This window comes from Lissotriton helveticus, chromosome 11 (genome assembly GCF_964261635.1).
Source record: "Lissotriton helveticus chromosome 11, aLisHel1.1, whole genome shotgun sequence".
NCBI classification, from domain to species: domain Eukaryota; kingdom Metazoa; phylum Chordata; class Amphibia; order Caudata; family Salamandridae; genus Lissotriton; species Lissotriton helveticus.
In genome coordinates, this window is record NC_136072.1 from 239,869,211 (window position 1) to 240,013,389 (window position 144,179).

The following is a 144,179-nucleotide window of genomic DNA, read 5'->3' on the forward strand; positions in this document are numbered from 1 at the left end:
AATGTTCATATATTTCTTCAGTAGTAGAGGGTTCTACTTTCTCAATTTGACCAGCACACAAATCGCTATCCTCTTCCTCACTTACTTCCTCTTCTGCAACATATACATTCTTATAGTATTTATTATTTTTTTTCAAATACAATGTTGCCTTTTTAACTTTCCTAACATCTACTAAATCTTGCCATATTTTCTTATTCTTTGTCGGAACCCCATTAACTAAGATAACCAGAGGTTCCTCTTCCACTTTTTCTACTCCAATTGTGTTAATGTTTTTCTTGAAATCTAGAGGCAAATAAACAACTCTTCCCTTTAATCCTCTCTGTAAATCTGATGGAGGCTATTTCCCTGTCTTTGGCTCCATTCTTACAATAGCCTGAAAGGGATGGATACTTTGAATCAAAATAGATTCATAAGTATTTAAGTCCTTCAATTCAGAAGGAATCTCAACCAATTCCAGATTATTATGAACTGCTCTAGCAGGCATCTGGTTTTGTTTTAATTTGTTACAACAATAAGTACACACACGTTGATCCAATCCCAAATCAAAACAATTTTCTACCATCAAGTATGTTGCAAAATCCTTCCATTCACTATTATTTTCCCTTTCACTTTTTGCATATAAATCCACTAACTTAGTCTGATTCTTATAATAAGTGCGTCTACAACACACACAAGTGAAATTAGGCCTCTCACTTGATTTCACGTCAAACGTCGCAATTTCCCTCTGGAAATTATCTGTACTGGAAACCTGTACACTATCTTCCACATGACCCTCTACTTCTTGCTCAATTTCAACATTCTCCTCTTTACTTCCAAAGTAACAAAACTCAATTTCTTCACATATATTCTTCACATCTATTTCAGAACCATGCAAAAGAGCAGCACATAATTGTTTCAGCATAATTGCTGGACTCTTAGCATAATACAACATTCTAACTAATTTCCTCACTTTGTTATGATGCACTGCTAGCATCCTGAAATGATGAAAAACACTCTGGCATACTCTCCTGGAAAGACAAGCCAGTGAATGACCATGCAAACCTGTCACTTCTCTTACTCTGCAAGGATCTAATTCTTGCAACAACATCATTTTCTGCTTCAAACTTTTTTTGTTAAATGACCGTACAAAATCACAAAGCAAATTGATGGAATCCTGTCGCACACTGCAAATACTACTACACTTCCAGGTGTACACAGGACCCTTAGCACGTCTTCCTAAAACCTCATTACCTAACAACTCTTCTGCCTCTGTTGTCACAAGTTTTTCTTTTTCAACTGGACAACCATCTTTCACTTCATAAGCACGACCACTGGTGTCAACTGCATGCACCAAATCATTATCCTGGAAATAACTCTCCTCATTAAAAAATGCCTCACAGCTTGAACTATGCATCCATTCTCCAGAAAAAACTTCACAAAAATTACTACGATTAACTATTCTCTTCCATCTACTATTTCTTTTGAAATCAAAAATTGCCTTGTTTAGCTTCCTAATTCTATTGATTATCAAAATAAATAACTTACGTTTAATTTCAAATGCCTGATCAATAACTTTCTCAACTTTTTTTTTTCTCTTATAAAAAACTAGTTTCTGTTGACCTTTCTTAATATTTTTTAACAAATTGCCAATTATCCTGTTGCGGAACATTCGTTTACGAATCTCCCTAAACTGTTGTTTCCTTCTACTATCATGCACAGATTTATCTCTTGCTCTAGCAGTAACATTTTTCATTGTCCTTTTCTTTCCATTTGATTTCCTTCTCGTTTTATGGACGGAAACATTTTCTGTAGTAATATTTTTTTTATTACAAATATTTCTTATGAAATATTTAGAGCTCTTACCCGGTGCTTTCTTCGTGGCTTGAGAAATCTTTTTGTTAGAGGACTGCTGCGTTTTTTTTTTTACCTGCTGTCTTTGACGTTTTGCAGCCTTTATCTGTCTTTGTATTGTAGGCATGGCGAAATCTTGAAATGATCTGTAGTTGAATCTGTGGAAAAATATAATAAAAAATGTTAATAAACATTATTATCAAACAGTAAATCAGTAACAGTGATCAAAAACATAACACACTACTTGACATTTTAATTTGAAGATTTTTTAGTCATTGGCAATTTTACAATACAGAAATACCAGAAAAGAAATGACATTTATATTTATGTTACCTATGCTATTTTATATGTGAATCTGATCTAATTTTATGAGCATATTTTAATATTTTATTGAAGACACTACACATAACCTGTTTTTGAAGGTGTCTTTATTTTTAAATTAAACGGTTTACCTTTTTACTTTTTATTGATTATAAATTTTAAAAATAAATGTTTATATTTCCAAAGGCTCAAGCAGGTCAGCTTCCCATCCTATATCATATAATTCGGACAAATCTGCATCCTCATCACGCTCTTCTTCATCCTCAGGATTTAAATCATCCAAAGGATCAACATCCACTGATGTTTCAATTACAAGTTCAATGATGAGGTCAAAATCAACTGATTGCAGATTGTCGCTCATGTTGAGGTTGTCTTTATCTTTAAAGAAAGATAACAACAATGAGATGTTGCAGAGTAAGAAACAAATCTCAGAGATTATAACAGTAAAATTGTTTAACAAGATTAACATTTTGCAGCTATTATTTAGCCATGTCCAGCAATGCTGAGCAGGTGAAGCCTATGTCTAAATTTTCACTGAACAGGACTCATCTCTTCTTAACCTTGGATAAGCCTCACCGACTCTGTGTCCCCTGCACATACTTAAATGTTAAAGGGCAGATTTATATTAAATGGCACATCCCCAGGCATGCACCAGTTAATGTGCACCACTGCTTTACCACCCATGGTGTGCCGCATTTACAATCAGATAGGAGAAAGCTGCGTCAAAACCCTGCGCCTGCTTGAAGCTGGCATAGGTCTTGACGCAGCATTGTGGAGATGGGGCACCCCTGAGCCTTGCTGGAGCTGCATCGCACTTGCGATACAACTCCAGCAATGCGCCACCTTTACGGCACAGATGCGTCACGCATCTGTGCCGTTTTTGCCCCATGCTGCGCCGCATTGTAAATGCAGCACAACATGGGTGGCGGAACAGTGGCGCAGGATGACTGTCACATCCCTGGTGATGCGCCAGTCATCATAAATCTATCCCTAAGCTTCTTATCTTGTTACAGATGAACTGCCATATGTATCATCAAAATATTTTACATTTTCTAAATAGCGAATTTTAAGGAATAAATAGCGATTCTTTACCATTCCTAATTTGCGATGAGCAAATTGCTAATTGCAAGTTACCCATTCATTTCCATGGCCTAGGAGGCTCATATGAATGAAGATTTAATTTGCGATTAGCAATTTGCTTATCACAAATTAGGAATTTTTCCAAGGGTGCAGGGGTGTCTCAAGAACACCCTGCTGCACCCCTGAAAAACAAATTTGGGGGCATATGGCACACATACATGCCCTAAGGGCATGTGTTGGCGTCATATGGCACCTTTTGTTTTTTTAAAAAAAAGCTATTTGAAAAGAATTCACAAATTACCACCAATTTACCACAATAGTTTCTAAATCCTTAATGTCATTTTTTACATAGTTTTTGTTTGATACATTGCATTTAAGTAGTCACAAAATTTGCAAATCCTTCAGTGCAATTGCAAAATAAGGAATAGCAAATTTTGCTACTCCTTATTTTGCATCAAACTTGTTTGATACATACCATTTGTCTAATTAACATTCGCAAAGGCCGAAATTCATAGAATTTTGATCTTTGCAAATGCTAATTAGCTTGATACATATGGCCCCAAGTGAGGACTGTCTTGCGACATGGTGCATCTTTTGCATCACTACTGCTTGGGTTTTATGTGGTACGTTTTTTTTACACCATGACATATCTACCTAAATGCATCAATTTGTAATGTTGTCGCCTCATAGCAAATCTTTTGCACCACCGCTGCATCATAAAAGTGACGCACAGTGGCACAAAAAAGGCATACACCTATCATAAATCTGTCCCTAGCATTTTAAATGATTAATCCAGGATGACAATAAAGTGTGTCCTATCCAGAGGTTTGTTTAAGGTGAGGCCTACTCAGGATTGCAGATTAAAGTTACGCTTGATGAAGAATACAGAGGAGATAATACATATAAAGGCCTACCAATGAAGTAAGTAATGTGCACTTTATTGCGCCAGTCATCATAAATGTATCCCTAAGCTTCTTATCTTGTTACAGATGAACCACCATATGTACCATCAAACTATTTTGCATTTCCTAAATAGCAAATTTTAAGGAATAAATAGCAATTCTTTACTATTCCTAATTTGCAATGAGCAAATTGCTAATTGCAAATTACCCATTCATTTCCATGGGCTAGGAGGCTCATAGGAATGAAGGTTGCAATTTGTGATTAGCAATTAGCTCAACACAAAATAGGATTTTTTTCAAGCGTGCAGGGGTATCCCAAGAACACCCTGCTGCACCCCTGAAAAAGAAATTTGGGAGCATATGGCACACCTACATGCCCTAAGGGCATGTATGGGCGTCATATGGGAGCTTTTTTTTTGTTGAAAAAAATGCTTTTTGAAAAGAATTCGCAAATTACCACAAACTAGAAGTTGGTGGTAGTGTCCAAATCCTTAATATCATTTTTTACATATTTTTTTTTTGATACATTGCATTTAAGGAATCGCAAATTTTGAATTATTGACATTTTAAGTCATTTCCACATGTGCAGTGTTTTCAAAATATAATTTGAAAATCGTTTTTGGGGAAAAGTAATGGTTTGCAAATTTATGACAAGGACATAATGGTGTATGCTTCTCTATAAGGCATTTCAGTGTCTCTGATGTCATTTTTCCCATATTACATTATAAGACCTTTCCCCATGAAGCACATTCCTTGTAAATATGCTCCCACCTGTGCATTGCGAATTTAGATTTTGACTGTTTCAGTCACATAGCCATGTTGAAAGTGACCCAAAAAAATTGCAAACGTTTTAAAATAACACATTCATGTGTCTTAAGGACATTTTAAGTCATTTCCCCATGGACAATGTTTTCTAAGTGGCGCAAAAGAGGTATACACCTATCATAAATCTGTCCCTAGCATTTTAAATGATTAATACAGGATAACAATAAGATGTAGCCTATCCAGAGGTTTGTTTAAAGTGAGGCCTACTCAGGATTGCAGATTAAATTTACGCTTGATGAAGAATACAGAGGAGATAATACATGTAAAGCTCTACCAATGAAGTAAGTGATGTCTACTTCATTGCGCCAGTCACCATAAATGAATCCATAAGCTTCTTATCTTGTTAGACATCAACCGCCATATGTATCATATAACTATTTTGCATTTCCAAAAAAGCAAATTTTAAGGAATAATTAGCGATTCTTTACCATTCCTAATTTGCGATGAGAAAATTGCTAATTGCTATTTTACCCATTCATTTCCATGGGCTAGGAGGCTCATATAAATGAAGGTGCAATTTGCGATTAACAATTTGCTCATCACAAATTAGGAATTTATTCCAAAGGTGCAGGGGTGTCTCAAGAACACCCTGCTGCAACCCTAAAAAAGAAATTTGGGGGCATATGGCGCACATAAATTTTAACAACATTCCTTTACCTCAACAACGATTTTCAAATCATAACTTCAAAACACTACACATGGGAAAATTACTTAAATTGTCCTTAAGACACATAAAAGCGTTTTTTGATTGGCTTTCCTGCATGGTAGGGTCACTTTTAACATGGCTATGTAACACAAACATTCAAAATCAAAATTTTCCATGCACATGTGGGAGCATATTTACAAGCAATTTGCGCCACAGAGAAATGTCTTACACTAAAATGAGAAAAATGACATCAGGGACAGTCAATTGCCTTATAAAGAACCATACACCATTATGTCCTTGTCATGAATTTAAAAACAATTCCTTTTCCCCAAAAACGATTTTCAAATCATAATTTCAAAACACTGCACATGAGAAAATGACTTAAAATGTCATTAAAACACATGAAAGCATTTTTTGATTGCCTTTCGAGCATGGTTGGGTCACTTTTAACATGGCTATGTAACACAAACATTCAAAATCTAAATTTTCCATGCACATGTGAGAGCATATTTACAAGCAATTTGCGCCACAGAGAAAGGTCTTACACTAAAATGAGAAAAATAACATCAGGGACAGTCAATTGCCTTATAAAGAAGCATACACCATTATGTCCTTGTCATGAATTTAAAAACAATTCCTTTTCCCCAAAAACGATTTTCAAATCATAATTTCTAAACACTGCACATGGGAAAATGACTTAAAATGTCATTAAAACACATGAAAGCATCTTTTGATTGGCTTTCCAGCATGGTTTGGTCACTTTTAACATGGCTATGTAACACAAACATTCAAAATCAAAATTTTCCATACACATGTGAGAGCATATTTACAAGCAATTTGCGCCACATAAATCATAATTTTCTCCTTAAAGCACACTATTCTCTATCTAAATTAAAGAAATATTTTCTCACCTTAGCAAATACTTTGAGTTTGAAAACAGTCTAAGAAACACACCAATTTGTCTTCAGCAGAGCAAAAGGTATGCACTCCAGAGTCTGCAGCTATCAAAAGCACAGAAATGCTGTAATTCTTCACACATATTTCTCATGTCACCCAATCAAAACTCTTCCCTCACTTTTTTTCAAATGAAAACCCTTCCCCCTCTGCCCTTTCTGCCTATTTTCCATAGCAACCACCTCTTGGAAAAACTCTGGTGTTTGCAAGTTCACACAACAATGTTGCAATTGAACTCTGAACTCTCAGTGCACCTGCATATCCAGTGCATTCTTTCATTTAATGATTTTTTATTGACCACTCAAAATACATCTTTCAAAGAACACATCTGTGCACCCTAACTTTCTGTTTTCATCAATCAAAATCCACCAATCACTGTTACTGCTTCATGAACACAGAAACTCCACAGTTTTTTTTTCATTTTACACTCTCATTTTTTCAACTGCCATTTCATTGCCACACTTCATCTGACTGCAGGAGAACCTTCTCTCACCATGTTTTCTGTCTGGATTGTTGGTCATAGTTATATTCACTGGGCTCAAAGGTACGTTGAAAGCAGGAATTTACCTAACCTCAATTTACAAGATGTGGAAATTAAGTGGTTTGGCCACAGAGGATTAAAATGTCACCAATTGATACCATTGGTGAAAACCTTTATGCATTTGCCAAAACCTGACCTGTTAATTGTGCACTGTGGAGGTAATGACTTGGGCACTTTGACTGGTGTAGGTCTGGAAATGCTTTTAAAGGACACCTTTGAGCAATTAATGGCACTTTTTCCTCAGACTGCCTTGGTATATTCAAATATATGCCAAAGACAGAAATGGAGGTGGTCAAACCAATTTTGTCCACAAATTGAGAAGTCGAGGAAGCATGTAAACAAATCTGTTTCAGCTTACATGAGAGACCATGGAATGGGATCCCTGTACAACAATAACTTGCGTTACTACATGCAAGATATCTACAGAGGAGATGGAGTTCACTTCTCAGATGAGGGCAACAGAGTTTTCACTCTGAATTTAAAAATGTGCATTGGTACCTACTTATAAGTACCTAAATGTACCATAAACCCAAAAGCTCTTCTCAGAGCTACCCTACATCTGATCACTCACAATTATTATTTTACTCTAACTTTTTTCACTAATTTTCAAGAAAGTACGCTCCCTGGGGCGCTACCCGGTACGCGTACCGGGAGCTAACCTCGCGAATTTTTTTTTAAAAAATGGTTTTTTTTCGCACATATAAACCTCCTCAGCCACCCTCAGAAAACCTAGGGGGTCAAGATAACTCTACCGTGCCCCCTTCTACCCATTCCGAACATTATTTGCCCTCCATCTTGTATCTTAATTCGACCAAAACACAAAATGGTGGACTCCCGGAACGCTTAAGGTCCGCGAACCGAGGCGCTCAACGGTTCGCGTACCGGGTCGCTCCCTGGGAAGATAAAGGAAATAAAAAATAATCAAAAAATCCAACAATCAATTAACATACAGCATTTGAAAAGACTATCATTCATTTTTCATTGTAGTACGCTCCCCAGAACGCTTCCCGGTTCGCGGACCGGGCGCTAACCACGAAAAAAAACAAAAATTTTTTTTATTTTTTTTTGCCCCGCGGGGCCCCTTTAAAACCTCCACATTAAACCTAGGGGGTCAGCGAGGATCTACTATGCCCCCTTATAGTTATTTCCCCGTTTGTTTTGGCCTCCTCTTGTCTCTCGATCCTACCGAGAGACAAGATGGCGGCCGCTCCTGACTGTTTAGAATGTTGACAGACACCGGAGAGCCAATCAGCTTCGCTACGCGAAGTTCCGGTACGCTTAAGGTCCGCGAACCGGGGCGCTGCCCGGTCCGCGCTTACAGATATATATCTTTTTTTGAACGTTAATTTCTCAAAATCCACTGCAGCACATATATTGAGACCTACAAAAGGCACATCGGGCTACCAGTCCCTACAATTTAGCCAAGTTTCGTGCAAATCCATTCAGCTGTTCGGGCTAAAAGTGAGGCTAACCGCCCTATGGAAAACTCAATGTTAAAAACACGTTTTGGGACCCCCCTTTTTTCTCGGCCCCCCCTGGACGAACCCCCCCCAAATTTTCAGGGGCTGCTCAGAAACAAAATGTTCCATTTTCCAGAAAATTTCAGCCAATTCCGTCCACAAACGCCAAAGTTATTAGACATAGAATTTTCAAAAATCCCATAGGGAAAAAATCCTAACTATATATACCTACTGGCGACCGCCAGTAGGTAATATATATATATATATATATATATATATATATATATATATATGTATATATCAAAGCAGAAAATCTCCCATGTATCAGGAAATACGCGACGACACACCAAGAGTTGCTGTGCTTCAAAAGTTTTATTCTGGCAGCAAAACAAACTGCCAGTTTGTTTTGCTGCCAGAATAAAACTTGTGAAGCACAGCAACTCTTGGTGTGTCGTCGCGTATTTCCTGATACATGGGAGATTTTCTGCTTTGATATTTGGGCCACCGGAGCCCCAACGACGACCCGCTCGTGAGCAGGTACTGGCCGGACACCGGGAGTGTGAGTTCGTAATATATATATATATATATATATATTACCTACTGGCGGTCGCCAGTAGGTATATATAGTTAGGATTTTTTCTCTATGGGATTTTTGAAAATTCTATGTCTAATAACTTTGGCGTTTGCGGACGGAATTGGCTGAAATTTTCTGGAAAATGGAACATTTTGTTCTTGAGCAGCCCGTGAACATTTGGGGGGGTTTCGTCAAGGGGGGGCCGAGAAAAAAGGGGGGTCCCAAAACGCGTTTTTCCCATGTTAATTTCCATAGGGCGGTTGGCCTCACTTTTAGCCCGAACGGCTGAATGGATTTCCACGAAACTTGGCAAAATTGTAGGGACTGGTAGCCCGATGTGCCTTTGCTAGGTCTCAAGATATGTGCTCCAGTAAATTTTGAGAAATTAACGTTCAAAAAAATATATATATCTGTAAGCACGCTCCGGGCAGCGCCCCGGTTCGCGTACTTGATGCGTAACGGAACTTCGCGAAGCGAAGCTGATTGGCTCTCCGGTGTCTGTCAACATTCTAAACAGTCTGGAGCGGCCGCCATCTTGTCTCTCAGTAGGATCGAGAGACAAGAGGAGGCCAAAACAAAGGGGGAAATGACCATAAGGGGGCATAGTAGATCCTCCCTGACCCCCTAGGTTTGATGTGGAGGCTTTAAAAGGGCCCCGCGGGGCAAAAATTTTGTTTTTGTTTTTTTTGCGTGGGTACCGCCCGGTACGCGCACCGGGAAGCGGTCCGGGGAGCGTACTATAAGGAAAAAAGAATGATAGACTATGATATTTTGAAATATTGTATGTTTATTGATTGTTCTTTTTGTTGTTTTTTTTTTTTTATTTAAGTAGCAGTATTAATGATTATTAAATATAAATGTATTTTTGAAATTGTGCACAGTATACTATAAGTCTGACTTTACTTTATAATCAATTTGGTACTAGTTTATGAATTACATATAAAAATTATTAAAGACTCAAACAATTTTTAAATATTAAATATAATTTTATTTTTCTGATTCTTTTTCAAAATTTAATAGAACGTCTAACATTTGACTGTCCGATATGTCCTCTTGTTGAGTGAACATAACTTCCCACATTTGACCGTCATCATAATGAAGTAAATGATCCACAGATTCTACACATTGTAGAAGTTCATGGTCTCGTGATTCATCCATGAATTCCAAGTCAATGGGTTCAATTATTTCCTCATTATTCATGTCTAGGACAATTTCAAAGGAAACGTTCTGTTCTCCTTGCATTTCTGTGCTGAAATTTGAATAAAAAATAAATATATCAGTAGAGATAGGGCACTGTTGGGTTTAAGTTCAGACAGGTAGTTTTGAGGCATGAAGTAGTACTATTAAAAAGTGCCTGTGAGAAAGCCTATGTAAATTCATAATAATACCACAGAAACCTAAATCAATCCATAATTATAATAAACAAGCCTTTCTCAATGTCTAACTCTTACAGAGGGATAGTATATAACTATCTGAAAATGTTTTCAAATTTATAAAATAATATCTTACCTTTTAAAAACAAGTTTAAGTTGTGAGTGAAAATGATCTTGCAATGTAGTTTAGGAAGTAGTAGTCAAAATGGCTGTGTTTCTCTCTCTTTTTTTATATATATTCAGGTACATAACCAATCAAATGTCAGGTAAAAAAAGTAGAAAATGAAAGTAACATTTTAATTGGTTGTCAATTCCAACACTTCGGATGTGTTTTGTGAAGTAATTTACCTCAGGGTATTTAGAGAGGTCTACAGGCTAAATGGCTAAATGGAATTCCAACCAAATGTTTGAAAATGGTAGGGATTGATATGTAGTATGAGCTAATCTATATTTGGTGAAAGTGTCTCCAGGGTTTCTTCTGTAAATTACTTTCCCACCTTTTTTAATGGAGCGCTTCCCGGTGAGCGCCCCGGTACGCGAACCGGCAGCGTTACGGGAGTCCACCATTTTGTGTTTCGGTCGAATAAAGATACAAGATGGAGGGCAAATAATGTTCAGAATGGGTAGAAGGGGGCACGGTAGACGTATTTTGACCCCCTAGGTTTTCTGAGGGTGGCTGTGGAGGCCCATATGTGTGAAAAAAAATCATTTTTAAAAAAAAATTTGCTCGGTTAGCTTCCGGTTCGCCTACCGGGTAGCGCTCCGGGGAGCGTACTTTGTTGAAAATTAGTGAAAAAAGTTAGAGTAAAATAATAATTGTGAGTGATCAGATGTAGGGTAGCTCTGAGAAGAGCTTTTGGGTTTATGGTACATTTAGGTACTTATAAGTAGGTACCAATGCACATTTTTAAATTCAGAATGAAAACTCTGTTCCCTTCATCTGAGAAGTGAACTCCATCTCCTCTGTAGATATCTTGCATGTAGTAACGTAAGTTATTGTTGTAGATGGAGCCCATTCCATGGTCTCTCATGTAAGCTGAAACAGATTTGTTTACATGCTTCCTCGATTTCTCAATTTGTGGACAAAATTGGTTCGACCACCTCCATTTCTGTCTTTGGCATATATTTGAATATACCAAGGCAGTTTGAGGAAAAAGTGCCATCAATTGCTCAAAGGTGTCCTTTAAAAGCATTTCCAGACCTACCCCAGTCAAAGTGCCCAAGTCATTTCCTCCACAGTGCACAATTAACAGGTCAGGTTTAGGCAAATGCATAAAGGTTTTCACCAATGGTATCAATTGGTGACATTTTAATCCTCTGTGGCCAAACCACTTAATTTCCACATCTTGTAAATTGAGGTTAGGTAAATTTCTGTTATCAGCATACCTCTGAGCCCAGTAGATGTAACTATGTCCAACAATCCAGACAGAAAACATGGTGAGAGGAGGTTCTGCTGCAGTCAGATGAAGTGTGGCAATGAAATGGGAGTTGAAAAAATAAGAGTTTAAAATGAAAAAAACTGTGGAGTTTCTGTGTTAATGAGGCAGTAGCAGTGATTGGTGGATTTTGTTTGCTGAAAACAGAAAGTTAGGGTGCATGGATGATTTCTTTGAAAGATGTAATTTGAATGGTAAAAAAAAAATCATTTTATGAAAGATTGCACTGGATACGCAGGTGTACTGAGAGTTCGGAGTTCAATTGAAACATTGTTGTGTGAACTTGCAAACATGAGAGGTCTTTCAGGAGGTGGTTGCTATGCAAAAAAGGCAGAAAGGGCAGAGGGGGGAAGGGTGTTGGTTTGAAAAAAGTGAGGGAAGAGTTTTGATTGGGTGACATGAGAGATATGTGTGATGAATTACAGGTTTTCTGTGCTTTTTATGGCTGCAGACTCTGGAGTGCATACCTTTTGCTCTGCTAAAGACAATTTGGTGTGTTTCTGAGACTGTTTTGAAACTCATAAAGTATTTGCTAAGGTGAGAAAAGATTCATTTAATTTAGATAGAGAATAGTATGGTTTAGGGAGAACATTATGAAGAAAGTTGTGTATTTAAAATTTTGATTTGTGTCAAGTGTTTTACAAATAGATTTTGTTTCTTTGTGTTACATAGCCATGTTAAAAGTGACGCTAAAATAGTGCAAGGGTCTTACAAAAATGCTTTCATGTGTCTTAGGGTATTTTAACTCACTTCCCCATGAATGTATGAATATAATTGCTTTACAAGTTGTGTTTAAAAACGTTTTTTGAAATCAATTAGGTTTCTTGATATGTACTGCTAGAGCTTCATAGGTTGCTTGGGGCATATTTATAAGGCCTTTGTGTCTCTCTGATGTTATTTTTCCCATTTTAATTTAAGACCTTTCCCTGTGGTGCAAGGTCCTTGTAAATACGCCCCCATCTGTGCTTGGCAAATTTAGATCTTGATTATTTGACTTACATAGCCATGTTAAAAGTGATCTAAAAATGGAGCAAGGGCTTAAAAAAAACGATACCACGTGTCTTAGGGCATTTTAAGTCACTTCCCCTTGAATGTAGGTATATAATTTATTTAGATGATGTGTTTAAAAACGATTTTTGAAATCAATTAGGTTTCTTGATATGTACTGCTAGAGCTTCATAGGTTGCTTGGGGCATATTTATAAGGCCTTTGTGTCTCTCCGATGTTATTTTTCCCATTTTAATTTAAGACCTTTCCCTGTGGTGCAAGGTCCTTGTAAATACGCCCCCATCTGTGCTTGGCAAATTTAGATCTTGATTATTTGACTTACATAGCCATGTTAAAAGTGATCTAAAAATGGAGCAAGGGCTTAAAAAAACCGCTTTCATGTGTCTTAGGGTATTTTAAGTAACTTCCCCATGAATGTATGAATATAATTGCTTTACAGGTTGTGTTTAAAAACGTTTTTTGAAATCAATTAGGTTTCTTGATATGTAATGCTAGAGGTTCATAGGTTGCTTGGGGCATATTTATAAGGCCTTTGAGTCTCTCTGATGTTATTTTTCCCATTTTAATTTAAGACCTTTCCCTGTGGTGCAAGGTCCTTGTAAATACGCCCCCATCTGTGCTTTGCAAATTTAGATCTTGATTATTTGACTTACATAGCCATGTTAAAAGTGATCTAAAAATGAAGCAAGGGCTTAAAAAAAACGCTTTCATGTGTCTTAGGGCATTTTAAGTCACTTCCCGATGAATGTAGGTATATAATTTATCTAGATGATGTGTTTAAAAATGATTTTTGAAATCAATTAGGTTTCTTGATATGTAATGCTAGAGCTTCATAGGTTGCTTGGGGCATATTTATAAGGCCTTTGAGTCTCTCTGATGTTATTTTTCCCATTTTAATTTAAGACCTTTCCCTGTGGTGCAAGGTCCTTGTAAATACGCCCCCATGTGTGCTTGGCAAATTTAGATTTTGATTATTTGACTTACATAGCCATGTTCCATACAGTTCTAACCTTCTGCGTAGTCTTTGATATGCTAGACTCCATCTGCACTATGAGATACCTAAGCAAAGGAAACACAGGTGATGTGATTGTGAAATGAGGAAAAGAAACTACACATTTTTCAATTACATCACATGTGTTTCCTAAGTTTACGAATGACATTGTGCAGATGAGGTTTAGGTCTGTCCACGGACACAGAAAAGGTCTGGCCTTTGTTCAAGAGTGAAGTGGACATGACTTACTTCATTGGTAGGCCTTCACATGTATTATCTCCTCTGTACTCTTCAAAAAGCGTAAATTTCATCTGCAACCCTGAGTAGGCCTCACCTCAAACAAACCTCTGGATAGGCCACACTTTATCGTCATCCTGAATCAATCATTTAAAATGTTAGGGACAGATTTATGATAGGTGTAAGCTTATTTTGCGTCACTGTGCGTGACTTTTGTGACGCAGCGGCAGTGCAAAAGATTTGCTATGTGGCGACATATTTACAACTTGATGCATCTAGGCAGATGTGTCATGCTGTAAAGTCCCGTGCCACATGAAACCGATGCAGCAGTGATGCAAAACATGCACCATGTTGCAAGACAGGCCTCATTTCATCTCCGACAAGATAAGAAGCTGAATCTTCTGTAAATGTGAAAATTGTTGTATACACTGCTCAACTTATGTGTACTCTTTGATATGCTAGAGTCCATCTGCACTATGAGATACCTAAGCAAAGGAAACACAGGTGATGTGATTGTGAAATGAGGAAAAGAAACTCCACATTTTTCAATTACATCACCTGTGTTTCCTAAGTTTACGAATGACATTGTGCAGATGAGGTTTAGGCCTGTCCACGGACACAGAAGAGGTCTGGCCTTTGTTCAAGAGTGAAGTGGACATGACTTACTTCATTGGTAGGCTTTCACATGTATTATCTCCTCTGTACTCTTCAACAAGCGTAAATTTCATCTGCAACCCTGAGTAGGCCTCACCTTAAACAAACCTCTGGATAGGCCACACCTTATCGTCATCCTGAATCAATCATTTAAAATGTTAGGGACAGATTTATGATAGGTGTATGCCTCTTTTGCGTCACTGTGCGTCACTTTTGTGACGCAGCGGCGGTGCAAAAGATTTGCTATGTGGTGACATATTTACAACTTGATGCATCTAGGCAGATGTGTCATGCTGTAAAGTCCCGTGCCACATGAAACCGATGCAGCAGTGATGCAAAAGATGCACCATGTTGCAAGACAGGCCTCATTTCATCTCCAACAAGATAAGAAGCTGAATCTTCTGTAAATGTCAAAATTGTTGTATACACTGCTCAACTTATGTGTACTCTTTGATATGCTAGAGTCCATCTGCACTATGAGATACCTAAGCAAAGGAAACACAGGTGATGTGATTGTGAAATGAGGAAAAGAAACTCCACATTTTTCAATTACATCACCTGTGTTTCGTAAGTTTACGAATGACATTGTGCAGATGAAGTTTAGGTCTGTCCACGGACACAGAAATGTCTGGCCTTTGTTCAAGAGTGAAGTGGACATGACTTACTTCATTGGTAGGCCTTCACATGTATTATCTCCTCTGTACTCTTCAACAAGCGTAAATTTCATCTGCAACCCTGAGTAGGCCTCACCTCAAACAAACCTCTGGATAGGCCACACTTTATCGTCATCCTGAATCAATCATTTAAAATGTTAGGGACAGATTTATGATAGGTGTAAGCTTATTTTGCGTCACTGTGCGTGACTTTTGTGACGCAGCGGCGGTGCAAAAGATTTGCTATGTGGCGACATATTTACAACTTGATGCATCTAGGCAGATGTGTCATGCTGTAAAGTCCTGTGCCACATGAAACCGATGCAGCAGTGATGCAAAACATGCACCATGTTTCAAGACAGGCCTCATTTCATCTCCAAAAAGATAAGAAGCTGAATCTTCTGTAAATGTGAAAATTGTTGTATACACTGCTCAACTTATGTGTACTCTTTGATATGCTAGAGTCCATCTGCACTATGAGATACCTAAGCAAAGGAAACACAGGTGATGTGATTGTGAAATGAGGAAAAGAAACTCCACATTTTTCAATTACATCACCTGTGTTTCCTAAGTTTACGAATGACATTGTGCAGATGAGGTTTAGGCCTGTCCACGGACACAGAAAAGGTCTGGCCTTTGTTCAAGAGTGAAGTGGACATGACTTACTTCATTTGTAGGCTTTCACATGTATTATCTCCTCTGTACTCTTCAACAAGCGTAAATTTCATCTGCAACCCTGAGTAGGCCTCACCTTAAACAAACCTCTGGATAGGCCACACCTTATCGTCATCCTGAATCAATCATTTAAAATGTTAGGGACAGATTTATGATAGGTGTATGCCTCTTTTGCGTCACTGTGCGTCACTTTTGTGACGCAGCGGCGGTGCAAAAGATTTGCTATGTGGTGACATGTTTACAACTTGATGCATCTAGGCAGATGTGTCATGCTGTAAAGTCCCGTGCCACATGAAACCGATGCAGCAGTGATGCAAAAGATGCACCATGTTGCAAGACAGGCCTCATTTCATCTCCAACAAGATAAGAAGCTGAATCTTCTGTAAATGTCAAAATTGTTGTATACACTGCTCAACTTATGTGTACTCTTTGATATGCTAGAGTCCATCTGCACTATGAGATACCTAAGCAAAGGAAACACAGGTGATGTGATTGTGAAATGAGGAAAAGAAACTCCACATTTTTCAATTACATCACCTGTGTTTCCTAAGTTTACGAATGACATTGTGCAGATGAAGTTTAGGTCTGTCCACGGACACCGAAAAGGTCTGGCCTTTGTTCAAGAGTGAAGTGGATATGACTTACTTCATTGGTAGGCCTTCACATGTATTATCTCCTCTGTACTCTTCAACAAGCGTAAATTTCATCTGCAACCCTGAGTAGGCCTCACCTTACACAAACCTCTGGATAGGCCACACCTTATCGTCATCCTGAATCAATCATTTAAAATGTTAGGGACAGATTTATGATAGGTGTATGCCTCTTTTGCGTCACTGTGCGTCACTTTTGTGACGCAGCGGCGGTGCAAAAGATTTGCTATGTGGTGACATATTTACAACTTGATGCATCTAGGCAGATGTGTCATGCTGTAAAGTCCCGTGCCACATGAAACCGATGCAGCAGTGATGCAAAAGATGCACCATGTTGCAAGACAGGCCTCATTTCATCTCCAACAAGATAAGAAGCTGAATCTTCTGTAAATTTCAAAATTGTTGTATACACTGCTCAACTTATGTGTAATCTTTGATATGCTAGAGTCCATCTGCACTATGAGATACCTAAGCAAAGGAAACACAGGTGATGTGATTGTGAAATGAGGAAAAGAAACTCCACATTTTTCAATTACATCACCTGTGTTTCCTAAGTTTACGAATGACATTGTGCAGATGAAGTTTAGGTCTGTCCACGGACACAGAAAAGGTCTGGCCTTTGTTCAAGAGTGAAGTGGATATGACTTACTTCATTGGTAGGCCTTCACATGTATTATCTCCTCTGTACTCTTCAACAAGCGTAAATTTCATCTGCAACCCTGAGTAGGCCTCACCTCAAACAAACCTCTGGATAGGCCACACTTTATCGTAATCTTGAATCAATCATTTAAAATGTTAGGGACAGATTTATGATAGGTGTATGTCTCTTTTGCGTCACTGTGCGTCACTTTTGTGACGCAGCGGCGGTGCAAAAGATTTGCTATGTGGCGACATATTTACAACTTGATGCATCTAGGCAGATGTGTCATGCTGTAAAGTCCTGTGCCACATGAAACCTGCGTCAGTTTTCATATAGGTGTTTTGTTGCAAGGTATGCATTAATTTGCATGTAAGCCCTGTAAAACTAACACAGTGAAATTTAGAAGATTTCACTGAGTCAGCTTTATAGCATTGCTGAATCAAATCCTTACGCCTGTTTGAAACAGGCATAAGAAGTGATGCACCATGCAATGTGAGGCTTCCTCCTGTGCATTGCAGTAGACATGTCGCGCTTATGACGTGATTCCTGCAATGTGCTGCTTTTGCGGCACAGATGCGTGACGCATCTGTGCTGTTTTTGCTCAATGGTGCTCCACATTGTAAATGCGGCACACTATGGGTGGCAGAGCAGCGGTGCACATTAACTGGTGCATCCGTGGGGATGCGCCACTTAGCATAAATCTGCCCCTGTACATTTAAGTATGAGCAGGGGACACAGAGTCGGTGAGGCTTATCCAAGGTTAAGAAGAGATGAGTCCTGTTCACTGAAAACTTGGACATAGGCCTCACCTCCTCAGCATCGCTGGACATGGCTAAATAATAGCTGCAAAATGTTACTCTTGTTAAACAATTTTACTATTATAATCTCTGAGATTTGTCTCTTACTCTGCAACATCTCATTGTTGTTCTCTTTCTTTAAAGATAACGACAACATCAACCATGAGTGACAATCAGCAATCAGTTGATCTCGACCTTATCATTGAACTTGTAATTGAAACGTCAGTGGAAGTAGATCCCTTGGATGATTTAAATCCTGAGGATGATGAAGAACATGATGAGGATGCCGATTTGTCAGAATTGTATGACATAGGGTGGGAAGCTGACCTGCTTGAGCCTATGGAACTATAAACATTTATTTTTAAAATTTACAATAAATGAAAAGTAAAAATGTAAACCGTTTCATTTAAAATTAAACACATCTTCAAAAACAGGTTATGTGTAGTGTCTTCAATAAAATATTAAAATATGCTCATAAAATTAGATCAGATTCACATATAAAACAGGACAGGTAAAATGAAGAAGAATTCCATTTCTTTTCTGCTATTTGTGTATTCTAAATTTGCCAAAGCACTAAAAAATATTCTATGTAAAAATGTCAAGTAGTGTGTTAAGTTTTTGATGACTGTTATTGATTTACTGTTTGGTAATAGTGGTTAATAACATTTTTTATTATATTTTACCACAGATTCAACTGCAGATCATTTCAAATTTTGAGAATGCCGTCTAAGGATAGAATCAGAAAGGCTACAAAACGTCAAAGACAGCAGGTTTATCAATTAATGCAGCAGTCCTCTACAATAAAAAATCGTCAAGTCACCAAGAAAGCACCGGGTAAGACCACGAAATCATTCATAAGAAACATTTGTAAAAAAAAAGTAGTACTACAGAAAATGTTTTAGTCCAGAAAAAGAGAAGCAATTTAAACGGAAAGGAAAGGCCAATCCAAAATGTTACTGCTAGAGCAAGAGATAACTCTGTGCATGATAGTAGAAGGAAACAACAGTTTAGGGACATTCGTAAACGAATGTTCCGCAACAGGATAATTGGCAATTTGTTAAAAAATATTAAGAAAGGTCAACAGAAAGTGGTTTTTTATAAGAGAAAAAAAAAAGTTGAGAAAGTTATTGATCAGGCATTTGAAATTAAACAAAAGTTATTTATTTTGATAATCAATAGAATTAGTAAGCTAAACAAGGCAATTTATGATTTCAAAAGAAATAGTAGATGGAAGAGAATAGTTAATCGTAGTAATTTTTGTGAAGTTTTTTCCGGAGAATGGATGCATAGTTCAAGTTGTGAGGCATTTTTTAATGAGGAGAGTTATTTCCAGGATAATGATTTGGTGCATGCAGTTGACACCAATGGTCGAGCTTATGAGGTGAAAGATGGTTGTCCAGTTGAAAAAGAAAAACTTGTGACAACAGAGACAGAAGAGGTGTTAGGTAATGAGGTTTTAGGAAGACGTCCTAAGGGTCCTGTGTACACCTGGAAGTGTAGTAGTATTTGCAGTGTGCGACAGGATTCCATCAATTTGCTTTGTGATTTTGTACGGACATTTAATAAGAAAAGTTTGAAGCAGAAAATGAAGTTGTTGCAAGAATTAGATCCTTGCAGAGTGGGAGAAGTGACAGGTTTGCATGGTCATTCACTGGCTTGTCTTTCCAGGAGAGTATGCCAGAGTTTTTTTCATCATTTCAGGATGCTAGCAGTGCATCATAATAAAGTGAGGAAATTAGTTAGAATGTTGTATTATGCTAAGAGTCCAGCAGTTATGCTTAAACAATTATGCGCTGCTCTTTTGCATGGTTCTGAAATAGATGTGAAGAATATGTGTGAAGAAATTGAGTTTTGTTACTTTGGAAGTAAAGAGGAGAATGTTGAAATTGACCCACAAGAAGAGGGTAATGTGGAAGATAGTGTACAGGTTTCCAGTACAGATAATTTTCAGAAGGAAATTGCCACGTTTCAGGTGAAATCAAGTGAGAGGCCTAATTTCACTAGTGTGTGTTGTCGATGCACTTATTATAAGAATCAGACTAAGTTAGTGGATTTATATGCAAAAAGTGAAAGGGAAAATAATAGTGAATGGAAGGATTTTGCAACATACTTGATGGTAGAAAATTGTTTTGATTTGGGATTGGATCAACGTGTGTGTACTTATTGTTGTAATAAATTAAATCAAAACCAGATGCCTGCTAGAGCGGTTCATAATAATCTGGAATTGGTTGAGATTCCTTCTGAATTGAAGGATTTAAATACTTATGAATCTATTTTGATTCAAAGTATCCATCCCTTTCAGGCTATTGTAAGAATGGAGCCAAAGACAGGGAAATTGCCTCCATCAGATTTACAGAGAGGATTAAAGGGAAGAGTTGTTTATTTGCCTCTAGATTTGAAGAAAAACATTAACACAATTGGAGTAGAAAAAGTGGAAGAGGAACCTCTGGTTATCTTAGTTAATGGGGTTCCGACAAAGAATAAGAAAATATGGCAAGATTTAGTGGATGTTAGGAAAGTCAAAAAGGCAACATTGTATTTGAAAAAAAATAATAAGTACTATAAGAATGTATATGTTGCAGAAGAGGAAGTAAGTGAGGAAGAGGATAGCGATTTGTGTGCTGGTCAAATTGAGAAAGTAGAACCCTCTAAAAGTGAAGAAATATATGAACATTATAGTGTTCATCCTTTGCATTCCAAGGAAGTCATGGGGAATGCTATTGAGTTGTTTCAAATGAAACAAGCCAAAGGAAGTCCCATTAGTGTTTGTGAGGAAAGTTTGGAAGCTCGGTGTTTCCCACAGCTATTTCCAACAGGTCAAGGAGGAAGATATGATGAGCGACCTCATCAAATTCCTGCTTCTGAATACCGGACTTTACGATTGTATGCAGAAGATGCTAGGTTTCGACAATGCATTCCCTATTTGTTTCATCTCCTGTTTGAAAGCGATCTGTCTGGATTGTCATATGCAGTGAACCACATCTTGAAAAGTGGTATACAGATGCAAAACATCTCTGCAAGTGACTTTATGGATAAAGTCAATGTGCAAGACAGTATTTTGGATTGTCACCTGATTAATCTCATGGCGTGTCAGCGTGGTACTAATGAGTACTGGTACCGTCGTCATGGTGATTTAAAATGTATGCTGAGGAACTTAGGAACTCCCACATGGTTCCTCACTCTGAGCTGTGCCGAGTATGGCTGGAAACATTGAAAATATCGAATTCAAGACACCCGGAGAACTGTGCTCTTTGGATCCAGTGAATGTATGCAGGTACTTCAATCATAGATTTGAAGCTATGATGCCTTTCATCATGAACAAGAGAAATCCACCTCTTGGAGAGGTGTTGGATTTCTTCTGGAGAAAGGAGTACCAAGCAAGAGGTGCTCCTCATATACATATGCTGCTGTGGATCAAGGATGCACCTAAATTTGGAACGGATCCAGAAGACTTAGTGATGAGTTTCATAGAACAGTATTCTACATGTGCTGTTCCAAATGCAAAGGAGGACAAAAGCCTAAGAGAACAAGTTCTACGCTTCCAAAGCCATCGTTGCGGAAAGTACTGTCATCGTAAATTCAGAAACAAGGACAAGTTCTACACCAAATGTCGTTTCGCCTTTCCACGACCGGTGATTTCTAAAGGAAGAGTAAACACTTTGATGTCTTCGCTGCGACATAATGTGATGAAGAAATCACCTAAAAACACATACAATTTGAAAAGAGACGAAGACTCCAAGTACATCAACGACTACAACCCAGTGATTTTATCCATGTGGAATGCTAACATGGATATACAGTTTGTGGCTGATAACTGTATGGCTGTGGCTCGGTATGTGACATCTTACATCACCAAAAAAGAAAAGACAGAATTGAAGGATATGTGGGAGGACATTTCCCATGAAAAGAGCCTCAGTAAGAAGTTGTACAGTTTCAGTCTGAAGATGTTGTCGCATCGAAAAATCGGAGCTTACGAATGTTCTGACCGGTTGTCTTCAGCAAGTCTCTATGCCAAATCTAGGAGTATTGTTTGGGCGAGTCTTGGTCTTGCTGCAACGCGTAATCGAGTTCTGAAACCTGTGCGGGAAATTGAGTATTTGGCGGAAAAGGAGCCAAACAGTACCGATATTTTGAAGACCAACATGTTGGATACATATTATCCAAATCGAAGCAGTCACCTCGAGAATGTTTGTCTGTATGAGGTTCTACAAAATTACATATTCAAGAGGAACATCAACGAAGATATTGATAAAGGAGTGTATGCTGTAATTGGAAGTGAGGGATGTCTGGTCAAGCAAAGAAAATGCCATCGAAAATTGAGTGGCGAATCTCCTGAAAAAAAGGAGTTTTTCTATTTAGCACTTTTGCAACTTTTTAAGCCTTGGCGTGCAGAAGAGGAACTGCTTGGAGATTTCCTCTGTTACGAAGACTCTTTCACTGCCGCCAAGGAGACCATAGAATGTCCTGCTTTTCCCAAATATCTTGAAATGTTGAATGCGGAAATCGAGCAGGAAGCAACGATTGCAGCCGAGATTGCCAGAGACAGTTCTCAGAACAGTCAGAGTTCTGTTTCATTGAGTCAGGATCCACTAGGAGGACCTGTTATCGAAAATGAAGCTGCCACTGCCATGAATGAAGTGGAAAGAGCCATGGCACATGCTCAGGAGGATGTGGTTAACTTAGAAGACTTGGAAAGACAACTCAACGTTGAGCAGAGGAAAATATATGACGAAGTTACCAAGCAAATTGATCATGGATTAAGTCATGAGAAGAAAGAGTGCTCATGTACGTCGTTGAAGCCTGTCCGACTGTACGTGAGTGGAGAAGCGGGAACTGGAAAAAGTTTCCTCATTAAAGCAATTTCATGTTATTTGCAGGAAAGGACTGAGTCATCGCTGTCTTGTTTTGTCACCGCTCCAACTGGACTGGCAGCACATAACATTAAAGGTATTACTTTGCATCGTCTATTGATGCTGCCAGTGGAGCATGATAACAAATTACAATACCACAAGTTATCTGGAGATGCTTGTTGTGAAGTTTCAAGAGTCTTGAGGAAAATGAAACTTCTTATCATTGACGAAGTAAGCATGGTTTCTAATGTCATGCTTGCCTTTGTGCATTTGAGAATGCAAGAAGTTCTTAAAACAGAGTATGATGTGTTATTTGGTGGCAAACACATCATTGTTTTCGGAGATCTTCTGCAGCTGACACCAGTGAAAGGACAACCGTGTTCAAAATGCTCACGCATGAAGATACCAGGAAGTGCCTAGGGAGCATTGGCAACGTCAATATATGGTTAAACTTCAATTATGCTGAACTGCATGAAAATATGCGTCAGGCGAAGGATGAAGTTTACAAGAATATTCTACAAGATGTTAGAATTGGAAAAGTGACCGAGCACGGGAAAGAAGCTTTACATGCACGATTACTGTCAAATTTATATCCAGAACAAGACGTTGTGCCTGAGAATATTTTTCTGAAAATGACTGAGAAGAAATCTGGAATATGTTTGATGCCAACTCTTGCAGAATGTGCCATCTTCAACAACAAAATGTTGCATTTAGAAAACCAAGAGATTGTGAAAATGGAAGCTATTGACAGAGTAGAGCATATGGGATCAACAATTATTTTGTCTGAGAATTTGAAAACAAAATTGGATTCATTAGAGAAGACTATATCTGAAATAGCGGGTTTTGAAAAGACTCTGAATGTGTGCTTAAATTGCCGTATAATTTTAAGAAGGAATTTACATGTTGAAAGAGGTCTGGTAAATGGATCAATGGGTAATGTTGTTGATTTTGTGAAATACAGAAATAGAGATGGAATTGAATTTTTAAAAATTAAATTTGATGGCATTGAGGAAGTACAGCTAATTGGTCGTTGTTCTGCTAGATTTTTGCTTGTAAAAGACTTATATGTTCGCCGTAAGCAGTTTCCTGTTTGCTTGGCATATGCGGTGACAATCCATAAATCGCAAGGTTTAAGTGTAGACAGTGCATTGGTGAATATTGGCAGTTCTGTGTTCAAGGAGGGTATGGCATATGTGGCATTGTCACGAGTTAGAACTTTATCGGGATTGTACTTGATTGAGTGTGATGTCACAAACATTTGTGCGGATCTAGATTGTGTTAAGGAATACAATAGGTTAAGAAGAGAGTATGCGCCACATTTGCCTCAATATCCTTTGTTTGAGAAACGTGTGGTAGGCCGGAAACGAAGAAATGTGACCAATAGTAGGGAGGTTGTAGCAAAAAGACGAAAAGTCGATGAACCTGAAATTATAAGCAGAAAGAAAAAGGATTCTGTTGAAGATGTTGTTGGTTTTCAATTTGAAAACAGTTCTGGTGTCAACTGCTATGCTAATGTAGTGGTTAATGTTTTGTTTTCTCTAGAAAATGTAAAAGAAGAGATTGTGGTCAATTCTGATCAAAGATTTTGCAGTTTGTTAAATTCTGTGTTAGAGAAATGTAGCACTGATAGAACAAAAATAGAAAGTGTGTCTGAAATTCGAAATCTGTTAGACAGATGTTAAGGTCAAACACAATTCTCTCAAAATATTCAGCAAGATTGTCAGGAGTTTTTAATGTATATGCTTGATGTATTGCATGCTGAAGGTGTAGATGTAGATCACCTGTTTGGGCTTTCTTATCAATGGCAGCATGACTGCGAGAACTGTAGGGTATCAAGTACTACTAGTGTAGACTCAGAAAGATTTATATATTTAACTTTTCCAGAGAGTAAATCAGTGTCCTTTAATAAGTTAGTAAAAGCAGCTGATCACAACATGGAGTGTAGCCAATGTAAGTCTGTAATGTTGTCAACATTATTTATACGAACATATGGCCAGTATGTCATTTTAATGTTCCAACGATGTAGGCCTGATGGAACAAAATTGACAACTTTAATTAAAAATTTTGTGGCTTCACAGTTGTCAATATCAGGAAGGACTTTTGTAACATGCAGCAATTATATATCATGACGGTCCTTCAATAACATCAGGACATTACACAGCTTATTTAAAGTCTAGAAATGGCTGGTCATTCTGCAATGATTCTGTTTTAACTTAAAAAAAAAATTTGCCTTTTGACCTTAAAAATTCTTACCTGGTGTTTTTAAAACCAAAATTTTAGGGAAGGAATCTCAGGATTTGCTCTGAGGAATTTCAGGAGGTTCTAATGGCTCCTACACGATTTGGCCTTGAGGATAAGTGTAGTACAGAGTCAAAAGTTATTTTTGAGTTTTAAATAGTTCCTGGAAAAAAAGAAGATTTTCTTACAGAAAGTGGTGGGCAGAGATTAGTTGAAGGACAACAGAGTATTTCCCAAAGCAAACAGTGTTCTTACCATAACACTTGACGTCATGGAAAAATAACTGCACTTTGTATGAGTTCAGAAAAACTGTTTCTTTTTATAAGCTAATTCAAGCAGCCAATCAAAACATGGAGTAGAGAGAATGTAAGTCTGCAATGCTGTCTAGATTATTGGTCCAAACTTTTGATTATAATGTCATTTTGAAAATCCAACTATATAAACCTGATGAAAGTAAGTCTTCAACTTTAATTACAAATGTTGTGGCTACACAGTCGTTGATTTTAGGATGAACATTTGTAACTGCAGCTATTATATGGCATGATGGTCATTTGACAGATCCGCTTATTACACAGCTTAAAATGTAAAAATATTTGCTGTTTCGGAAATTATTCCCATTTGACTACGATACAATGTTGCCTTTTTATTTAAAAATATTCTTACTTTCTGTTTTCAGAAAAGAGAATTTAGGGTAGGTAACTGGTGTATAATGATTCTAGGGGTTGATATAATTTTATCTACTGTTTTATATTGCTTTGTGATTAAAAGTGATGTAGACAATTAAATAATTGTAGTAGTCATAGAGGTAGTGTAAGTCTGCTTCATAGTAAGCAGTATCAGTGGCATAGGAAATGTAGAACATGAGTGAGCAAGAAGGGTAAGATATTACTAGTCCAGGATTGTGAAAGTGATCTTGAACGTTTTGTTTCTGAAAGTTGCGGAAATACAAAATGACGGGATTTGCTTACAAGAATTCCAAGAGTTATAAATGGCTCTTACATGATTTGGCCTTGTGGAAACATGTGGTAGAGAGCGAGAAGTCATTTATTGTATGTAACATATTTTTCAAAACGATGGAGGTTTTCTTTCAGAAAGTGGCGGGCTGAAAATAAAAACAGCACAACCGAGTGTAAGCTGTTCATACAACATCCTTCGACGTCATGGAAAGTAAGTTACTTTTGAGGAGTTCTGATTTCTGATTGGTTATGTTATATGGGTTTTTTAAACACAATCATTTTGATTGTGGGTTTTTTTCCCCGCTGTTATATGATGAATACCTTCAAGTCACTGTTTTTAGTGAAATTTGATAAATTCTGAGAACAGCAAAAATAAACCATTTAACATGTATAATTAATTCTGTACTTTTTGTACTTATGATCTACATTTAGAAATGTGTAGTAGACATGGATAAGCTGAGGCTTCTGTAAGTGTCAAAGTTGTTGCATACAGTGCTCACATTCTACATAGTCTTTCATATGAATGACTACATTTCCACAATGAGATACCTAAGCTAAGGAAACACAGGTGATGTGATTGTGGAATGAGCAAAACAAATTGCACGTTTTTCAGTTATATTACCTGTGTTTCCTAACATTACACATCACATTGTGTAGATGAGGTTTAGGCCTGTTCCAGGAGACAGAGGAGGTCTGACATTTGTTCAAGAGTGCAGTGGGCATGACTCACTTCGTTAGTAGGCCTGCACATGTATTATCTCCTCTATACTCTTCAACAAGCCTAAATTTCATCTGCAACCCTGAGTAGGACTTACCTGAAACAAATCTGTGGATAGGTTACACCTTATTAGCATCTAGAAACAATCATTTAAAATGTTAAGGCAGTTTTATGAAGGCTGTGTGCCTCTTTTACGCCGCTGTTCCGTCACTTTTGTGTAAAAGATGCACCATGTTGCAAGATAGGCCTCAGTTCTTTTCCAGCAAGATACCGTCAGTTTAAAATGTATATAATTAGGACTGTGTAGGGGGTATGGAGAAGCTGAGGCTTCAGTAAGTGTCAAAGTTGTTGCATGCAGTGCGTACTCTTTCATATGCTGGACTACATCTGCACAATGAGATACCTAACCAAAGGAAACACAAGTGATGTGATTGTGAAATGAGCAAAAGAAATTGCACATTTTTCAAATACATTACCTGTGTTTCGTAACATTACGAATCAAATTGTGCAGATGAAGTTTAGGCCTGTCCAGGGAAACAGAGGAAGTCTGAACTTTATTGGTTGGCCTGCACATGTATTATCTCCTCTGTACTCTTCAACAAGGCTAAATTTGATCTGCAATCCTGAGTAGGCCTCACCTGAAACAAACGTCTGGATAGGACACACCTTATTGCCATCCTGAAACAATCATTTAAAATGTTAGGAACAGTTTTATGATGATTGTGCACCTCTTTTGCGCTGCCATTGCGTCACTTTTGTGAGACAACAGCAGTGCAAAAGATGCACCATGTTCCAAGATAGGCCTCACTTCATCTGCATCAAGATACTGTTAGTTTAAAATGTATATCTTTAGGACTGTGTAGGGGGCCTGGAGAAGCAGAAGCTTCTGTAAGTGTCAAAGTTGTTGAAAAACTGTTTGTCCTTCAATCTTTTCCCTTGTCTTTTCTAATTTTTAAATACATGTTTTAATATTTTTCAAATGTTTGTTCTCTCTTTCACAGATTGAAAGTATAAAAATAACAAGTGACTAAGTTAACGACAATTATAAGGTAAATGTTTTGTACTCTTTTCATTACATTTCTATCACATTTAACTACTATTAGTTCCACTGCTTCATTTCTTTAACCTTCACTTTCCTGCCTTTGCTACTTCCCTCATTCCTTTCTCTATTACTTACTTACTCTACTCCTTCCACTCCTTTTCTCAGTCCCTCTCTTCTCATAGTTCCTCACTCTTGTTCACTCACTCCGTCTCTATTACTCTTAGTGTCTTTGACTGATCACTCTTTCACTACTTGTTCATTATGCTTTCTCTGTGTAGTTGAAGCACACTAAGGGGCATATTATGAACAGAGCCAATAAAATTATTGCTGTTTTTATCGGCAGAAAACTGCTGCAAAAGCGGTTTTAGCGGCAGTTTTCTGCCGCAAAAGCGGCTTTAGCGACACATTTCTGCCGATAAAAGCTGCAAGACATTTATTGCCTATGTTGATAATATGGGCCTATGTTATTTACATTTCTTTGCTGTTTCAATTATTCTTTTTCTGTTACTTCTTCTTTTCTGCTTTCTGTTTTTTCTCTCTGTTATTCCACATGTTTTAATCTTATTTTGAACATTCACTCACATTCTCTAAGAATCTCTTCTGTGTTATTCTTCTACTCTCCTTTTTTTCTTTCATTTCCTTATCTATTTTGTTTTTCACAATTATATCCTCTTCCATCTTTTCTTCGGTAAATAAATCTATTAAACAGTATCTCTGGTTTAGTCCCTATAGCTGGCTTTCTTTTAACATTACTCTCTGTTTACTTCCCTTATACTTACTCTTCTTTTTTTTTTGAATTTTTTTTTGGGTTCGCTCCCGGTTCGCGTACCGGTTCGCGAACCGGGAAGCGAACCAAAAGAAATAGAGCTTGCCAGAATGCTAAACATTCTAGCAATTTTTTTATAAAGGGGAGGTAGTTCTGAAAAGAACTTTTTTTTAATGTTTTTGTTGTTTTATATATTTATTTATTTTTCTGAACATTTTTTGTTTTTTTTGTATTTTTTGAACAATTTTATGTTTTTTTTGGTTTTTTGGGGGGGGGGAAACAACAAAAAACAGGCATTGGAAAGGGCTCAACAGGAGCAAAAAAATGTTTTATTTTTTGGGGCGTTTAGAGCACTTGTGGTTTTCAAATGCTCTGTTTATTAAGTTAATGCTCATATTGGCACATGAGAGTAAGGTACCGCAATATGAACAGACAATCTTCATGTGGACAAAGTTATCCTGAATGTTTGGCACTGTTTCCCGTGCCTCTGGCCCCGATAGAGATACCTGTGCCGATGTCCTGGCCACAGGAGTTGGTGGGTTGTCCTGGAGGTCACGCATCTCTGCCCGGCTGTAATTTAGTGGATGCCACCTCAGCATGTGACGGTGCATAGTATAGTTGCCGAAAATATACTTCTTATCTGTGCCTCTAGATAAGTCCTCTTTGCATATGAGGCACGTCACATACCGAGCATTAACTTTTTTCTGTCCTTCAGGAAAAGAAAAAAACTGCCAAATGAAACTATTTTTATGATGAGATACCCGGGGCTCCTCTTGTAAAAACTGTGTTGCCTGTATTTCCTCTTCCTCTTCTTGATCCTCTTCCTCCTCTGTGTTGGGAAGGAACTGTGGAGGTGGTCCTCTCTTCCTATGAGGAGGTGGTGGTGGTGGTGGGGGTGCACCAGCTGCAGCTACTAGTGAAGCCATTTTCCACTGAGCAAAATAGGTCTTCCTTTCACAAAGTTGAAAGTCAGAGTGAGAAAAAAGGTGGGGGATTTCATCATTTGGGAAAAAAATAGTTCTAAACCAATGAAAAGTGTTATTTGTAGGTCACCTGACCTAGCCTTACATCATTAGGAAACCAAAAGTGAAATGAACCAGTGAAAAGTTGTATTAACAAGTCACATGACCTGTTACGCTTATGTTACGCGCTGCGGAAAGCGCCCCGGATCGCTTCCGGGGAGCTGCGCTTCGCGCCTCAGTTCGCGCTCCGGAGCACTTCCGGGTACGCTAACGCGGCGCGCCATAAGACGCATTACGCGGCAATGCGATACGTCGCGCTTTCGCGACGCGCCCCGGATCGCTTCCGGGGAGCTGCGCTTCGCGTCTCAGTTCGCGTACCGGAGCACTTCCGGGTGCGCTAACGCGGCGCGTCATAAGACGCATTACGCGACAATGTGATACGTCGCGCTTCCGCGACGCGTCACGATGTTGATTTCTAACGCGGCAGTTGCGCAAACGGAACGTTTACCGGTTCGCGGACCGGGTCGCGGCACCAAATTGAGCTAACGGGAAGCTTCCCGGTTCGCGAACCGGGAGCGAACAAAAAAAAATAATAATAAAACAAATTATTAATAAACATATAAAATATATTTTTTGATTTAAAGAAGAATACATTTTACAGCTATAGATATTAGCTTTTAAAAAACCAATGAAATTCACTGAAAAAACCATAGGTTATAGACCATATATAGTTAGGAATTAGCATTTACAAAACCTTGAAAATTCACTGAAAAAACCATAGGTTATAGACCATATATAGTTAGGAATTAGCATTTAAAAAACCTTTTTTTACTCACACAAAACCATTGAAATTCCATATATAGTTAGTTGCACTAACTATATATCGCGCACCCGCAATCCACTGCTGATCATGTCACATATTACATCATTCATGACATGGTCAGTGACATCACTGATGACATCACTGATGACATCTCAAATGACATCACTGATGACATCACTGATGACATCTCAAATGACATCACTGATGACATCTCAAATGACATCACTGATGACATCACTGATGACATCTCAAATGACATCACTGATGACATCACTGATGACTACATCCAGTGACTGTATGTTTCTGTAAAGTTAAAATATGTCTTACATATTGAAGAATGAGTGGAGGTATAAGTGTCTGGATGAAGGATTTATTAGGTGCATGATTGACTGTATGAGTGAGTGAATAAATGTGTGTCACTGAGTGCATGAGTTAGTGACTAAACTGTCTTAATTTGTGCATCATTATGTCTGTTGTTCTGTAAACTGCTGCATGTGTTGATCAGTAGCTATATGAGTAAGTATATGGGTTATTAATTGGTTGCCCAAGTATTTGTATGGGAGACTGAGTGTGTGTGTGTGGGTGGCTGGGATGTGTATGACTCTGTGCATAGATGTGTGAGCAGTTGATTCACTAGATGTATGGGTTCAAAAGTGCATGTGGAAACACCTGTATGGGCGGTTGACTGAGTGCATTGGTGAGTGAATGGATATCTCAGTGCTACATGTCAAAGTAAGTACATATGTAAAACACAGTACATGTGACATTTGACATATATAAATAACTGTGCATAAGAGCCAGTGAATGTGTGAGTGGCTGTATGGATCATTGTGTACTTGTATCAGGCATTGTAAAAGAGAGTAAATATGTGTTAGTATATGTTTGAATAAGTAAGGTGTGTATAACTGTATAGTTGAGGAAATGGAGGTGTGATTGATTCTTTGCATGACTGACTAAGTGTGTGAATAACTCCATGGATGAGTGACAGTCTGTGAGTGTCTGTTTACACTGAGTGTATCTAAGGTTATATTAGAGTCTGAAGAGGTTCATCGTATTATCACATGAATGATGTAATCAGTGATGTGATCAGTAATGTCAAATGAGATGTCATCAGTGATGTCATCAGTGATGTCATTTGAGATGTCATCAGTGATGTCATCAGTGATGTCATTTGAGATGTCATCAGTGATGTCATTTGAGATGTCATCAGTGATGTCATCAGTGATGTCATTTGAGATGTCATCAGTGATGTCATCAGTGATGTCACTGACCATGTCATGAATGATGTAATATGTGACATGATCAGCAGTGGATTGCGGGTGCGCGATATATAGTTAGTACAACTAACTATATATGGAATTTCAATGGTTTTGTGTGAGTAAAAAAAGGTTTTTTAAATGCTAATTCCTAACTATATATGGTCTATAACCTATGGTTTTTTCGGTGAATTTTCAAGGTTTTGTAAATGCTATTTCCTAACTATATATGGTCTATAACCTATGGTTTTTTCAGTGAATATATATATATATATATAATTGCAGGCATAGAGTGCCAAAGTAGCTCCTGTATAGAGCACCCTGCAACACCAGCGATATTCTAAATTTGCTCACCTCAAATTGTCTGCTTTTCTATCAAAGTTTTTTTTTGTCAAAGGTGTTTTTATTACTATTTTGTAGAACAGAAAGGGAAAAAAAATGCGACAATCCCGCACAACTTCCCACGCAGGGGGCATATGTAAAGTCAGGCGGCAGAGATGGCAGGGATCAAGGACACGCACGTGTATCTAGGCCCGAGTAGGCCACGAAGCAAAAGAAAGCACATGAAGCATGGCCCAGGTCTTGGATATAGAGTCCACACAGAGTCAAGGCTACTAGCTGGAGTGGGTGCCACTGGAGTATAAAAAAATAACGGATCAGGCCTGCACCCTACTTCGCGTTGTCCATGTCTCCGCCTCAGCTATGTTTCGGGGTGTCACCAGAACATGAACTAAGAACACCCACACCCACCCACTCCCTCCCCCCTCCCCAGTGGTGGTAGGAATATCTGTACACACACAATCATCTGGATGGACAACACTCATACTTGAAACAAATGGAGAGCTCTCACCGTAGGTGGGAAAACCGCGGATGGCAATCCGTTGGAAAGAAAGCGGACCAGGGGGCCCCAGCGGAACGTGAAGTTTTTGAAATCGCCTAGGAAGATATCAGCCATGCGTTCCATGCTCAACAGCTTCCACAATCTCGCATGCCACAGGGAAATCGCTGGGGCTTCCTTTTTCTTCCAGGCCGCTGCTAAGGTTAGCTTGGCCGCTCCTACACATAGCCAAAGTATCTTTTTGTCCGCCCTGGTTTGATGTTCAAGATCCGGATTCCGAAGGCCCAGCAGAATATGGGCCATCGATTCCGTGATCGGGTAGCCCAGTATCTCCTTGATATGGGACAGGATCTCCTCCCAATAAGGAAGGATGACAGGGCAGTCCCACCATATGTGGCGGAAGTCTCCCAGCAGGCCACAGCCCCTCCAACATCTATCCGAAGAGCTTGGAAATATCCGTCTTAACTTAGCCGGATATAAGTACCAGTCCATCAGCGTTTTAAGATGGGCCTCATGAAGCTCCACCGAATGGTTGTGTTTAGCTATGTCGTGCCACAGGTGGGACCACTCTCCATCCGAGATATTGCAGACGAGGAGCTCCTCCCAAAGGCCCATGTAACGCGGTCTAGGGGAATAGCCGTAGAAAGAAGGAGGCTATAGATGGAAGAAATGACACCCCGCATGGTGGAGGTCCTAGAGAGGTAGGCCTCGAATGGGGTAAGCGGTCTGGTGGCCGCATCTCCGACCGAAGGGAACAGCGCCCAATGGAGTAATTGGGCATGGTGGAACTGCTCCGACCGTTGGACCTCATAATCCCGCATACAGTTGTCAAAAGTGAGCGGGGCAGAGCCATGGAACAAGTGCGTGAGAGCTAGGCAGCCTCCCTCCAGGCATCAAAGGGACCTTCCTGTGCAGCAGGTGGAAAGGCAGGGTTAAAGTGTATAGGCATAAAGGGGGACGGGAATGACGTCCACCGCTCATCACCAGAGACCGAGTCCCAGACTTTCAAGGTAGTGCTGGTGGGGGTACTAATGTATGCGTTTTTGGGTCTATCACCTTTGGGCTTCCACACTAAGTCCCAGATCGTCCTTCCTGCTACACTCCTGTCTATATGCAACCAGTGTTTCTCCGACGTAGGCTGGGTCCACTCCACCAATACCCGTAGTTGCGCCGCCTTGTAATATAAGTGCATGTCGGGAAGGCCCACCCCTCCCTCCTTCCTCGGACGCCGGAGTGTGGCAAATGAAAACCGAGCACGGCACCCCTGCCAGATGAAGCGGAGCATCAGTGTTTTAATGCGCCGGAAGAAGTCTGCCTCAAGAACAATAGGGAGTGCTTGGAAGAGGTATAAGAGCTTAGGAAGAAGGGACATTTTGAGCGCATGGATCCTCCCCAGCCAAGATATGTATAGCGGCTTCCAACGGGCCAGGTCGCCCTGGACACTTGCCAATAGGGGGGGGGAAGTTGGCAGAGTACAGCTTCCCAATCATGGGAGTCAAATGGACCCCCAGATACAGTATGGAGGAGAGGGTCCACGGCAGAGGCGTGAGTGGCCGGAGGCGGTCCACCTCCGCCGACGAGAGCGTGAGGTTGAGAATGTAGGACTTATCGTAGTTGATCTTAAAACCTGCCACCTCCTCAAAGCGCGACAGGGCTTCCTGGATGTGGGGGAGAGAGTGGGCGGGGTCCGAAAGGGAAAGTAGGACGTCATCAGCGAACAGGGTGATCTTGTGCTGCTCCCCAGTGAAGGGCAGTCCCCGATTATCCGGGTTCTCCCTCACAGCTAGCGCCAGAGGTTCGATGCTCAAGGCAGAGGCGTGAGTGGCCGGAGGCGGTCCACCTCCGCCGACGAGAGCGTGAGGTTGAGAATGTAGGACTTATCGTAGTTGATCTTAAAACCTGCCACCTCCTCAAAGCGCGACAGGGCTTCCTGGATGTGGGGGAGAGAGTGGGCGGGGTCCGAAAGGGAAAGTAGGACGTCATCAGCGAACAGGGTGATCTTGTGCTGCTCCCTAGTGAAGGGCAGTCCCCGATTATCCGGGTTCTCCCTCACAGCTAGCGCCAGAGGTTCGATGCTCAAGGCGAAAAGCAGGGGGGAAAGAGGGCAGCCCTGCCTAGTGCCTCGCAAATGTGGAAAGAACGCCGACAGATGTCCGTTAACCGTCACCCTAGACCGGGGGCTGCTGTAGTTTGCTTTAAGCATCGATAAGAATTTAGCCGAGAAGCCAAACGCCGTCAAAGTTTGGAACAAGAAGCTCCAATCCACCCGGTCAAAGGCCTTCTCTGCAACAAGGCCCACTAGGACCGCTGGAATCTTGAACCTGTTGGCCTTCTCAATCAGATGGACTACTCTCCTGGTGTAGTCGTGAGTCTGGCGCCCTTTAATGAACCCAGACTGGTCCAGGTGAATGAGTGCCGGCATCAAGTCCTGGAGCCTGTTCGCGATGATGGAAGAATACAATTTGGCGTCTATATTAAGTAGGGCTATTGGTCTATACGATGAGCACTTAGACGGGTCCTTCCCAGGCTTAGGGATGACCGATATGACAGCCTCCGCCATGGAGCCCGAAGTCGTGCCCGTCTCTGCCATGCTATTAAAAAGTTGTACCAAAAAGTCACCTACTTCAGTGGCGAAGGTTTGATAAAAGAGAGCTGTAAATCCATTCGCTCCAGGTGCCTTATGGGGCTTCAAAGCTTTAATGGCAATCAACACCTCGTCCCTGGTGAAGGGGGCAGTGAGCAGTTCGTTCCAATCCATGGAAACTTGGGGAAGCGGGAGCGCGTTTAGGTAATCTCTTTGCTCCCCGGGGTCAAGGGTATCCCCCGAGTACAGTGCTGCGTAGAAATCACCGAAGAGGCCAGCTTTGGCCTCATTGCGGTGCGTCAAGGTCCCTGCTGTGTCCTGGATGACCCCTATATATTCCTTCTCTCTCTTGTCTCGGAGTTGTCGGGCCAAGTGTTTCCCTACCTTGTTCCCTTGTGAAAATGAGATGCCCCGCAATTTCAGCAAGATAAATTCCGCTCTGGTATTATAATGAGCCCTGAGTTTGCCCCTTACAGAAGTCAATGGTCTTAGCACCTGCCTGGAGGGGTTCTGTTTATGCGCCAGCTCAAGAGCGGGGAGCTCCCTCTCCAACTCCTCTCGTTCCGTCCATCTCAGCCTGTTAAGGGCAGCATTAAGAGTCAAACAACTGCCCCGTATCGATGCCTTAAAGGCGTTCCACCTATTAAAAACTGACGTGTCGTTCTCGTGGTTGAGTTAAAAAAAAATCGCGAATAGCCTTCCGTAATTCCTTACAGGATGGTTCATCCCGGACCAGGGAGGCCGGAAAGTACCACCTGCATTGGGCGTTTCCCCCCTTTGCCCAATGCAAGCAGATCGTGAGCAAACTGTGATCAGAGACAGATAGAGGGAATATTTTGGCCTCGCGCAGGTTCCCCTGAAGGGATTGACTTAAAAAAACATGGTCTAAGCGAGAGTAAGAGTGATGAACATGGGAGAAGAAGGTAAAGTCCCTAGACTGGGGGTGGAGAAAGCGCCAACCGTCTATAAGTCCCATGCCCTCCATCATCTGCTGTGTCTCAACGGAGAAGAGACCGGCGTCGGATCTCTGGTGATGAGAGCTGTCTAGGTCCTTATACCATACCAAATTAAAATCCCCCATCACAATCAAGGCCCCCTCAACGAAGTCGTCAACAATCCGCAGCAGGCCCTAAACAAACCCATTTTGACCCACATTGGGAGCATATAGGACCAAAAACGCGCACATCTTGTCAAGGAGCATACCCTTGACCATGAGCCAGCGGCCCTCCTTGTCGCTACGCACTCCCAGGGGTTGGAAGTGTAGGACTGAGCGGAACATAAGGGCCCCTACCCTATGTTTCGTGGGAGCTGAGGACCAATAAATAAGGGGAAACTGCTTATGCTTGAAGCGGGTTTTGTCTTTCCGAGCCAGGTGGGTTTCTTGAAGGCCCACCACGTCTAATTGATGATCAAGGATATACTTCCAAACCTTCTGGGGTTTCTGGGGGGAGTTCAAACCCTTCACATTCCACGTTCCCAAGATGAGAGGCATCACGGATGTGGTACCCCCCAAGCTCAACAGCCGGTATCGCATTGGCAGGCCCGCCCCTCCCCAGCCAGGACCGACACATCACGCCCCTCTCTCCTCCATAAGTGTAAGCATCGCATGATAAGACAGTCCTCAGGTTACACCACATCTTGCATTGATCAACCACCACCCCCTTCCCTCCCCTCAGGTCCCTCAGCTCAGCACACCTGACGCATTCCATCCAGAACGGGTCTCTCATACATGTCCCTCTGCTACCACCACTGCCCTCCCACCACCTCCCCCCCACATCCCCGTCCCCCCCCAAACCCCTAGAAAACTCAGACCTGAAGAGGCAATGCAAAATAAAACAATGAAAGAGCCCGCAAAAGCGGCTTTTGACAATGACCGTAAGGGTCGGGAGTTGTGAAACCAGGCAGTGTCCACCCAGAACTCAGGGCTGGGGTGTCTCACCAGAGAGTACATAGGTCACTCGAGGTACCTGAAATAGATGTGTCCCTCCGGCAACCACGAAGCTCCATCTCGGGGTCTCATGCCGCTGATGAGCTGCCTGTCTGTGCCGCCTCTGTCACCAGCGCAACCGAGGCAACCGCCGCTCTTCTCTCGTGCAGGCGAGCCGATGGGTCCGGCCCCTCCACCGCCGCAGATCATACCACTCTCTGCCAGGCCGGGGAGCTTGATCGACGTCTTGATGGGGAACCCCCTTCCCTGGGGGTCGTGGTAGTGTCATCTAGGCCTAGGAGCTCCCTGGCCGCCGATAAAGATCTGACCTGGACTAGTCTGTTCTGCCAACGAAAGATGAGGCGAAAAGGGTGGCCCCATGAGTAGGCCACGCTCCGGTCTCGTAGGAATGTGGTCACCGGCCGGAAGTCTCATCGCTTCTGCAGTGTTGAAGCCGCCAGGTCCTGAAATAACTGAGGACGGTGGTCTCGAAATTGCAGGGGATTAATTCCTCTCGCCTTCCTGAGTATACGCTCCTTCAGCTGGAAGTCGTGGACACAAACCAAGATATCCGGGGGCGGAGCCCTCGAGCCCCGCGGCAGACCAACCCGGTGGACCCTGTCCATGCGAATCTCCTTGAGATCTTCCTACGCCAAAATCTGTAGGAAGAGGGCTTCCACATAGCCTCGTAAGTCCCCCCCTTCTCCTTCCCAGGGCACCGCCCGGATCCTGATGTTGTTGCGGCGCGATCTGTTTTCCAAGTGCTCGGCATGGGTCTGGAGGTCCAGATTCTGTTCCGTTAGCCTAAGCACATCTTGCTGGAGCTGGTGTACATCTCCTGCCAGCCCAGGTCATGCTCCTCCAAGGTCGCCACCCGCTCTCCGATACCATCCACATCTCTCCTCACCTCACGCAAGTCCGATGCTAGCTGAGAGCGGAGCTCCGGGATGTCCTCCTTGATGGCCGAAAAGAGTTCGATCATGAAGGCCTTGGTGGCGGCGCATCAATTTTCTCCTCGTGGGGGCGATTTGCTGATACCCGGGGACAACGCAGGTGGTTGTCCCTTCGATGCTCCATCCTTGCCCGGTTTGTCCTTACGGGGTCTGGTCACCATGTTGCTGGTCCAGAAGCCCACTAGTGCACCGGAAGAGCAGGTCAGACACCCCCTACGACGTTGCACGCCCGGGCTGTAGTGCCGGCCTTGGCGGACACTTCACCTTGGCTCCTTCCTCTCCTCTTTGTCCCCGTATCAGGATCTCTTGGTGGGTCCCACTCAGGTGTAACTGATTCTGAACCCAGGAACCCAGGTCCTCGTCTTCCGACGCTTCACCAAGGGCACCGGGGAATAGGTCCGCTCGGTCTCAGATCTCGGCCATCGCTGTCTACCACGCTAGCCCAAAAGTTCAGACAAGGGCGGAGACCTCGGGCAGGGTGCCAACAGCGAATCCGCAGGTCGAAGCCGCCGGTCGCAGCCCCAGCCCCTCCTTATGAATAATCCAGTTGGTAGGCCCAGGTCCTCCTCGAAGCAGCCCAGCCGCACGGGCCTAGTTCTGCTGCTACCAGCGCCGGGCCCAGAAATGTGAGGAGACCGCAATCCGCGGCAGATCTCCCGCCCCAGCTCTCACTATCACTCCCAGCCGGTCCGGCAGCTTATGGGGGGGTGGGTAGACACGGACCGGGTTGCTCGCCGCGCACCACGTCCCCTACTCCGCTAGGCTCTGCGGCCTGTTCTCGAGAGGCCCCGCTCCAGGCTGGATGTGCAGCAGAGGGCGACCGCCACGACAGGCAGTAGGCAGAGCACCGGCCAATCTCCAACCACCGACCACAAGACCCTCTTGCAGTTGATGGGGACCCCCTCCGCACGCAGATCCCGCAGGCAGGACTGAGCTTCCTTTGGATCTAACAATCCCTTTAGGGCCGCACTAGGCCACAGACCACTCCACGTGGGCCTCTACACTTGGGGGACTTCAGAGCGCTATTTCGGTATGTCCAGTGGGCTCCAGGGCATCACTCTGGGCTCCCTCCTCCACCACATGGGCTCCCTCACTCAGCCGATACTCAAATTGGGGGCGTGAGGGAGGCCCAAGCTCCCTAGCCAGCTGTCAGGCCTTCCAGACCCAGGATCCCCGCGCCAGAGTGCTCCTGCCGCCGTCCCTCCGCTCCACAGCCCCGGCACCGGACGTCAGCACTCACGGGCTGTAGCTCGCCGACACAGCAGTGCCCTGGGACGGATCCGAAGGCGGCGAGAGGTCGCGAGGCAGGGTCTCAGTTCGTCCGGCCGCAGGCGGCCGCTCTCTCGTCCGCAGTTCACTCTCTGGTGCAGCTCACTGCAGATCGGGGCCTACCCGGGCCCAGGAGCCCCCACTCTCTCCCGCGCACCTGGCCGGGCTGACACAACCAGGTCCGGGTGCCCGCTCTCCGCTCTCGCTTCTCTCTGGCGGCCAGGACACCGCTGCTGTAACTCCCGGCTATGAAGCTGTCAGCGTACGGGCACAAGGCGATCTGCCTCCGATGGTAGGCTCCCAGGGGCTTCAGCCACCCCAACTCGGTCAGACTCTTCTCCGGGAGTCACACCGCTCACCAGCCCCGCTGTAGCTTAGGCGGTGCGCGCACTTTCCCTCAGTCCGGCCGCCTCAGCAATCTCTGCTTCTGATCACCCCCACAGGCAGGACGAGAGCCCCGGGCCCTCCAGGCAGACCCCGGTGCCTAGGCAGCACGGATGATGAGGAGCAGAAGCACCCCGGGGAAGCTATACAAGGCTAAGAAAGGCTCGCGGCGCCGGAGGGACTCACAAACACGTCCCACTCCGTCGCCATCTTGGCCACGCCCCCCTCTATCAAAGTTTTTAATCATAGGATTAGCACAGTGCCATCCATGCTGAGATAGAAAGGGTAAAGTATTCTGACATTTCTACAGCAAAGTCTTTAAGCATAGAATTAGCACAGTGCCTAACCATGCCGAGCTTTAAAATGACAAAAGCCATTTAACACTCTAGCACAGTATTACAGCTTTGGATTGATAAAATACCATCCAAGCCAATCTGAAATGAGTAAAAGCAACTCCTGACACGTGTTTCACTATAATTATAGCCCTTCAGTGAGATTTAGCTTTGTCCAGACACAAGGAAACATCCAGTATAAGTCAAAACAATACCCCTGCAGGCATAGAGTGCTGCATAAATTGTGTAGAAAAGAGACAGAGTACTCTGGGTAGTTCCCATGTTTAGGTGGAGAGCAACTCCTGTAAAGAGCACCCTACCACACCAGCTACACCCTGGATTTGCTCACCTCAAATTTCTGCTTTTCTATCAAAGTTTTTAAGCATGGAATTCTTCTCATTTAATCTAGGCTCCACGTCAATTGACTATGTTTGGGAGGCTTATAAATCTAGTTTGAGGGGTATGTTACATGGCCTAATAAGCTCCAAGAATCGTGTGAAAACTTTGGAATTACAGGCCATCTAGAGTAAGATAGTAAGAAAGGGGCAACACTAATCAGGAGAATGTAGGGAAATTGAAGCATGTAGGAAGAAATCTGGAGGAGGCTAGGCAGGACCTTAGGCGCTTGCTGGATCAGAAATGTAAGACGCAATGGCAAGTGAGGAATATGGAAAACTTCGAATATGGGGAAAAGCGGGAGCCATTCTAACCTGGAAGTTTAGTTGGAAAGCATCTCCTGTATAGAGCACCCTACAACACCAGCGACACTCTGAGTTTTGACTGGTTAGACCCTCGCCATACCAGCTCTTGGTCTACTGGCAAGAATTACGGCATTGAATCATTCACAGGCAGCAGAGATGGCCAAGATTGTCCCATGTGAATAATCTTGAAAGGCTCAGAACCATTACCCACCATGCGAGACTGATTTACCATTCAGTCGTATTTTATATCCCTCAGAAGCATCCATAGGAGATGTACCAGACAGGGTATCTGTATATTTGAACATTCTAAATAGATATTGGTCTGGGACAGATTCATAGATATGTAACAGGATTTGTTTTTCAAATGCATGGTTTCCTGATGAAGGCTTTTAACCGAAATGTGCGTAGGAGATTGGATTATAGAGCCATGCTAGATAAAAACAAATGAATTATACATCCCTCAAAGTTTCAGTATTGTTCACAGAAGACAGACGAATACAATGTATAGTGACTGTTATTTCACAACATTAAATAGTAAGGATTTTGGACTTTATGTTAAAATTAAATATAAGAAAAAAAATTTGTATTGAATACCAACCATTTAAGCCTTTATTATTTAAAAAAAAAAGAAAGGCATGGTGTATCTATGTATGGATATCGAAATATCACACAGTGGTGATACATTGTTGAATATGGAAGAATGAATGGAGATATATGATAGTATGTCTGAGGTATGTATGATAAACAGCATGGATGGTACGTTTTAGAAGAAGTATATAGTATATTTTGTATCTAGATCGATATAAACATATTTATTAATTGTTTTGATACAATAAATGTACTGTTTTTGAACATACCCTGGGTTTTCTCGTCATTGGTCTGGATGCCCCAAGAATAATAGAGTATTATGCAACCGTTATTGAAATACATAGTTGTCTAAGAATTTCTTTGTACAATAGAGCACCCTACAACACCAGTGACACTCTGAATTTGATCATATGGCCAGTCTACTAGATATAGTGAGAAGTTGCTTCATGGAATTCCTGAATGTGTCCCAAATAGATCTCCAAAGCTCACAGGATATGCATTAGATTACAACTATTATCTGGTGTCTCTAGCATGTGCAGCCTCTCATTAGACCATCTTCCTATAATCTAAGAGGTGTCAAGTACCAATTTTGGAGTATCTTGAAATTAACCAATGTTAGCCAGACGTCTTTGATATCCTTTCATGGTACTTTAGGACTTGAGATCAGTCAACCTCAGTGTGTTTGCAATCAAGGCAAGTTTGCCATTTTATTTTCCAATATTCTTCTAATAGGTTGGAGCACAAATGATCTATGAGAAGATTAAAAAGTTCCCCTAAAGATCCCCCATATTCTGAGGTATGTCACCACTGGAGTGTCTTGTAAACCCCCTAGATAAAGGCCTCGCCTACACCTAAGACATTGACATAATTGAGTATATTCCCATCTCAAGTTTTAGAGAATGCCTCCTTAAGAATTTCCCTGCAGAGACTGCCCACAATATAGAGCAAAACACGGGCAGAGGTCTGCACAAATCACCAACTGGAGAAGCATGAGCTATATACATTTTCAGTAATTTAATATAACATTAGGATTCTCTATATTCCCTAAAATGAATTCCTGTGACTATATCCTTTTTCTCTTTCCAATAATCTAAGATTGTTCCCTCTAGCCAGATTTTCAAATATTCTCTCTTCCTTTTAAATTTTTCATATTCTTGTGCTGTCTGATGCCTAATCCTAACTTTCTGGCACACTGCCTTTCGGCCATTGTGACAGTTTTTCTATTTCCCCATACAGTTGGTTGTGTGATCAGTTCAAGCTTTAACTTAACACCAACATCCAGGTCAGCATAATTGAAAATAAGTTTTGCTGTATCAATGTTAAATTGATTGTTAGACTATGGTTACATTACTTGGTCTGCACTGTTTCTTGGCACATCCTTATCCATGGAAGGAAACATCTGGTTTACTCCTGGAGATAACATAGATGGTTACTCGTAGCTGTATTGTAGCTGTAAATCTCCTTTGCATCTGAAGTAACATTAGATTTGCCCATGTCACTGTTTGGCATCATTTAGTCTCATATATCTTGCTACGGTTGCTAGAAACCTCCATGCCACCAAGAAAGGAGTGCTCCAGTCCTGGGTTTCCTGGTAATTGTATTCCTGCTCACTTCAGTTAATACAATTGAATTAACATACCTGAAAACAAATATTTTAGATATAAACCCAGGAATCGAGCATTGTGTCCATGATAACATCGAGTCATTTGTAAACTCAACACTTCCTATCATTATTAGTTTTGCATTGCAGTGGTTCCTCCGTGGCAGATTCTAACAAAGTTTTTGCTGTTTTTATTGTATAAATCTTTGTTGCATGGGCACCTGGGCTTTAGGGTTTTCTACAGAAGTAGTAAAATATCTCCACATTGTATACAGGGGAGCTATGCCTTCAGATATTTGTGAGTTACAGCTGCCACAGAGGGAAGATGTGAGTGTCCAACTTGCCGTGCCTAGTGGTCAAAGCAGCACACCAATGATAAGGTATTCCTAGTGGATATATAATTGGAAATGTGATTTCTAGCTTTCAAGTCTACCATTGAGTTGTCGTTTAAGTGAGTTAGTGTAGGTGGAGACTAATGCCTCATGCGTTATTTTTATTTACCTGAAAAATGACAGGTGGATTGAGTCTGCTGAAGAGTAAAATGTGACTACAAGTTGCTCTGTGTTGGGATGCAAGTATCTCACATGGTGATGAATGTGCACCCTTGCCCCGTGTGCCCCAAATGCAATGATGCCTGTATCTAGAATGCTGATTTTTGTTCTCATTGGTGAACATGAATCATGGCTGTGCGTCATAGCATAGGCCTGTCTCACGAATTGCGGTCTTGTTAGACTGAGAGGGGCACCCAAAGTGCTACCCTCAAAGTGATGAAAGGCCACTGCCTTTACTTGGATTTAAGCGACATGAGTACGGTGGTAGCAGCATACAGTGTAGTGATCTGTGTAAGTAAACAGCTCCTTTTTACCTGTGTCACTGGAGTGAGGCCTACAGGCTCACTCATTTAAAGTGCTGCTGCTATTTGCTTACTCACCCTTGGCCTATATTGATTTGGTGAGTAGTGCTGCACAGTGAGTGTATGGAATGCATGTGCTGGGTGTATGTGTGGCTGTGAGTGGTACAGTACAGGGACAATGCAGTGCTGTGTGATGCATGTATATTATATGCATGTTATGAGTGTATGTGTGCCCGTGAATGGTACAACACTTAAAGGATGCAATGATGTGTAGTGTGTGCACGCTATATGCATGTGCTTGGTGTATGTGTGCCTGTGAATGGTTCAATACATAGAAACTCTGCGTTCCATTTTAGGAGACCCAGGGTTGAATGCAGGAACATGAGCAGGCGAGGTACAGGAATCCCCCGCAGACAGATTTGTGTATTGCTGCATTCCTGTAAGCTGGGTAGGACACACTGGAGGAAGGGATAGCCAGAGTCTTCAGTACACTTCACAAGATGCTCTTCGATTCAGAGAGAGGTCATTGCGAAGGAACCTGGGCACACCAAAGGAAAAACATAGGGCTGATAAGAGAATCATAAAGAGTAGGGCTGGGGCCGTCGGATAAACATTTGATACACATATCACTGTGGCTTACATTCAGGGCTTTAGTCACTCCTGTGGCCTGTGTTTTGGGGCTATCAGATTTGGAGTCACACCGGCTGTGACAGACTGCTTTCAAGAGGAAGAAGAGAGCACAGAAGTGGGCACTTCAAAAGAAAGCAGACCCCCAACATAAACTTCAAAGGCTCAGATTCTAAATTACATTTGGTATTTGGAAATGGACTATAAATCGTCATCTGCCAAGCAGCCAGATTCGGTGTCTGAGGAAGAGAAGCTCTGCAGACTTCTGCCTGTGACCAGGACAGTGGGCCTAGGGTTGCTAGCCTCCCTGCTGGGTGAAGGGACATCACCCAGGGAATCCAAGACCACCTGCTCTAGAGCCTGGAGCACAGCATCTCCCTGTTTGCCAAGACTAGTGTGCCCTGTAAGGGAGAAGAGAGTGTTGGAGGAAGAAGGTCTAGTGGGAGAGCACTGTCAAGTGGACTTTCTCTGCGAGGTGAGAGGAGTCAGCTGCTGCACTAATCTGGTTGGTGCCCATGTGCAGAACAAAGCTGATGACACTCTTGTGCTAGAGAGGGCCACAGTGAATTGAGCCATGTGCATCGCAGCACCGATTGGGCTGGTGCCTGGCCATAGTGGGAAGAGGCAACCCCGTGTGCCAGGAGGGCTGCTGTGAGAAGACTGGCATGTAGTAAGGGCAGTAGCCCTTGCACCGTAGTGGGCAGTGACCCTGTGTACCAGGATGTGCCATGGCTGAGGACTTCAATGTGTTGATTGGGATGGTGCCCTTGTACTATGAGGATACGGTGACCCCATATGCGAGAGAGGGTCACCGGGACCAGCCTGACGGGTCATCTGTTCAGCGTCATCGCTGAGAGCAGTGAGGCCACTGTAGGCAACTGTTCACCTGCCCAAGCTGAAACATTTGCATGAGGAGATTCGCACCACTACCGGATCACTATTGCAGAAGGAATCAGAGAGGCTTACCCTGTAGAGAGGACTGGTCAAGAGCATCTGATCACCGTGGAGGCATGACCACGTGTGAGGGTTTTTGACCCCTGAGTGCGAGTGACCCTCTCGGGCTGCATACAGCAAACTCACCTGAGTCTGCTTCTGCCACTCAGCAGCTCTGGTCACTCTGATCCTGTGAGGTGCGGGTAAAACTGATTTTGGGCCATTAGGGACAGTGGACCTAGCTGCTACTTAGCACTGCGGCCTGGAACATTATTGATTTTAAAAACAGAGTCATACTTGACTCTTGAGACTCGGACTACCGGTGAGGCCTAACTTGGATATGGTCCATAGGGAATGGAAAATGACCAATACCACTTGAAGAGAGGAGGGAGTGTGACCCGGCGGGTTGTCTAATGAATCACTGGAGCCCTAATCTCAGGAGGGCTGTTAAGTTGTTTGTAAAATGCCATATATTTCCTTTGACTGGTTAGCTGTAGAAAAAAAATACTTCCCTTTTTTCGTAAGAGTAAGCATTTGGTTGGACAATGATTAATGGCTGCTGCTGTGTTTATTTTGAGTTGTGAACCTGGGTTCACTGGCCTGTAGCCACACCTCCCCCCTCTAGGAGCCTTGGACTGCTTGGCCCATGCTATTCCTGAGAGTCAAGTGCTGGCGGGGTACTTGGCCCAGTTATTCAGAAACCATTGTAGGCCTATCCCTAGGACATCAAAATCAAAATGACCCCAGAGTACTTTTTAAGGTGGTTAAAGAACTCTCTGGAGCTGCTTGTCAGCCTAAGCCTCCCCATCTTGATAATAAACAATGTGAAGAGCTGGCGGCGTTCTTTACTACTAAAATTGATAATATTTATGATGAGTTTGAGAAACAGAGTGATACATCTACTACCAACTCTTGTATCAACGCCTCGTGTAAGGACCTTTCCTCGCAGGTTCCTATACTAACTACTTATACCATGGTTTTAGATAGATGGGCTCCACTTGACGCTCCCACCTTTCGTGACATCCTAAGGGGCATTAAATCTGGATCTCCGAAGGATCCATTGCCTCCGTCGATCCTTCAAGCTCTGAATCCGCCCTCATCTAATCTCATTAGAGAGCTATTGAATATTTCTTTAGCTGAAGCCTTGGTCCCGGGAACATGGAAACATGCCATGATTGTGCCTTTGCTAAAGAAAGCTAACCTAAATCCTGAGGAGCCATCTAATTTCCGCCCAATTTCTCTCCTCACTTTATTTTCAAAAATCTTGGAGAAGCATATAAACACCCAGCTGACTAGTTTCGTGGAGTCTCATGATGTCCTTCACCCCTCACAATCGGGTTTTAGGGCTGGGTTCTCCACGGAATCCACTCTGCTGGGTGTTACGGAAAATATTCGCTTATTGGTAGATAGAGGTGAAACTGTGGCACTTATTCTCCTTGATTTAAGTGCCGCTTTTGACACTGTTTCTCACCCCATTCTTCTTAACACCCTCCAATCTTATGGCATAACTGGATTAGCACTTGAGTGGCTAGCTAGCTTTTTACGGCAAAGAACCTTTCAGGTTTTCTCGGCTACTTCCAGCTCCAAAATCCATGTTTCTCGGTACGGAGTCCCTCAGGGCTCCATACTCAGCCCTGTTCTTTTTAACCACTTGGCTGCTAAGGCACCTGAGGCACTTCCATTGACTTTCCATTGAAATCAATGGAAACTCCATGACGAGTTACCCTTGTCATTAGCACTGAAGGGGTTAATATTTATGTGAGTCCATTGGCTAGAATAGCGGAACAAGCTGGGCTCACGGTGTATTCCTACGCCGATGATACCCAGATTGTTTTTTCTCTCTCGCCGAAAACCAAACATGATATTTCAGGACTCTGTGCTGGACTGACGAGCATTGCCGATTGGATGTATGCTAATAAGCTTAAGCTTAATGGGGGTAAAACTGAACTACTTCTTTTTGGCAATGACAAATCCCTCTGGGGCCCTCAACACTGGCCCTCTAAAATGGGACTACCTCCTATTCCCGTGCATTCGGCCCGCAATCTGGGCGTCATTGTTGATGACCAGCTGAATATGAAGCAACAAGCTGTTAAAGTAGCTTCCACTTGTTTCGTGATTCTTAAGTGGCTACGAAAAATCCTAAGGATGCTTCCTCTGCCCACCCAGAAAACTGTAGTTCATGCCCTTATATCATCCAGGCTGGACTACGGCAATATATTACTTCTGGGGGCAAGTAAGGAAGTAGTTCATAGGTTACAGGTTGTACAAAATTCTGCTGCCCGTCTACTCTATAAACTTCCATACAGAACTCCGATCTCGGCCTCGCTACGTGATCTTCACTGGCTTCGGATTGAAAACCGTGCGAAGTTTAAAGCTTTGTGCTATATGCACAAGATTAAGTCAGACAATGCACCTCAGTACTTAAAGGCTTTGGTCCATCAATATTGTCCATCTCGCATGCTCCGGTCATCGAATCAGCATCTTTTTGAAGTTCCCAGGGTTAGACGCGTAAGAATAGGCGGACATTCTTTTTCCTGTCTGGCTCCTCTGATCTGGAACTCGCTTCCATTTCATTTGCGCACTGAGCAATCCTTCCTCAAATTCCGGAAGGAAGTTAAAACATGGTTGTTTAATCAATAATTCTGTTAATTCATATTTGTTTTCTGTCCCCCAATATTTTTTATCGGTCCCTAGCGCCGGGAAACCTACGGGTAGCTGTTGCGCTGTATAAATTCAATAAATAAATAAATAATAAATAAATCAGGAGTAAAAGGCCTCAACACCCTCAGTTTGGACCAGCAACCCCTGCTGGCATCTGGCCTTCTGAACACATGCATTCAAAAATGTCTTAGATATGGTTTCAACTAGTTATGCTCATGCTTGACCTTTGGATACTAACATTGACCCTATATTTCTTATTTGGTGGCTCCTCTTCTCAACACTAATATAACATGTAAAAAAGAATGTATTTAGGTTTGACCACTTTGGACTTACTCTATGTTTTTGTATTCATAATTGTAACTTACATGTTCTTCAATATTAGTTTAGAATTCTCTCCACATGAAAAGGCATGTCACTTATCTTGACTTGTCAAGTGATCCTAACTTATTTCAGTAAAGTGTTGAGGATTAATTGTTGCTCGACCACGAGCTTATAGAGGCATGCTTCCTCCTTGTACGCTGCCCGCACCCGTGGGTAAAACAGATATGCTTGAGTTGGAGCGCAATTTAGCACGCCACATTTCTCACTCTACACTTAGCATAGCTAAGATTGTGACATCTTCAGTGCGATTTCCCACGTCCATTTTTGTAATGTTTTTTCATCTTTTGCACTAAGTGTTTATTGTTTGGTTTAAAGGGAGCATTTTGACAGATACTTGTTTGCTTGCCCCCTTTTCCACTAGAGCGGTGCTTCACTCATTTCCTGAGCCGCAGCCAGGTGGGGGTGAGGTCTCTATTTCTTACGACACTGGTAAGATGTAGTTCTTTCTTTTTTGGAATGTAAACTTATATCCAAAATGATTATAAAAACACACTCTATTAGTGAGTTTGGTAGTATACCTTTTTAGATATAGAGTGTACATGTATATTTTCTCTGACACTCATTATTGCCTATGTGTTGTGATGTTTCACCTGCACTTTCATTTGATATCTTCTCTCTTGTTTTCAGTGACATGCACAGTCCACGAGATAGGACAAGGAGAGGACACCTAGGGAACCAGGTGATCTCGTAGCTTGTCTCATTATGATTTCTTAGTAATTATGAAATCACATGTTATTTTCTTTTCTTTTCCCACATTTGCAGTAGCATTAGTCATATAGGTCCTGACGAAAGCAAGGACTCAGTTGTCCACGAGATTTGCTGAAACATGTTGACCTCGCATCACACTTAGGCAGCTATCCTCATAAACTGCCGTTGACTTTTTAATATTGGAGTAGTGAGTAGCACAAGAATACACTTTTACAGTACTCCCTCACCCAATTTTAATACACATTTTTTTCACACTTTTATTGTTTTGCACTGCAACATCAGTCACTCTGTTTCATCCTTGAACTCTGATACAGAGTAGTAAGACCATACAGACACCTGGCTGAGTAGATGAAGGTTGTTCCATCTTGTCCTCATCCATCAAAGGCAGGTTTTCCACTCTTTGTTCAATAAGGAATCCCAAATGATGAAGGGTGGTTCCGTGTGGTGACTGATGGGTATCCTTTACTGACCTTCTTTGAGGTCTGGAAACTTACCTTGAGGTTCAGGATAAACATAGTGTACGTGTTTGGTGTTTCTATCACTTTAGGCATCTTGTCTAGACCCTTGACACTTTTGTGGATTAATTGTTGTCTAATATCTTTCACCAATATACCTTCTGATCTTCTGCCCTTTTACGGACCAGCCCTCCCTATTTTTTTATTTACAATGTCAATGATCCTTTATGTGCTTGAACATGTTCCAGCTTTTCTTTACAATGTTATATGTACACAAGCCTGTCTCTAAAGATGTGTTTACACTGCATCAACTTCCAATTTACTGTAAATGCTTTTTCTGAAGATTGTTCCCACACCCTTCAAGCCAGGTGCTACTATGGAAAATCCAAAAATAAGCATAAAGCTATGCAGAATTGACTGTAGAGCTGTGTGTGTGTGTGTGTGTGTGTGTGTGTGTGTGTGCAGGAAGAGGGGGTGGGAAGAGGCCTTTCCTTGATAGGGGACAAGAGCAGTGAGATATCTGAGATGTCACTAGGAAAGCATCTTGCTCGAAGTGAGCTGATTAGTTTGCATAGTTACAGCATTCAGGCTCAGCAAACATTGAGATTGAGAAAGTGCAGTTAAAGTAATGGAACCACATTTCTAACCAATCTGGGACACCCCCCAGTCTCTGTGTCACTGAGCCAGCAAATGCAAAATAATATACCCCCCCTTTGAATGATTATTTGGGTTTCACAGTCTAAAAACAAGGACAAGTGGTTCATTTAAAAGAACATTTGTCAACTATATTGGTAACTATAGTAGTATGTTTTATATATGGTTAAAGTATCCCCTGCCGTACATTATAAGGATATTGCAAATCACCGAGGAGTTCTTTAAAGAACAGGACCTCTGGTGTGCGTCGACATGTTTCGGAGTCAAGCTCCTTCTTCAGGACGGGGGCACAGCTTCCCCACCTTACTCACGTATTCTTAATAAAAATAATTGTGTATTTACCAAAAAGTGAAGTATTCAGGCTTAGTGTGCCTACAGCGGTCTGCTACAAGTACAATGACTTAAGAAGCTTGCTTGTTGGCTTCATGAGCATAATGGAACGTCAGGGGTGTTGCTTGATTTGCAATATAAACAGGACGCTATGATCACCGTCTTACCCCTCACGCTGCTCCGCTTCACTTTTTTGTAAATACACAATTATTTTTATTAAGAATACGTGAGTAAGGTGGGGAAGTTGTGCCCCCGTCCTGAAGAAGGAGCTTGACTCCGAAACATGTCGACGCACACCAGAGGTCCTGTTCTTTAATTAACAGAATTGACCTCACACTGCACTTCTTTTAACAGTACCAGCCAGAGTTCAGAATAAAAGTTTTTTCTATAGACTCATGTGCCAGGTACTTTTTAATCTTTCACCACATCCCACCACTCACTTATAAATACACCCCACATACTCCACACCACACATAGTCATTACTATAAGTGCTCCCGCGTAGTCGTAGGTCGTAGCACGCCGGATCCCGCTAGAGGGGTGCGAAGACCCCGATGATGAAGCATGACACCAAGGGGCCTTTTGGTGTGTGAGGGGTATTTTACAAAACACTGAGTGCTTCAACCTGTGTCGATCACTCTCTCCCTCCTTTGAGTTGGATTCTCTTTGTTTATTTAAGTACCTTGTGGAGCAGGAATCCAACCCTTTGCTCTACCTCCCTCCAGTGTTTTCTATATATCATTCCTCTATATGGTCATGGAACTCCTTGGAGACTTGCAATATCCTTATAATGTATGTCAGAGGGCACTTTATCCCATATATAATAGGCAACTGAGTGTGTCACAAGTTGCCTATTATAACAAAATGTGGGACAGGTTTTTATACATGGATTACAGAATCCCCCGTATTATAGAGTTCCAATGGTGGAACACCAAACTTCCTTAACTATTTTAAACAACACTCCCAAATCAGTTCTTTCAGACATTCCATAAATGTCATTTATATGATTAAGGGGGGTGTTTCTGTTATCATATAAGCCATATTAATTTACCAAAAATAGAGTGAATATATTTTATAAAATCCTTTGAGTACACAAAATGTTGTAGAAGAGGTTATGCCCATCAAAATACTGTGCTTGGAAAAATAAAAATCCATAGCTAGCTATTTAAACTCGACTATTCACACACTCTACGATTTGCTCGCTCATCTTTAGGGGCTAAGTTGCAGACTCAACATCAGAAAGACACCCCAGATTGTTGTGATTTTGCAAATGGCAAAATATCCATTAAATTAACTCAAGTGCATTGTAGCCATGATTTATATCCCATAAGCCACAAATACATACAGTCTTGCTTGTTTTACTTTTGTTTTCCTAGCATGTGTCTCGGAGCTGTTGGCTCATCTTCCAGCACATCCGTATTCAGAATGCTAGTAGGTTGACGCCCAGCACATCATTACGTGCCTAGGTCTGGCACCATTAGCCATGTTCAAGTCCACTTTCTGAGAACACACAGCAAAACCCCAGCATGTGTGATCAGGGGTCTGACTTACCATTGGAGTCAAAGGGCACACACTACCTGCCCTTGAAGATATTCAGATGCAGGAGTGGAGGGCATCTGGGGGAGCCACATAACATGCCTCTACTGTGAGCCCTCCTTTGCCCATGTTTCTGCAAGCTGTCTCCAACGAGGGACAGAAGAGAGGTGCAAAGTTGATTTCAGAGCAACGCTGGGTCTGCCCTGGCTGAGCTCTCCTGATAATGAACTTGATGAGCTACTGCACACCGAGGTCCTTCCTTCTTCACAGCTTCTGGCATCCATTCAGCACCAGCTCCTTTCAAGATGCTGCTCGAAGCCGATGCAGGCCTTGCTCGGTCTATCCTTGGTCTCAGCGCAGCTCTTCACCTGAGGTTGACATTGAGCGAGTGAGTGGAAGTAAGAAGAGGCCAAGGAAGTAATCAGCTAGGACCATGACTAGCCAAAGATTTTCCTGGCAGACTACTTCACTCAGACAGTAAGCTAGGGTCGCAGACATACACTACTTTGAGTCAGAAGCTTATTTTGGCTCACTTATTGTTGATTACTTAGGCCCTCATTACGAGTTAAGGGATACATGTCAATCTCTGTGGAAAGACATGTTTGGCCAGGGATCAAAATTATGAGTTGTGTGATAATTATCACACCCTTTCAGTTTTCATGTGAGAAATTCCAACAGGTCAAAGCGGACAACATTATCTGGGGAAAGGCCCTGGAAAAAATACAAAACATACAGAACTGGGTGTCTTAAAAAACAATCCCGCGTGTTGAGCCTCGTTTTAATGTGGAAAATCAGATAAGTACCTCAACCTGGGTAACAATATTTACTACACACATGTGGTAAATACCACACCCTAATCAGACAAACTTGTAATGAGGGCTTTAGTGTTCTGAGTCGCAGAATAGCACAAAAGGTAAATTCATAAACACCTTTTTGCATTCCTGCCTGGTGCGCTCACAGAGGAGGGCTCTTTCGTCGGTGACTTCAGTGACAGCTGGCCCCTACGAGGAGGGAGACAGTGCTCACGTGTAAAATAATATTTAAAAAAATATAAAACCGGCCGAACTCGGCGACATCCTCGCTCCGGACCTTTGTTTTTGCTGACACCGGAACCAGCTGCTCCTGATGGCCAGTCCTGACGCTGCTCTCACCAGCATGAAAGCAGTGCAAGGATTGATGGTATAGTCCTCAATCGGCACAGCATAACGCTCTGTAGGCTTTGGCTTGTTCTAACCAATCTGTCCTAGGAAGGCTGGATTACTGATGTTTTAAAGTGCGCATGTGTGGCTGGCTGTTGCAAGATGGCTGGCCCAAAAGACATGCACACATAAAACAGTGCAATACCAGCACACCTTCCTCTCTGCTGCTGTCACTTAGCAGCGGCCCTGTTTAACCGCCAAGAGGACGCTGTCAGCTTTCTTCTGTCCAGGCTCGCTGAGGGTTTTATCTCGACTCGTCTCCCCCGAACCTGCGCAACTGTAATCATCCAACAGAGGAAGTCCCGTTTTAATATATATCGGTGCCGGATTTATATGAAGGAATTGGAGCTTACTATATCTACCCTGAGAACTATCGTTCACGGTATTTGAAAATAAAGTGTATCATTTGACTCCACCGAACCGAGCGTTACCGGCCACCTTTTTGAATACATGAGGATTCTTACTATATCATTATGAGGATAACTGAAAAAGATACAATATTAGCAGGATACGAAACAAACACAGCATCGTGATGAAAATATATTCATAATCGCGACTGCCTTGTTCCCGTTGAATACGTTTATGGAAACAATGACTGATAAGTCTTAATTTGGTGCAGATTGGAGTATCTATAATAAGGCTGCCCAGTTCTATCTCCCGAAATCAAACCATCACTATATAAAAACTGATTGTTGGCAATTGAGGGCAACATCTGCCATTTAAAAAAAATATTTGTGACTCCTGAAGAAGGCGTTTTTTTTAACGCCGAAACGCGTGTAGACACCTATAAATGCCACCAGTTGATTTTAAATTGATTGTTTTATTTAAGCTGTATATGATTTTATGTAATTAATTGTGTATTATTGATTCGTGTTGAATTTGTATGTAACACATCTTTTTTTTATATATATGTTTAAATTAAAGATAATATAACTTTTTAACGTTTTTTTGCCTCTGTTGTTCTCTCCTATTACAATCCTGATTCCCTTTATGTTGTTATAGAATGCCTAGGTTTGATATACACATTGTGACTTAGCAGCGGCCCCCCATCCTGATGCTCTGCTCGGGGTGGTGGATGAAAAATCAAACAGCAATTTATTACCATTTTATTTTTCATGTCTGGGGCTTTGTTTTTTTTTAAGTAGGGCGATGCTTCTCCACTCAAATGGAGCCGCCCCTGGGTGAATTCCTCTTAATCCCTGAGGCGATGCCCGTTTGCTCACAATTTATAGCTTGGTTGTAGCCACCATGCTTTAGTAAATCTGTTTGAAACAGTTCGCAGGATTTTTTGCCTGAGGACATCTACCTCAATACTCTGTCTGATCTTTCATCACAAGACCTATGGTATCAATAGCTGAAATCGGGGAGTAACAGTACCGTACTATTGTTTTTTCTTCACACATTGCTAATGAGATAGCTTTATTAATTTGTCTGTTTTGATCTCAATAAACAGATGATATGCCTGTTATTTTACCAACCAACATACTCTGCAATAAAAAAATACAGCTACAGAATATGCCTGCCCTTCAACGATTTGGATTGACAGGTTTTAAGTATGTCTCTATAACCTCAATCTGAGAATAATAGAACCCCTAAGTTAGACACTTCACATGCTAGGCATATCTTTTTCAGGTCTGTTACATTTTTAACACAAGATATCACCAATAAGGCCAATCATTCCTGGTTATTTGCCTTGGGATCCATACTGATCTTTCACAAGTCTAAATTTTGATGAGGCTGCTTGTAAATACAAACTACTTTTCATGAAAATATTGGAGTCTTATGCTATGTATTTTCTGTATTCAAGTCTCATATAGATATATGTAGTTTCTTCAACAAGTCTTTGAGACTGTCCCGATAAGGCCTTGGAAATCTTCATGGGCTGAAACGCATTAACATCACTAGGAAACTGCCATACAACATGGTTAAAAACATTGGCTCATTTCACGGTAGTATTGACTTTGAGAAAAATGACCACTTCTGATGAAATAATTTGGTTTCTCCATTTTGTCCTAATAAAGGCCTTGGAAATTTTCATGGGCTAAAACAAATTGACATCACTAAGAAACTGCCATACAGCATGATTAAAACATTGGCCTCATTTCGCGGTAGTATGGACTTTGAGAAAAATGACCACTTCTGATCAAATAATTTGGCTTCTTCATTGTGTAATCACTGCAGTTATGAGCATGGACTTTTTCATAAAGCATGAAGTCAGGGACAAGAAGTCAATGCTGACAATTCAGCCATTTTAAGGTTTAAAATGTGAAAACCACTTATGAAATAATTAATTGTGTCTTTGTAACAAATATTTTTGTACTTAATAGATAGGAATTGTTTTTCGGAATAGGTTTGACTGCACTATGTGGTGGTATAAATAAACTTTGGATGAATTTTACCAATGTGATTAAACGCTTGGTGCATTGTTAATAAGAGTTCAATTTGCATGAAGTATTTTTCAGTGTTGATGGTGCTGCTTGTAAATACAAACTACTTTTGATGTAGATATTGGAGTGTTATGCTATGTCTTTTCGGTATTCAAGCCACATATAAATAGATATATGTTGTTTCTTCCACAAGTCTTTGAGACTGTCCTGCTGATGCCTTGGAAATCTTCATGGGCTAAAATGCGTTGACAACACTAGGAAACTGCCATACAGAATGATTAAAAAAGTTGGACTCATTTCGCAGTAGTATGGACTTCGAGAAAAATGACCAATTTTCATGAAATAATTTGGCTTCTCCATTTTCTAATCAGCTGCAGTAATGAGCATGAACTTTTTTCATAAAACAGGAAGTCAGGGACAAGAAGTCAATGTTGACAATTCAGTCATTTTAAGGTTTAAAATGTGAAAACCACTTATGAAATAATGAATTGTGTCTTTGTAACAAATATTTGTGTACTTAATAGATAGGAATTGTTTTTGGGAATAGATTTGACTGCACTATGTGATGTATCTAAACTTTGAATTAATTTCAACAATGTGATTAAACTCTTAGTGCAATGTTAATAATAGTTCAATTCACATGAAGTATTTTTCAGTATTGATAGTGCTTCTTGTAAATACAAACTACTTTTGATGTAGATATTGGAGTGTTACGCTATGTCTTTTTGGCATACAAGCTACAAATAGATATAGTATATATAGTTTATATAGTTTCTTTCACAAGTGTTTGAGACTGTCCTGATAAGCCCTTGGAAATGTTCATCGGCCAAAAAGCATGGACAACACTAGGAAACTGCCATATAGCATGATTAAAAAACATTGGCATCATTCCGCAGTAGTATGGACTTTGAGATTAATTACCACTTCTCGAAAAAATAATCTGGCTTCTCCATTTTGTAATCAGCTACATTTATGAGCATGGTCTTTAAATAAGGCTTTTTCTTAAAACATGAAGTCAGTGACAAGAAGTCAAGGTTGACAACTGAGTCCTTTTATGATTTTAAATCTGAAAAACAATTATGAAATAATTGACTGTGCCTTTGTAACAAATATTATGGAACTTAATAGATAGGAACTGTTTTTCAGAATGGGGTTGACTGCACTGTGTTATATATATAAACTTTGAATTAATTTCACCAATGCGATTAAACTCTTGGTGCACTGTTAATAAAATTTCAATTCACCTGAAGTATTATTTCCCTGGCGAGTATTTTTTATTTAAGTCCAGGCTACTAAACAGTGCCTATGCTGTCTGTTGCGAGGCGTAATGTGGTTCACCAAGTACATATAGGGCCTTTCAGCCCACCCATGGATTACTACTGTTTGCCTTTCCTGTCACTTTAATTTGTCTTCTTATTTCTGTCTCAGCTTGCCAATCTTGTGGTTGTCCCTCCCATAGAGATTTGCCTCTTTACAATTTGATTTGGCATCTCCTCTTCCTTCACTGCTTGCTTTTCAAGCACTATTTTTTCTTTCCCGTTAAGCACTCCATGAGACTGTATGTGTTTCTGAGCTGTCTCTCCAGTGTACATCCTTATCCCTGCACTCCATGGTTTTCTATATCATCTGAGTGCTTCTCCCCTTGCCCATCCCTGTTGTGCTCATCTTTGTGGGCTTTAGCTCGCCTGTTGCTTTTGATTTGTTTCTTCGCATGTCCTTCCCAAAAGCTTACCTGTATGTGGGTAATCTACGTTTTGTGTCCCTTCTTCTTGTGTCTTGTTACCTCCCATGGAGCAGTGGCCTATTACTTGTATGCTTTGATTTTTGTCTATTTCAGTTTGAGTATGTGTACTATTCTTTTAGTTTCTTTCACCCTGTGTTTTGGGAATGTTCCCTTTTGTTTCTTAGTAGTGTTGATGCTCCTAGCTCTTTCCTCATCGCTGCTTGCCCCCTGCGTCATCGGGCGCTCTTTTCGTCTCCTCCCCTATGAGTCCCGGTTTAGCTTCCCGGCCCCTCGATACAACTGCTTCTAATGGAGAGCTACACACAAACGTGGAACCACAAATCATCACACAGAGGCACAATGTATTAACAAAAATGAGCACAACCATTGGTACACTCAAGAACTCAGAACAGCGAAACGAGACAGCAAACAGTTGGAGAGAAGATGGAGCACCAGCAAGGACACCTCCGACATGGCAGTCTTCAAGATCTCCCTCAACCTCTACCACCACCTGCTATGGGCAACAAAGAAAACGGCCCTTGTTGCATGCATCGAAAACAGTGTTAACAACACCAAAGAACATTTCAACATTGTTAAGGAATTCTCCAACCCGGCTGCCAGCGAAAATAACATCAAACCCTCACAGGAGCTATGCGACAACCTCAGCCACTTCTTCCACGACAAGATCACAACTATATACAGACACTTCAAACCTCAACACACACCTACGAACTTCCTCAATAGATTTGCCACCACAGTAACCAACACGAACCACACACTGACCACCTGGACATCCTCTCCACCCAGGTCACCATTTCCACCATGAAATCCATCCACTCACGAGGTCCCACTGACCAATGCCCACACCATATCTACAACCTCAGAAACCAAGGGTACAGGTAGAAACTCACCACCCTACTCAATACCTTTATAACCACTGCAACATTTCCAGATGCTTAGAAAAACACAGAAGTCAGACCACTACTCAAAAAACCCTAAAGCAACCCCAGCGAACTCAGAAACTACCGACCAAACTCCCTGCTCCCATTCCCAGTGAAGGTACTGGACATGGTCATCAATAACATCACTCATGACACACCTGGACTAGAACCAGCTATGCAACACCTTCCAATCCGGCTTTCGCAGCAATCACAGCACTAAAAACCCCCTAATTGCAGCCACTGTCGACATCTGAACCCTCCTCGACCGAGGAGAAGCAGCAGCTTTGATCCTCCTCGACCTCTCGGAAGCCTTTGACATCCTATGCCACCACAAACTGATCGAAAGACTCCACCACATTAGCATCGAAGGGAACGCGCTCAGATGAATCATCTCCTTCCTCAACAGAAGAACCCAGAGGATCCTCCTCCCACCTTGTACCTCTGAACCCAAAGAGATCACCTGCGGTGTCCCACAGGGCTCATCCCTCAGTCCCATGCTCTTCAACTCATATATGACCCCTCTGGCAAACATTGTCAGATCCCACGGTCCCACCATAATTTCCTACGCAGACAATTCCCAACTCATCCTGTCACTCACCGACAACCTCCCCCCCAGAACTAACTTTCACAGATGCATGGCAAACGTCACTGACCGGATGAAGAACAACTGCCTGCAGCTGAATACGAACAAGGCAGAAGTACTGATCTTTTACAACAGGCAGCAACAAATAGAATGACTCCTGGTGGCCATCAGACCTAGTACCCGCACCCTCTCCCTTCAACCATGCCAGAAACCTCAGAATCTTCATTAACAACAATTTCACCATGAAATCAAAGATCAACGCCATCTCCTTTGCCTGCTTCCTCACTCTACGCATGCTATGCAAGATCTTCAAGTGGCTACCCCTACATGAGACGCCCCGTTTTACAAGCCCTCATCAATAGCCAACTGGACTATGGCAATGCCCTCTATGTAGGAATCACTGCACACCTTCTACAGAGACTTCAGACCATACAGAATGCCGCGTCCAGAATCATCCTCGGCCTTCCCCACCAAACCCACATCACACCCCACCTCAGGAAACTCCACTGGCTCCTCATAGAGAAGAGATGCCACTTTAAGCTGCTGACCTATGCACACAAGGCACTAAACGGCCGCGGATCTGCCATTTTAATCAAAGCCTGAACTTCCACCAACCATCAAGAAGACTACGCTCTGCCTCCCTTTCACTTGCCCATACTCCCCATATCTACCGAAGCAGAAGTGGAGGACGCCCCTTCTCCCACATTGCAGCAAAGTCCTGGAACAGCCTCCCCAAGTATCTCCAGACCATCAGCTCACGTCTGGAATTCCGAATGGCCCTCAAGACCTGGCTGTTCGAATAAGCCTCTGGGGCCTGCATGCTCCTGGGTACCCCATCAGGTGATTAGCTGTGCTTTTTAATTCCTGATTGATTGATATATGCAAACCAAACACTTTACAGCTATGTGTTTTATAAAAGGAACCATTAGTGAGTCGTATAGCTACTCTTTGTATTCCAAATGTTAACGTTCAGGAACAAGGACAGCAGTTGTGCGAGAAGTCTACTTTATCTTCTTCGCGCTGTGTCATGTAACCCAACATCTCCTGCGGGTTGCGCAGAACCTCTTGCAAAGGCGAGACCTATTGGCTTTGCCAACACTTGTTCTCCATTGCCTCCCCTCACCGTATGTTTTGCTTCTTCTCATCTCATACATGCCCAACGTGTTGCTTTCCCATTCCTACCGCCCTCCCCCTGTTGCTTTGGCTCCCCCCGCCTTCCTTGTTTCTTTGGTTACCCCATACTCCCTGTATTGACTTGGTTCCCCGGCCCTCCCCGTGTCGCTGGCTTCTCCCCCACCCTCCGTCTTGTTGCTTTCGTTCCCCCCACCCCGATTGCTTCCTTTCCTACCCCCACTTTAAATATGAAAAAGCTTTGCTCGCGTTTTGTTACTGATCCACTTTGGATTGGTAGCCCCAAAAAAGTGCCCATGTCATTTTGTGCACCTACAAAATAAAGCAGCTAAATGCTTTTTATTATTTTTAGACTTTAGTCCCACAGCTTGGAGGGTGCTGTGCAGCTTGGCTAAAAATCATTGCCAAAACATCATTAAAGCGAGAACTGTTGGCTTTGCCAATGCCTGTTTCCTTTGCTGTATCTTCCCAAACTGGTGTGGCAAGGGACAGCAAATTCTTTTTTGCAATAAATGAAAAAAACATAAGCGTCTAATGCTTTAATTTCTGTACCAGTATCCTAAAGGTGCTCATTTTATTAATACGTTTTTTATTTAATTTTGAATTTATTCATTGTATTAATAAATGGTAGTTTCTGCCTTCCATCGTCCATGCACATTTGACTGGCCTGTCAGTGACTTCATGCCGCTGGAATTTCTTTTTTCAGTCAGACACCCTGGGAGGTTCATCTTGCAACGGAGGGGGCAGCACAACTTCATAAACGTCTGCCGAGGAAGGCATATGGCTCCTCTTGAGAGGCCCTCGTTTTACTGAACCCTTGTTTTCCCGTTATTAAACTGCTGCTAAACTCGCCATAAAGGATACTTATAAATCGGACGGCGATTAAGACTAACTCTTCGAAGTCCGTTTCTAAAAAGACGTTATGACGTCTGAAATCTGACAGGCGCCAAGCACGGGCAATCCAGCAAAAAAGCGCGCGCTTTAATTTGCAGCAGCATCACCCGTGACGTCACGACAGCAGCAATCAGCACGGCTGTCAGTGCATTGTTACTGTTTCACTTTGACTGGACGAACTGCCAGACCCAGGTGCCGAGAGAGGGCGTGCATTTCGATGACGACAACAGGAGCGTCGTCAATCCCCCGCTTTAGCAGCTAAAGTCGGGGTTGTAACTCGGTCCCATGGCCTGGGTAGAACGTCCCTCCAAAAAGATAATTTTGATTCGGATGGCGAAAGCTCCTAATAACATTAATACCAGGTCAAGACCGAGAGGAGAGGCTCAAGGGCTGACGTGAGCCAAGTTCATTTAAAGGAGACCGATAATGAAATGATGGCAAATGGAAACTGCAGCAAATAGAGGGAGAGAGGACAGAAAGGTAAAAGAGAAAAATAAGATTATTTAAGAAAGGTAAGACTGGAAGTCGAAAACCTTAAAGTATGCAGGGGAAAAGGAAGAGAAAAACGGTGTAAATAAGAAAATGCAAAAGGGAGGAATGAGAGATGGAAAGAAGGAATGGTGAAAGGATATTTACAAAGTAGGCAGGAAAGGTAAAAAGAACAACGGCAGGAAGGAGATAAGGAGGGATAAATGCATGTATGGAAGAATGACCGGAAGAAAAAAAACGATATATGAAACAATGACTTGACTGATAGATGAAGGGTGCAGTGATTTATGGATGAAAACAATGACCATTGGTTGGATTGAATGGGGAAATTAGGGTAAATGGTTATGGTGGATGGAATGGTCACTGAATGGATGGAATGCTGAAAGGATGTATGAAAGAGTGAACAGATCGAAAGGAGGAAGGACATGCAAGAATAGAGTGTGGATAATAGGATGGAAGGATGAATGAACAGGTAGGTGGCTGTAAGGTGGAATGATCTGACTTTCTTGCTTCGCTCTGTGTTGTCAGCGGTCTAGTTCTAAGGCAGGGGGTTTAATTTTCTGGCTACTCCCTTGTGCGGCGACAAAGTAATTACCCTGCTGATATGTTTTCAGTAAAGATGACTGCGTGTTGTGCCCTGTGGTGGGGACAGAATCTGTGACGCAGGCCTGCTGTGATGTGTAGGCTGCCAATGTACAGGATTATACAAAGAATTACATTTCCAATGCATAACATGATAACTGAGCGTGGATATATCATCGCCATCATCAAAGGAAGGATATTTGTGCAACATAGCGGAGAGCTATTCCAAGAAGGAACATGCCCTCCTTGCATATGAAATGGAAAGCTGTCATCTGCTCGTAAATTTCTAATCTGCTGCCATAATTTCACTTGAGTGCCTGCCATTAACTCAGTGTCCGTTATTATGTGACGTGAATAGTTCTAGTTAGCTTTTAAATGGAGCACATCATAAAAGGAGTTATGTGTTCTGCTTCAATAAGCGTTATTGTCTGTCATGCTCGGGCAATAGCAGCTGTTGATTACCTGCCCTGAAATTATTATAGGCAAAGTAATGATTGTGATGTGGGTAGCTACGTTCCGTCATTCTCCTGCAGGTAAGGGAGGTAGGACTTTTAGACCCTACTCCCCCACACAAACCTAAATAGGAAACACAGCTTACGAAAGACAGTTGCTCGGCTCAGTGGTGCTCCTCTACTCCTCTTTAAAACTGTAGCTCACCGCTGCCTCTCTCTCTGACCACTAAAGTGCTTGACACAGCATCCTGCCCGTCCCTTTGTCTTGCTGCTATGCTTATTGGTCTTAGATTGTGTGAAGTTCTCTTCCGCTGTTGAGTGCAGAGCAGAGGCATGACAAAAAATGATGGCCCCTGCAAAACGTGATGATGGTGGCAGTTCTTGGGATTAGCTGGTGACCTCACTAAAGCAAACTCTTTAATATCAACCTTGGGATAACAGCAACTTTGTTACAAGTGGGCCAAGTTGGGCAGTGGGGAGATTTCATTGAGTTGGGGGAAACTGTGAATGGCGGGAAAGAGGGAACCAAACAACCTATCATAAATGACTCAGTTGGAAAGTGTAGAGAGCTCTAGTGGAATGACACCCTACAAGACCGAGGGTCATATGTATCAAAAAAGAGTTTTGCGATTCTTGAATTGCGATTTTTAGAGAATCGCAAATAGAGAATCGCAAAATGCAATGTATGTAGGATTTTCCCAAAATATTGCGAATCCTACATATTCCTTATTTGCGAATCGCAAATTGAGATTCACAAATAAGGAATGCCTACCCATTCCTTCCTATGGGCTAGGAGACTCATAGGAATGAATGGGAAGATATTCTCAATTTGCGATTACCAAATAGAGAATCGCAAATTGAGAAGGCAATTTCTAGTTTGCAAGGGTGCCAAAAGGACACCCCGTAGCACCCCTGAAATATGTATGTGTGCACATGTGGCGCACATACATGCCCTAAGGGTATGTATGTGCAATACATGGCACTTTGAAAAATGCACAAAAGTGCATTTTTCAAAGAAATCGCAAATTACCACCAACTTGAAGTTGGTGGTAATTTGCAATTCCTAAAGGCCAAATCACAATTTTTCAGTGCTTCGTACATTGCATTTAAGGAATCGCAATTTGCGATTCCTTAAATACATTAGCAAAAAAGGGAATCACAAATTTTGCGATTCCCTTATTTTGCAAGTGTTTTTTTTCCCATACATTGCACACAGGTAAGATGAGATCGCAAACGCTGAAATTCTGCAAATTTCAGCGTTTGTGATCACAATTTAGCTTGATACATATGCCCCTAAGTACTCAAGGGTTAGCAGATAGAAAGTATCCTTGACCCATGACATCACATATTGACAAATGTACACTGCATCTGCTGAGCTGGAGTGTTTGCCGCCTTAACCCCTTCGACGCTCATGACGAGCTGGGCTCGTCATGAGGTAGCCTCCTCGCACGCTCATGACGAGCCCAGCTCGTCATGTAAAGTGCGTTTCCGCAAAATCCAGCGTACGGGGGGAAATCATGCCGCACGCATGCGGTTAATAACCATAGGAAGGTGAGCAAGGTGTCGATATTGCTGCAAAGACACCAAATTGATGCAGTTTCATTTCAAGAAACACACCTTACCCCACAAAATGCAATATTCTAGTCAACTAAACTAGGAGGTCAATGTGTATATGCACCTTGCGGCAGGTGTTCTAAATTGGATCAAACGAAGTTTACCCACAAGACTTCGCAATACAATACAAGATTTGAAGGGTAGATATGTAATTGTATTGTGTGTACTTGAAGGACTACCCCTCACGTTAGTGAATACGTAAAGAACTAGACAGCACTCAAGGTGCTCCTAGATCACTTCTGGCTACGACAAAAGAGATACATTGCATCATGCTCAGGAACAGTTGGCGTATATGTACTACTGATTTAGGTATTCTACTACCTCAGAGTTCATGAACCCTGCCCAGAGCACAAGATCCACTCCAGAAGAGACAGCTTTTTCCTTGCTAGGGATGCCATCACCTGGAATAAGGAATACAAGCAGCTAGCACGCACATATTCTGACCATGTGGTAGTTCTTTTTAACCGCTTCAGTGCGGCGCGAATTTTCGCGCTGTGCTGAACGTTCCATTGGGCTTATGGAACCATGACGGAACGGTTCCGTCATGAGCACAGCTCAACCGACGCTCATGACGGAACCGTTCCGTCATGAGCATGGAAGGGGTTAAAATAGAATCACCCGAAAAAAAACTGCAAAAACATATAATTCAAGACTCTCACACATTGAGCTTCTAGAGGAAGCCTTCAAATAGGAGATCGTAGAAGTTATTGAAGAGTTTTTTTGCATTAATACAGGCTCAGTATAATCTCAAATCACATTGAGCGAGGGATTTAAAGCAAGTATTTGTGAAATTTGAATTGCCAAACAATCTAATAGGTTAAAATACATTTGGTTAAGCTTAGAAAGACCAGAAACTGAAATCAAAATCCTAGAAATAGAGCAACATCTGGGGACAATATTACACTTATTGAGATATACCAGATTAAAAGAATTCCATGAAATGTCAGATAGAGAACTTGAGTACAAAGCATATTTGTGTTGCAAATGCTTCAATTTGGAGTTTGCAATGGCAAAAATGCTTTATTGCAATTCACTAAAACCACTTTAGGAGTCAGTAATTTATTTCTGACTCTTAAAATGGGTTTAGAAATGGATAAAGCAGTGCTATTTGGAAGGGAAATATTATAGACCTACATTTGAAACTGAGATTTTTAGTCATATGTATCAATGGTTTAGGACCAAAATAGTAGTCAAAAACCATTGAAAAGTTACAGTCCCCAAGTTGGGATTATAACCAGTTTTTTGGTTCCTAGCCCTTTCTGAATGTTAAAAAAAGTTTGTTGGGGAGTTGAAAGTGGCCCACAGGACTGCTACCAATTCTCAAATAAACCTTTTAAAAAGTAAACTTTTTAAATTCAGTCCCATTTCCTTTTAAGAAAACCAGGCTGCATTCCCCAAAAATGTATACTTTATTGAAGGGAAATCACAGACAGGGCTGTCTGGTGGTCCCAGCAGGTCCTCTGATCAGAGAGGGTTGAAATTTGTGGCCTATCTCATAAATATAAACATGGTAGCTCTGATTGCGAGCCACTTCGAATCGCATTTTACTCAATCAACCTTATGTACAAGTTCAAGTTAAATTTTATTCTAGTGTTTAGTCTTTTTAAAACCATTACACTAAAATCATTTATAAAAACCTTTTGTGCACCTATTTTACAAAGTTTTAAAAAGAAGTATAAATATAGGATAAAATTCATAATGTCATTTCATTAAAATACATAATATACTTCACACATTTCGATCCAACAGAACATTGGCAAAATATATTTCTTTACTGTCAGAGCAAGATGTAAAACAACTTCTGTTTTCTTTCAACATTTGCATGTCAATTGAGATGAATTTGTTCCATCAAGATCATTGTTCGTGACTAATTTTAGTATTGTCCTTTAGCAAATAGTTTCTTCTTAATGGGGTATTGTCATCAATCATTTAGTTTGAGATTACTAAATTTATGGTCGGTTTATAATCCAACTGATTTTACATATGTGCTTTTTGTGTTGTTGGTCCTTTATTTGATATATTTCTTTTAAATTAAGGTTTAAAAATGTTACCCCTCTGCAGACAAGTGAGAGTGAGATTCCTCCCAACCAAGTTGTCACCGCTTACCTGCAGGTGCGGATTTCTGATGTTGTAAAATTTGTGCACATACATACAGAGACTATGCATTAACCCCTTAGGTGCTCACGTGTGCTCATGACGGCGTGGACTCGTCATGCAGCTGCCGCTTCACCCACGCAGCACTAATTCCCCGCCTGTACGAGCGAATTAATGAGTGGGCGGGGTCATGACGGCACCATTCTGTCATGAGCACACGCCGCCTGTGACTCATGACGGCGTGGAGCTGTCATGAACACCGAAGCTCCACGCCCACCCCTTAGCCCCCCCGTTCCGTGGTGGAATTTGCGGCGCAGGGAAGAGGTTAAAGACTCTTTCTTATATTTACACAGCCTACATTCTTGATTTGGAAACTGATATTTCCAATTGGGAGCGAGAACTTTGATTTCCCACATGCCAAAGACGAAATTGCATGAACTGTTGTTTTATTTTCAGTGAAAAATGAGCTGAGAGCTATTCCTGAGGCTGCCACTTTTTACATTGTACATAGGTCGGGAAATTATTTACTTGTGCACAAAAATACTGGTCACAAATTCTGACCAGTATTTTCAGTAAGTAAATAGTGCATCTAGACCTTAAATTTTTTGCGATATATGCAGTAGCTATAGCAGATGTCAGGGCCCAGCAGAACACCTGTGAAAATAGTGAAGAAAGCTGGGCACTGGCCTTGTAATGTAATGTAAAGGACATTTTAAAGGCTCTTTGTTATTCCAAGGAATGTCCTGGTGCTCTGCACCTCCAGTGAAATGTAGCTTAAAGATCAATCAATCAATCAATCATAGACATTTATAGAGCGCTCTACTTACCCGGAGGGTCTCAAGGTGCTAGGGGGGGGGTGCTGCTACTGCCCGAACAGCCAGGTCTTGAGCTTCTTCCTGAAGGCGAGGTGGTCTTGGGTCAGGCGCAGGTCGGTCGGGAGGGAGTTCCAGGTCTTGGCAGCCAGGTAGGAGAAGGACCTTCCTCCTGTTGTCGTTCTTCGGATGCGGGGGACGGCGGCGAGGGCGTGACTGGCTGATCGGAGGTGTCGTTTGGGAGCGTAGAAGTTGATGCGGTTGTTGAGGTAGCTCGGGCCTTGATCGTGTAGGGCTTTGTGTGCGTGGGTGAGGAGACGGAAGGTGATTCTCTTGTTGACCGGGAGCCAGTGCAGGTCTCTTAGGTGTCCGGAGATGTGGCTGTGTCGTGGGATGTCGAGGATGAGTCTGGCCGAGGCGTTCTGGATCCGTTGGAGTCTCTTCTGGAGCTTGGCGGTGGTTCCGGCGTAGAGGGCGTTGCCGTAGTCCAGTCGGCTGGTGACGAGGGCCTGGGTGACAGTCTTCCTGGTCTCGGTGGGGATCCACCGGAAGATTTTCCGTAGCATGCGCAGGATGTTGAAGCACGACGAGGAGACTGCGTTGACTTGCTTGGTCATGGAGAGGGAGGAGTCCAGGATGAAGCCCAGGTTGCGTGCGTGGTCTGTCGGTTTGGGTGCAGTTCCCAGGGCGGGGGGCCACCAGGAGTCGTCCCAGGCGGAGGGCGAGGATCCCAGGATGAGGACTTCCGTCTTGTCCGAGTTCAGCTTCAGGCGGCTGGTCGACATCCACTCGGCTACTTCTTTCATTCCTTCGTGAAGGTTGGCTCTGGTGGCGGCGGGGTCGTTGGTAAGGGAGAGGATCAGCTGGGTATCGTCGGCGCAGAAGATCTGCTTAGAATCAAATTATGTCTACAAAGTATATGACTCCATAGGCATACAAGTCAAGTCAAGTCAAGTCAATTTTATTGTATAAAATTATTTAAAATTATTTAAAATTATTACAAAATAAATTTTGTAAAAAGTTAAAAACACATGTGTAGCTATTACTTATATTAGAGTCTGTTGGCCATATGAAGAATAAAATGACATATATTTCAGTTTGTTGCTATAATTCCCTGTTCGGCTTGCTGTAGGAGGGATTGAGCTTTCATCATATATTTAACCCCCCTGCAAGCCAACATAGGAGATGATCCATCTAGCCATCGAATTACTGCTTGCCTACATGTCCGAATGTTCAGTTTGTTAAAAATGTCCTTTGAAAGCCGTCTCCTCAAATCCTTAAGCGCCAGGCAAGCACATAATAAGTGAGTTAATGGTTCATTTTGATATCCACAAAGACGACAATGAGAGTCAACATAACAATTTTGCCAGGATGGTAACAAGTCCTTTGAAAACTGTAGGCCTAATCGATGTTTTATATATCTTTGTTTTAGGAACCTATTGAAATGACTTTCCAGATACGTCTGTGGCTTTATCCCGGAATATGAATTTATCACGGTCCACCCGTGTCGTCGTTTTGCGGTACTTGTTTTATCTTCCAGATAGGATTCCCATTTTACCGCGTTGTTTGCGATTTTGTCAAAGGTATTTCTATCTGCCATTGAATCCCAAGTTTCTTCAATTCCTAAACAGATCAAGGATTGGGACAAAAAGTCTCCCCAACTGTTTGGCTCGTGTTGTTTCTGCTGGGTAGCGATTTCTTCCCAACACAGGTTGTCCAGTGAGCCTTTTTCTGACGTTCGTATTTTATGGCAGAGTTTCACAAAAGTTCCCATGCTGCGAAACTTCTGGTTCAGCAGGCCAAATTCTAGACGAACCTGCGCCGGTGCTGCCGATTTTGGGAGGTTTAGGGCTGCTTTATATATCTTTGTTTGTAAGCTGTTTAACAGCCCCGCTTTTTTGCCACACCAGGTGACCAATGCATATGACAAGGTGGGTAGGGATTGTGCTTTCATCACTTCAAGCAGATGTCTGTAATTTGGGCAGCTTAGTTTTTTTTGCAATTGTCGGTATGCGTAGATCAAAGACTGTGTTTTTGCTTTTAGATCTGTTTTGTGTTCTTTGTTCGTTTGGCCTCGCCCCAGTTTCACTCCTAGGTACTAATATGATGTTTCCTTCTTTATTGGGGTACTATTTGCGTACCATTTGAATGTTGGCTGTTTTGAATCCACTATGCGGACCACTTTGGTTTTTATCTTTATTTAGTTCCAAGCATTCGTGTTCCAAATAAGTTACCAAGTTGTTAATCATCCTTTGCAGGCCTATCGGCGTTTGACTCAGAACGACAATGTCATCCGCATACTGCAGGAAGGGGATTGGGATTTTTGACAGGTAGGGTGGATGACCTTCCCCGACCTTCATGTGACTGACGATGTCTGCCATATATAGGTTGAATAAACTTGGTGCCAGGACACAGCCTTATTTCAGGCCCTGTTGTGTTGTAATTTCGGCCGTGACGCTGCAACCGTCTCCCAATTTAACTCGACACCAGGTGTTACTATACAAGCTTATAATTGCCTCCAGTAATTTCTTCGGGAGGCCCCATGATCTTAATTTTCCCCATAGTCGGGTTCTGTTCACCCTGTCGAAGGCTGCTCGCAGGTCTATAAAACAAGCGTATAGTCTTGTCTTCCTTTTTTCTGCTTTTTCTTTCAACAGAGACACGGTTATCAGGTTTGTTAGTGTACCGGTTCTTAGTCGGAAAACCATTTGGAACATTGGTATTATATTCGTGTATTCCATCCAGTCTTGATGGTGTGATAATAAGCATGACCCATATAGTTTTGCCTCCACATCCGTCAGTGAAATCAGCCTGTAGTTCCCAGGCTCATTGTGATCACCTTGTTTGAAAACGGGGTGAATTATGCTTCCGTTCCAGGATCTGGGCAGTTTTTTCTGGTTGTAAATTGCGTTAAAAAGTGATGTTAAATATTCTGCCCAGAATTCAGGCGAATGTTTGAAGATGGAGTTTGGAAGCCTGTTGGGACCCGCTGCCCCCTCTTTTTTCAGGCGATTTATTATTGTTTTTAGCTGGTCTGTTGTTACCAGGGTGTTGTGCACTGTATCTACAAATTTTTCTGATTTACTAGTGAGAGTGTTTTCAGATTTCCAATTTTCACAACCCGCAGTTATCTTCGGAGTTTCTTCTGGTGGTCTGTTTCCTGTTCTTAAGATAGTACCCGCATGTTCGGAGTTTCTAGTGCAAGTTTTACAATCTGATATACATTGCCGTTTTTGACCATCTGCCCTATCAATAAACATGTTTTTAACATGTTTGATCCACTGGCATTCTCCAATGCCTGCCTCCTGTCTTAGGGTGTATCCCTTTGTCAATTTGTTGATGATACCCCAAAATGTTCGGGCGTTTTTGTGTTTCCCGGCAATTAGTAATTTAGTCCAAATTTCATTTTGTTGTGATGTTTTTGCGATACTCAGCATGGTCTTGTATCTTTTCCGCATGGCTTTCAATTTCAACTTGTCTGGTTTTATTCCACTTTTTATCATTAATACCTGCTTCCGGACTTCTCAAGCGATTTTCCTTTTTTCCTCTCTCAAGGTAAAATTATACCAAGGCTTTTTCCCATTACTGATTCTTCTCGCATTATGGTTTTTGTTTGGGGGGCATCTTGTTACGACTTCACATAGGTATTCCCATGTTTTTATTGGGTTTTCTTTTTCTTCTGGTGTTAGTCTGAGCAGTTCGTTTTTGATTTTATCCATTGTTGGTTTTATGTCCTTTCCTCCCCATTTCAGTTTACGCAGATTGAATTTTTCAGTATACTGACCGCTGGTGTTTTGTTTTTCCGTCTTACTAACCAGAATTTTTATTTTGGTAATTAGTGGAAGGTGATCACTTTCCACACGTTGCCCCACCGAAAATGAACTCACCTTCGTTATCAAATTTTTGCTCATTATTGTGGTCTATTGTTGACTTCCGGTTGCCGCTTACAAAGGTTACAGGTGTGCCATTGTCCCCATTGTCATTCTTGTTCAGGCATACTTGCCACAGTCAATGAATGCTATTAAAAACTTTGTAAAACGCAGGGAAACAATTTGATGGGAGGGACTGAGAATTACCTAAACAGACTCATTAAGGAACGGCTGCAAAATGAGGATACAGAGTTGCTGTTGGCACTCATCACAATTGAAGAGATAAAAAGGAATTGATTATATACAGAAAGACAGAACCCATGGTTCATATGGCCTAACAGTTAGTTTTTAGAAGGAGTACAAAGAAATACAAATATCTTGTAGCACGCATATGCTAGAAATGCTCATTCAGTCATGTGAAAAGGGCAATTCCTACCCATCCTGAGAAAGGTAATTGTAGTAATGATACTGAGAGAGCGCAAATTAAGAAAAACTGTAGAAGCGCACCATATTTACAAGCACGTTGTATTAGTTTAGTGAACAGTATATAAGAGTGTCGAAATTATAGAGTGAAGGTACATAATAGTGTTTAATTAGAATAGAATACTTATATAGAGTGTGAAAAGCTAAAAGTAGATGTGTTCAGAGATGTTAGAATGATGTTGAAATCTCATGTTATGTGGCTGTTGTCAGGGAAATGTAATTTTGCTAGACGTGGAAATGTGTAGGCCACATGGCAGTTCATAAAGAATGCAAGAAACTGATGTATTTCCACATGATCTGGATTTTAATGTTATTATGATTTAAGTATTTCTGAACCTAGGACTGATATGTATGTGTTTAATAGACGTTTATATAATCAGTGTGTAAAAAGTTAGAATATCGTTTAAACTAAAGAAATTAAATGTTTGTAGAAGTGCATAGGCCCGTTTCATGGAATCCTAACAGGCCTGAATAGATAAAGCCATTTCGTTTGATCTGCATGTGCTCGTTAGAGAAAGGTCGTGTTAGGCACAGGACGCAGAGCCTGTTATATGGTTTACGACTTAAAGATATGGTGGAGGCCGGAATTTGGGGCCCACAGAGAAAGTGTCTTTTGCAGGTGCGAGGGGGTTTAATCAGGAAAGTGATGAATAGACTTTTGTTCAAGAGAGCCTGGTACAGGCCTGGAGGAGTCTTCAGGAATTTCCTGGGGGTACCGTCTTGCCGGAGAGGAGCCTGGGAAGCAAGGTCAACGCTAACGATGGGCCTAGAAGGAGTACCAGCATGGAAGTTGACGCCAGAACCAACACCACGTGAGAGGCGTCTTTGGGGGCGTTTCTAATGTAAATGTGATTTTGTATTAGGGACAGCACCCCTGGGTGGAGACAAGGCAGATGATCTGAGGCACCTAAGAGAGCGGATGGGTAGGCAGATAGGGAACTGCAAGACATCGATTTTGGAACAAAGACTAAGGGAAGTGTGTTCTTCTTTGGAAGTCACCACTGTTGACACCTTTTTAGGTTAAGATCTTGCTAAGTAGGGATGTCACTTAGTCTAGTGTAGGGATAGTCTAATCTGATTTTTCCTTTCTGTAAATGACTTACAAGCTACAGCTTGTGTTTATCCTCGTGACTTTGATAATTCTAGAATTTGTTTTGGTGGTATTCTTCTGCCGACTAAGAGCATTTAGAAAATTCATGTTTGTATTGATACCCGTATATCTTTTGAATCTTATTTTGAGATGTTTGTATCTCCAGTTAAGTTTGGCTTTGTAATAAACTTTAACATTTTTAAGCTTGAGTGGTTCTTTAGAGTGGAGTAAGTCTTTAACTGATTAACTTAGTAGTGGATTGCCTTTTACTCAATGACAGGTACCAACGGTTCAGTCGACCTGAGTTGGGATCTAGATCTATAACTATAGACCAACAATCCCGCGTTAACAGTTGGTAGCAAAGTGAGGATGGTTACCTTCTTGAGGAAGGTGATCTAGACTAGGTTAAGTTTACCCCAAGGTCCCTAGAGATCGAGAGGTGGCCCGCCGAAGAAGGTGCTGGCGGCGCGAGAGAAAAGCAGCAGAATTGGACGAGAGTGAGTATAACAAGGGTCATGCGTGGACAGATTGCGGTGTTTTGTGTTGTATTTGTATCGTAATGTCATGCGGAGTTGAATGCCTGTAGTGGGATTGTGAGAAGGTTGTGAGCGCGTGCAACCTGGTAAAATCTTAAGTTCGGGGTAGAGCTTAAGTGGTTCGGGTGTATCGAACATCCAGAGTAGTTGTCGACCAGAGTAAGGAGGTCATGAGGTACCATTGACCGCCGCAGGACCGAGATAGGGGGAATGCAAGAGTGAGTGGGTGGGTAACGGACGCAGGTCGAAAGTTACCGTGTGCAAGTAACCTATCAGAGAAGGCAATTGTCTGGACGTACACGGAAAGACATTTCGTCGGTTGAGGTGACAATTACAGTTAGACTGTGGACGTACATTCAAGGAAAGTGATCGCTTGGTCGGAAGTAATCATTTTTCAGAGTATGAATGGGACGCATGCATGACCGGGAGACGAGCGGAGAAAGGAGGGGAACTGCTGCGAACGGGGGATGAGTGACGTCGGCGAGAGCCGCGCTGTGATAGGGCGGTTGGTGTGACGTCGGCGAGAAGCTGTGCTGTGATAGGCCAGTTAGCGAAAACCGCGCTGAGATTGGTGGATTGTCATCAGGAAGTAAACGAACGCGGAGAAAATAGAAATTCGTAGATTTTGAACATGAAGTGTTTTAAATGCTTGAGAGGGATTTTTAAGAGAGAAAGAAGAGAATCTTATTACGGGGAAGAGGCACCGCCAGAGGGTACACCGGCTCACTATATGGCAACGAATGTTGGGTTGCATACTATACTGTGGCTTGGGACTTGGAGTAAGATTACAGAAGGGAATGAGGAATTGACCTTTCCGAAATACGGAACGTTTAGATTAGAGGTGTTGCATCAGTTGAAAGCAGTCATGTCCTCACTGAGACCTTTGCCTAGACCAACACAGTTTGAGGCCCTTAATGCGTGGATTAGGGCGGCGCACGACAGGAGTCAGAACAGACGCCAAGAAAGGGTAAGGCGATCAGTAAGGGCAGTGCAAGATGCTAAATGGGATGAAGAAGCCAAGAAATGGAGGGTACAGGTGATTGAGGTAGAGAAGCTGTACCCCATGAGAGAGGTTACAGGCGGAAAGAAACCCTTGGAAGAGGATGATGTAAATGTACAGGAATTTATATAGCGCAAATCACCAAGCGGTTTCTAAGCGCTTGCTTAGGGAACCCGTCCTGGTATTCCCCTGTGAGATAACCCCGGCAGGGTATCCGCAAGGTGAAAGCCAGGCATCCCGCCGCGAGGGGCCGTTGTGGAGATTAAGCAAGCTATTGCCCAGAGTCGCAGAGTGTGAACCCGTGAATCGAGTAGGCACCGGAGCGAGAATTGTCGGGTCCATGGACATTTTAGGACTCAAGACCCCGCCGAGCTGGGAATTGAACCCTGATCCCGGGCTGACCTCTGCTTCCAGGTCTGCCTCCTCTAACTAGTGAGCCACACTTCTCCACACATGATGAGAGCGAGTCGGAGGATGGCCTCATAAATAGGTTGTTGATAGATAGACCACCTCCGGACAATAGGGAGACAGAAGGTACGGGGCTCTCAAAAGAAGACAGGGTTGGCATAGAAGGGTATAGGCCACTCCCTTTAGCGGATTGGGTACCTACCAAAGATCAAGGGACACTTCAACATAGTCCTGTACAGAGAGTAGTCGGAAGGTTTGTGGTGCAGAAGACGCCAGCAACAGAGAGGGCTGAGTCTCATGGATTGCCAGAGGCTCTTCAAGTACCTGTTACCATAGGTCCTATACGGTCAATTTATAGCCCAGAGAAAGCGAGGGAGGAAAACCAGGTACAGCTGGATAGGGAAAGAGTTGAGATGGAAAGGAGGAATAACACGACAAATGCCTGGAGGCAATTGCCAGGACCGATAACGTGGAGCACCCCATTAGATTCAGCAGTGTGTCCCGAAACAGAGCAGGGGGGTCAGAGAGGACCGATGGACCTGAGGGGACCACGGCCGAAATCCTATAAAGAGCTGAGGGCTGATTTGAGAGAATGGGATGCGTCGTCGGAAGCACAGAGCAACAGGTCAAGAGCAGAAGCAGAATGGGGAAGTCGAGGCAATGGAATTATCTCACTGTGGGACTAGCGAAAGCAGTGGGATGGTAAAAGTCAGGAGAATAGAGGAGTTATACGTCATATTGACGGTGGGGATGGACAGGAGCGAGAAGGTAGGAGTGTGGGGTGTGGAGCGACGTCTCGCCTCATGCAAGGTGAGGGAGACCAAAGGACCCAAGAATACAGAGATAGGTTTAGGTGCACTCACCACGCACCTAATGATAATGTACGGCACTGGAGTCGTGGGAAAAGTGAGGGATCTTGCCAGGTGTCGAGTGATCAGAGACCACCGGCAAATGGCGAGGAAGTGGGGAATAACGGAATGTCTTACCATGCACCTAGAGAAACCCGGCAGGATGGGAAACGTGGGTCTATGGGAAATAGAGGAGTGTTTCACTATGCACCCAGAGAGGATGGAACAGCATGGGACTTAGAGAGATGGGAACATGGGAGGACTCCCCATAACTCACCTGAGCCTAGGCGCAGGACTCAGAGCTGTGATGGGAGAGATGTAAATGGACTCTCTAGAGATGGCATGTTGACGGCTGTGATCAAAGCCAAAAGACTCGATGTGACCAGCTTAAAATCTGACTTGGATGAGATAATAGATGGTACGTTGGCTTTAGAAAGGATTGACTTATATGAACAGGATGAGCTGCTGTTTATAGCAAAGGATATTACTCGAAAGGCAAGAGCAACTCATGAGAAACTGTCTGAACTGGCCGACAAGTATATGGTAGATTTGTCCAGAACAAAGACACTACAGAGTAACCATAGGTTACAATATTCAGATCAGGATTTAGACGAGAAAAGGACAACTGGATTGAGAACACACATAAGGGAACTGATCACGGGAATAAGAGCATGGAGAGATCTGGATAAATGGGAAGAGAGGTGGTCCAAAAAGGGAACTGTTAGGCGAAGCTCGAATGTGATGTCTCCAGGGGGAAGGCTAATGCAGATGGAGGCATTCCCTTTGCGAGAAATATCAAATGGAACTGGAAATTATGTACATGTGCCCTGGAGTAGGGGAGATTTGGCTGCCTTTACAAACTCATTCCCAAAGTTAAGGGATAATCCTGTGGAGTGGTACAAGCAGGTAGAAAGGTTTGTCAAGATCTCAAAGGTATTGTGGATTGATTTGAACACCTTATTCGATATTGTGGTCCCAGGAGATTTGTGGACAGCATGCAAGTCTAGTGTCGAGTGGCCAACTTCAGAACCAGAAAGGGATGCTCGTACTAATGGACCGTCAGAAAGTGTAATGTTAAAATATGAAAGGGTGATTACATGGTTGAAGGATAAGGTGCCACCACAAGACATAGATTGGGTAAAGATAGACAGAACAAGACAAGAACCCAAGGAGACAGTTCATGAGTATTATGAACGATTGCTGAAAACGTTCAAACAATATAGTGGACTAGATGTAATGGATCCCAAAGATATAGGACAGTTTGTATCAAAGTTCGTTTTGGGGTTGAGACCTGATATTTGTCTGATGATTCAGCAACATTTAATTTTGAGGTATGCAAGGTATTGTAGTGATGAGATAGATTCTAAGGCAAAGAAACTAAAGGAGAAGCTGATGGTGGTGCAAATGCAGTCAGCTGGAAAGGGAGGACAGCAGCAACAGGGAACAGGGACAATGGGACGGAAATCTAATAATCAGAATAAGGACAGCGAGGAAAACTCGAGACCTAGAATAGACTTTGCTACATTGAAGAAAACGACAAAGTGCCACCAGTGTCACCAGGTGGGACATTGGAGACGCGAGTGTCCATATAACCCTGAAAATGGAGAACTAGAAGTTCTAGAAGAGGAAGTTCAGGAAGTCCCAGTCCAAAGGGGGACAGTGACAAAGAGTAAGGTGGCCCAAGGGGGGACTTCGGCTCCACGAGCTCAGTTCCCGCAGCCACCAAAAATTTCGACAGGGGGAAAGATCCATAGACAAATGCCCCTCTTTGTAGACGGGGAAGAGAGTTACTACGTTGATCCATTGACGGGACAACGTGTAAGCAGGCAGGAGGACTGTACCCTCGGGGCAGTTCTAGAGGTGGATCAAAGAGGACCGTTTGTTGAGGCTGAAGTGGCAGGGTGTCCTACAACATTCCTGGTGGATACCGGAGCTACTCGATCAACTTTGAGATCGGCAGTGGTTCCGGATCTACCAATGTCGGGGGAGACAATTCAGGTGGTAGGAGTCGCAAATAGGAGAATGACTAGCCCTTTGACGGAACCAGTGTCAGTGAAAATAGGAAACTACACCAATGAACATCAGTTTGTGGTATGTGATTCTAGTCCTGTGTGTTTGTTAGGGAGGGACTTATTGTGCAAACTGAACTGCACAATATACTGCACACCTCAGGGTGTGGAGGTACAGACTACAGACGATGATGCTACTTTTAAGGTTGCTAATTCGAGAACATGCGTAGAATTGTATCCTACCCTGACTGTGGAGGACCTTCCTTGGGACTTACGAGATACAGTGTCATCAGAAGTGTGGGATTTTACTGGAGAAGAGATAGGATTGATCAAAGGTGTAGAACCAGTGAAGATCATGGTGAAATCAAATGTTGATTATCCAAGAACGCCTCAATACAAATTGTCCCAGGAGATGATTGCAGGAATAAAACCTGTAATTGACTCTATGATTCAACAGGGAATACTGAAGGAAATCGTGGGTAGTCCATGCAACTCCCCGATTATGGGTTTGCAGAAACCTAGTGGGAAATTTAGAATAGTACAAGATCTTCGAAAGATTAATAACATAGTTGTTTCATGTTGTCCAGTGGTACCGAATCCATCAGTGATATTGTTTCAGATACCATTTCAAGCTGAGTGGTTCACAGTGATAGATCTTTGCCAGGCTTTCTTTTCAATTCCATTAGATGAAGAGAGCCAGTATCTCTTCGCTTTTAAGCTGGAAAATCGCGTTCTAACATGGTGTCGTATCCCACAAGGGTTTACAGATAGCCCATCAATTTTCAACCAGCTGTTGAAGAAGAATCTTGAAAGTCTGGTGCTGCCCCAGAGCTCGGTTCTGGTCCAGTACATAGACGACCTACTTGTTGCGTCAGACACAGAAGAGGCTTGTAAGACAGATACCATTGCCTTGCTGAACCATTTAGCTGAAAATGGACACAAGGTATCTCCGGGCAAACTACAGTACTGTCTGACAGAAGTACAGTACTTGGGACACCGGATAGAAAAAGGGAAGCGCAAGGTGTTACCAGATAGGATAGAGGCGATAATGAAAATGAATGCGCCTACGACACAGAGAGAAGTCAGGATGTTCCTGGGAATGGTTGGTTATTGCCGACAGTGGATAGCTAACTTTTCACTGAAAGCAAAACCCTTACAGAAACTGACGCACAAGGAGGTGAGTGATCCGGTACCATGGGACAATGATTGTTTGATGGCGTTCCTGCAGCTGAGAGAGGATTTGTGCCGTGCCCCGGCTTTGGGAATGCCAGATTATGAGAAACCATTTGCACTTTTCTGCTGTGACAGAGAAGGCTGTGCTTTGTCAGTTTTAGTGCAAATTCATGGAAATGCCCGTAGACCAGTTGCATACTTTTCGGCTACCTTAGATCCAGTAGCCGCAGCGTTGCCCGGATGTCTCAAATCCGTTGCTGCAACAGGTGTCAGCATTGAACAGTGTGAAAATATTGTAATGGGACACCAGTTAGTGGTGTATGTACCGCATTCTGTAGAATTGTTGATGACCAGGACCAAGACACAGCACATGACCAACAGTAGGCTCACGCGCTACGAGCAAATTATACTTGCTGCGGAGAACGTGACCCTTAAGAGGTGCTCTGTTTTGAATCCTGCTACTCTAATGCCACTTCCTAATGATATAGAAGGCGAGGAATGTGAAGATCACGATTGCCTTGATGTGACTGAACTATGCACGAAGCCAAGACCAGATATCGTGGATGAGCCGTTGATCGACCCTGATGAAATTTTCTTTGTTGATGGCTCATGTTTAAGAGACGATACTGGTCGGTTGAGAGCAGCTTATGCTGTTTGCACCATTACTGGAGTTGTGGAGGCCGCTTGCCTGGAAGGAGTACACTCCGCACAGGTGGCAGAAATTATTGCATTGACACGTGCCTGTATAGCAGGAAACAAAATTAGAGTCACCATCTATACGGATAGCCAATATGGTTTCGGTGTAGTTCATGATTTTGGGCAGTTGTGGTCTCAGAGAGGTTACATGACCTCCTCTGGTTCGCCTATTCAAAATGGAGAATTTGTGCAATTACTGTTAGAAGCATTACAAGGTCCAGCTGAAAATGCAATCGTCAAATGTGTAGCCCACACCAAAAATACCGATTTTGTGTCACAAGGTAATAGATATGCAGATGAAGTTGCCCGCTATTGTGCGGAGCAAGGGTATTCTTTCACGGAGGTGGAAGTAGGTGGGGTTCAGGAAAAGACCGAATTAAACATGATGCTAGAAACAGTAGATACTTGGGAGGATTTGAAAAACATGCAAGAAAATGCACCTGATTCTGAGAAAAAGGCATGGGAAACAGCAGGTTGTGTGAGAAGTGAAATGGATTTTTGGGTTTCAGCAGATGGAAGAGCAGTGTTACCTGAGGAATTAGTAAGTCCAATGGCACGACAGATACATGGTCCAGTACACCTAGGAAGAGATGCCATGCTGAGGGTATTCAGGCAGACTTGGTATTGCCCTAAGTTTAGGATTGCAGCAGAAGCAGTGTGTAGGAGATGTGTCACATGTCAGCAACTGAACGTAGGGAAAAAAACACCGGTTACAATGAGTCACATTGGGAGGTCTGGGGGGCCTTTCAATAGAATGCAATTAGATTTTATTGAAATGCCAAAAAGCAACCGCCTCAGGTATGTCCTGGTGGTTGTATGCATATTTTCCAGATGTGTCGAAGCATACCCTACACGCAGGTGCGACACGCTCACAGTAGCAAAGTTGTTGCTTAGAGAGTTGATCCCGCGCTACGGGGTGCCACACTCCCTGGAATCAGATCGAGGAACTCATTTTAACAGTGAAGTTGTGAAGATGCTTTGCTCTGCATTGAACATTGATCAGAAGTTGCACTGTAGCTATCGACCAGAGGCTTCAGGTATCGTGGAGCAGATTAACAGCACGCTGAAGTTCCGAATAGCCAAAGTATGTTCATCGACTTCCTTAAGTTGGCCTGATGCTCTGCCTTTGGTGCTCATGAGTATGCGTAGCACACCAGACAGGAGGACAGGTCTCTCTCCGCATGAGATCCTGATGGGGAGGGCAATGAGACTTCCAACTGTCCCAACCACTGCTTTGTTGAACATTACAGATGACCTAATCCTGGATTACTGCAAGGGACTGTCTGACGCCATTCATTCTGTGTCCTTCCAGGTGCAGGCTGCTGAGGTCCCATCTTCCAGAGACTTGTGTCATGATCTGTGCCCAGGGGATTGGGTATTACTGAAAAAAACATGTCCGGAAGAACTGCCTAGACGTGCGCTGGAAGGGGCCCTACCAGGTCATTCTTACCACGAATACCGCTGTGAAGTGCGGAGGGTTGCCGAACTGGATCCATGCTTCCCATACTCGAAGAGTTCCAGCACCCCTAGAAGAAACAGCTCCTCTCGCAGATGAAGATTCAGTTGTGGACGGTGAGCCACTAGAGGGGATTAGAAAAGCTGTGGGGGTGTCTGAAGAAGTTGGGAGCGCTACAGAACCAGAAGAAGGACAGAACGGCAGTGAAACTGAAGTTGCCACAGAAGGAGAAAGCTGCGGTGCAAACAACTCAGACACAGAACAAGTCCAGAGTGATCAAGAACAGAGTGAGAGGACAAGAAATAGGAGAACAAGGCGTTGAGCAGCTACTTGGCCTGAAAGAAAAAAGAGGCCAAGCTTGAAGCCAGCTCGAGAGGAAACTCTTGCTCCTATATCCGAAGACTCGGATCTGGACGAAGGTGTGCAAGAGCAGGAACAGGAAGGTCCAAGGAGATCAAGGAGGGTGCGAGTGCCTTGCAGAAGATACTCTACTCCTGAGTGGACCTACCTCGCTGCAGATGTCAGAAACACGCAGAACTGGGAGGGTGAGGCAAGTGACCCTGACCAGAATTGATCCCATCATAACAGTGGAAATAGAGTTGCTGATACCAGGATTGGAGGTCGAAGGATTGCTGACTCTCAATATTGTCTATCCTCCTCTCCTGAGTGGAATAAGAGAATTGGTCTTAAACACAGTAGAATTTCCGGTTTGTTGTTCAAGGAGTCCAATACTCGAGGAGCTCCTTCTTCGTTTAGAAATATTGGAAAGTGTGATGAGAGTCGTTGGAACACGTATAATTCCAGATTGCTAAAGACTTTGTAAATAAATTAATGGAGAGATAACCTAGCGCTGAGTGGAAGAAGAAACTAGGGACTTCCATTTAGTGGACGGAGAAGGGCTAGGATTGTCTGTTGCTATAGAACACAAAGACTGATCTTGCGAAGAAGATTATCAGCTTCCAGGTATGATTCGGCTAGAGACATTGTGCTGAGAAAGAAAACTGGAACTACACTGTTTGAGGTCATGGAGGCTGGCAACCCGAACCGCAGGGCCAAATGTATAATAGGCACACTTTTAGTGGTAGTAATTTTTCTTATAGCTTTAGTAGTTACAATTTCATATGTAGTGGGACATGAAAGTGAAGTAAAGGCAACAAGGGAAACGACGATTGCATCAGTACAGAAACTCACTACTGCTGGTCAAAATGAAAACAATGTAGAGAGAGACAAAGCTTTACTAGCAGCTGAGACTCGTAGGTTACATGTAGATGAATCACAGGGGAACTTTAAATCGAATGCATATTCTAAATTGCTATATGAATATGTTGATGCTATGGAGGCTAAAAATTGTTATATCTGTATGAGACTGCCAGCCTCTGTAGACGAAGGTATCAGATACCATCACCTTCCATTGACTTATGGAATCACATGTAGTTTGTTGCTTAGTATATTTTATGAGCGTGATAGTTTTGAGTACTATTTCTCAAACTTTGATGCAGTGTTACCAGAAGTGCCAAACTACAAACATTTAAATAAGTGGGATTATTATAAAAGTGAAGACAGATTAAAGAAATGTTTCATTCCTTGGAAACCGTTGGATACCTCACATGCCCGAAGAAATAATTTGACTTGTAAAGTGTCAGAAATTGAGAAAAAGTTTATAGGGCAGGTGGATGATCGATACAGGAGACAAAAGATTTTAAAATCTTCAGGTCAATGGAAAACAGATTGGACCGAGGAAGAAAGGGCACACCAAAGAAAGGGTAGCAATGGTCCAATAGCTCTAGACAGAGAGAAAAGGGGGAAACTGTGTATACATAGGGATAAGACCTATTACGAGAATGTGTTTGTGGGAGAAGTAAGTTGTGAACATGCTTTCCAACTAGAATACTACTCCAAGGATTTCTTGAAGGAAATGCAGGTGATCCCAAATGTATATTTTGTCTGTGGGAAAAACGCATACGTGAAACTACCAGATAATTGGTATGGATCATGTTATTTGGCAATTGTCTTCCCCAAAATATACCATGCTAAGGATTTAGAAATCATGGAGGGGAAAACACAAGCTAGAGGAAGAAGGGATGTAAGCGCTGAGGAGGTAGTAGGAGACGTATTTGGTGTAATGTTTCCTATTTTAGGGATAGCACTAAATGACGTTAAGATAAGACTATTAGCAACAGTTGTAGATAGGCTGTCCGCCAGTACTGCTAGATCACTAATGCTGGTGGAAGGAGAGATGCAATCGATAAGGGCAATGGTTCTTCAGAACCGACTTGCTCTAGATGTTCTGTTAGCCAAAGAGGGAGGAGTCTGTAAGGCTTTGATGGTCCAGGAATGTTGCACTTACATTCCAGACAATTCAAAACCGTTAGAGAAGTACATTCGAAACATTACTAAAATACATCATGAGATAGAGGATTTGACAAAGGTAACAGTGTGGGAAAAAGTAGGTCAAGGAATGGGTAAAGTTGGAGGTTGGTTTGCCAACCTAGGAAAGAATATCATTTGGTACATACTGAAACCTATTATCATAATAGTGATTTGTATAATCACTTTGTGGGGATTGGTGCGGCTGTATCAATGGTATAGATCAAACAAGTTGCAAAGAAACATGAGAAGGCAAGAGAGGAGATTGACTGCGATGCAGGATGATCAGTACCGGAGTCTAAAGGCTTTAGAGACGATGAAACGAGGGGGTACTGAAACGACTTCAGTTTGATTCAGTCCATACCTCAGGGATGGTGTTTTGAGGGAGATGACTACTGAAAGTCATCAAAGGGGGGATTGAGAGAGCGCAAATTAAGAAAAACTGTAGAAGCGCACCATATTTACAAGCACGTTGTATTAGTTTAGTGAACAGTATATAAGAGTGTCGAAATTATAGAGTGAAGGTACATAATAGTGTTTAATTAGAATAGAATACTTATATAGAGTGTGAAAAGCTAAAAGTAGATGTGTTCAGAGATGTTAGAATGATGTTGAAATCTCATGTTATGTGGCTGTTGTCAGGGAAATGTAATTTTGCTAGACGTGGAAATGTGTAGGCCACATGGCAGTTCATAAAGAATGCAAGAAACTGATGTATTTCCACATGATCTGGATTTTAATGTTATTATGATTTAAGTATTTCTGAACCTAGGACTGATATGTATGTGTTTAATAGACGTTTATATAATCAGTGTGTAAAAAGTTAGAATATCGTTTAAACTAAAGAAATTAAATGTTTGTAGAAGTGCATAGGCCCGTTTCATGGAATCCTAACAGGCCTGAATAGATAAAGTCATTTCGTTTGATCTGCATGTGCTCGTTAGAGAAAGGTCGTGTTAGGCACAGGACGCAGAGCCTGTTATATGGTTTACGACTTAAAGATATGGTGGAGGCCGGAATTTGGGGCCCACAGAGAAAGTGTCTTTTGCAGGTGCGAGGGGGTTTAATCAGGAAAGTGATGAATAGACTTTTGTTCAAGAGAGCCTGGTACAGGCCTGGAGGAGTCTTCAGGAATTTCCTGGGGGTACCGTCTTGCCGGAGAGGAGCCTGGGAAGCAAGGTCAACGCTAACGATGGGCCTAGAAGGAGTACCAGCATGGAAGTTGCCGCCAGAACCAACACCACGTGAGAGGCGTCTTTGGGGGCGTTTCTAATGTAAATGTGATTTTGTATTAGGGACAGCACCCCTGGGTGGAGACAAGGCAGATGATCTGAGGAACCTAAGAGAGCGGATGGGTAGGCAGATAGGGAACTGCAAGACATCGATTTTGGAACAAAGACTAAGGGAAGTGTGTTATTCTTTGGAAGTCACCACTGTTGACACCTTTTTAGGTTAAGATCTTGTTAAGTAGAGATGTCACTTAGTCTAGTGTAGGGATAGTCTAATCTGATTTTTCCTTTCTGTAAATGAATTACAAGCTACAGCTTGTGTTTATCCTCGTGACTTTGATAATTCTAGAATTTGTTTTGGTGATATTCTTCTGCCGACTAAGAGCATTTAGAAAATTCATGTTTGTATTGATACCCGTATATCTTTTGAATATTATTTTGAGATGTTTGTATCTCCAGTTAAGTTTGGCTTTGTAATAAACTTTAAAATTTTTAAGCTTGAGTGGTTCTTTAGAGTGGAGTAAGTCTTTAACTGATTAACTTAGTAGTGGATTGCCTTTTACTCAATGACAGGTACCAACGGTTCAGTCGACCTGAGTTGGGATCTAGATCTATAACTATAGACCAACAATCCCGCGTTAACAATACTGAAACTCAACAAGCCACCTACCTCATGGGCCTTTTATAGACCTCTGCCCTTACTAACCACGGGTAGAAAAAACATAACTAAACTTATAGAAATAAGTCTTCTCCCCTATAAGACGGGAATGAAATTGACTTGACTTAAAACTCCAGATTTTTCCCTGGTTGAGCCACTGCATAATGTATCTACCTTCTTTGCAATTGCTGTATTGCTCAATCCAGGCATCAAAGCTACAACAGTCTTCTTGGATGCCGAAAAAGCTTTTGACTCAGTTGTTTGGACATATTTGTGGTCTGCTCTGAGGAAACTGGGCATACATGATACCAATAACATTACTTTAAAATGCTCCAGGTACCAGGATCAAGGTAAATGGTCGTGTTTCTGGCTCAGTCAGTATAGAAAGAGAGTCTAGGCAGGGAGGATTACTGTTATGACTTCTGTATGCACTGATATCAGAATTATTAGCAAGTGCCCTTTGTGAACATCGGTCAAATTGCAGGCTCAGATTCTCAGGCAAATAATTAATCTTATCATTGCATGCGGATAACATGTTATTGAACATACGGGATCCTGAAAATAACCTTGCCCCGAATGTACAAGAATTATGGAATCTCAGGACTAAAGACTGATCAACGCAAATCCCTGTGTTCTCACTGATGGGGAGTACAACTTGCCGCTCTCTTATATACTCCTTACAACAGATCGAAGAGTCAGTAAGCTATCTCGGAAGCATAGTACATTGTAAAAATGTGAGAAATATATGAGATAATTGAGGTATACTAATATCAAAGCTTGAAAGTAAATAGATAATAAAATACATTTCCTACCCAAATTGCTATTTCTGTTTCTTAACATCCCAATAGCTGACGGGAATATTCTTTCATGTGATAAGAAGTGTGATGATTAGACTTGCTTGGGCTGAAAATCATAGCTGAGATGGAATACCCCTATTCTTTCTTATGACCAGTATGCCCAGTCTGCATACAGACTTTGAGCTCTATTTAAAGTAGTTAAATACAGAATTTCAAAAAGGGTCTATGCAAAATATTCAGGCTTTCGCACCAACTTTCATCGCTAACCTGGTCCGCAGATACACACCCACAAGTAGGCTGCCTTCTGCACCAGCACATATTCTTGTTGTTCTATGGTTTGTGAAAATCGCAATTTTCCATCCAGCTCTATTTAAATGTAGTTAAATACAGAATATCATTTAAGGGTCTATGCAAAATATTCATGCTTCGCACCAACTTTCATCGCTAACCTGGTCCGCAGATAAACACCCACAAGTAGGCTGCCTTCTGCACCAGCACATATTCTTGTTGTTCTATGGTTTGTGAAAATCACAATTTTTCATCCTGCGCACCTGTATTGTGGAATAATTCTCTTCCATTCATGCTGAGATTGGACTCAGAACTCCTGCCTTTAAGAAATTCCTTAAAAACCTGTTGTTCCAGCAAGAATTTTCATTTAAAATTTTCACAGCAATGTCAAGCAGCACCAATAAATCAGTGGTGTACTGTTATATGAAGTAGCTGCGGCTGGGGATTAAAGCTGACAGATGGCTGAATAGGTATTATTTATTTAATTATACCTATTCCTTCGTCTGTTGACTTTTTCCCACCCGACCCTGCCTCACTGCAATTACCTGTGCCGGCCACCACTGCATATAGCAGATTTCCACATGTCACAAGCACAGTTTGCCTATTACTGGATACATGGCCCTGGTCACCTACCCCACCTGGCTGTGTAGGTGGTTGCAAAAATGTTGTCTTTGCTGAAGGAGGCAGTAATGCTCTGGGCTGGTAGACTAGGTGCTCACTTGAGCCCAGCTAACTGCACACAAATTGCCTTACAATGGATGATTGTTAGACCTGGTATCATTGGCGTGAGTCTTCCTTCCAGTTTTTACTGATTGCCTCTTGTTTTTGATCTGTTTTGCTGGTTAGATGCTTTGGGCACTGTGCCACTGCTATTCAGTGCCACAGAGCAAGTGCTCCCTATGTTAAATTGATGTATTGATTGGTGACTCCATGATTGGGTTATTTGATTTACTTGTCAGACCCTAGTACAGTGCACCATGTGTGCCCAGGGCATGTAAATCAAAGGCTGCTGGTGGGCTTGCAGCACTGGCTGTGCCACCCACAGAAGCAGCTTGTAAAGTATGTCTCAGGCCTGCCATTGCAGAGCCTGTGTGCAGTCTAGTACTGTCATGTTGACTTGGCAAGTGCACCCACTTGCCAGTCCCTAAACCTTCCCTTTTCTTCATATCAGACAACCCTAAGGTAGGCCCAAGGGCAGGGTGCAAGGTGTTTGGCATGTCCTAATAGTGAATTACAGCTGTTTTCGTTTTTCACTATTGCAAGGCTACCTGTTATCCATAGGCCAGAATGGGCAGTTTGATTATAACATTTTATAATCCTAACTGACTCAGGAAACATGGTAGAAATTCGAATTTAGTATGCCTGAACTCAGGATGATAAAATACATCTTTTAGTAAAGTTGTTTTTAACATTCTGGGTTTGAAAATACCACTTTTAGAAAGTAGGTATTTTCTTGCCTAACTATCCAAGCCTGCCTCTGCTAGGTTGTGTATTCCTTGTCTGGAGTTTGAGTGACAGGGGCTGGAGGATTCCAGGAGACAAGGTGAGTCAGCAGAGGGCTGAATAGAGAGATCTGCATGTAGATGGTTGAGAGGAGTTGCACATGGGACCTGAATAGGGCTGTGTCTCACACCCACAATGTTGGCTTCACCTCCTGTGGTGTGTCTGATGTCCCTGGCCTACACCGTGAAAGGAAAGAAGGAGTCTTGTCAACAAAGTGCTCCAGGACTGACCAGAACTGGTTTGGACTAGGCAAAGGCCTCTCTACCTTCAGAGAACAAAGGATTTTGCAATATAAATATGGGGACCCAGACCCCAAGACTTTAGATCACTCTGGAACAACAAGACAAACCTTTGTTGCTGGGTTGGCCTGCAGTGGTTTCTTTATTGCCAAGGAAAGGAGAAGGAACTTTCAAAGAACTTTCATCATCTTGCAGAATATTACTCCAAGGGCTTGAACTTGTGCTTGCCTCCTGCTGAAGTCTCAGGGACAAAAGACTTCACCACCAGCTCCCCTCTGAATTTCCTTGCTAGGAATTCTGTCTGCAGAAGCGCGACGCATCGAGAAGAAGCGTGTCGCAGTCGCAGCTGTTAACGTCGCATCGCCGGAGAAGCGTGTCGCTGCCGCAGAGGTTGCCACTGCATCACCAGAGAAGCGTGCCTTCGTCAAAGCTGTTACCCGAAGCATCACCGGAGAAGAGTGTCACCACTGCAAGGTCGCCGTCGCATCACCGGAGAAGCGTATCACAGGGCCTTTTGCGGCTCCAAAGCTACAGAGTTCGCCGCACGGCCGCCGGGCGTGCATGCATCATCTTCATGTCATCGCATCAAGGGCGCCATCTTATCGCAACGCACCGGATCATCGCATCTAGGCACTATCTTGTCGCATCGCAACCGGAATGCATCACGAGACTCTACGCATCACCTCCTCTCCGGTAAGGACTGAGACGCATCCCCTACTCTACGCAAGCATTGAGGCGCAACGCATCATCTTCCTCGAAGCAAGGAACCGACACATCTCCCTTCCTGCAAACCTTTTGTTTGTTTTGCGTTACGCATCCAGGTACTTTTGTGAGAACTTTGTCGCCTTCATCATCAACTTGAATTAAGTAACTTCTACCATCTTTAAGTCTATTTTAACTACAGTATTATGGATTTTTGTCGTCTGTGGTCTTGTGCTAAGTCTATATAAAGAATACTTATTTTGATAAAACCTGTGTGGTGTCCATCTGTAGTGTTTTTACTGTATTACTGTGTGTGTTCACAAATGCTTAACACACTGCCTCTGAGATAAGCCTGTCTGCTCGTGCCAAGCTACCAAGGGGGTGAGCAGGGGTTATCCAGTAGTGCATTCCCCTTTCCCTGATTTAGAAGCAAGGGTCCCTATTTGGTCAACGGTGTATACCATTCCCAACTAGAGACCCCCAGTTCTAACAATGATGAAATGCCAGGCCGTAAGCCTACAGTACTCTCTGGCTTTCCCTGTGCAGGTTTGGGCAACATTACCAGTTCTATTGGTCTCGGGGATAAGCAAACATCTATCTAATCTGAACAGCAACACAATGCAGGATTTACTCACTGAAGGAACATTTAGAGCATTAGATAACATTAGAGAGAACAGGACAACACTAACGCCTACGGACATATTTTTATATTATAGACTTTGTAGGGCACTTAAGGCAACACTACCAGACTTACCCTAAGAACCTGCCACATTTAAAGCGCCCGCCCTGTTCTAATCTATTTCTAGCCCACACCACATTACTTGGTATCTAATAAAGAAATTGCTTCGCTTCTGGATGATGGAATCTCTAACCTAAGAATGAAATGGACCACAGATATAGGTCATGCGATAACAAGTGAGCAGTGGAAATTTTGCGGTATGCAAATTAAAGATAGCTCGCTGATCAGTTAGCACAGGCTCATAAAATGAAAGGTTGCAAAAAGGTTCTATTATACCCCAACTTGATCATACCTTTATGGTCTGTTTATTAATGTCTGGAATAATCAAGCTATCCCCATTATAGTGCTCCTAGTATACACAAATAGGGTTCCTGTATCAGCAAGAATAGATACTGCAATGTCCCCTTTACGGGTGAAAAGCAGATTCACAACAAAACTGTGAAATGGCCGCCTTTTTTCCACATACAAGACTAGATTTTTAATTTAATATAGTGTTAAGATTCTTCTGATATACATGCTGCTACAAAACTGTCTATTAGTAAATATACAGAACGACTACTCTGAATAGATATTGCAAGTTTCATAGATGTTTTCAAAGAACTATTAGTTATAGATATGTCAACCACTAATTAAGGATGAAATATTTTAGGCCATAGCACTCCAAATACTTCTAATTAACATGGCAAGTGCCACTGGGTATTCATGATGCTATGCCTTAATTGTTTTGCTATTAGTGCCATGAATAATGCATTATCTATGGCATTAATACTTGTGGGATAAAGATGTAAATCATTAAATAAAAGATTTAAAACGTATATGTTGAGTTGGAAAAGTTCTTTAACATGTAGTGATCGGTAGGAGTGAACAGATCCTTTTTATCCTGTGTCACTGAAGCGAGGCCTCCAGGTGCACTCACCTTTTTAAAAGTTCTGCTACTGTGTGCTTAACTCACTGTTGTCCTACATCGGGTAGCTCCAGAGTGCTGTGCAGGGCAGGAGTAGTGACTCGGCAGTAGATGTATGTGTGCCTGGTAAGGATATAGTACAAGGATAAACCACTGCTCTGTAATATATGTATGGTTAGTGCAAGTACCGATTGTATGTATGCCTGCAAGGAATACATTACATGAGAGATGTAGTGCTTTGCAGTGTGAGCACAATGAAAAGTGTGCGCTGGTTGTATGTGTGCTTGCAAGAATTAGAATACATGAAGGGTGAAGTGTTGTGCAGTGCACACACAGGAAGTGTGTGTGCTGGCAGTGTGTGTGTTTTCATACAGCACCCACTGGTATAATGCAAACAGGCTACAGTACTGAACAGTCTATGCAAATTGAATGTGCGTGCTAAATGTATGTATGTCTGTGGTGGCACCATAAATGGTGGTGATGGTGCTGGACAGAATGTACACTGTGTATGTGCACTGAGTGCATGCCTGCCTGCAATGGTACAGTCCATGGTGGGCCCTTAATTTCATTTTTGGTGAAGACATGAGGAGTACAGGAATCCCCCAAGATAGATTTGTGGATTGCTCCATTCCTGTGAGCTTGGTGGTACACACTGGAGGATGGCAGAAAGAGACTTCCCCTTTACACTTCAAAATGGTGCTCTTTGATTCAGCGCTAGATCACCAGGAAGGGACCTGGACACATTTCAGGAATTGAGATGGGTCTGATAAAGGAATCATAAAGAGTAGGGATGGAAGCCCAGAATTTACCTTTTGATGCACATATCAGTATGGATGTCATCCAGGCAGGGCCAAACTGGCTACCGGCGTTTTGGAATGCTGCTGAGCTGGGGGCTGATTTCGTTGATGGGGACCTGCGTGTACTGAATGAAATTCGTTTAGCTTTAATTATTTCGAAGCACACGCAGGTCTCTATCAACGAAATCAGCCCCCACCGGAGTGAAATCAGTCCCCAGCTCGACAGCATTGCAAAACGCCCAGTGGTCAGTCCGGACCTGCATCCAGGTGTGAAATCTAGTCACTCTCATGACCTTTGTTGTGCGACTATCAGTCTCAGAGTCTCTCCAGTTGTAACAGACAGTCTTTTCAAGAGGAAGGAAGAGAAAAAAGTGTTCACTTCAATTGAAGCAGAACCCCCAAAATAAAATGTCAAAGTCTCTGAACCTAAATCAAATTTGGTGTCTGGAAATGGACTATAAGAAGGGGAGGTTGAGACCCCAAGATTTGTCATGTGCCAAGTAGCCAGATGGGCTGTGTGAGAAGGGGAAGATGTGCAAGACTTCAGCCTGTAGCCAGGAGTGGGGGCCAAGGCTTGCTAGTCTCCAAGCTGGGTGAGGTTACATCACCCAGAGAAATCAAAACCACCTGCCCTTGAGCACTAGCTCCTGTGTGCTTGCCAAAACCAGTGTGCCCTTTGAGGAAGAGGAGAGTGTTGGAGGGAGCAGGGTCCGGTGAGTAGCCCTACTGAGAGGACTCCCTGTGTGAGGTGTGAGGCTACAGCTGTGCACCAATTGAGTCATTGCCCATGTGATGGATAGTTTGGCCAACCCCCATATGCCAGCATAGGTCCACAGTGGACTAAGCTGTGCATTGAGTGCGGTGCGTGGAGCACCAAGCCCGTAGCGCCTCATTGCAGGCAGTGACTCTGTTTGCCAGAGAGGGTGACCAGTGGAGTGATTGTGCAACAAGCATGACAAAGACATGTGACCACCATTGCATCAGAGGAGTCTGCACTTCTCCCTTTAGTGCAGCAGCAACCCCATATGTCAGGAGGGTCTGCCGGTACTAACTCTGCCAAAGTTCAGGCCATTGCCAGGGAAAAGATAGAGGCTGTGACCAGTAGGGCAAGTCTGCGCAGCGAGACCTGTCCCTGTCTGACACCTGAGAACTATGGAGTACACCAAGGAAGATGTTGCACCATCGCTGGGCTTTGGTCAGGAGTTGGAAAATCAAATGTCCACCTTTGCATGTGGGGAAGACTGACTTGCATCTTCACAGGATGGAAGCATCTTTGATCACTGGGATAAGCCAGCAGCGTTGCTTGAAAGAGAGCCTGTGCCTGCTAGGCACTGCTGCATGTACTGTAAGCAGCCCAATTTCGCTGAACAGGACTAGAACTTGCAAGTCCCTGCGGCCAGGACACCTGGTGAAACGATGAAGGCTTTTGTGCAGCAAGAGCAGGCAAGACTTGAATCAGGCCTGTTGTACCCTGGAGGATTCGCTGCTGGAGGTGCAGCGGCATTATAGACACTTTTGACTAATTCCTAAAGGATGAAAGGGAAACTCTTGAACACGGCCTACTAGTAAGTATTCCCTGGATGTGGCCACCAGTGAATGGGGAATAACCCTGACCACATTGCAAGGAAGAGGGTGAGACAGGGGGTTGCCAGATAAACTCTAGAGCCCAACTTTAAAGGCATTGTGTTGTTGCTTAGGAATGTCTTTATTTCTTTGAACGTGTAGATTTAAATATAAAATACTTATTTTTCATACAAAATCAAGTATTTGACTGGACATTGATATATTTACATTGCTGAGTACATCTTGAGTTATGAGTCGTGATCACTAACCTGTATCTACACTTCTCCTCCTGAGGGGGCCTTTGACTGCTCGTCCAAAGCTACTACTGAGAGTCAAGTGCAGAAGGGATACTTGGCCCAGCTACTCTAGATTCATAGTAGGGCAGGCCTCAGAACATCATGTGTAAATGCCTCAACCACCACGGTTGGGCCCAGTAGGCCCTGTTCAAGTTCAAGTTCGAGAATTTGTATAGCGCACTACTCACCCAGAGGGTCTCAAGGCGCTTGGAGGGGGGGTGGGTGCATTACTTATCGAATAGCCAGGTTTTTAGCTGCTTTCTGAAGGAGAGGTGGTTCTGTGTGAGGCGGAGGTGAGTGGGGAGAGAATTCCAGGTCCTGGCTGCTAAGTAGGAGAAGGATCTTCCTCCCATGATGGATCTATGGATGCGCGGAACTGCGGCGAGGGCTTGATTGGATGATCGTAGTTGGCGGGTGGGTGTGTAGAAGGACAGCCGCGTGTTCAGGCATTCGGGTCCTAGGTCGTAGAGGGCCTTGTGGGCGTGGGTAAGGAGACGGAACGTTATTCTTTTGTTGACGGGGAGCCAGTGGAGGTCTTTCAGGTGACCGGAAATGCGAGTTTGACGGGGGATGTCCAGTATGAGTCTGGCGGAGGCGTTTTGGATGCGTTGTAGTTTTTTCTGAAGTTTGGCTGTGGTTCCGGCGTAGAGGGTATTTCCATAGTCCAGTCGGCTGGTGACCAGTGCGTGGGTGACTGTCTTTCTTGTTTCGGTGGGGATCCAACGGAAGATTTTTTTGAGCATGCGTAGGATGTTGAAGCATGAAGATGAGACGGCGTTGACTTGTCTGGTCATCGAGAGGGAGGAGTCTAGGATGAAGCCCAGGTTACGTGCGTGATCTGTAGGTATGGGTGCTGTACCCAGGGCCGGTGGCCACCATGAGTCGTCCCAGGCAGAGGGGGATGGTGCTAAGATGAGGACTTCCGTTTTGTCCGAGTTAAGTTTTAGACGGCTGTTTTTCATCCACTCGGCTACTTCTTTCATTCCTTAGTGTAGATTGGTTTTGGCGGTGCTTGGGTCTTTGGTGAGGGAGAGGATCAGCTGGGTGTCGTCTGCGTAGGAGATGATGTTGAGGTTGTGTTGTCGCGCGATGGATGCGAGGGGACTCATGTAAACGTTGAAGAGGGTTGGACTGGGAGATGATCCTTGTGGTACGCCGCAAATGACTTCGGTGGCCTCTGATTTGAATGGGGGGAGGCGGACTCTCTGGGTTCTTCCGGCGAGGAACGAGATGATCCAGTCCAGGGCTTTTCCTTGTATTCCGACGTTGCTGAGGCGTTGAATGAGGGTGCTATGACAGACTGTGTCGAAGGCGGCGGAGAGGTCAAGTAGGATGAGGGCAGCTGTTTCTCCGTTGTCCAGTAGCGTTCAGATGTCGTCTGTGGTGGCGATGAGGGCGGTTTCGGTGCTGTGTTTGGCTCGGAAGCCAGATTGTGAGGGGTCGAGGCAATTGTTGGATTCAAGGAAGGCGGCGAGCTGACTGTTGACGGCTTTCTCAATGACTTTGGCAGGGAATGGGAGGAGTGAGATGGGGCGGTAGTTCTTAAGTTCAGAGGGGTCTGCTGTGGGTTTCTTCAAGAGGGCGCTGAGTTCGGCATGTTTCCAGCTTTCCGGGAAGGTAGCGGAGTTGAAGGAACAGTTGATGACATCGCGGAGATGGGGTGCGATGATGGAGTCTGCTTTGTTGAAGATTTGGTGGGGACATGGGTCGGTTGGTGAACCTGAGTGGATGGAGTTCATCAGGCGGATGGTGTCTTCAGTAGTGATTGGGATCCATGCGCAAAGGTTGTGAAAATGCTGTTTTGGTTCGGGGGTGGGTGGGGTGGACTGTTCTTCGGACTGGTTTTCAAAGCTGTTATGTATGTCTGCGATTTTGTTGTGGAAGAAAGACGATAAAGAGTCGCAGAGGTCTTGGGAGGGAGTGATGTCGTTGGTGCCGGCGGTGGGGTTGGTAAATTCTTTGACGATGTTGAATAGTTCCTTGCTGTTTTGGGCGTTGTTGTCGAGTCGATCCTTGAATGCTGATTTCTTGGTTGATCGGATCAGTTGGTGGTGTTTGCGGGTGGCGACTTTGAAGGTGGTTAGGTTGTCAGTGGTTGGGTTTTTTCTCCAGGTTTTCTCGAGGGTACGACATAACTTCTTGGATTTCTTAAGGTCATCGTTGAACCAGGGGGCCTTTTTGCTACCTTGTTTGATCTGGTGGTTTTTCAAGGGTGCTAAATCGTCAGCGCTGTGGGTGATCCATTGTGTGAGTTTGGTGGCAGCTTGGTTTGGGTCCGATGATATGGCAGGAGGGTTTTGGTTAAGCGACTTGTGGAGTTGGTCGGTGGTGATTTTGTTCCAGTTTCTTTCAGGAATAGGATGTGGGGGGTTGTGGGTCGTGGTCTTTTTGTAGCTGAAGTGAATGCAGCTGTGGTCTGTCCAATGGAGAGTTGTGGTGTGATCGAAGGAGATGTGTTTGCTGGAGGTGAAGATAGGGTCGAGCGTGTGTCCGGCTAAGTGGGTGGGGGTGTCAACAAGTTGTTTGAGTCCGAGATTGGCCATATTGTCCAGAAGGGTGATGGTGTTGCTGTTGTTGTTCTTTTCCAGGTGGAAGTTGAGGTCTCCCAGTAGAATGTAGTTCTCGGAGGTGAGGGCCTGTGGGCTGATGAAGTCAGTGATGTCTTCGTTGAATTGTATGCGGGTTCCTGGTGGTCTGTAGATGAGGGTGCCTCTAAGTGTAGTCCTGGGGTCGGTGTGGATCTGGAAGTGAAGGTGTTCGGCGGTCGCGAGGTTATCGTCGGAGCTGGTCGAGATTTGGATGTTGTTCTTATGGACGATGGCGATGCCTCCTCCTGTTTGGTTGGTGCGGTCCTTTCGGATGATCTTGTAAGCATCCGGGATGGCTATGGCGATGTCGGGCGCTGAGGAGGCGTTCATCCAGGTTTCTGTAAGGAAGGCGACGTCAGGTGAATTAGTGTCGAGTAGGTCCCAGAGTTCAGTGGCGTGTCTGTGGACCGAGCAGGTGTTCAGCAGGATGCACTTCAGGTGGTTAGAGTCGGAGCTGTGTTTGGAGGAAGTGGATTTGGTGTGGGTCCTGATGCAGACGAACTTGCAGGAGTGGCAGGCGAATGGTCCATGGGTGTGTCCTGGGGCAGCTTCGCAGCATAGTGGTGTGCGGCCGGGGTTAAGGGCAAAGAGGGTAGCGGCGTCATACGTTATGCGGGTGGAGTGGGGTTTGCGAGGACCAGGGGGTTTGGCACTGGGCGCGGTCCAGGCGCGGACGGGCGTAGACGGGCATACCTTTGGCGCACCTTCGGCGCGCATGGGGCGCGACCGCTGCGCGTGAACGCTGCGCGCAAAAGCATCTGTCATATGTGGTTTGTGGAAGGGGAGGGGCGAGGGAGGATCAGCTGGGAGGCGGGAGCGGGGCGGGGATCCGGGCAAGGGAGGCACCACAACAACAACAAAATGGCCGCAAGCCGAAAACGAAACCGGAATGGGGCACAGACAACGCGATGCCAATGGCAGTGGCACCGGTACAATCAAGCACAAGTTGTTTCTACAGGCAGCACATCAAAGTTTAAAAGAATAATACAAGCGCTCTATGGTAATCTAGCGCTGCGTTCTAATTATGCTTTGCAGTTTATTGTAAATAAATTCACGAACCAAAAAGCAATGTGCAACACAGATCATGAACAGACAGACAGTCAGGCAATCTAGCGCAGCGATATTCGCAAAGGCGAGGTGGTAGACAGCACTCTAGCGGTGAAGCGCTACGATACCAGGTTTCTTGTAGGGCAGAGAGCTGCGTGAGGAGCGGCCGCTGCTGATGGAGTCAGGGCGGTCACAGCGTGACCAGCGGGAGAGCGGCCTAACAGTATTAGTGGGAGGGAGGATCAGCTGGGAGGCGGGAGTGGGGCGGGGATCCGGGCAAGGGAGGCACCACAACAACAACAAAATGTCCACAAGCCGAAAACGAAACCGGAATGGGGCACAGACAACGCGATGCCAATGGCAGTGGCACCGGTACAATTAAGCACAAGTTGTTTCTACAGGCAGCACATCAAAGTTTAAAAGATAATACAAGCGCTCTATGGTAATCTAGCGCTGCGTTCTAATTATGCTTTGCAGTTTATTGTAAATAAATTCACGAACCAAAAAGCAATGTGCAACACAGATCATGAACAGACAGACAGTCAGGCAATCTAGCGCAGCGATATTCGCAAAGGCGAGGTGGCAGACAGCACTTTAGCGGTGAAGCGCTACGATACCAGGCTTCTTGTAGGGCAGGGAGCTGCGTGAGGAGCGGCCGCTGCTGATGGAGTCAGGGCGGTCACCTGTGTGTCCCTTGGCCCTCTGAAAGTGGTTCTGAGAGTGCATTTATTAACAAATGGGATCAGCAAAGCCTGCCTGTCTCCGCAGTACCGGACCCCACCTTTCCAGCCTCCTGGGGAAACGCCCAATGCCATCTACGACCAGTCCGGACCTGACTAGAAGATACGGGCATGGAGAGAACGGAGACAGTGGGACTCTAACAAATGAGCAACATTGGACTAGAAAACATTATCCACTGCTACACTCAGAGATTGCACCTAAGAATAACAGAATTGGTGCAGGTAAGGACAAGCATGTTCTAACTAAATGATGACAGGAGAACAAGATACCAGGGTAGCATGCTTCTCCAAGACAATGCAAGTTTTCATTACGTGAGCGTAGACTCATGATGTCACAATTAATGGTCTACACATAGCTGGCAGATTTTTGTGCTTTTCCGTGCACTTGCACAGTTTACTCTCTCAATTGTTATCTAGTTATTGTTAATTCGTGAGTGATGTGTATGCCAGTGCTTTCCTCACTTTTCTTTTCTAGCGAATCCTGTGAGACCGTGTTCTTTTGATAACTTGAGAGTATTTCCTATACAAGTTCATACCTTGCTTAGCTTTTTGCCACAAGTACACTCAGACCATGTCATTCTGGCACCTGCAGTCATTTCTTATGTGAATATATACCTTTTTTAACCTTTCCTTCCATCACAGTGTCTCAACACTAATAACATTTGTATATGAAATGCTTTACTGTCCCGATTTTCTAATGACAGCACCTGTCAAATGAATTGCTGGTAATTCACAATTTTCTATGTTTTTTAAAAATGATTTGTACTTTTTAAAGAAAAACCTCTCCTACTTAGAACTCCCCTAGTTTTCAATAGATCCTAGATGTGGAACAATACACCCCGGATGAGAAACAAGAAGATACACGAACATTGCACTAGACAAATATGGACACTGGAAGTGGTCCATTTTAGAGCACTTCTCTTTGTAAGAGCGCAAGCTTCTGGCATTAGGGAGAGCAGACAGTGGTGTGGTGGGCCGCTGTAAGCTTGGACTTGATGAAGTTCCTTTCAAAATGTAAAGCTTGTGGCACTGAGAACCCTGTGCCTTTGAGCAATGCAGGCAAAATGCAAATGCGAGTTTGTCATGGCCTGCTGTTAAATGCCCTTGTAACTGCATTCACCACTGAGCACAGTAAAGGACACAGATAATTAATGCCCTATTAATAATAATGAAGCAGGCAGAGTACATTTCAATGAGTACAGCCTTTTCAGCACAAGGAAAGACAAATGCAACCTTTGCTGTACTCACAAAGAGTATTGCATTGTGTGCAGCATTTTAGGGGAATCAGGCCAAGCACCAGGATGTGCGATTGACATTCTACCACTATTATGGCCTGAAGCTCTGTTAGTTCACTTGCAGAAACATGGAGGTACATGAATGTATGGATGCGAAGAATGTTGGATGGTGTGCTTTATGTGTAAGGTGAAGAGAGTGTGTAGGACAGCGGCGGCCAGCATTGCTTCTGGTGGGTGGGCGTGCACGAGGGTGGCCACAGTTGGGGGTGTTGCGCGGGATGGGAAATAAAAAAAAAACCATAAACTTACCATTAGGCCGGGCCCCGCATCTTGCTTCTGCTCTCCTGTCTCCAACTCCAGGAACAGGAAGCAGGCAGCCAGGCTCCCTCCCCTAAGCCAATCACAACGCAATTCAGCGTTGTGATTGGTCTGAGCGCTGTGATACGGCGCTCAGCCAGGGGCTGGAGGTGTGGGCATTTTTCTCCATGCAGGCTGTAATGCAGCAGTCATGGAGGACGGGGAAAGTGTGCATGACTGGTTTTGGCAGCCTGAGTAGGCTGACCAAACAGTCGTTGGGCACTTAAGAGTGGGCAAACCACTCCCCCATGCTCCAAAAGCAGAGCAGCCATGCCCACCCACAAAGCAGCAGGACACAACGCATAAAATGATAATAACTTTTAGTTATTATCATTTTATGTTTCTTCTTCACACTGCTGAAAAGCAGTGGGGCATTGTACTGCACCTTTGCAGAGGAGCCGCTACTGATGTAGGAGGAGACATTGTGCTTTCATTGTACTTGCAATGAGAGTGTAGAAGAATACTTTCTGACAATCTAAGGGGCTAGGTGGACAAACACTTACCAAGGGGACCTCCTGGATGCAAACTGAAGCCTCCCTCACTGTATTCTTCTCTCACTCTGAAGTTGGGCTTGAGACTGTCTCAGAGGAGGGTGACTGAGGTGCAAGGATCAACAATTTAAGAAATATTATGGATACATTATTTTGATTTGAATTTTTATTTTAAGCACATATTCTAAGGAGATTAACAATTATAGTTAAAGAATAAAGTATAGAAGTTCCAAACAAAATTTCTGTCTTTGCAAAATGTGGTAGCTAACAAAACCAAAAAATAGAAGAAAAACAATAGAGTAAAGTGGTTCAACGTAAGTCAATAGAAATAATCCTCAATGTGGACTCCAATGAAAGCCCTGTCATTCAATGGGAAAAGGTTTAAAAATATGAGTGAGTGGCACTATCTGATACCTCTGTAGTACCTGGATGAAAATCAGGCCAACGTGTAAGTAAATGTGATTGACTGGGTTTGGAGGTATAGGTCAATTACAAAAGTTACTTCCAGGGTAAAAAAATTCCTGTGGAGCCAGTTCTAAAGAAGTTTTCACTAACATGACTCCTTGAGACCTGGCTATGCCCTTCAGGACATTGCAGTGGATAAGAAGAATGAAATGTAATTCTTAACACAAAGTAGCTGAAGCTTTTGTGGGCTTATGTCAAGTGGTTCTTCATCAAAAGGACTTACAGAGCAATTCTCTCTGCAGTTAGCAGAACCAACAAGTTGATTCTGAGTATGGCTCCACAGCTTCAGATAAGGCTTATGGGAGCTTGCAGTTGAGGTGCTTACAGAAATTCAAAAGTCTTAATCTAGGCATTGTGCTGACAAAGGCTACGAAATCTGTGTATTCTCTGTACCTGAGCATGCAATTCAGCACCTAGGGGCTGATTGTGATGGCTGAGAGATCGCCTCCGACAGGCTGTCAGTGGCAGTCCCTCGGCCATCGTAGCAGGGATCTCTGTCCGCCATATTACAATGGCTTCTAGACAGGTTGTGGTCGGAAACACTGACCGCCACGATCCCGACAGGCATGCTTTTCTGACTGCCTGTCGGACCTCCTTGTAGTCCCAGAATGACGGCCGTGCCTCTCAGAAACCGCGGTAGAGATTACAATACCCCTTTCTACCGGTTGTTCTGCAGCGGTCAAACCCCAGCAAAACGGCAGGCAGAAACAAATTTGGGGGGGGGGGGCCCCTAACCACCCCTGGGCCAGGGACATGGGCCTGGGGGGGGCACGTATGGTGCACCCCTATATATCCCTATATCATGTGGTAGGTACCGCATGGTGCCTGCTGCTTAGTGCAGGGATATGTGTGGGGTGACTGTTTTGTCTTGAGGCGGGTGCTGCCGAGCGCAGCACCCACCACAACACAAAACATGGGCAATGTGACTGCCACGGTGGCAATCTCATCCTATTTTGCTCTGTGAGACCGCCGCCTTGTAGGCGGGCGGTCCCAAATACGAGTGGATGTCGGACGTTCGAAAGTCTCTGCGCCATCCTAATGACCCCCTTAAGTCTGATGGTTCTCAGATATGTTCTAATTTTCCACCAGTAATTAACTGTTCTGATGTGCAGTGGATTCCACACTTCATGCCTGTGCTCCACACTACTTCCTCAGTCTGAGTGACATGGCATTTGTCCTGAATTACTTGAAGGCACCGCCATCTTGGATCTATGTTTCAATCCTTCTCTGTCAGTTTTCTATATCTGCGTGCATTCGACGTCATGGGGAGCCCACCATTCTAGCTGTGATGGTATGACACCTTTGTTTTCAAAATACTAGTTGCTGTTATGACATCCCTTCGAACAAACAGCACCTTCACATGGGTTTGCAGCAGTACTTTGCAGGATATCATTCTCCTTGGTCATTCGGCATTTTAATGTGAATCTCTTCTTTTTTACGGTTATTCGCATTCCTCTTTACTGCAAGTGATTTCCAGGTACTTTTTTTAAACTGCATTGCTGGTCAACTTGCAGAGCATTAGAATGATCCACACACCTGTCTGTATATTTAACAAGTAATGTTATAGGGCTTATACTTGCAGAATTCTAGAGAGATCTGCACACTTCTGTTCTTTACTTTTGCCTGCATGTTACTGGTTCTTATAGTTTCTTCCTCAACCAGTAACCTATATATTGTATTTTCTCAGTCTCTCATGATGCAGGAAGGCGTGAAAATACCTCTAGCATTTTTATAGACAACTGGGCGTCCTCAAATGGAGTGGGGACAGCGGTAGGAGTTGTTTGAAGCTTATCTAGGAGCTATCGAAAGTGAGGTATTAACTATTTTACGTCATTCCTTGGCGCTAGAAGTGAGGAAAACTTTGAAATACATACTTGAGTCACCTGTTTTAGGTGAAGGGAATGTAGTGAATACATATGCCTCTGATATCAAGGCTTTAGATGCACAATTTAAGAAAAAGAAAATTGTCATGGAGAGGCATTCATTTTACATGAGGTACCTGCTGCCAGATTAAACCATTGAATGTTATGTTGGTGCTTTAAGAATTTTAGTTGCCTCTTTCAGGTACCAATAGTTTGAGGAAGAGATAAAACGAGATCAGATGGTAAAAAATATCAATAGAAAAAAGGCTCAAGAAAATGGATTAACTACAAAGAATTTAACTTTGGATAAAGCTATAGTAATAGCTTTCATGGAGGACACACATGATGATAATTTTAGATCGCGAGTGGAAATCTGCTTTGTTGAGTGAATGAGTGTTACAAGAATTAATGGCTTTCACTATCAAAGGGTGACTTGAGCATAGTACGAGTGGGTCGCTAAATTCATTCAAGCATATATGTTTTATCAGCTGAGTGTTTCTGATTAAATACTTATGAGGGTATATTTGTTAGTAGTTACTTGCAGGAAACATCTGGAACTTCGCGACCAGAGCCACGAGTTCCGAAAGCCCTCATGCGTAACTACGCTTGCCCGAACAATTAATTTGCTTTAACCATGCATATGCGTGGTTAAGGCAAATGTGCACTAGTGTTTGGAATAGGCAAGGACTGGAAAGAGGAGCATCGGGACGGCGAAGGACAGGGACAGGTATGTGGGGCTGGGGCTGGGTCTGGGGTAGTGGGATTTGTGGAAGTTTTTAAGGGTGGAGGTTTGGGTAGTTTTCAGGGGTGGAGGTTCGGGGTAGTTTTCAGGGGTGGTGGGGGTTCGGAGTAGTTTTCATGGGTGGGGGGTTCAGAGTAGTTTTCATGGTGTGGTGGGGGTTTGTGGTAGTTTTCAGGGGGTTCGAGTTAGTTTATATGAGTAGGTGGGTTTGGGCGGTTTTCAGGAGTGGGAGGTTCATGGTAGTTTTCAGGGGTGGGGGTTTGGGGTAGTTTAAAGGGATGGGGGTTTCAAGTACTTTTCAAGGGTGAGGGAGTTTGTGGTAGTTTTCAGGGGGGATTTGGGATAGTTTTCAGGTGTAGTTTTGGGGCTCGGGCCGGAGTAGTTTTTAGGGATTAGGGGATGGCGGGTTGTTTTTAGGGCTCAGGGGTAGATCGGGGTATTTTTTAGGGCTTAGGGGAGGGCGAGGTAATATTTAGGACTTGAGGCAGGGAAGTTTTTGGTGATCGGGGAGGGGGTTGGTTGTCAGGAGGAAGGGAGGTAGTTTTAGCACTCAGGGTGGGTGCAGAGGTCTGGGAGTCAACTCTTATCCATGGAAATGTATTTACCATACATGCTTTGACATTGCATACATCATTGTAAAGGCATGCGTGGTAGAGACATATTCGTGGTTAAGACTTTCATTGTACAGACTGCGTGGAACCAACTTGTGTGGTAAACGCATGCGTGGTTCCATCACTCAACCTTTGCTTGCGCCACACTTGCCAAAATTTGGATATTGGTCCATGAGTGTCATGTGGGCATAAGATTTATGGAATGGAGAAAAAGGGACATTCTGGTGCAGCCGTGGGCCATAAAGGTAAGAGCGGTGGAGAGGTGGGGTCAGGTTAGCGGGGATTCGACAGACAATCTTGAGTGAAAATGAATTATCTATTTAATTTCCCCTTGTGTTTGTCTGTCGAATCCCCCCCAACCCAGCCCCACCACTCTTACCTGCACGGGCTGGGGCTGTTCTGGTGGCCTGGTATAGGAGGGAGGTTGAACATTTTGTGCGTGAGTGCATAGCTTCTGTCATTATTGACAAGATCCGGTCGCGGTTCCCAGTCCGGTTGAGGCTGTTCCTGACAAACCTTGGATTAAACTTGTTATGGATGTCATTGGTCCCATGAATGCACTTAAGGAGAGTTGTAAATAGGGTGTCATGGTGGTGAAGTTTGTAAGACTCGCCAACACAGGTGAGATGAATAACAGTTTGAGGGAGGAAGCTCACAGTGAGTTGTTACTGGATAATGGGATAACATTTACCTCCAATTTGTTTGACAGATGTTTGGTGCATTGGGTCAAATTTGCAGTTCGTGTTTTAAGCATCTTGAGCCTGGCCTGTCAGGATGTAAACTTCAGGCAAGGTCTTGCACTCCTCATGTCTACTGCCAGGCATGGTGCTGAAGTGAAAGAGTCTCTGGGGATTCCTGGATTGTCCGCTCCAGAGCCTAGCTTCTGTGTTCTTTTTGAACTAGACAGATATCCAACCATATAGAGGTTTTTTTTCACTTTTACTTCAAAAGCAGGCAGCATGCTTTGGATGGTCTGTGGGAAAGTTGACTTCTCCAAATCTGGTATGCAGCATTAGTCCAACAGTGACAGTGGTGTAAATGCAATGCCTCTTTTCTTCTAAGATGGCACCAATCCATATTAAAACCTTTGAATAGCATATCAGGTGTTCCATTCAAAACAACTCGGTATAAACCTTTTGTTCCAAAATTCCAATGCTTTTTTTGTTTCCTGTCATTGAGTTAATCAGTGGGTGGAATTTTCTACGACCTTTATAACCCTTCTGCTTCCTACTATACAGGTCACTAAAGGTCTTATAATTAATTATAGGCCTAAAGGTAGGGCCTATAACTGGGGTAGGAGTCCCTGAATGACCATCAAAGCCTTGGTAGTTGGTTCTTTATGTGTATTTTCTAATCATTATCTTAGCACTAAGACACAGCAAATATCTATGCTTGTATATTTTTGTAGTCATTATGAAAATTAGAAAACTAGATGCCCCCTGCCCTTATTTGCACTCTGATTTCAGGTCAGTTTTCCATATTATAATTGTAGCTATCATGCATTCAGATTGCCAGTTTCTCATTTTGATTACAGTTATCTTGCACTTTGATTGTGGCTTTATAAAGTATTTTCTGATTATAGGTTCCAGCTACAGTCAGTCACTAATCACAGTCAGCCCTGTCAGGATAACAAGGACCTATGGGGCACTTGTACAAACCTGGGGTTAAATTATAACACTAGTTAAGAGGAGTTTTACTTACTGGGCTGTCACCTAAACACTATTTTTGATGTATGTTGGAATAACAACCCCCAAAATATTTCAGTACAAAAATATCCTAGAAGAAATATCATAGGCCAAAATATCAAATTGTCTATATTTCTAATGTAAAGTACAAAAATATGGACAGTGAAAATATCAAGAATAAAACTAACTATTACAAACATATACTATCTTACAAAAATAAGAATATATTTTAACAAAATATCTATTAAAAAATATAGAGTACAAAAATATCAGGAAAATAATACAGGTCAAGCTATTAACCCCTTCCACTACCTGCCCAGGGCTGCCGTCGGCCAATGGCCGACGCTGCCCCGCCCGTTTTGCGGTAGTGCCACACTTCTGCAAAATCGCAGGCGCATGAAACGGGTTAAACAGCATCTAAACTTAAAATGACAGTGGAAATATTATGAAATGTCCATAAAATTTTTAAGACTTGAATAACAAGATCCAATATAAAATGTTGTTTGAAATTTAAAACACATAAAAAACATCACTTTTTAAAAGAATAAATGCAAAAGTATACCAGTTTTTAATACACTATATTTTACTTTACAAAGTTGCATGAAGTAACGTTTAATAAATATACATAATAACAAAAATCTACTAAAACCTTCACTCAACTGTGTGAATCTATTTAAAATAGAATCCCCAACAACATAGACATATGCAATTGCTAATAGCTATAACAATTTAAAATAAATATCTATATTTGTTCAAACAAAAATCCACTTTTAATTCAACCATTGCAAGTAATTTAAATTATACACTATTATATAGAAAACATTTCCAAATGATATCATAAATACCAAAGGTATTTTGCAAAATATTTATACAATTAAAACTCCTGTAGAAAAATCAACAAAACAAAGTTAAATGAAATTCAAGAAAATTATTCATTAAAATGCTACAAACATTTATTAAATATATACGTGGATGGAGGTGGGAGGGCTCAGATTTACTATTCTAACTCAAGGCCAATAAACACTTGGGACAATCAATTAATATTATTAATATATGATTTACTATTCCAACTCTAGTCTCACAAACATTGTAGAAAATGTTTGAACCTGCAAAGTGAGAATGTAATACTGTTAACTCCAATCCAACTAAAATTTGGAAAGTGCATATAGCTGTTTAGTGAAATGTATGATTCTGATTCCAGTTCTATTGAAACTGGAGAAAATGCATTAATATGAATGATGGTAGCAGGGGATCATATTTACTTTTTTAACTCCTATACAACTAAAATTGGCGAAGGCACATACATTGAAGGGATTGAATGAGATTTTCTATTCTAAATCTAATTTCACAATTTGAGGAGGAGGGATTTACTATTTTAACTCAAATCCAAACTAAAAATGGGCTATTCATACATAAAGAAGGTGGGATTTACTATACAAACTCCAGTCAAACAATACATTGGAAACATGTTTAAATTAAATGGTGTGAGGTGTAACGTTCTAATGTCAGCCTCACAAACACTGGAGAAAGTGCATTGATCAGAAGCGTGAGATTTACTTTTTTAACCCCAATATCACAAACTTTAGTGAAAGTGCATAAGTGGGGAGAGGAGGTATGCTATTTACTATTCTAACTTCAGTCCAAACAAAATTGGCACTAGTGTACAAATGTGTGGGTGGGATGAAATACATTATTCTCAATCTAGTTTATCAATCATTATGTATATGTTAGACTAAAAGGAGAAGTGTTGTTGGAATAAAATGTATAAAATAAAAACTTTGTTTTATATTTATGGGTTATATATGCCATGTCATGTATCATATATGATATTGTTTTATTTAAAAACACTTTAAATATAATACGTACCAAATTAGATGAACCACAAAACAAACTACAAATAGTGTAAATGGTTTAACATATAAAGTAATGTAAAATGTGTAATATTTCAAATTCATTATTTATAACACAAACACCGCAAATAAATGTAGCCCATTTTATACCTGTATTTTAATACAAAATATAAACACAATAATTAAAAATAAATACCTAAAATTATTAAAATAACATTAAAAACACTACCCACCAAAGAACACACCAAATAACTTAACAGTAATTTAAAAAAAAATGAATTGGCCATCCCAAAAAAAGACGCTCAAACAGAAAAATGTAAAAAATATTTTACTAGTATATTTCTTTAAAAAATAATATGTTAATAAAAACACTACTCATAAAAAATGAATCCGTCAAAAATGTAGCCCATTTTTATTAATAATTAAAAAAACAATAAAAGGTTTAATTAAATTTCAACCTCCTAAAAACACTACTCACCCTTTCCCCCAATATCGGCACAACCTGCAATATAAAAATATCTTGTTAAAACCGTCCAAAATAAATGAACCCATTTTAAACACATAAACACATATTTAGAATTTAATAAAACAATTAAATTACTGTAGATAATATAAAGTATTACATTTAAAAAGTAAACTCAAGAACCATCACAATAACTAAACAAACAAATAATATATCAAACAATTATTTAATTAAAACATGTCTAATCATTAATTACAACATTACATATAAATGCAATAAATACCATAATATTTCTAATAAACAATAATTTGTACATTCAAATTAATGTTAAAAATAAAAAATACGAGACACGTATCACGGTCCTCAGGATTTTTGCGTTCATGATATTGTGACCACAACATTATGATTTGCTATCATGTACATTTTGTATTGGATCTTGCTATCAAATATATTTTTTATTTTGGAGAAGTACATTCATTAAATTCCATGGTGGCCATAGCAAAATATATATATTTTTTAAGTAAAACACTGTTTTGGTTCTGATGTAGCAACTTCTTATGTCTACTAAATATATGTTTGGCCCCCAATTATCAGAATGACATTCACAACAAGTATTCCTATATATTAATGTCAAACATGGACAGATTGTGTCTCACAAGTCATGTATCACCAATGCATGTCCCTCATGCCCACAAATATGCAAATAATCCCACCATTATTCTAGGGACAGTTACAATTATGTCAAGCATGCTCACAATAGCTCAAAATATGGCATCATTATGCCTTGGCTAGTATTAATGCAAAAATAACTTGTTTCTGGTCCAGGGGGGACCTGGCTTGGCAGTTCGGTCTGGACTGTTCCCACAAGGAACAGGGTCAAGACTGATTTGCATATGGCTGGGTCCAAACTGGGGTGGAGAGCAAAAGAATGATGTATTAAACCCAGATCCTTGTGACTGGGGTGCATGTTTGCATTGCCCAGCATTCCGTCCATCAATTGTTTCTTTTGCATATGTCGCCCTAAGTGGGAAGGGTAAGCCCAGACGTGGGTCCGGCGCTCACTACACCACTGGATTCAAGCTAGCCTGGCTGATGAAGGGTGATGCCCTGAAACCGGTCGCAGGATGCTAGTTTTCGGTCAAGGGAGAACCTGGCTTGGCAGTTCAGGCTGGACTGTTCCCACAAGGAACAGGGTCAAGACTAATTTGCATATGGCTCGGTCCAAACTGGGGTGTTGTGGTGAGCAAAAGAATGATGGATTAAACCCAGATCCTTGTGATTGGGGGGTGAATGTTTGCATTGTCCAGCATTCCTTCCATCAATTGTTTCTTTTGCATTGGCTAGTATTAAGGCTGGGGAAAGCTCCATCTTGTGAAGCATGCCCACAATATACCAGTGAGGTAAGGGCATTGTTAAGGGCCTTATACGAGTTTGTCGGTCCCTTGGACCGCCGTATCGGCGGTGGTGGTCAGAGCGTGGTGAACTCTGCTGTCCCACTGCTGTATTACGAGTTGAGCAGATCTGTTTTGCGAAGACCACTGCTGGACCGCCATGACCGCCAGCAGTATGCAACTGCCGACCGCCGGGTTCACAGTTGGGGAAAAGTAGTCGCCAAAGTGCGGTACACGGGAGTTGCAACTCCATGCGTATTACAAGTTGCCTCTACCATGAGCAGACCGTGGTGGTCCGACCGCCTACTTTAAGGTGGTGGTGACGAAGGATTCGGGGTGCTTACTCACCCCTTTCTTCTTCTTCGAGGAAGATTCTGATGTGGATTCTCCAGGTCCCCCTACACAGCATGATCTTCATCCCAAGGATTACGACCCTGTTTGCGGCAATCTTCAGGTGAGTCGTTTTCTTACAGTATACATTGCCCGGACCGCCCACATATGGGCTGAACCCCAGTAATGGGTATATATTGTATTTTCCCACATATTTCATGCATATGCAGTCGAAATGCACACACAGGCATCCTTATATTTGTCGTCACCACTTCAAGATCCCTGCCTCCACACCGCCGCGCCTGTGGTCAACTCATAATACAGTAGTCGTTTGTCTGCCAGCTTCGTGGGCTGCTGGCAGGGGTGGACGCTGTCTGACGGAGGTCAGACCGCCAAACTCGTAATAAGGCCCTAAGCCAGCCGTGGGCATTATGCTGGATTAGATTCCCACAATATGTTTACAGTTACCACCATTTTGGCAGCATTATTGTCAGCAGCGTGCACCATTAAGACAAGGACGGCCACAATATGCAATGGATGGTGATGCTCATGCGAGAGAATGGCCCCATCATATAAAAGATTGCCCCTTTGTGCAACACGCGTCAGGTACCTGCTGGCCAGGAACACTGTAAAGCTGAGGGACTAAGTATACCACAGTCTCTCAATCAGCAGTCACATTCAGTCATTCACACACACTCAATGTCTCTCCGCTAGGTGTTAGCCCATGCTCAGTCCTTGCCAGATTTGCAAGGAGGCAGTAGGGCGAGAGTGTAGAAGAGAAATAGACATTTTTCCTACTGTTTTCATGAAGGTGTCCCTGAACTACAATTAGAAGAGCAAAGAAAGGTGAGGAGGGAAAGGGAACATAAAGTGAGCACGCTTGTTAATAAAGAATACGAGTCACGGAATGTGCTGCTTCTCCCCTGTGCACTCGATGTGCTAGAAAGTGGGTTGGTAGAAGGGAATGGTTCCCGATAATCTTGGGAATATGAGTCTTCCTTGACATCAGCACCGCGCCACACACAGCACAGGGGGGAAAATCTCACAATAAGTGCCAATATGATGGACACAGCAAATTAGTGCATTCCTTAGCTATGAGAGATTCTGCTGCTCACTTTTCTCTATTGGCCTTCACCTCTCTTCTATCAGGCCTAAAAACAGAAGTTTGGACCTGATGAGGCATGCTTCACCTCTGCTGACCACTGTCTGCTACTTTGGGCTGCTCTATCGTCCATCTCCCCCTTTCCAGTTCGATCTTCAGTCCAGTGCTGGATTCGTGGTGTATGCATTGTTCTGTAGAGCCAAGAAGACGTAAGTGTCAGCTCAAGCCACCATAAAGCACATGGTCATATTATATTGTCTGAACGTGCTATCTTCTTGCGGAGTGTTGCCTGGAGGCAAATGGAGTCACAGATTTCTGTTCCATGAAGTTAGCAGTTTTTTTTATATAACCAGTATAAAAAATAATGTTTTACACAATTGCACAGTGTGATTAAAGCGTGCAGTAAATATTTTACTTGTGAATTAGCGTGCGGGTTTTTTAGTTCTCGACATGTCTGAATTAAGACCCATGAAACCGAGACAGTTTCTTAAACGTCTTGTCCTTATCGTATTTATCTGAAAGTATATATAATGTTAGTTTGAAAGCAAAAACGGACTTTGTAATTTAAAAAAATGTAAGTGCCATTTTTGCGAATTTACTCAAAATATGCCATTAATGCACTGGTGTTTTGTAATTTCTGTTCGTTTACTTTGTAAGTTGTACTGTATATCTATCTTTACTGTCACTATTACAATCTTTTTTTTATTACACAGCCCTTCACACTTCCCAAAATATTGGGGCCAATTTAGAAATTGCTGTTTGACTGAACCAAAAATAACACAGAGGGAAGCAAAATGGCATAACTGCTTAATGTCACTATGCCTGGTCAACAAAATTGCTGTGGTCTTCAGTTTGAGGCACTGCGGTTTGCAGGAGTGCTGACAGTATTCCAACGTTTATAGTGCAGCTCTATTTTTAATTATTATTTTTATTGTAATTATAGCGGTGCATACTTGTGCACCTTTCGAATTTAATCAAACTAGATAATCTATTTGTTTCTAGGATATCTAGACAAGGAGCTTAAAAAACATCTTAGGCCTTGTATAAGTATGGTCTTCATTCAGTTCACGATTTAGAATTTGGTTGAAGGACATTGCGCCCCAGATTGTGGCACATTTTCTGCTTCTGTCAAGGCGAAAGAAAAAATCCACCAAATTTGGAGAGCTCTGCCTGTAGGATGCACTTTTCTCCACCAAATTTGGTAACTCTTTTATGCGAGAAACCAATTTGAAAGAGGGTTGGTAGAAGGGAATGGTTCCTGATAATCTTGGGAGTATGAGTCTTCCTTGACATCAGCACCGCCCTACAGGCAGCACAGGGGGAAATATCTCACAGTATGTGCCAATATGATGGACACAGCAATTTAGTGCATTCCTTAGCTATGAGGGATTCTGCTGCTCACTGTTCTCTATTAGCCTCCACCCTTCAAAGCTGTGCTGTCTCCTATCAGGCCTAAAAACAGAAGTTTGGATCTGATGCGGCATGCTTCACCTCTGTTGAGATGGGACCACTTTCTGCTACTTTGTTCTCCTCTATTGTCCATCTCCACATTTCCAGTTCGATCTTCAGTCCAGTTCTGGATTCGTGGTGTATGCATTGTTCTGTAGAGTCAAGAAGATGTAAGTGTCAGTTCAAGAGACCATAAAGCACATGGTCATGATCTATTGTCTGAACGTGTTATCTTCTCGCCGACTGTTGCGTAGGGGCAAGTGGAGCCTCAGATTTCTGTTCCATGAAGTTACCTGTTTTATTATATAATGCGTATAACCAATAATGTTTTGCACAGTTGCGCAGTGTGATTAAAGCGCACAGTAAATATTGTACTTGTGCTTGGGTTATTTCGTTCTGGACATGTCTGAATTAAGACCCATGAAACCGAGACAGTTTCTTAAAAGTCTAGTCCAAATCGTATTTATCTGAAAGTCTATCTAATCTTACTTTGAAAGCAAAAATTGACTTTGTACTTTAAAAAAAATGTAAGTGCCATTTTTGTGAATTTACATAAAATATGCCATTAAAGCACTGGTGTTCTGTAATTTCGTTTAAGTTATACGTTTTTATGTATGTCTATCTTTACTGTCACTATTAAAATATTTTTTTTATCACACAGACCTTTAGACTTCCTCAAATATTCGGTCCAATTTTGGAATTGCTGTTTGACTGAGCCAAAAATAATACAGAGAGAAGCCACATGGCATAATTGCTTAGAGGTCACAATGCGTGGTAAGAATAATTGCTGTGGTCTTCAGTTCGAGGCACTGCGGTTTGCAAGAGTGCTGACAGTAATCCAACCTTTATAGTGCAGCTCTTTTTTAAATTATTATTTTTATTGTAAATATAGTGGTGCATACTTGTGCACCTTTTGATTTTAATCAATCTTGATCTGTGGTCTACAACCTTTTCTGTACTGAGAGCTACTTATGTTCTATGAAATGCATTGAAAGCTAATATGATTAGTGTTGTAAAATTTCATTTTTTTTTTAAATATGTGTAATGATTCAACATAGAAAAAGCTCTCTAACTTAATAAGCTGGGAGGCACACAATGAGCTACTTAGCTCATTAAAGAGCCACGGTAGCTCATAAGCTACTGGTTGGAGACCCCTGATCTAGATAATCTATTTTTTTTTAGGATATCTAGGCAAGGAGCTTAAAACCATTTTAGGCCTTGTAATATGGTCTTCATTTAGTTCACGATTTAGAATGTGGTTGTGGGAAATTCCGCAACAGATTGTGGCACATTTTCTGCTTCTACCAAGGTGACAGAGAAAATTCACCACATTTGGAGAGCTCTGCTGGCAGGGTCTACTTTTTTCCACCAAATTTGGTAACTCCCTTATGCAAGAAACCCATTTGGAGGGAGGGTGGAAAATCGAACAATGCCATATTGAATTCTGCTTTAATATGGCCATTTGTGGGCGCTGGAAATGTACCCTCAAAGTTAGGTTGTTTTTTCAGTAAACACATATCTGATCTCTGGTGCCAGCAGTAGTATTTGTCAGCATTATAATGACACAGATATTCAAGTGAAGCCCATAAGGCAAACAGACAGTTTTTGGGACCATGCAAAAGAGAATAACTCTGACAATGTCAAAACAATTACATGAGGTGCGGAAATAGATATGAGGCAGGAGAATCCCTAGGTATAGAGCAAAGAGAGAGACAATTATCAGATGTCAATGGTCCAGTTTGTCGTGCATAGGGGATTAATTCCCTTATATGCATCAAGATTTGAGGGTGGGGATGTCTGCTTGATGTCTTAGCCTGGCTCAATGGCTTCTCTTGGACCTGTATATCTGGGAGTGTATGGCATGCACAGCATGTCCAGCACTTTAGCCTCATCAAATAACCCTGCATCCCATGGATCTTTGTTGGCGAAGAAATTACACATTCAGAATCCACATGCAACAGGATATATTACCAGAATATTGTGGATGAATTATTGTTCTGAAATAGTATTGGGGCCAAAATTCAAGATATCAACTATCAAAATACTATTACCGTAACTGTACATAGGTAAGTATATGTTTAAACCTCTCTCTCTCTCTATGTGTATATATACAGCAAGTTTACATCTGGACTGATTTCGATTCCACCCCCACACATTATCAGTGACAGCAAGGTGATTTCTGGGAGTTGTAGTTTCTACACTACTCCCGTGGCTATTTTGGTCATGTGATGGGGAGGTGCCATAGCTCCCGCCCTTGGGAGTGTGCAGGACTATTAAGGACTCAGGTGGGGCAGCACCTTGATTTTACAGCGGCATCCGACGAAGGCTCATGGGAGCCGAAATGCATCATGCCACATGCTGTTCCAATAAAGCGGCTCCAAAGTATTTCCCCTGTGTGGCCTCTACCTTCCGTGATTGGAGGGGTTCTGGGCATATTTTCACGTCGGCCAGAGGCGTGTTTAGAGGCCCCATCCTGCAAGCTGGCTGAGGTACAACTGGTTTCTGCTCCTGCAGTGTTTCGTACTCCAAGGTATTGGAATTACCTCAGCCCACCTCTACGAGTGAGCAATGCAAGGGCTGCTGCATTCACAGTTCGTGACTTCACAATGAACAGGACGCATTTCTCCTGTTCACGGCCCGGCGGACACTTATTTCACTGAGGTTGGGATGTTAAGGGGACTCAGGGAAGCGGCATCTATGGATGTCAAGGCTATTTTAAAACCGGACACTCTGCGTCCAGCCCTGCGCAGCAAGTTTACATCTGGACTGATTTCGATTCCACCCCCACACATTATCAGTGACAGCAAGGTGATTTCTGGGAGTTGTGGTTTCTACACTACTCCCGCGGCTATTTTGGTCATGTGATGGGGAGGTGCCATAGCTCCCGCCCATGGGAGTGTGCAGGACTATTAAGGACTCAGGTGGGGCAGCACCTTGATTTTACAGCGGCATCCGACGAAGGCTCATGGGAGCCGAAATGCATCATGCCACATGCTGTTCCAATAAAGCGGCTCCAAAGTATTTCCCCTGTGTGGCCTCTACCTTTCGTGATTGGAGGGGTTCTGGGCAGATATATATATATATATGGCGGCTGAATGAAGGTTTCAGGATTTCCTCAAATCTCCACGATGACATCCAGGCAGGTGAGGTGACGCTGCAGGCACCGCCCACTGGGGAGAGTACTTACGATCGTGTACCTGCAGCGCGAGAGCTCGGAGTACCGAGTTCGGGAGCACCGAACTCGGGAGACTTTTCCTGCCTGCTAGAGTGTCTGCACCAATTGAAGTGGGGCACTTTACATTTTTAAGTGGACAGCATTAGCTAAAACTGAGATGGAGGCATTTGTTGAAGGCAATGGAGCCGAAACCGGTCATGCCGCACTTGTGATGCTGAATAAAAAGAGGAAAACCCCTGCGAACATGTGTGGGCTTGTTACTTTCAAGACGTGAAGGTTTCTGGTGATATGTATGGGTGTGTGGCCACGCGTACCTCAGGGTCCCCTTTCTAAAGTAGTTCGGCGGCAGCAGTGGCAACACTTTGGTCAGTCTCAACGCCTCTCGGGAATGCCGAACCGCCCCCAAAACATCAAAGGATTATGCCGACTTTAATTTATTTGTGACTGCACGAAGCACGCATACACTTACTGAAGGACAGTGCATTTCGGCACCTTATGGGTTAATGGCGGCTGAATGAAGGTTTCAGGATTTGAGATGGAGGCATTTGATGAAGGCAATGGAGCCGAAACCGGTCATGTCGCACTTGTGATGCTGAATAAAAAGAGGAAAACCCCTGCAAACCTGTGTGGGCTTGTTACTTTCAAGACGTGAAGTTTTCTGGTGATATATATATATATATATATATATATATATATATATATATATATATGTAAAGCTCCGTCGCTTGTTTTCAGCAGCTTGGTCTTCGCTTTCGCAAGCAGGTACGGACACGGACCACAAAAATCTGATGCCAATTATTTTATTTGTGCTTTCTCTGTCGCCATCAATATATATATATATATATATATATATATATATATAAAGTGCTGCTGGACTCCTTGAAAGCGGGTGGTCCGTACGTCAGAGTGGATTCACGAAAATATTCACCAACATCCTCCACAAAGTAAAGTGGGCATTCACGGGGTAAAAATATTGGTATTTATTAATCCAAGAGCAAACGCGTTTCGGCGACTTGCCTTTATCAATGCTCAGTTAAACTTAAGTTTTGGTCTTAAATTAAACTTAAGGCAAACTTAACTGAGACAAAATCCTAGTTGTAAAGTTAGGATTTTGTCTCAGTTAAACTTAAGTTTGTTTTAAGTTTAATTTAAGACCAAAACTTAAGATTGACTGAGACTAAATCCTAACTTTAGTACTTCTAAATGCCTTCTATGAAGACCGAAAGTAGTAAAGTTAGGATTTTGTCTCAGATTACTTTTGTGAATTGTGAATCGGGCCCACAGTGACACCCATTCCCAAACCTATACAGTCACTGTTACACCTATTGAGAAAACGATACAGACACTGTAACACCCATTCACATACCCATAGAGACACTGTGACACCCATTCGCATACCCATAGATACTCTGTGACATCCATTCACAAACCTATACAGTCACTGTTACACCTATAGAGAAACCCACACAGACACTTTCATACCCATTCACCAACTCATTGAGACACTGTCACACCCATTCACCTATCTAAACAAACACTGTCACACCCATTCACATACCCATGACACTCTGTCACACCAATTCACAAACCCGTACAGGCACTGTCACACCCATTCAGATACCCACACAGATACTGTCAAATCCAGGTACATACCCATTAAGACACTCTGACACGCATTCACAAAGCCATACATACACTGTGAAACTCATTCACGTACCTAAACAGTTACTGCCACACCCATTGATAAACCCAAACGGATACTGTTACACCCATTCAGAACCCTATACAGACTTTGCCACACCCATTCACATACTGATAGAGATAATGTCACACCAATTTAAATACCTTTATAGACATTGTCACATCCATTTATGCACCATAAAGACACTGTTACACCCATTGACAAACCCACTTATGCACCTAAAGGGATACCCATTTAGACTCTGTTACACCCACTGTGCATTTAGAACCCTTTACTAGAAATATTAAATGTGCTCTTTTGCATTAAATGAGTGCTTTTGGTGTGCGGATACGCAAGGGATCCGCAGAGTCAATAAATGTATTTAACAAGAGGATTTGCAGTTAAAAATAACCACTGTTTGGAACATAGGGTGGCTCTCAGAAGAGTTGTTGTGTTCCTTGTGTGTGTATATGAGTAGTACATATGCGAGGTGTTATACTTGGCTTTTTTCACAGGTTTACCCCCAGAACATTTGCTTTTTGGCCTCCTACTTTTGCCCCTGCTTTTGTTGCTTTTAGGACTCTGGGCACTTTACCACTGCTATTCAGTGCCACAGTGCATATGCTCTACATGTAAATTGTGTTTATGGATTGGTGTTTCCATAGTTGGCATATTTAATTTACTGGTAAGTCCCTAGTAATGTGCACTGTGTGTGCCAGGGCCTGTAAATCAAAGGTTGCTAGTGGGCCTGCAGCACTGTTTGTGCAACCTACACAAGCAGCCCTTCAAAGGGTTCTCAGACCTGCCACTGCAGTCTCTGTACAGCTGTAACTGCTATCTCGCCCTGGCAAGTGCATCCCTTGCCAGGCCCTAATATTCCCTTTCCTTACATGTAAGTCAGCCCTAAGGTAGGCCCAATGTATCCCTGTGGGCAGGGTGCTGTGTATATTAAAGGTAGAACATGTACTGGTGTGTGTCACATGTCCTGGTAGTGAATTACAGTTTATTTAGTTTTTCACTATGGAAAGGCTACCTGTCTCATAGGATAGAATGGGAGTTTATTTATAACATCTTGTAAATATAACTTCCCACCAGGACAAGATAGAAAGATGAAGTTTAGTATGCCTGAACTCAGAATATAAAAATGCATCTTTTAGTAAAGATGATTTTTACATTGTGTGTTTGAAAATACCAATTTTAGAAAGTGGGTATTTTCTTGCTTAGCCATCCTGTGTGTCTCTGCTGGCTTGTGGATTGATTGTTTGGCTAGGGAGTGACAGGGTCTGGGGATGTGCATTCTCTTAGACAGCCACTGGGGTGGGGGGGTAGATGTGTGCCCTGCCTTTCCTGAATGAGTCAAGGCTGGGCTAAATAGACCTGGGCTGCATTCAGAGTAGTGGGAGGAGTTTACACTAGCACCTGAATAGGCCATGTCTGCTCTGGACAATGCTGTCTCTACCTCCTGCCGGGAAGCTGGACCAGAGAGGACATAACTGGTTTGGGGTGAGCACAGACTCTCTCTGCCTAAAAGAACAAAGAGAAACTGAGTATAAGTATTGGGGACCAGCCCCCAGCACTTCAGATTACTTCTGAACTAATGAACCTGCCAGGAAGAAGAGCTGGAAAAGCTGTCAGGAGGAACTTCAGAGTCTTGTTCAATCATACAGGCCTAGCCGTACACTAAGATCTTCGGCTAATTGTGACTTTGTCATTCCTAGATTTAAACTTGTGAAGATGGGGGAAGATCTTTCTCCCATCTAGGCCCCAAATCCTGGAATGCTCTGCCTGTTGCTCTGAAAACTGAGACTAACATGCTTTGCTTCGGCAAAAAAATTTAAAACTTTACTTTTTCCATAGCCACCTGCTGTCCTTGCTGTCAACAATGCTGTAGTGTTGTCCATTCCTCTACTCTAGTCTATCCCTTGCGCCGGGAAACCCATTGCGGGTAGCTGTTGCGCATTATAAGTTTTAAATAAATAAACTGCCACTTTGCTGCACGCTCTGCTGTGTTGGCCTGCTGCTTGCTGCTTCTGTCTGGGGCAGTGAAAGGACTGGATTGTAGTTTCTTCATCCTGCTGTTAGAGTTTTCTCCAAAGGCTTGAAGTAGAGCTTGCCTCCTGTTGGAAGTCTCAAGGAGATAAAAGACTTCAGAGAATTTGTTGAAATCAAGGAACCTGTCAAGAAGAAGAGCTGGAAGAGCTGCCAGGAGGTGTTCTGTCCCTTTGCTGGGTTGCCTTGTTGGGCTGGCCTGCAGTTGCTGCTTCTGCCTTGGGCAGTGAAAGGGCTGGACTGAACTTTCTTTACTTGTGCTGAGTATCTCCAAGGGCTTGCAGTAGAGATTGCCTCCTGTTCTGAAGTCATAGGGACTGCAAAGACTTCACCGACCTCTGGGTACCACCTCTGGAACTGTGGTTCCAGTTGCCACACAGGGGGTAAAGCAGCCGACTCCATCACCGACAACATCACGGACTCCGTGTTCTCCGCAGAGAGCACCGCCGCATCTCGCACCGCAACCCTGGTCTCACGGATGTCGAAGACCAACTGAACCCGCCACCACGAAGCCGCTGCTTGTACCATGACCTGTGGGCACCACACTCCGCACCGCCTCACTTCACTTCTCCACCCTGGTCTCGCCAACTCTGTCGCTGTCTGCTGACTTGGACACCAGTGTCCGCACTGTGACTTCGGGTCTCAACTGGTAAGTCTCACGACACACCGTCCCGTCCCACACTGCAGTCCGGACTGATCGATGCCAGCTCCCTGCAACCGGCTCTGTTGCCTGCACCGTGATCTGTCAGCACCGCATCGAGTATCGCCTTTACTCTGCACCACAGCCCTGGTCTCACCGATACCGCTGGGCGACCGTCACCGACCCGCTGCCTCATCGCACCTTGAAGGCACCGCGCGCTGCACCTCTACACTTCTCATCGCAACCGCGATGGTTGCCATGACTGGCTGGCACTAACGTTTCAGCTGCAACAAAAAGGTACTGGTTACATGTCTGCTGACACCCTAACCAATGAAGTCAGATGGAACTGTTGGATTCTTTTGTTTTCAGTATCGCGGTAGCACCGGACGGAGCTACCGACTCCAAGGAACTGCATCTTCAGTGTTACTCTTGCAAAGTGCATATTTTAAAGTACTGTTTGTTGGATTTTTATCGTTCTGGTCTTGTTTTAAATATATAAAGTATTGATATTTATCTAAACTGGTGTGGTGTCCGTTTGTAGTGTTTTCACTGTATTACTGTTGGTTTTGTGCAAATGCTTTACACACTGCCTCTGAGATAAACCTGACTACTCGTGCCAAGCTACCAAGGGGGTGAGCAGGGGTTATTTTAGGAGTGTACCTCCCTTACCCTGACTAGGATGCAGGGTCCCTACTTGGACAAAGGTGCAAACCATTGCCAACTCGAGACCCCATTTCTAACAAGGGCGAATACAGAATTTCAATTTGTTCAGAAATACTCTGTTGCCTTCGTCTGTGAAGTGAACACCATCTCTCCTGTATATTCCATGCCTGTTGAAGCGGGGGTTATTATTGTAGACATAGCCCATGTTATGGTCTCTGAGGAATCCTAAAACAGTTTTATTATCATGTTTCTTGCTTTATTCTATCTGAGGACAAAATTCAGAAGACCAGTTCAATGTCTGCCTCTGGCATGTGTTAGAAAACAACAAGGCAATGTGAGGGAAAAGTTGCATTAATGGTTGAAATGTATTCTTCATTAGGATTTCTTGTCTTAACCCAGTCAGTGTGCCCAGGTCATTGCCACCACAGTACACAATCATGAGGTCTGGGTGTTGGTTCTCCATAATGCTTTGAACCAATGGAAGCAATTGGTGCCACTTTAACCTTCTATGGCCAACCCAATTAATATCCACATTAGGCAAACCTTGGTCCTTGTCAATACCTTTGTTACTAGCAAACTCTCTTGCCCAGAACACAAAGCTGTGACCCACAATCCAAACTCTAACCATTTTGAAGGATGGAGGAGCAGCACACGGGTGAAGTGTGCTGCTAAATGAGACAGTTGTCAAAATGATGTCAGTTAAAAATGACAGTAGCAAGTAAAGTTTAGCACATCACATTTGATTGGATGGTGTAAGTAAGGTAGTGCTTAAAACTAGATTGTGTGGGGGCATGGCCAAGATGGCGGTCGAGTAGGACGTGCCTGCTCGTCACTGCGTCCTGTGGTCAAGGCCCTGCCTGCATAGCTGAGTCCAGCGTGGCCCTAGCTGACCTCCGCCGGGAGGCGACCTGCCCTTCCCTGTCCTGGCAGCACTAAGCAGGTGAGAGGCCGGGTACAAAGAACGGGGAACTGTGGCCCAGCCACAGACGAGAGGGGGAGGTGCTTATTCCTGCTCCCCCAGCACCGTCTACAGTACTATTAATTCCTGAAGTGGCCCGACCTTCATTGGAAGTGTTTAGAGACGGCAACCAGCTAGGGAGTTACAGTGCGGATCGCCTGAATCAGTGGTCCGTGGGGCCACCCCTTTGTCTGCCCTTACTAACGCTGCCCCGGTGATGGTGGGGAGCTTCTGATGGCAGTGGGTTGAGGGCCGACCCCTAGCCTACATGGGTGAGTTCTCTCTTCACACGCAGTGTTGCTTTTTGACTGCCAGTGAGGAGCAGGGGCTCCCTCATGATGGCTACTAATGAATCTCGGAAGGACCAGAACGTCAAAGATCTACTAATCTAGGCCGGGATTGGGGGAGCTGAGGCAATGCCACCGCAGAGCGGCGCGGCAGCGCGACGAGGATCGAACGAGAGAGAGGATCCAGTCACACGCAGTGTCCTGGAGTCTCTTTTCGCGGACCGCAAAAGAGAATTCCACAATATGAAGAAGTATCTCACTGCTGAGATCATGGAGATGCGCAGAGACATAGATTCGGTGGGGGGAGCGCGTTGATGACCTGGAGAATCAGACGCCTGTCCGCGACGAGGAGGTATCCCAGCTTCAACAAGAGGTCCTGCAACTTAGGGACCAGCACCTTGATCTCCAGGCACATGCGGAAGACCTTGAGAACCGTTCCCGCCGAAACAACATAAGGGTCCGGGCGGTGCCTCAGGAAACCGAAGATCAGGACATTGAGGCCTTCATCATAGATTTGTTCTGTCACAACTTTGGGACCCCTCCGGACCAGGCGATCAGGCTTGACCAGACACATCATGTGGGACTCAAGGGACCGCCGACTGCTCCCCCTACCGACATCTTAACGTGTGTACATGACTTCAAACTTAAAGAACGCATCCTGCGAGAGGCGCGGGCCAAGCATTCTGTCGAGTTTCGCTCCTGCAGGCCCCTTCTCTTTCAAGACCTGGTGACTTCCACACTACAGAAAAGACGGGAGTTCCACCCCATCACTGCATTCCTATGCTCCAAAGAAGTTGCATACTCTTGGGGCCACCAGTTTAGGCTCATTTTTAAGTGGGAGAGCAGAATCCGCCAGGTTCGTTCTTTTGAGGAGGCTGCGTCGCTTCTTCACCTTCCAGGGGTCGACTGCGCCACGCCGGAGAAAGCTGCCTCCACTGAACGCCGAGCTGATCCCACACGATGTCAGCGAGTTGGGAACTCACCATTGAGCCTACGCCCGGACTCAAACACTATTGCCAAAGAACGCACTGCAGTCCTTCAATCCTTATCAGAAGACTTGCATACCGCAGACTGAAACACATAGACTGACGTGCTGTGATTCGCAATCTTATTGGGTGTAACCATGCTTTATTTGGCTGGACCTAGTGCGGTAAGGGGCGGTGGGAGTTCCTGCTATCCATCCCACGCTTTACCACTGGGCAGGTTGCCTGGGACATTTGTGGACTGTATCAGTAAATGTTTCTTGTTATTTGTTTTTTGTTGTTGGTCTTGGGATTTTCTCCTCTTCCTCCGAATTTTGCTAGCAGAATGATGTTTGTCACTCCACCCCTTTCCTTACTTCTAAGGGACCAGGGACAACTCTTTGTAGCACAGATAGAGACTCCTTCTTATGTCTCCTGACATCAACATTGTGTCCCTTAATGTTATGGGGCTGAATAACCCTATCAAACGACAAGCTGTACCTTGAGCACTCGGACGCGCATATTTGTCTGCTTCAGGAAACACATCTATTGTCCCCATCAGATGTTCTCCTCCACTACATCCAAGACAGCGGGGGTGGCAATCCTGGTTTCTACTAGATTCCCCGGCCATATAGGTAGAAAACAGGCCGAGATTAGAGGGAGGCTCTTGGCACACACTTTTACCCTGGACACTCATACGTTCACGATCGCTAAAGTGTATATCCCCAATGGTGGGCAAGGGGGCTTTATTAGGGAGGTAATACACAAGCTCACAGGCCTTCTGGACAAATCATTGCTGTTGGGGGGTAGGGGTTTTAACCTGGCATTCAACGGAGACGTGGACCGACAGACAGAGATGGGGGCAGTCAGGGGCTCTTTCTAGAGAGGGGAAGTGACTGCTAGCAGAGGCCCGGTTTACAGACATTTGGAGACTTCAACATCCAGGGTCTAGGGCATACACCTTCTACTCTCATCCACACAAGACATATGCTAGAATCGACTATGTTCTCACCTCTGACTCCCTGACACAGCAGACCCGAGACATGGAGATCCTCCCCTGCCCTTTGTCTGACCATTCGGCGATAAATATATCTCTATCGCTTCCCCTACAACGCCCTACTCGTCGCTTCAGGTGCCTATGCGAGACCATGCTGCAACGCCCCTCAGTAGTCCAGCAAATTCAGAAGTGCATAACGGATTACTTAGATCTTAATGACTCCCCTTCCATCTCTACGACAACTCTACGGGAAGCACTGAAGGCAGTGGTTCAGGGGAAATTTCTCGGTATAGCGGCGGCTGATAACAAAGATAGGAGAGAGAAACAGGAGCGTTTGACGGGGGAGGTGGCCGAATTGGAGCGCATACATCAGAAGACAGGAGTGCCCAGGGTCTGCAACTTCTTAAAGCAGCCAGGGCACAGCTAGCAGGGTTGCCCGGGCAGAGTACGCAGCCCTCCGCCTGAAACATACATTTTATATGGGGGGTGATTGTGCAGGCGCCTTCTTGCCAATCGGCTCTGGGCGCAACAACGAGCTTCCAGGGTCACTGAGATACAGGATCAGCAAGGGGGGGGATTGTGGCGATGACCCAGACATCGTAGAGGCGTTCCGGCAATTCTACGAGACCCTATATGAGGCTCAATCCTTCCCTGAGCATGGACCAACCCACTACCATTGTGGTGTTGCCACGGCTAAATTATTACCAAACCAGGCGGCAGAGCGTGAGGCGCCTACCCGACTGGAGGAGGTCATTTTGGCAATCTCCCGTTTGGGTTCTCCTCCATTTTTTAAAAAGTTTTTCGCGGTTCTAGCCCCACTCCTGGTGCGGGTTTTTAATTCAATTGCGTCTACTCCGGATTGCTCCTTTCCGCCCTCTATGCTAGAAGCATTGATAACGGTGATCCCTAACCTGGTAAGGATAAACGACTTTGCGGTTCTTACCGCCCTATATCCCTTCTCAATGTGGACTTAAAGATTTTCACTGAAATCCTGGCAAACAGACTCTCTCGTCATCTTTCCGGGCTGATTGACCCGGATCAGTCCGAATTTGTCCCCGGACGCCAATGCTCCGACAATACCAAACGGCTGCTTCATCTTGTGGATCGATCGAACGCTTTCCAACGGAGCGCATGATCCTCTCTGTCAATGCTGAAAGGCGTTTGATGGGGTCCATTGGCCGTACCTCCGGGCGACCCTGGTTCATTTCGGCCTACCAGACCACTTTATCGACTGGATTTTTGGGGGTTATGCAAATCATACGGCTACAGTGCGGGTGAATGTGGTGGCTTCCTCGGCCTTTCCTATCCGTGGAGGGACCAGACAGGGGTGCCCGCTGTCGCCGCTCCTTTCTCCCTCTATATGGAGCCCATTGCTCAAAGAGTTCGGGATGATCCCGATATTAAAGGATCGCGCTTCGGGGGCTCAGAACATAAGCTTTGCTTATATGCAGATGATGTAGTGGCAACGCTGGAGCATCCTAGGGAATCTTTATCTGTTTTCCTGGACGAACTGGATCGGTACGCACTTGCCTCTGGCTTTAAGATCAATGTGCACAAGTCACAAACTCTCAATTTGTCCTTGGGGCCCGAGACTCTGGGGCTATTACAGCGCTCTTACCTGATACAGTGGGCCCGTGATTCCATTTCCTACCTGGGGTTGCAAGTATTGCCACTATCAAAGCCACCAGAACGCTGAATTATACGGTGATCCTGAGACATATCCGCGATTCCCTCAGGAAATTGAGACCACATTCTCTCTCATGGCTGGGCCGTATAGCAGCAGTGAAAATGGTGATATTGCCCCAAATTCTCTACCTGTTTCATACGCTCCCACTGACGCCGCCAACCAAGGTCATACGGGCATTGCAACATGACATTGAGTGCTTTGTCTGGCAAGATCAGAGGGCTCGGTTGCGTCTGGAACTTACCTACAGGGACCCGGTGGAGGGGGGCTGGAAACTCCTATCCTTCTTGCTTATTGGTGGGCAGCCCAGATGAGGGCACTGGTGGAGTGATCCCGCCCGGAATCTGATAAACACTGGTTGTTTATGGAAAGGTCCCTTGCTGGCCAGCCTTGATGGCGGGTTCCCTTTCTCTCATGCACGGGGCGACCTCGCAACTTATACCTCTCGGCGGTGACTCGTCCTACGTTGTTGGCATGGGGCAAGACAGCGGCGTCTAGGGGGCTCACGACATTCCCATCCCTGATCACGCTTAAAGCACAAGACCCTGATTTCACACCAGGTCTTGACCACGGGGAGTTCCAGCGTTGGACTAAAGAGGCCATCCGCTCCATAGGCCATCTCGTTGACCTTTCGGGACCCCATCCTTTCTCTGCTCTCCGTAACAAACATGGCATCCCCGAAACGGAGCGGTATCAATACTTGCAGGTCCGCCACTGGTTCTTCAAAGTGATGTGAGAGGGAGTGCAGAGAGACACCTTACCCCGTTGGAGAAGTGGCTACTTACACCGCACAGCGATGCATGATTGACATCGGACTTATACCAATTTACACGAAGCACTTCTGACACCGGGAAGTCCCCCGAACAACTATGCTGGGAGGGGGAGCTGCGGAGGGAACTTACACAGAAGCAATGGAATGATATTTATTACAGGGCCCGACGCACAGCACGCAATGTTGCCTCTATTGAGACGGCCACTACCTACTGGTACCTAACCCGATTACGACTCCATAAGGGTAACCCTTCTTGTAGCCCGCAATGCTGGCAGGCTTGTGGTTCACTAGGCACCCTAACCCACTTACTGTGGGAGTGCCCATCCCTGGGGACATATTGGCAGCAAATTCTCGACGACGTAGATTCCCACTTTGACACCCAGATTCCCAGTCTATATTCTTTTGGGCCTTCCCAACTCCATCACCTGCCCCCTTAAATCTCGGAGGGGTAGCAGATGGCATTAACTCTAGGAGCAGCAGCCCAAAATGTTCTGACGCACTGGGTACCAAGACAGTCCTTACACGATTAGGATGGCTTCATAGGTTGTGGGCCATTTTGGGGATGGTGACGATCTCTCTATCCTTCTATCCATGACTAACCCGGGGGCTTCCTTTCATGATCTGTGGGCGCCCTTTCTTATGTTATTGACATCAGTTTACGGAGCTCACCTGCCCCAAATACCTACAAATATTGAGACTCGCAGACCACCCTTACCAGACTGCCCTCAACATTTCCATCACTTAGTATGGTCTAGACGGTCCTTCCCCAGATTGCTCTTCGTTCTCTTATCATATAGGGGTGTGTCCTTTTTCAGGGAGGAGGAGGGGGAGAGATGGGGGTTGTTTCTTCTTTCTTCCACTTTGTTTTTGATTGCCCGACATAGCAATAAGACTGCGGGGTTGTACCCCGTTGACTATAGCGCACAATAGCTCATTCATTCTATCCCTATGCTAAAAATGTATAAAAGAAATGTAAACCAAAAAAAACTAGATAGTGCAATAAATTTAAAATATTAACATGTGTGATTGGTTATGAGGAGTATCTTTGTAATTGTATACAATCAACCACACCTCCAAAATTTGCCTTGGAAGTTAGCATGCTGCTGTATAGACAGTTGTGAACTTCTGACCTACTGCTAACAATGTTACATTGTTGATCATCATGGAAACAGAGCTACAGGAGTATGGGGGCAGGGAAGAAAAAAAGGGTGCATTGTCAGTGTGAGGAGACATTGTTTATAAAAGAAATAGTGAATAAGATTATTTGGGTTCTAAATTTAATGATTTGTAGGAAGTGGTGTGTAAGTGGTAGTGTTTAGGGATAGTTTTTTTTTTAAGATCTTGGTTTGTCGAGCAGATCAGCAGATTCTCAGCAAGGTTTCATGGGGGGGCCGCGCTGATAGCCCCGTATCTTTTTGTAAATTCGCAGTTTCCGCCCAAACTCGTTACCAAATTGGGCTCGGTTTAAAGAAGTTAAATGAAGGGTTAAGAAATGTGAGCATTCAGAAGAAATGTGTGATTAGTAAGGAGATGAAATAAAAATGAAAGAATTGTTTCTATTCGTTTGCAGTCTCTGTAACCATGAGAGCAAAGTTGAATTGAGTGCCATTACTAGTTGCCTTGTATGAGAGTGGTTTACCATTCTTCTGCTTGATTTTTCTGTGCTGTCTTGAGACAAGTTTCACAACCTGATATTCAGAAAGAAAAGTTCTCACCAACAGTCACATTTAACAGGTATGTGTATTACACTGAGCATAAATAAAAGTTAATACAGAGGGACTGAGCGTGAGTTAGGTGGAAAGTGAACAGAATGTGTGAGAATAGTAAAGGAAAGGTTCAAAGTGAGTAGAAGATTAAATAAAGTAAAGCATATTAATCAGGAAATATAAATAAAAACTGTAAAGAACAAGAAAACACAGGTTACATTAGCATTTCACTCCTTTTGTCACTCCCTACATAGGTGTCTATGTAGGGAGTGACACAAGGAGTGAAATGCTATGTATGCAGTGAGATATTAAGGTATTTTATTATGTCTACAGTTATGCAATAACATATACACAGACATGTAGATTAAGTCTAGCTGGTTCACACTGATGCTTTTGGAAAGAGAGAAAGCTTTAGTTCAATATATTTACTTTTTACACATAATGATATAACTATGCATATAGACAGATCAAAAGGTACAATGATGCATACCTTTAGATGGTCAGAAGTAAGCTGATATGTGCATCCTTTCTCATACTAATTCAGACCTCCTTTATTCGCATTCATGTGCTTATACAAACACATTTATATACCCATTCTCTTACTGATACTGAGACTCTGACATCCTCTCATATACCCATAGAAAGACTCTCACACCTTCTCACATATACATACATACACTGTCACATCCTACCACATACCTCCTTTATTCCCATTCACATACCCTTACAGTCATACCCTCTCACATACCCATATAGAGACTGTCACATCCCCTCACATACCCATGTAGATAACCTTATGACCATTCACATACACATACATAGAATGTCACCCCCTCACATACCCATATAGAATCTCTGACACCCTTACACATACCCATTGAGAATTCTTGTATTCTCATTCACATACTTATACAGACAGTATAACATCCATTCCTATACTTACACAAACACTCTTACACCCTTTCATATATCCATACAGGTATTTTATAGACATTCATATACTGATACACAGACTCTGACATCCTGTCACATACCCATAGAGACCATTACATACTCATATGTAGACTGTCACAGCTTGTCACATATGTATTGAGACTGTCTTTTTCCTGTCCACATATGCATACAGACAGTCTAACACCTAATCACATACCCTTGCAGAAACTGTCACACCCTCTGACATACTCATTTAGAGACTCTTACACCCTCTCACATACTCATGTAGACACCCTTATACCCATACAGAGATTTACATGCCCTGCTATACAATCTCATATACCCATTTAGAGACTCTTATATCAAGGAAATTCCGATTCACAGGCGCTCACACCCTCTCATATATCCATTCATAGACTGTCAGACCCTCTCACTTATCTATTCAGACATTCTCACAACTATTAACATAACTATAGAGATACTCTAACATTCTCTCACATATTCATACATACACACTTATACACATTATCATACCTATACTCAGATTCTGACACCCTTTAACATACTCATACAAACCTCCTTTATTCCGATTCATATACTTATTGACTGTGACACCCATGCACAAACTCATAGACTCTTAAACCCGCACACTTACCCATGCAGATACTGTAATACCCAATCACATACTGATACAGGGATTTGGATGTCCTCTTACATAGCCATAGAGAGACTCTCACACTCTGTCACATATCTATACATAGACTGTGACACCCTTTCACATACCCACATAGATAGTGTGACAGCCTTTCATACACCCATACAAAGACTTTCACACACTCTCATATACCCATGTAAACACAATTATATCCATTTAGATAACCATAGACTCTCACATCATCTCTCATACCCATACCTAGACCGTGAGACCTTGTTACATACCCATAGAGGCACCCTTATACCCATTCACATACCCATAGAGAGTCTTTCATACATTTTCACATATCCCTTGACACATCTTTTATTTCTGTTCACATATGTATAGTGGAGCATCCATTGATATACTCATACAGACACTCTTACACCTTCTCACATATCCATGCAGACACTGTTATACGCATTTACATACTGATACAGAGACTCTTACATCATGTCATATACCTATAGAGAGACTGTGACACCCTCTTACATACTCATACGTAAGCTGTCACAGCTTGTTATATACCTATTTAGGCCTCCTTTCTTCCTATCCACAGACGCATACAGACAGTTGACACCTATTCACATACCTATATACAGACTGTCACAGCCTCTCACATTTACATGCAGAGACTCTTACATACTCTCACATACCCAAATAGACACCCTTATACCCATTCACATATCCATACCTGAATTCACACACCCTGTCACATGCCCATAAATAGGCTTACACTCTCCCACATAGCCATACAGACATTGTCACAACCATTCACATAGCCATACACAGACTCTCACACATTCTGATATACCCATGTAGAGACCCTTCTATCCATTTAAATACCCACAGGATCTCACACCCTCTCATATATCCATTCATAGACTGTCAGAACCTGCCACACACATATTCAATGTGACAACCATTCACATACCTATAGAGATACTCTCGCACCCTCTCACATATCTATATAGATACTCTTATACCGATTTACATACCCATACAGAGACTATCACACTCTCTAAGTATGTTCTATTGTTTCCTAAATGGTCTAGTTACTCTGTGAATTAATAATTTAATTTGTAATCTTTACTTTAATATATTGTTTATTACTTGTCCAGATATACAGTTTTGAAAAAGAATAACAACAATGCCTGTCAAAATGCAACAAAGAAAGAAACAGAGGAAACATTATTATCAACTTCAAAGTGAGATAGACAAACAAAATAAGTTGGAGAATGTGCAGAGGAAAAAGAGAAGCTGGTAAGAGTACTAAGCAGTTTCCCAAACAAAAAACGTAAAATGCAGACTGACGGTACAGTCTTATCTAAAAATGGAATTTGCACATCAAGTGGAAAAAAGCAAGAAGTACGCATTTTTCAAAGTAGAACATGTTCAAAGAAATCAGAATAACAAAAAAGGAGAAAAAAATAACAAAAGAGTCTCTTCTATTTCTTCAACAAGAAAATAATATCCTCATATTTTCAAATGACGTCTTGGGGCAACCACTATTTAAACGTCAATGCTAGTTGATTAAGTTTTAATTTTCAGAGATGGTTGGCTGATGGTGCATTTTCCTGCTTCTCCATCCTTCGAAGCACTTCTGGTGTCTTTAAAAAAACTATAACATTAGCACATGCCCTTATGGTTTTACAACAAAACAAAAGAAACAAAAAGGAATTAACAACAGTGTCTCTTCACCTTCTTCAATATGGTGATACGGTCATCATTTTCTTTCAAAACAAGTTCTTAGCATTTAGAACAGTGTACAACTATTTCTTTAAAATCTACACATGGTGGTATTTGCAGAAGGTTGGTTGGGCGTAGATGACTATACCCTTACGTCAGTCGAAGATGGTGCTTTCTCCTTCACCATTTTAACTATGCACGTTCATGGTTGCTCTGGATGTCCATCCACATTGAGAATATGCTGTAACTGTACTTTTCCATAGTACCACGGAAAAGCTGTTTGACACACAGCTTACATTCAACGTATATATGGCACTGGCATTCTTTTGTGCAAAAGGTACAACAAAAAAGTTTCATAGGATCAAAGTGACTGTTTTGGGAGTGGTGTTCTCAAAATTTGGGTGTGTTTAAACAGGAACTAATAGAACTGAAGCTTTAAGTTTTTTTATTAAGTGACGCCAGGAATTCGGCTACCCATTAAAACATTTTACACTTGTTATACTAGTTATAATTTACACATATATATGTATTTCACAAAAACACTTCTTTCTTTTTGAAACAGAGACGGAACCGGCCCCGGGTTTTCACTGTAGTTTATTGAAATACGAGTGATGGAATCTGTGCATTTTGGCTGCTGCTCGCAGCCTTGGCCATGATAACGAGACCCATTTTGTTTCACATTTAAATACATACATTTTTCCATAATGCATCAACATAGAGAAAAGACAATTCGTGCTATAAAGCGAGACAAAATGTTTAGACAATAATGGCGCCATCTTGGAATCTTTTTGTATTGCACAAATTACTTCTTAATTTGGTTATCAGGACATTATATCCTCATTTAAATGCATTTTATCCAGACAATTCCATATCAATGCACAAAATAAAATGGGTGAAATGTCTCAAAAGAAAAGTTCCTATTCCCTAAAGTGCTTTGTGCTCATAGTTCCATTGCTGCCAGTTTCACCTAGAATTTCTAAGTGTGTCCTCTAATAGTTGTCTCCTTTGTCTAAAGTGCCAGTACTCTTTTTTTTATAATTTTGTACAATTATTTTTTTCAAAGTGCTAGTGCTAATTCTATTTCTAAGTGATTCGATTGCTTGAGTGTTTGCTCTACGGCTGTTTTTTAATACAGGTATGTGAACAAATCCTCATCCACATTGAATCCATTTGGTTCTTTGGTATCCAGTTCAAGGATATAGTATGTTTCTAACTTCCGTAATTCCTTTTCCCTGCTTCCGCCCCTCCTTTTTCTTGGTATCTGTGCTATACAGCTATACCGCATTAATGATGAATAAGCTTGGTGTTCTTTCTCAAATTGCCTGGCCACAGGATAACTTCGATCTTTATGAATTATCCCTCCTCTATGCTGCAAGATCCTCTTATGAGCTGGGAATGTGGTGCAGCCCACATAAATCTCATTTCAAGGACATTTTAAAATGTATACAACAAAGCTTGTTTTACAAGTTAAAAAAACTCTTATTCTTATAGTTTTGTTAAAAACTGTCTTTTAAGTTGATAGGTTTTCCCCATGATTACATGCTTTGCATTTCAGATACTTTCTAAAGCCTTCTCTTTGCTGTAACCAAGTTTGTGACTGTATAGCCTGGGTATTCACTTCTCACGATGTGATCCTTCAAAGACTTAGATTCCCTGTATGTTATCTCTGGCTATTTCTTTATCTGAGGTCCTATTGTTGGGTCCCATCTGATAAGGTGCCAGTGATTTTTTTTGAATTAGTCTTACTTTTTTTGTGTTTGGTATTATATGTTGTTATGAACCTATGTGTATCATTCCCTTCTCTACTACTTCTCTTTTCTGCTTGTAGGAGAGTAGGGTCTGCTATCCTATGGTCACCCCAAATTTTTGCTTTTTGCTTCACTGGTTTGCGACTACTGAGGATGTGGGCCTGCTGATCAGACCCCCAGCCTGCTGTTCTCTCACTAAATTAATGATACATGTGCTATAGGCACATACCACAATTGGAAATGGACTCCTTGTCAGCCCCTGTATAATGCACTATAGGTGCCCAGGGCATAGGGGCCACCAAGGCCTACCAGGGGGTGCAGCATATCTTTTGCCACCCCTGGCTGGTTCTTAAATTAACACAACTGGCTGATCACTCAGCTGGGGTAAGGTGGTGTAATCACCCCTTACTTAGGTATAGTATACCTATATCTAAACCTATATCTGGACACATATAAACCTGTGAGCCACTCCTATGGAAGGCCTCATCAATCCTGGAGGCAGAGTGCGTGGTTTAATGTGAGATGGAGCTCTAGCATGAGCTGAGCCTGTCTGCAGCTGTCGGGAACAACTCCCTAAGCTGTTTCAGGATAATGCCATACCATATACTCTTAAGTGCATTATAATCCTTGCGGTTATATAGCAACTTTGGTTTGGCTTTATCAAAACATATCGTGTAAGGTGTCATACGATTTGGAATACTATCCCCTCGCCAGTTCTGGCGACGGGGATAGCATTCCACCCCTCTAGAGGGGTAAGACATGTTACTTTACTTAAAAGCGGTTAATTTCTAAAAGGACCTTGGATCCACAAAATGGATGCCTCTGCCACAGACACGAGTCTGACCCCCTGAAGCTGACCGAAACTCAGCCAAATGGGGCCTGGACAAAGGGTTTCCTGTCACAGGGAGGTGTTACACCCCCCCAGACAGGAGATAGTGGATTGTAGCAGGGAGGTTTGGAAGAAACCAGACACTGCATGGGGAGTACAAGGCTGCCCCTTGCATAATCCGGCCAAACCGGTTCTGGGGCACTCCAGCCCTCGTGCCAGGGCGGCCTGGATCAAAGGAAGGGGGTGTACCCACCCTCTTCCTGGGTCCCACCCATAGGAGGGGACCTAGCAGGTAATCCAGCCCCCAAAATTAGTATAAGACTGGGAGCAGTGCCAATGCACTTCAGATTATCCTGATGAAACATAAGAAATGAAACTCTGGACCCTTCGACATCCTACTCAACGTAGAAGACTGAAGAATCTCCCTTGTGGTAAAGGAGTGACCACCCTGTGCAAACAGGCACCATCCAGCCATCGACGTCTGCTTTGTTGCAGTTCCTGCCGGAACTCGAGCGACAGAGATCGACGAGATCAAGCTTGCCTGCCTTCTAACAGCCCGATCCACAGTCCCTGCAGAGCTGAGACCCGTGAAGGCGACCGGAAGCGTGGGGCACGCCATCTTGGAAAGACCACGAGACGCTGACCGTGCAGCCCACGAGTGACCCTCGAAGCTGTACACCTGGGTTTGAGAAGCCCCAACCCTGAGCCACTCTTGCACCGAAGTTCAGCCCTCCACACTCGACGAGTGCTGCATAGGGCCCTTCTGCTTCTTTTGGCTCAACGCGTTGGCCCGGTCACTTGCCAGCCGGCTTGTGGCCCCTGTGCAGACGAAACTTGAAATTCGACTTGCGATTCTGGTTGCTCCAGATTTGCACCAGCTCCCCTGAAAAGGAGCCCCCACTCTGACCCTCCTGGTTCGAGTGAGAAGCAATCTCCAGGTTCCGCGTGGATTGCTTTTGCCAAGTGTTGTTTGCTCCAATCTTGAAGCCGACAGCGCCGACGGCGAGAACCTGCATGGGACAGATCGTGACTCGCTCCTGGACGTCGTAGATGCCCCAGAGCCCACGTGACAGCGGAGAGAAGCTCCTCGACAACCGCCTGATTGCGCCCGACATGGCCTGGTTCCGTCCTCGTTCCACCCTGGTCACTGCTGAGTGACCCAGACTCTGTCCCCTCTGCTTTCAGGTACTTTTTGACTTGAGTCCATCCTTGGACTCCACCGGACACTTCTCTTTCACCCTGCCTGCAGCCCTTTCAGCTCCAAGCACCAAGAGCCTGCGTGACGAAACCCGACTCAACTTCGACCCTGTGCACCCGCTTCCTGTGGGTGAGGTAACATTGCAACGCCGGTGTTCCCACACTGGTACACACCTCTAGGGTCTGTGTCTTAAGTTTTGTTCCTCTAGGTTCAGCGGAAGTGTCCTTAAACTTTAACTTTGTAACTTTTACGTACCATTGGTTAACATTGGTGCATGCGTGCACTTTCTGCACTGCACCCGAATCCCGCGGGCTTTTCCCGACTTCAGCATTGCTTGTCCCGACTGCTCCCAGCGATTCCCTAGGCCCTAGGCCTAACCACTGTTCGATTGGTATCTCTTATACCACTTGTTTAGTATATGGTCTGAGTGGCCCCTCGCCCTCATCCATATTTGTGCAACTTTGTATGTTAAACTGTGCTTTTGATTTAACGCTTGTGCCCCTTTATTCATAAAGAATACTGGGGATTGTTTTTAGTAATAAATACATATATTTTTATAATATATACTTGTGTGGTGTCCTTTCATTTGATATTACAGGATTGTATGTGGTAAAACAGCTCGCTTAACACGACCTCTTAAGTTAAGCCTTTAGGCTGCTTAGTCCATGCTACCCCTAGGATAGCTTGTCTAATAAGGTTGACTTACAACCAGACACCATAAGGGATTGTTTGGTCTGATAACAGGTGGTTCCAGAATTGGAAACATCACCTATCAGGCCAACTTCTCACATTGGTGAGCAGCGGTGCGGATTTGAGCTTGCTGTTGTTTTACCATTGCAATGTTTTATCAAATTGAAAGATCACATCAAGTACCTCTAGGTACATATAAATCAAAAGCTTAGCATATTTAAGTTCTACTGAACTTAGCAGTTGTAGATTAAAGGGATTAGCACACCCTGACTACAACTCACTAGCAAGGTACAGTAGGGAAACACTTAGTGTAGGTAGGTGCATCACTTACACCACACTAGAGTCATGTCTGACACAGGAAAAGCCTCAGGGTCTGCTCCTGTGACAGTTGACCTTACCCAGGCAACTTCCAGCTATGACAAACTAACCCCCAAAGACTTGGTTGCCTTGTGCATCTCAAGAGGGTTAAAAAGGGGCAGAAGTCCCACCAGTCCTTCCCTGATAGCCATTCTAGAACAGGATGACTTAGAAAAGGCGAATGCAGTTCCCTTAGAGTCAGGAGATGGAGTGAACCCCCCTGTAACTGATACCCCTCCAGAGGAAGAAGAAGAGGAGGAAGAGGAGGAGGAGGAGGACTCAGATGTAGAGGACCCAGAAAAACAGGATCAGAGGGGTAGCCAGGTCCTAGTTGCCAGGCTTAACCAGGCCAACTTAGACCTACTGGGAAATGGAGAGGGCCAGCACCTCCCCAGATCCCACCATGTCATTCTCCCAGGCAACAGAAGAGTGAGATCTCCCTCAGGGGACTCTCATATTTCTAGTGCCTCAAGAGAATCTCAGAGAGGTATGACTGCCTCTCAGAAGATAGAGCATAGGGCCAGAATGAGGGCTGTCAAACTCCAAATAGAGAGGGAGGAGGTAGCCTTGGCTCAAGCTAGACTTGCCTTGGCAAGAGAGCAGAAATTGTGTGGCTTAGATGCCACTGGTGGCAGCAATATTCCTAGAGAAAAAGACAGGAGCTATGATAATAGAAACCTGACGAAAATTGTGGCCCCCTACAAGGAAGGGGATGACATCCACAAATGGATGATTGCTCTTGAGAGAGCCTGCATGGTACAGCAGGTTCCTCAGGATCAGTGGGCTGCAATTTTATGGTACTCCTTTTCAGAGAAAGGGAGGGACAGGCTCCTCACAGTTAGACCTGAGGATGCCAACAACTACTCTGTCTTGAAGAGTGCTCTTATTGAAGGGTTTGGCCTAACCACTGAGCAATACAGGTTGTTGTTCAGAGACACCCAAAAAGCACAGACTCAAGACTGGACTGATTGTGTAGATTGTGCCACTAAGGCTCTGGAGGGTTGGTTGCAGGGAAGTAAAGTTTCAGACTATACAGGATTGTACAATCTTATCATGAGAGAACAGATCCTTAATAACTGTACAAACCAGCTGTTGCATCAATACCTTATTGACTCTGATCTGACCTCTCCCTTAAGAATTGGGAAAGAAGGCGGACAAATGGGTCAGAACAAGGATTAAGCAGAAACCCCAGAACCAAGGTGGTGACCAGAAGAAAACAGACCAGAAGGGTGGAAATCAGAAAGATAAAGAAAAGGACCAGAAGTCTTCAGGCCCCCAAACTAGTAACAAGAAACAAGAAAAAGAAGAATAATGGCCCAAAGAAGCCTTGGTGTAATACCTGCAAATCAGTTTCACACTGGGGCAGTGAATGCACCAAGACAAATCCAGTCCCCACCACTGCAGCTCCTAAAGCACCATGCACCCCCTAGTTCAGTAAGCAGTGGTGGAACACAGCCAAAGGGTGTAGTAGGGTTAACCCTGGGTACTGAAGTAGGATCTGGCCTAGTCAGAATCCCTACTCAGGCAGTTCTCCTATATGATGTGGACCTAGCTTTGTCCACTACAGTGAGTCCCAGTAACCTGGGCAAATATAGGCAGACGCCTTTAATCAATGAGAAACTGGCTCAGGCCTACAGGGACACATGTGCCAGTGTCACAATGGTGACACCTGACTTTGTGGACCCTGGACAGATTGTACTAGGTGAAAGTTACCTAGTGACCAATGCAAGCAACTCCACTACTTCCCATAGTGTGGCAGTTGTGAACTTCTCCTGGGGAGGGGTAAATGGCCTAAAAAAAGTTGTTGTGAGTGCAGACCTCCCAGTAGACTGTCTGTTAGGCAATGATCTTGAAAGCTCAGTTTGGTCAGAAGTGGAGTACAGGACTCATGCAGAAATGCTAGGGATTTCAGCACATGTCCTTGCAGTGACAAGGACTCAGGCTAAGAAGTGCCTTCCTGAACCAGTGGTGGATCTTGGAACAATAGACCAACCACAACCCAAGAGAAGGAGCAAGAGAGGAAAGGCTGAGCCTTCCACCTTGCCCCAGGTTGAGGATCAGGTTTCACAGGAAACTGATTCTGCAGTCCAAGAGGAGACTGTCTCTGAGGAGCTTGAACCTGACCAGGTTGAGTTTCTGGGGACAGGGGGACCCTCCAGGGCAGACCTGAGGCAGGCTCAATTAGATTGCCCTTCCCTTGAACCCCTCAGACAGCAAGCTGCTGCTGAGGCTGCTGGGAATGCCCAAGGTACCCATACTGTGTATTGGGATGATGGACTCCTTTATTCAGAGGCTAGAGACCCCAAGCCTGGTACAACCAGGAGGTTGGTCATACCTTTGAAGTTTAGGGGTTTCCTTCTTCCCTTGGCCCATGATATTCCCCTTGCAGGACACTTAGGCCAGAACAAGACGTGGGACAGGCTTGTTTCACACTTTCACTGGCCTCATATGTCAGAAAATGTCAGGGAGTTTTGTCGCTCCTGTGTCACTTGCCAAGCCAGTGGTAAGTCAGGTGACACAACAAAGGCCCCCCTCATACCGCTACCTGTGGTGGGGGTACCCTTTGAAAGAGTTGGAATAGATATTGTGGGTCCCATGGATCCTCAAACAGCATCTGGGAACAGATTTATACTGGTGGTAGTGGATCATGCCACCAGGTATCCAGAAGCTATTCCCCTGAGGACCACCACAGCACCTGTGGTGGCAAAAGCCCTCATTGCAGTTTTCTCCAGAGTGGGCTTTCCAAAGGAGGTATTGTCAGACAGAGGTACTAACTTCATGTCTAGCTATTTGAAAGCAATGTGGAAGGAGTGTGGAGTAAACTACAAGTTTACCACACCCTATCACCCACAGTGCAATGGGCTTGTGGAGAGATTCAACAAGACCCTCAAGGGAATGATAAAAGGATTACCAGAGAAGCTTTGGCGGAAATGGGACATTCTTTTACCCTGCTTGCTCTTTGCTTACAGAGAGGTCCCACAGAAGGGGGTTGGCTACAGCCCTTTTGAACTTTTGTTTGGCCACCCTGTGAGGGGTCCATTATGTTTGGTGAAGGAAGGATGGGAGTTACCTCTCAAAAAGCCTAAGCTAGATGTAGTGGACTATGTACTTGGTCTCCGCTCCAGGATGGCTGAGTATATGGAGAGAACATCCAAAAACCTGGAGGCCAGTCAAGAATTACAGAAAGCTTGGCATGACCAAAAGGCTGTTCTGGTTGAGTTCCAGCCAGGACAGAAGGTGTGGGTGCTGGAGCCAGTGGCCCCCGCAGCACTCCAGGACAAATGGACTGGACCCTACCCTATCATTGAGAAAAAGGGAGAAGTCACCTACTTGGTTGACTTTGGAACCCCTAGGAGCCCCCACAGGGAGCTCCATGTGAATCGTTTGAAAGCATTTGTGGACAGGGAGGACATGAGCTTGCTCATGGCCACAGATGGGGAACAGGAGGAAGAGAGTGACCCTCTCCCAGACCTGCTTTCTCAGAACCCTGATGATGGTTCAGTTGATGGAGTAGCCTTGGCAGGCAGCCTCACTGACCAGCAACAGATGGACTGCAGACAAGTTTTGAAGGCCCACAGGCATTTGTTTTCACTCACACCCAGCCAGACTAACTGGTGCACCCATGAGGTGGACACTGGTGACAGTCTGCCTGTCAAGAATAAGATCTACAGGCAACCTGATCATGTCAGGGATTGCATCAAGGCTGAGGTGCAAAAGATGTTGGAACTTGGAGTGATTGAGCCATCAGAGAGCCCATGGGCCAGCCCAGTAGTCCTTGTGCCAAAACCTCATACCCAAGATGGAAAGAGAGAAATGAGGTTTTGTGTGGACTACAGAGGTCTCAATGCTGTCACTAGGACAGATGCACATCCCATTCCAAGAGCAGATGAGCTCATTGACAGATTGGCTTCTGCCAAGTTTCTGAGCACATTCGATTTGACAGCTGGCTACTGGCAAATCAGACTAGCTGAGGAGTCAAAAGCCAAGACAGCATTCTCTACCCCCAGTGGACATTATCAGTTTGTGGTGATGCCCTTTGGTTTGAAGAATGCACCTGCCACCTTCCAAAGGTTGGTGAATCAAGTCCTTGCTGGGTTGGATGACTTTTGTGCAGCATATCTAGATGATATTGCTGTCTTTAGCTCCACCTGGGAGGATCACCTGATCCACCTGAAGAAGGTTTTGGAGGCCCTGCAAAAGGCAGGCCTGACTATCAAGGCTACTAAGTGCCAGATAGGGCAGAGTAAGGTTGTGTACCTGGGCTACCTAGTAGGTGGGGGTCAGGTTCAACCACTGGAGAGCAAAATCCAGACCATACAGGACTGGGCTCCTCCAGTTACCCAGACACAAGTCAGAGCCTTCTTGGGCCTGACTGGGTATTACAGAAAGTTTGTGAAAAACTATGGGTCCATTGTGACACCATTAAATGACTTGACATCCAGGAAGATGCCAAAAAAGGTTCAGTGGACAGTTAGCTGTCAAAAGGCATTTGAGGACCTGAAGAAGGCCATGTGCTCTGCACCTATCCTGAAGAGTCCTGACTACTCCAAACAGTTCATTGTACAGACAGATGCTTCTGAGTTGGGGGTAGGAGCTGTGCTTTCACAACTTAATCAAGATGGTCAAGACCAGCCCATTGCTTTTATTAGCAGAAGGCTGACCCCCAGGGAGAAACGTTGGTCAGCCATTGAGAGGGAGGCCTTTGCTGTGGTTTGGGCCCTGAAGAAGTTGAGGTCCTACTTGTTTGGAACTCACTTCCTAGTTCAGACAGACCATAAGCCCCTCTTGTGGCTCAATCAGATGAAGGGTGAAAATCCCAAACTGCTCAGGTGGTCCATTTCCCTACAGGGGATGGACTTTACAGTGGAGCACCGCCCAGGGACTGACCATGGTAATGCAGATGGTCTCTCCAGGTACTTCCACTTAGAACATGAAGACTTATCTGGTCAAGGTTAGTTTAATGTCCCTGCGTTGGGGGGGGGGGGGTTGTGTAGGAGAGTAGGGTCTGCTATCCTATGGTCACCCCAAATTTTTGCTTTTTGCTTCACTGGTTTGCGACTACGGAGGCTGTGGGCCTGCTGATCAGACCCCCAGCCTGCTGTTCTCTCACTAAATTAATGATACATGTGCTATAGGCACATACCACAATTGGAAATGGACTCCTTGTCAGCCCCTGTATAATGCACTATAGGTGCCCAGGGCATAGGGGCCACCAAGGCCTACCAGGGGCTGCAGCATATCTTTTGCCACCCCTGGCTGGTTCTTAAATTGACACAACTGGCTGATCACTCAGCTGGGGTAAGGTGGTGTAATCACCCCTTACTTAGGTATAGTATACCTATATCTAAACCTATATCTGGACACATATAAACCTGTGAGCCACTCCTATGGAAGGCCTCATCAATCCTGGAGGCAGAGTGCGTGGTTTAATGTGAGATGGAGCTCTAGCATGAGCTGAGCCTGTCTGCAGCTGTCGGGAACAACTCCCTAAGCTGTTTCAGGATAATGCCATACCATATACTCTTAAGTGCATTATAATCCTCGCGGTTATATCGCAACTTTGGTTTGGCTTTATCAAAACATGTCATGTAAGGTGTCATACGATTTGGAATACTATCCCCTCGCCAGTTCTGGTGACGGGGATAGCATTCCACCCCTCTAGAGGGGTAAGACATGTTACTTTACTTAAATGCGGTTAATTTCTAAAAGGACCTTGGATCCACAAAATGGATGCCTCTGCCACAGACACGAGTCTGACCCCCTGAAGCTGACCGAAACTCAGCCAAATGGGGCCTGGACAAAGGGTTTCCTGTTGCAGGGAGGTGTTACACCCCCCCAGACAGGAGATAGTGGATTGTAGCAGGGAGGTTTGAAAGAAACCAGACACTGCATGGGGAGCACAAGGCTGCCCCTTGCATAATCCGGCCAAACCGGTTCTGGGGCACTCCAGCCCTCGTGCCAGGGCGGCCTGGATCAAAGGAAGGGGGTGTACCCACCCACTTCCTGGGTCCCACCCATAGGAGGGGACCTAGCAGGTTATCCAGCCCCCAAAATTAGTATAAGACTGGGAGCAGTGCCAATGCACTTCAGATTATCCTGATGAAACATAAGAAACGAAACTCTGGACCCTTCGACATCCTACTCAACGTAGAAGACTGAAGAATCTCCCTTGTGGTCAAGGAGTGACCACCCTGTGCAAACAGGCACCATCCAGCCATCGACGTCTGCTTTGTTGCAGTTCCCGCCGGAACTCGAGCGACAGAGATCAACGAGATTCAGCTTGCCTGCCTTCTAACAGCCCGATCCACAGTCCCTGCAGAGCTGAGACCCGTGGAGGTGACCGGAAGCGTGGGGCATGCCATCTTGGAAAGACCACGAGACGCTGACCGTGCAGCCCACGAGTGACCCTCGAAGCTGTACACCGGGGTTTGAGAAGCCCCAACCCTGAGCCACTCTTGCACCGAAGTTCAGCCCTCCAAACTGGACGAGTGCTGCGTGGGGCCCTTCTGCTTCTTTTGGCTCAACGCGTTGGCCCGGTCACTTGCCAGCCGGCTTGTGGCCCCTGTGCCGACAAAACTTGAAATTCGACTTGCGATTCTGGCTGCTCCAGATTTGCACCAGCTCCCCTGAAAAGGAGCCCCCACTCTGACCCTCCTGGTTCGAGTGAGAAGCAATCTCCCGGTTCAGCGTGGATTGCTTTTGCCAAGTGTTGTTTGCTCCAATCTTGAAGCCGACAGTGCCGACGGCGAGAGCCTGCGTGGGACAGATCGTGACCCACTCCTGGACATCGTAGATGCCCCAGAGCCCACGTGACAGCGGAGAGAAGCTCCTCGACAACCGCCTGATTGCGCCCGACATTGCCTGGTTCCGTCCTGGTTCCACCCTGGTCACTGCTGAGTGACCCAGACTCTGTCCCCTCTGCTTTCAGGTACTTTTCGACTTGAGTCCATCCTTGGACTCCACCGGACACTTCTCTTTCACCCTGCCTGCAGCCCTTTCAGCTCCAAGCACCAAGAGCCTGCGTGACGAAACCCGACTCAACTTCGAACCTGTGCACCCGCTTCCTGTGGGTGAGGTAACATTGCAACGCCGGTGTTCCCACACTGGTACACACCTCTAGGGTCTGTGTCTTAAGTTTTGTTCCTCTAGGTTCAGCGGAAGTGTCCTTAAACTTTAACTTTGTAACTTTTACGCACCATTGGTTAACATTGGTGCATGCGTGCACTTTCTGCACTGCACCCGAATCCCGCGGGCTTTTCCCAACTTCAGCATTGCTTGTCCCGACTGCTCCCAGCGATTCCCTAGGCCCTAGGCCTAACCACTGTTCGATTGGTATCTCTTATACCACTTGTTTAGTATATGGTCTGAGTGGCCCCTCGCCCTCATCCATATTTGTGCAACTTTGTATGTTATACTGTGCTTTTGATTTAACGCTTGTGCCCCTTTATTCATAAAGAATACTGGGGATTGTTTTTAGTAATAAATACATATATTTTTATAATATATACTTGTGTGGTGTCCTTTCATTTGATATTACAGGATTGTATGTGGTAAAACAGCTCGCTTAACACGACCTCTTAAGTTAAGCCTTTAGGCTGCTTAGTCCATGCTACCCCTAGGATAGCTTGTCTAATAAGGTTGACTTACAACCAGACACCATAAGGGATTGTTTGGGCTGATAACAGGTGGTTCCAGAATTGGAAACATCACCTATCAGGCCAACTTCTCACACTGCTGTTTTGGATGGTTCAAATAATATCCTTTCCCTGCTCACTTGTTTGCTTTTACTGAAGCTGGTTTCAAAATTGATGGTGAGTAGCCCCTCTGTATGAACCGACTTCTCATCTCTATTTGCAACCTTGTCATATTCTTCTATGGTACTGCATGATCTTCTTGCCCTATAGAATTCATCAAAAGGGATACTCCTAATAAGTGGTGAAGGTTGAGAGCTGCCGGCATGTAAGATTGGATTTCCTGACGTAGGTTGTCTAAAAACAGTGGTTTCCAATTTGTCCCCTCTCACCGGTTCCCTTATATCTAGGAAGTCTATAGATACTTTTCTGTAGTGACCCACAAAATCATTGATGAATTGATCTGCGTGTGCTTCCATGCCCTGCCACGACATGAAAACATTGTCAATAAATCTTATCCATATTAAAACTTTCTGTTCAATGCTCCAACTTCAGGCCTGAATACCTGCCCCTCCCACCAGCCCAGATGTAAATTGGTGTAACTGGGGGTGAAGCAGGTGCCCATCGCTGTTCCTTGTTCTTGTTGAAACATTTCATTTCCGAACAGAAAAATATTTTTTGTAAGGCACCACTCCACTCCATCATTTCTAGCAGCATTTTGTTATGTCTCAAGAATCTCATTGGTTTTATTCTTAAAAAAATGTCAGTCGCCCTCAAACCATCTCTGGGCCTAATACTCGTATAAAGAGTAGCAATGTCTATGGTTACCAATAACATGCTTTGGTCCCATTTAACATCCTAGATGCGTTTGAGAAAGTCTGCTGAGTCTCTTATGCATGATGGGAGGGTTTTAACAATCGGATTTAGAAAGAAATCAATATACTCTGAAACATTTTCAAACACACTATTCTTAGCCAATACTATTGGCCTCCCAGGTGGATTAAGAATATCTTTGTGTACTTTGGGAATCATATAAAAATGCAGAATGGCTGGATGTTTTTTTTCATATATTGATATTCATCATAGCTCAGTAGATCCTGTTCTATCCACTCATTTAGTCTCTCAAAAAATACATCTTTAACTCTATCATACTCTGACATTGGAATTATCTTATAGCAGTCTCTATTGTTCAATTGAACTAATGCCTCCTTTCTGTAGAGTTCTCGTCCCTAAAGGACAACATTCCCTCCCTTATCTGGAAATTTCTTGTTCCTTTTTAATCTTATATAGGACTCTATGAATTTTCAATTCCTTAGGGTCAGCCACTCCTTTGTGAATTCCCAGTTTCTGATAAAAAGTTTGCAGGTCCCCTATCCGCCAGGCTGGCAGTGGCAACCGCCGGCCTGGCGGGGGCAATCCGCCCGCCATCCTCTCCTAAATGCCCCCGCCTTATTAGGATGGCGGGGGGGACCGCGGCGGATGGAAAGACCGTCTGCCGCTTTTCCACCCTGGTCGGCTTGTGGCCGGATCGGAAAAGATTCAATATGGTGGCGGTGTCTATTAGACACCGCCAGACATATTAGTATGGGCCAAAATAAATGCCTTTCCGTGGCGGCATTGGAGGAGCCTTTGATAAATATTCCAAGTCCCGCCCTTGTAGGCGTATGCCTACAGGCATGCTGGTATTTGTGGTTACCTTGCAAAAAG